The sequence below is a fragment of the Protopterus annectens genome, chromosome 4.part1, assembly GCF_019279795.1.
Source record: "Protopterus annectens isolate FY-2018-M chromosome 4.part1, PAN1.0, whole genome shotgun sequence".
Lineage (NCBI taxonomy): Eukaryota > Metazoa > Chordata > Ceratodontiformes > Protopteridae > Protopterus > Protopterus annectens.
Window position 1 is genome coordinate 216,706,171 of NC_056734.1, and position 144,179 is coordinate 216,850,349.

Consider the following 144,179-nt stretch of genomic DNA (forward strand, 5'->3'; position numbering starts at 1 on the left):
TATATATACATACATATATATATATATATATATATATATATATATAATATGAAATATTGTACAGAATTACTAAGTATTCGAAAGTACTCCAGGCAAGGCAGGAAGTCTGTTTGCCACATTGTTTACATGACTAATTTTATTTTATTTAATTCTACCAATTAGTTTTAAATACCAAGTTAAATCAGTTTTAATTGTATATTTTGTTTCCATCAACATACATTTTTTCTTATTATTTTTCTTTCTCTGGTTCTCTTTTTTCCACTTTATTCAAAATGATGTGTAATAACAATACTTACTAATTATACAATAATATTTTTATAGATAGTTTTTAGGGTTATTGTACACAGACCTGAAGAAGTCTAGAAGGACGAAAGTGATCTTTGTTAACAATAGGTTATGAAAATAGAATATGATTTTTACAATTGATTTTTTACATGCAAAGTGTATATGTATATATTCATATATATTTTTGATTGCCAAATGGACTAAGGTTGATATATTTCCAGCTATGTAGTATATTGTCTTGGATAAAATCGCAGACTTAATAATCTGGTTAAATTAGAGGTACCACATCATTATAAATTGCATTTAAAGTGCATAAGGGTTATATTATTATGACAGCTACTAAGTAGGGCAGGACCAGCTCTAATGCCACATTAATGGGGGAAGGGATGTGAATTTAACATGTGTACCAATAACACTTTGTTTTACCACACAATAAACCACTCCCTTGTCTGATAAAAGTATATATATATATATATATATATATATATATATATATATATATATATATATATATATTTAGACAGCTTGTGAGGAAACTATTACTCTGTTAATTTTGTTTTACTTGGATCGCTTGTCTGTGTACTTAATAAAGGATTTTTGACTGGAAACAGACTGCCTGCCTTGCTTGGATTATTTTCAAATACTTAGTAATTCTGTACAATATTTCATATTATATATATTTTTTTGACTTAATGATTTTAAGTTCATTACTTCTACTACTATTGTCTGATCTGATTAATATACAGTGATTAACTAGAGATATATGGACTGAAAATCTTCCACACTGAGAAGTTTCTTACACTGCATTGTTCTTAAACAAAAATGATAGAATCTCTCCCACTATTTGTTTTAGATTCTCATTACTGGTAAGGATTTTCCAATTGTCTCTTATGATGTCACACACATATCGAACATCATTCAAATATGTCAAGACTACTTTCATAGGTGCAGCTCTCAAAACCTTCTTGGATTCCATAGTATTACCTGCTTGGTTCTTCTTAGAATAAAAGGGTCTTCCAGTGGTGTTACGTAATGTGACAGCTTCCTTAAGTTGGTTATGAATCTCAATCTTGTTGTATCCTCTCTGGATGAAATCAAGAGCTAAATGTTCATTGGCTATAAGAAAATCACCATCTCTGGTATGCAGACATGAATTCCTTAACATTTGGCCTTTGAGTATATTTTTATAAATGTATCTAGGATGCATATTGCTTTGATCTAAAAGGTTATTCTTTCTACATTCTTTACAATATAGGGAGGTATTGATACCAGTCACCAGATCAAGTTGCACTATGCATTCAAAAAACTTATACATGTTTCAGAATATGATATTGTAAATCTCAGGAAGTCAGTAGTAGTCTCCAGATATTTAATATACAATATGTGGATCAAAGAAATTGTTGTTTAAAACAAAGCTCTCCTCCCATTCAGCCAGTACCAAATTCACATAACTACTGGCACAGGGAGTGCCCATGGCAACTCCCCATTTCTGCCAATATATCTGATCACCATATGTAAATATGTTGTTTTCGAAGACCATTTCAAGTGAAAGACATAACAGTCCAACCTTTTCTTTGGCATATCCTTCAATTCTCTGTAAAAAGTTACCTATAGATGTGACACCAAAGTCATTAGGAATCACTGTAAAGAGACTCACTATATCCAAAGTAACAAGACAAAATGATTCAAAATTTGTAACACAAGAAGTAGATTCAAAAAAAGTGCCTAAAAATGCTTGGTGTCCTTTAAAACAGTGGGAGCCAAAGTTAAAGCATGCTAAGCTAGTAGTCGGTGAATCAATATCTATATATGGATCTCCTTCAGAAGCTCAAAGTTTCAAAACTTTGAACTTCAAAAGGCCGAGACCATAAGATCAAAGTTTTGAAACTTCAAACATTTTGAATGGAAATGGCTGTACAGCGTGGAATGCAAAATTCACCATTTTCTTCAATGTAGAGCGATCTCAGAGTTGGTATATTTATTTAGCAGGGGGTATGGGGACACAGCCCCCATATGGAAGGTGCAGGGGTCAAGTTTTGAAGATTTGAGCTTCCGAAGTAGAGCCCTACCTAAATATACATATATATATATATATATATATATATATATATATATATATATATATATATATATATATATATAAAATGTGTACTGTACTGCTTAACTCATTATTTTATAAATATAATATTTTTACTGATTAACTTTCAAAAATGGGTGGGCCTAGTCATCTTTCATTTATTTATTAATTGGTAAGAGAGTATAATATTACTGAAAGGGTAACAAACTGCTATCTGCCTTTAATCAGTGAGCAGGCCATACTGCTGCACACTATAATTTGTGTTCAGTGTAAACCTGTTTATCTGTGTTGATGGTGATGGCCAGTACCCAAGGCAGCAACAGTAAATTTCTCAGTTGTTCCTATCTGTATACATGGCTTATATTTTACTCTGCTTGGCACCAGTGGTACAACTCAATAGGTCACAACACTTGGTCTATATTATGATATCGCACACTCAGAAGAGCGAATGACATATAATCGACCCCATGTAAGCGAAATCTTACAATGTTGAAACCTCAGAACAGCAATTTTTTTCCAAGGGAAAAAAAATCTTTGTTCCAAAAAAAAAAAAACCTGCAAAACATTACATAATGTGGGGGCTTCACCACCAAACCCCCTGACGTGGGGGACTGTGCCCCCCACACCCCTACTTAAATATACCAACTCTGACGTCACACTACAGTGCCGAAAAGGCAAAGTAGCGAAAGTGGCCAAACAAATTCTTTACTAGGGAAAGACTTCGCTGAAAAGTCACTTCACTATTTTGCCTATTCGCGCATTTCAGTTCGACAAAGACGCATTCGAACAACCTGCGTCTACGACAGCATAATAGGGAGCCACAACACTAATGGCCATTCACATGGATTGGCAGCAGTGGAGTTTAAAATTCCATCCATCGTTTAACCACGTACCTCTTACAGTGGGGTTAGTGGTGGTTATTAAATTGGGCTTGTTTAGCCTGTAAAACAAATGTTTTACCAAAGGATTTTCTAGCCTTGCAGTCAAAAACTAAATATGCAGAGGTATAAATTACACATTAGTTAGTTTGTGTTTAATTTATTTAGTTCTTTTTTATGCATTTATGTTTGTTGACCAGGGTAATGGGCAGATCCACTAAAGACCCATTTCTATCATAGCTTGGAAGTCACAGAAAACAAAAAAGCAGTGCAAAACAATGCAAGTTAATAGTACAAAGGCAACATATAACATTATAATGAAAGTGATGCATATTTAGTAGAGACAGCATTAATTAAACAAAACATGACTATAAGAAGAATATCTATATATATATATATATATATATATATATATATATATATATATATATATATGGGTCTACTTTACATTTTGTGAAAAGTCGACTTTCATATGGCTGAGACCTTATGATCGACTTTCGGAAAGTTGACCATGTAAAATAAACACAAAAAACACAATGAACACTTACCTTAAAACTGTTAGCAGTGGGGCAAGCCCCCCGCACCCCCATTGGGGGCACCGCCCCCCACACCCCTCGTAACGTAAATATACCAACTCTGAGATTGCACTACAGTGCGGAAGAGGGAAATTTTCCCAATCCACACTGTACAAAGTTAGCAGTTTTCCATGGTTGGCTTTCAAAAGTCGATCATATGGTCTCGGCCATATGAATTTCAACTTTGTGAAAAGTTGATCATGTGAAGGAGACCTATCTAGATATATATATATATATATATATATATATATATATATATATATATATATATATATATATATATATATATATATATATGTGTGTGTGTGTGTGTGTGTGTATGCACTAATCATTATAATGGCTAAATGCACTTTGTATAAGTATTTAAACTGCATAGATAAAAAAAGGAATAAACAAAGAGAGAAGGATTTAGTAGGAAGGATTGAGTAGCAATTAAAAAATGGGGAGGGGAATGTTGAGTACATGATAGTTGTTCAAGGGTAGTTGGAAGTTATGGAGCTGGAGTGGTAGATGGGCAGGGTTAGAGAGAGAAGTATTAACATAATGCCATATGGTTTTATAAATATGGGGAGGCAGTGGGCATATGTAGGAGAACATTGTAAAGGATGTGACCCATTAAGTGGATGGGGCTTGTGTTAGGAGGGGATGATTGAGGCATTTGGCTTTTATTATCCATTTTAACAATGTGTTAGCAATCATTTTAATAATTTTCTATAATGAAGGAATAGCAGAGAAATAGCAATTATTCTGATCATGCTCTAAGAATGACTGGCCTTTGTCCAAGCCTTACTGACTTCAGAGTGCGAATATAAAAGCAAGGGACTGTGCAGTGACAAAACTTCTCAAATGGGGAGTGGTGAACTAGCCCATCTAAAAAAATGCTTATTTTCTATTTTTGCATGTTAGCACAAATTCTCCCCATGCACACCTCTTTACAAATTATAGGTTCTTGTGGTAATGGATTGGATGCATAAATGCTTTAGATGTTAGAGCTCATGCATTTTGAGCTAAAATAGTAGATTCTGCATTTTACTTCCAGTTACACCTGTATTGGACCTTAACCTGTAGTATGATCAGTAGGAAATGTTAAGCTTTAATGGCCATAATAATAAATGAAAAAAGCTTTGTGAAAATCTTGTTGTACACTTTGCCTTTCTTATCACTGTGTAGTCAAGTTGTTGTTTTGTCTTTCGGCTTTTCCCGGTTAGGGGTCGCCACAGCGGAACTCTGGTCCGCTAATGATTAGCAGTATATTTTAATGTGCTGAGTTGCCAGCCCTGACGCACAACCTTCAATGAAGGTACGCCCATTCAAGCATGTCTCCACACAGGAGACGCTCTAGCTGAGAATCGAACAGGACGTCTTACTGTGAGGCGACAACGCTACCACAGCACCACAATAGCAATTTTATACTGTACTTATCTGTGGCCAAATCTCTTTGAAAACAAGTGGGGTGGGCAGCTTAAAGTAATGTTTGAAGATTTTTGACACAAAGTAGTACCCTTCCAAACTGTCCAAATCATGTGTCACGCTGTTATGATTCTCAAAAGCTAATTCCATCTTTGATTCATTCGTTCATTTACCAATACACGTTATGTCCTATTCTGAGTTGTGGTTGAGCCACATCCTGTTCTGTCAGCCAACATGCCTGTGTAAGAGAAACAGTTGTGGAAAGTATGTCAGTCCATAGTAGGATGCACGCATGCGCAGACACACACACACACAAACACACACATGCACACGCGCACACATGCACACACACACACACACACACACACACACACACACACACACACACACACACACACACACACACACACATACACACACATGCGCACGCACACACACACACACCGCACACACACACAATGAGAAGAACCTGGTGCACCAATAAAAATGCACTAGGACACAGGAGGGACTTGCAGGCCAATACAAAAGATACTGCAGCCAGAAACAAACCAAAGTTCCAAGCACTTAGAAGCAATTCTCCACAGTGCTGCACATTCCCATTTCATGGAAAACCCTATTTCTCATATGCAGTGGGAAGCTACACTGAAACAAAGGTATCATATTGGTTAGTCTCTCAGTATGCTGATGAAACTTTACTTAAAAAGTGATTTATTTGACCATTTAGAGTGCTCTGACATAAGCAACACAAAGTTATTAAAACTTAAAATCATCGGCAAAAGTATTTACTTATTTCTTAACCAGTTCAGTGATTTGTTCTATCATGGATCCTTTTAAACTTTTAGCAGGGCCCAAAGAGCAAGGAAAAATAAAATAAATATTGAAAGTTTAAATTAGTCAGTTAACCAGCATATTTTTGGAAGGCGAAACAAAATCAGGGTAGCCGGACAAAATCCACACAGACAAAATGAAAATATGCAGACTCTACACAGGTAAAGACTGGAGATTAGGACTGAACCCCTGGATGCTGCACCTATGAGAAAAAGGGCTTAGTTAGTGAGTCACCATACTACCAAAGGTTTAAATATTTCCTAAGCAAAGTTTTAGTAATCTAGTGTTTTTAGGTAAATGGGATGGAATGTGATATTGGATACATATGCGATGTTATATGAATTGACAAGAATGATAAGATAAAATAGCTTTCAAATGGAGAGGTCAGCAATCAGATAATTTCAGCAAAGTACAGAAACAAAGACGACTAAGGATTGATCAGGTCCCCACATTAACTAGAGAACTAGTACTAGATTATCCCAAAGCCATCCTGAAATGTATTTAGTTGAGCAGCTTTTTGGATCTCCAGTTTGGAGAGAAGGATTAAGACTATAAGATACTAGCAAACATCATCTTGTAGTCTTAGGTTTGATCCCTTCAATCTCTGCCTGCCTACTGTGTGACTCTGAGTAAGTTGCTTAACCAGGCAATGTTCCTGGATCTCCAGTAAAAAAAGGCAGCTGGGACTAGTGAGTTTACCTGGCAAACATAAATAATATTACCGAACAAAATTATTTCTTGTCAACAGATGACATTTTGGAACAAAGCATACTCACTAACACCCAGACCAAAAGCTGAACTTTTGATACCCACTGAATGTGACCTGAAAGAGTGAGAACTGGTATTAATAGAAAACTTAAAGTTAGTGTAGTTTAAAAATAAGGGTGTCAAGTAAAAAGGCAGCTCTGCTCATAACAGGGATCTAGTTTGCCTTCTATAAAGTAAGATAGTTTCCTAGGGTTAGAGAAGTTGGCAAATTTTCTTTTGAGTGACTTGCTAAAAATGATTATTATTGGAGAAATTAATGACTATCAAAGCAAGGACAATGCTTGCTGTACCTTTAAATTTAAAATGTTTCTGCTACATAAATGTCTGTCTTCGTGAAAGAGCACCTTTGTGATCTTGTGGGTAAACTTTATTGACTATTTTTCACTGTAACTGGTAAAACAAAAAGAGAATAGCATTACATCTATGGTTTCGTGTATGCAAGCCTTACAATGTGTAGAAACAAAATAATAAATAATTCTTTGAAACAAACACCCATTTTTGTACTATTCTGTTCAGTTGCCTGGAGTATTGGCTATACTTAAAATTAATAAAGCAGTCATGCTTGTTGCATCAGTGTGATATTCAAGCCCTGACAATGTTCCTGAGTCTAAAGTGACTAATTTTCTCTTAGTATTATCATTACTTTCCATTTTAGCCACTTCAGACATGTTTTAAGCTCTCAGCAACTAGCAAAACAGCTAGTGAAAGGTTGATTAATCAGAGAACGTACTGCTTACTTTAATTTCACTTTTGCACTTCAAGGAAGCCCAAAGGACTATTTTAAAAATTAAAAAATTAAATTGGACAGAAAACCTTCCAAACAAGAAAAACACTGAAAGTGGTTAAACTTCTTTCACAATCAATAACAAATGCTGTATCAGGTCTGTGATGATTAATTTTTAATATGTTTTGCCTGGTTGTCCATTGGATTTATTATTATTTATTATTATTATTTTAAGTCAGTAGCAAAGAAAATGTCCTTTTTCAGCACAGGAGGATTCTACTCAGAAGTTAATGAATGTTCCATTTTTATTGCACTTGAACACCAACAGCCAAGACAATATAGTAGTTTTTTCATTTGCTATATACTTTTTTCCCTTTTTTTTTGCATTTTGCTAAGTTGACAAGATGTTTGTTTTTCATTTTTTTAAACTGACTCAGATACATAAAAGAGACATCACATGTTAATAGGAGAATAAGCATATCTATCTTTTAACACTTGTGAAGATATGTGAAGGCTGCCAGCCTAGCCAGATAGAATTTTGTAGATAATTCTGTCATTTGTAAATATTAATATAAGTCACAGGCTTGTTCTCTTAAATAGAAGAAAATGCTGTTAAATGTGGAACTGCAAAAATGTAACAACAGTGCACTCTGCTGTAGGAAAGCCGATAAGTCAAGCATTGTACAATTGTTTGATGTCAAAACTCGGAACTGAGATGTCTAAATGAAGGAATTCTTCCTACTGTTTTGAGGCCACAGTTAATGGCTATAATTTACATATATAATTTATTTTATTGCTCTGGCTTCCTGACCAGCTGCAAGATAAAAAGGGCTATTAACCTCTGAATTTCTGTTACCCTGGGAAAACCAGAAAATTGTTAAGAATGATGTAATGTGAAGCAGCACTGTGTTATCAATTTAAAGAGAGATAATCAGAGAGCATTTTAGCATTTGTCATCAGAACATCCAACATCACCATCACTGCTTTGCTCTATATGTAAGTTTATTTTAGAACTGTGTTTCCTCTTAGATATAGCTAGGAAATAAGAAGATTAGACTAATTGTTTTTTTTCTGTATTGATGTCAGAACTATTTTACTGTATTATTTTTATGCATTTTCCTGTGTCTGAACTCTTAACTAGCAATGTGTAGTAAGAAGTATTTGTCAAAGAAACAGCAAAGGTTCCAAGCATGGCTTAGTTCAAAATATTTAATGGGTACAAAAAATACACAGGGTAAGCACTTTCATGGACCAAGGCTCCACTTCATCAGACCATAATAAAGCATGTCAGCATTTACTCAACATTTAAACCTGTTTCATCCAATATAAATCAAGTTTGAGAGTGATGTAATAATTGGCATTAATTAATACAAATGTACAAAAAAGCATATATATATATATATATATATATATATATATATATATATATATATATATAACTTGTAGTTACTGATATGCGTGGACTGATAGACGAGAATAAATATAACCATCTCATTCATAAAAAAGCATGCTTACATATTTGGTTAAAAACTCAAACATCCTAATAAAAAAACCTTAAATAAAAGTGTTTGACTACAAAACATCTGAGTCAACTTATTTAAAACCTACTAATGCTTCAATGGTCTAGCTCTTAAAAATAGTTTAAGCGAAACGCTGCTGTTTAAACTAGGATACCTGTCAGCTTGTAGTTTTAGTATCCATTTCTGTTCAACAGATTCAGTTCTATTGTTGAGGTTTCCCCCTCTAACATTGACATGTAAAGTTTCTACAACAAAAAACTTAAACCTATGTTCACAGCCTTCCTTCATCACATGCATAGCTAGGGCATTATACTCTTTAGAGTTCCTGATGTCACGAAGATGCTCTAAAATCCTATCTTTGAAGGGTCTGTTCATTTTGCCTATATAATATGCATAGCAAGTCATACAAAAACTAACCTTTGCTGTTTTTTTGACATTTATTACGTTTTCACAGTTAGTTCCTGCGTTGAAAGTCAGGTTTGTTTGCAGTTGTAGTAAGCAGTATTGTCTGGTGTTTTTATTATTTATTATTAAATATTTTTAAACCTTTCAACTGTGGCTGGTTTGCATAGAGATAATATAAGCTCTGGAGTACATTGCATATATAGGGACTATATTATATATTCGAAGCTTCAAAATTTCAAACCTCATATGTTCGACAACATATGTGCAAAATTTGTATCTTTGAATATATAATAAAAAGTAAAAAAAAAAACACTTACCTTAACACTCTGACCAGGGGGGTAAGCCCCCCTGCACCCCCACACCCCCCTACTTAAATATACCAACTCCAAGACCGCACTTCAGTGCAGAAAAGGGAAATTTTCCCATTCTGCATGAAAGGAACTATTGCCTTTCACCTTCGGACTTTTCAAAGTTCGATCATATGGTGTTGACCATTTGACATTCAAACTTTGAAACGTTCGATAATTTAATAGGAACCTGTATATATATATATATATATATATATATATATATATATATATATATATATATATATATATATAAAGCCCCTCCAAATAAGCCTTGACTGTTCAGTTGCACTTACCATTTGGATAATAATATTGCACATTTTAATTGGACACCCTTTCATATGGACCTTTTGGTAGCTGATATATATTAGTGGGTAGTGGTAGTGATTTCTACTGTATAGTCTGGTTAAAAGGTGCACAGCTGGAGAACCTGTGGCAGCCTTCCCCAGGAGTGTCTGTGTGGTTGTATATAACTCTTATCGCAAAGTGTGTGTATGTCAGCTACTTGGGCAAGGACACGAAGCACTGGTTGGACAGAGAGGGTGCTGGAGGATTTAGTTTGCCCACTAGGCTGAGATCTGGACCCTATAGCTGTGCCAGTGGGGAGTCTTATTGGGGATCTGGAGAGAAAGGGAGAAACCCGACCCAGACTGACTGTGATCTCTGTGTGCTCTTAAGGAAAATTGCACTTTACTGTGTGTGTATTTGTTATCCACCCCTATGTGGATGCCCCTCACTGGTGTTAGTGGTGAGGACTGAGCCTCCTCGATTGCTGGACCAGTGCACGGGAGTCACATATTAATTGTTTGGCAGCGATGGGATATCCACACCACATATTAATTGGTTGGCACATACTAATTGGCTTGTAGTGGTGTGGATAATGAATTCCTGTAGCTTGTGTACAGTGATCACTTAAGGTGTTATTGTACTCTAAATCAGCCACACAGTGAATAATCAGAGTTCAGATCACAATTGTTTTACTTCTTTTGTTAGCTTAGTTAGTCAGGGAGAGCAGGCAAGAATGTCAGCAGAGGAGTACGGACAGCTGACAAGGAGCCAGCTGGCTGAGATGTGCCAAGCTAAAGGACTGGTGCAGGAAAACTTGACTAAGACAGACATGATTGCAGCTTTGGTCACAGCCGCATCAGTAAACAGCAATCTGGAGGACGATCAGACTGACCTTGGAGATGTACACCACTCAGAGAATGGATTGCTCAACTTTTCTGCAGAGGACTTAAAAATCCATCTGAAGCTAAAGAGACTTGAGTTGGAGGTCAGGCATTTGGAAACAGAAGCAACAGAGAGACTGAGACATCTACAGGCTGAGGAGAATGAAAAACTTCCACACCTGAAAGCTGAGGAGAAAAAAAGGTATAGGCAGCACGAAAAAGAGATGCTGGCTCTTCGCCAGAGTCATGGAGGTAATGGGGAAGGGAGTAACTGGACCCCAGAAGCACAAAAGGTCAGTAATTTTTTTCCACAGTTTAAAGAGAGGGATAATTTTGATAGTTTCATGCATATGTTTGAGAGGGTATGTAAACAATACGATGTTGACCAAAGGCTCTGGGTACGGTTCCTGACCCCCTTACTCCATGGTAAAGCTGTAACTGTGTTGTCTAAACTTGCTGATTGTGAATATTTTGATTATACTGTTGTTAAGAATTGCTTGTTAATATTTTTCAAGCTAACATCTGAAACTTATAGGAAAAAGTTTCGTGAGCATAGATGCAAGGCAGATGAAAGTGTGTGTGAATATGTTGCTGAACTGAGCACTTATTTTCATAGGTAGGAGAGTGGATGTCAGGTCAACACTTTTGAAGGGCTGACAGACCTTTTGGTGAGGGAACAAGCCCTTAGCACCTTACCTGAGGACATGAGGATCTGGTTAGCTGATAGACAATGTGCTACTTCAGAGGAGTTGGGGAAGAAGGGAGACCTATACCTAGCAAGCAGGTCATCCCTGCACAGGAAAGGGCCCCCCAGTACTGCTCATGGGTCTAAAGGAATCCATGGTGGGCAGCCCAGACTGCCCCAACAGAATCTGCCAGTAGCAGGGGAAGCCACTAATCCAGGTACACGTCCAGGACCTAGGGTTAAATGTTTTGAATGCAACCAGTGGGGCCATGTGACATACAGATGTCCATGGAGGTAAGGGGGGAACAAAAGGTGAGGGAGCCAGTAAGTGGGAAATACAAAATGCCAATAGTAGGTTTTCTTGAGACAACAAAGGTACCAAACTACCATCCTGCAGATGTCCTGATAGGGAAGGATTTGGATGAGGCAGTACCATGTGTTAATGCAGTTATACACAGTCAGGCTTCAAGACAAGCATGTGAGTCTGGTAGCATGGAGGAGACCCAGACAGACCACATACTTGCACCCAGGACTGGTGAGGTGGCTATTTCAGGGAGGGAGCTACTCTGTAGCAGCGCGATTGAAGGTGACCCACAGCTGCTTGTGGGTACTGATGTTCTCCTGGACAGAGTGACTGCAAAGGTAGAGGTGAGTAGTAGTACCCAGGCTGACAGTGAGGCACCACTGTCAGAGGATGCCAGACTTCCTGTGGAAGGGGAGCTGGGAAGGGTTACAAAGAGAGAGGTGAGACAGGCTCAACTCTCAGACTCTACATTACAAGGCCTGAGGCAGGTAGCTAGGGAGGCACCTGATTCTCAAGGGAAGGGTGAATCTGTATACTGGGACAAAGGGTTACTGTATAGAGAGTGGACCCCTGAAGGAGGGCTAGAAGGTGAGAGAATACAGCAGTTTATAGTGCCTAGAGTCTACCATCTGGCGCTTCTAGCCATAGCCCATGATATTCCCTTTCAAGGTCATATGGGCATAAAACATACAAAGAGATGTATTATGCAGAACGTCTATTGGCCAGAGATGTAACAGGGCACTGCAGGACCTGTGAGCAGTGCCAAAAGGTAGGCAAGGCAGGAGACAAGGTGAGAGCTTCTTTGATGCCTTTGCCTGTGATTGAAGAGCCATTTCAGAGGGTAGATATGGATATTGTGGGCCTTTGAGTACACCAAGTACCACAGGGAAAAAGTATATCATAGTGGTAGTAGATTATGCTACAAGATACCGTGAGGCAGTGGCTTTGTCTCCAATTGAGGCAGAAAAGGTGGCAAATGCTTTGTTAGAAATTTTCAGCAGGGTAGGTTTCCCAAAAGAAATACTGCCTGACAGAGGTGCCAATTTCATGTCAGACATGCTGGCTTGTTTTTGGAAGTACTGTGGGGTGAAGCACCTGAAGACCACCCCCTACCATCCCCAGACTAATGGTCCTGTTGAAAGGTTAAAACTCTACACTCAAGTCCATGCTATGGGCATTTGCAGACCATTTTAAGATGGAGTGGGACAAATATTTGCCCCATCTGTTGTTTGCTTACAGAGAGGTTCCCCAGGAAGCCACAGGTTTTTCATCCTTTGAGCTGTTGTATGGGCATGGGATGAGCAGAACTCTAGATTTAATTTGTGATGAGTGGGAAGGTGAGCGTGAACCTCACAAGGAATCTGTTGTGGTGTATGTCCTAAACCTCAGGACAAGGCTCAGGGAACTCATGGTCTTGGCCCAGGAGAACCTGACAGAAGCCCAACAACAGAAAAGGGTATGGTATGACAGGAATGCTCGAGCTAGAGAGTATGCTATGGGGCAGCAGACAATGGTTCTCATTCCTGTCAGCACAACAAGCTGCAAGTAACTTGGGAGGGACCCTACAAGGTTGTAAGAAAGGTAAGTTATGTTAACTACATGGTAGAACTGCTTGGCAGAAGGCAGGGGCACAAATTGTACCATGTTAACATAATGAAACCTTATCATGATAGGGAGGCCCTTGTGCTGAGTATTTGCAGTGGGTTGCAGGAGGAATCTGAGGTAGATCTGGTGACTGATCTCCTCAGTGAGGCTCGAACTCAGACCTCAGTGGAAGGGGTAGCAATGTCCCAGCAGCTATCTCCTACCCATGTTTGAGAAATCCAAACAGTGTTACAGGAGTTTGGGGACATGTTCACTGGGAAACCAGGATGCACTCACCTGGTGCAGCACTAGGTGGATACAGGACCCCAAAGGCATATTAAGCAGGCCCCTTATAGGGTTCCTGAGAGAGTCAAACAGACTCTGAGGGGGGAGATAGGGGAAATGGAACTGGGGTAATTCAAGAGTCCAACAGTCCCTGGTCCTCCCCAGTGGTGCTGGTGCCAAAGAAGGATGGCAGCACCAGGTTCTGTGTAGACTACAGGAAATTAAATAGTCACACAGAGTCAGATGCTTACCCCATACCTAGGACAGATGAGGCCCTAGAGCAGCTGGGTGGGGCTAACTAACATACAACCATTGATCTTACCAGTGGTTACTGGCAGGTGCCCTTGACTCCCAGTGCTAGAGAGAGGTCAGCCTTTGTTCATAGGTTCATAGGTTCATACTAGGCTATCTGCCCTAGGGCATTTATAAGCCTAGCCAGAATGTGTTTGGCTTTCGCCACCCATTTTAAATTAATTTTGCTATGCCCTTTTTTGAGTTTAGTATACTGTGCCTCTGTCTAAGAGTGACACAGAAGTGATACCCGGGCTAAACCTACAATCTCCCATCCACTCATCAAGATTCCTCTTGAAGAGAGTCAATGAGGGACTCTGCCTAACCTGGACTGGGATTTTATTCCAGAGTGAAGGGAGCCTCTGGGTTATGAATCTGTCCCTCCAGCATGTCCTATTTATTTCAGTGCTGAGGTTCAAGTCTCTCGAGCATGTAGCTCGATGGGATTTGGATTTTCTGAGGTGCAGCATATCCATTAATTCCGGGTTGGACATGGCTTTATACGTCAGGCACAGATCGCCTCTGAACAGGCGGTATGCCACTGAGTAGAGCTGGAGTTTCTTTAACCGGGCAGCATATGGCATCTGTTTGAGCCCTTTGATCCTCTTGGTGAGGTACTTTTGGGGTCTTTCCAGTTGCTGCAGGTATCTGGTAAGGTACATCCCAAAAGGGGCATTGTACTCAATTATGGGCCTGATGAGGGATGAGTAAAGAGGCACAATGACCTCCCCTTTACTCATCCTTACTTTGTGACTCCTTTTGGCTTGTGTGAGTTCACAAAGATGCCCTTTGGGATAAAAAATGCCCCAGCAACTTCCCAGAGCCTGGTAGATCATATCCTACCAGGAGCAGGAAGGTTTTCCCTTGCTTACCTAGATGATATTACCATCTACAGCCATTCCTGGCAAGAGCACCTTCAACATGTCCGAGAGGTGCTGGACAGACTACAGAGGACAGGGTTGACCAGTAAGCCCAACAAATGGCAGGTGGGTATGGCAGAGGTCTCCTACCTGGGACATAGAGTGGAAAGTGGTAATATCAGGCCAGAACCTTCCAAAGTAGAAGGCATTCAAGCATGGCCTGCAATTGTTACCAAAAAGCAGGTGAGGGCATTCTTAGGGACAGCAGGGTACTACAGAATGTTTGTCCCCAGTTATAGTACCATAGCTGCTTCCCTCACAGTCCTGACAAGGAAAAACAGGCCAGATAAGGTAGTGTGGACCCCAGCATGTGAGCAGGCATTGCAGAAGCTTAAAGAAGCTTTGACAGGTGCCCTGTGTAAGCCAGTCCAGATTACAGTAAAGAATTTGTTGCACAGGTGGATGCTCCGAACCATGGGGTGGGGGCTGTACTTAGCCAGATTTCTTCAGAGGGAGAAGAGCACCCAGTGGTTTATCTCCATTGTAGGCTCCAACCCAGGGAGGAATGCTATGCAGCTGTAGAAAATTAATGCCTAGCCATGTTGTGGGCACTGCAGAAACTTCAGCCTTATCTGTATGGAAGAAAATTCACTGTAGTGACAGATCACAATCCCCTAACATGGTTAAACAGAGCCAGCCAGCAAAATGCCAAGTTGCTACGATGGAGCCTAGGGTTGCAAGCGTATATGTCAGTGCAGCACCGCAGTGGGATTGGCAATGCCAATGCAGGGTAAGGTATACTCAGATAGACCTAACGCTCACAAGCAATGTTTCTCAAGGGTCATTTGAAAAACTAGCTTGAGATCTCCAGGGGGGAAGATATGTGAAGATATGTGAAGGCTGCCAGCCTAGCCAGATAGAAATTTGCAGATAATTCTTTCATTTGTAAATATTAATATAAGCCACAGGCTTGTTCTCTTAAATGGAAGAAAATGCTGTTAAATGTGGAACTGCAAAAATGTAACAACAATACACTCTGCTGTAGCAAAGCTGGCAAGTCAATTCTTTGATGTCAAAACTCGGAGTCGATATGTCTGGATGAAAGAATTCTGCCTACTGTTTTGAGGCCAGAGTTAATGGCTAGAATTTACATATATAATTTCTTTTATTGCTCTGGCTTCCTGACCAGCTGCAAAATCAACCTCTGAGTTTCTGTTAGCCTGGGAAAACCAGAAAATTGTTAAGAATGATGTAATGTGAAGCAGCACTGTGTTATCAATTTAAAGTGAGAGAATCAAAGAGCATTTTAGCATTTGCCTTCAAAACATCCACCATCACTAGCACTGCTTTGCACTATATGTAAGTTTATTTTAGAACTGTGTTTCCTCTTAGATATAGCTAGGAAATAGGAAGATTAGACTAATTGTTTTTCTGTATTGATGTCAGAACTATTCTACTGTATTCCAAACCAAAGAACAAAAATGAAACTTGTAAAAAATGTCCACGGAGGCAAGGGCTCACCCAAAAGATGCTTTATTCCAACAAAAAATTCACAACCTTCACCACAGCTGACCTAGGTTTCGTCTGTATGACTTCATCAGAGTGTGGTGAAAAAGGCAGCCTGTAATCATTGTAGAAGTAAAGAAGAAAACAGTAAGCACACTGACAGTTCTGAAGATTTTTTTTTTTTTTTTTTTTTTGGTAAATGGAGGAAGAAAAAAAAAAAATCTTCAGAACTGTCAGTGTGCTTACTGTTTTCTTCTTTACTTCTACAATGATTACAGGCTGCCTTTTTCACCACACTCTGATGAAGTCATACAGATGAAACCTAGGTCAGCTGTGGTGAAGGTTGTGAATTTTTTGTTGGAATAAAGCATCTTTTGGGTGAGCCCTTGCCTCCGTGGACATTTTTTTCTATTCTACTGTATTATTTTGATGCATTTTCCTGTGTCTGAACTCTTGACTAGCACTGTGTAGTAAGACATATTGACTGGTATTTTTATTATTTATTATTAAATATTTTAAACCTTTCAACTGTGGCTGTTTTGTGTCGAGATAATTTAAGCTCTAGAGTACATCGCATATATATAGTGATACTGTACAAAGCCACTCCAAGTAAGCCTTGACTGTTCAGTTGCACTTACCATTTGGATAATAATATTGCACAGTATAATCGGACACCCTTTCATAAGGACCTTTTGGTAGCTGATACATATTAGTGGGTGGTGGCAGTGATTTCTACCATATAGTCTGGGTAAAAGGGCTGGAGAACCTGTGCTAGCCTTCCCCAGGAGTGTCTCTTTGGTTGTATATAACTCTTATCGCAAAGTGTGTGTGTGTCAGCCACTTAGGCAGGGACACGAAGCACTGGTTGGACAGACAATGTGTTGGAGGTTTTAGCTTACCCGCTAGGCTGAGATCTGGACCCTATAGCTGTGCCAGTGGGGAGTCTTATTGGTGATCTGGAGAGAAAGGGAGAAACCAGCCCCAGTCTGACTATGATATCTGTGTGCTTTTAATGGAAATTGTACTTTACTGTGTGTGTATTTGTTATCCTCCCCTATGTGGATGCCCCTCACTGGTGTTAGTGGTGAGGATTGAAGCTCCTTGATTGCTGGGTCAGTGCACAGGGATCACAACACTCATGAAGTCTTTTAGAATGGAAAAATGCTTATTCTGTTACTAAAGTGTAATGTACATTTTGTGTACACAAGCAGTTGTTATTTTTTTAATTTTTGAATGTTTTACAGTGCTTTGAGCTTTTTTTTATTTTTATTTATACTTGGTAATAGGTACTAAGCTCTTTTATCATGTAAACATTTATTTGAGAGGCCCAGGGCATATTTGGAGGAATTATTTCTCTCAGTTTCTACTTTACAGGACTTCAGTATCTCAGAAAATAGGAGGCATTCCTTTGTGTTTTTATAACTTACTAACTGAATGGACACTAAAAAAAGCATACTTTCTTCTGCAACAACAGAAGTATATGAAAACAACTAACTTTATCCACATAAAAGTACCACAAAGGCTCAGATTGACTCAAAATTGCAGTTTTAATGAAATACAATAACATGAAGCGCTTTTCATCCAGTAGCTTCACCGGACTTCATCAGACAAATCCTTCAAGTGAATTTACTGTATAAAAACACTCCTTTCTAATTAATTAATTACTTGATCATCTGCACCCAATCAAGACCTATTAACATTACTAACTACCACACGTCAAAAACTTACAGTGTGGATACTTTCTTCTGTACACCGTCATTCATACCTGTATATCTTCTCAATCTCACAGCTATCTGGCACATTTTAAATGACTCCATTCATCCACAAGGGAACATTATCCCATTTAGTTAAGTTCTTGTAAGCTTTCTGGACTTTCTGTACCTACCTTCACTGAATGCACTGTTGAAAATTGTCCTTTTACTCCAGTTTGAATGAGCTTTGGGTAGTATTTGAGGATGGGATATAATTCCTGTTATAGTTTTGCTCTGTTGATGGGCTGGCACACAAAGACAATGTAATGGTTATGGCCTACCAATGGAAATTGTTGGAGCATCTGCTGTTGCAGTACTACATGGAACCAGAGTATTGTAATGGTTATGGACTACCAGTGGAAAGTCTTGGAGTATTTTCTGTTGCAGTACTTCCTGGAACCACAGTATTATAATGGTTATGGCCTGCTAATTTAAAGTCTTGGAGCATTTGCTGTTGCATTTCTACCTGGAACCAGAGTATTGTAATGGTTACAGCCTATCAGTGGAAAGTCTTGAAGCATTTGCTATTACAGTACTACCTGAAACCAGAGTATTGTAATTAGTGCACTTATTGACAGAAATACTTTGGATATCAGTGCAAGATAAAAGGTCTGTATACTTTTTTCTTCTGCTAGGTTCCTGTGTCGTCTTCATCAGATGGAATCAGAAGTGCATATTTTTAATGCTAAACATGTTTTCTGCAAATGTAGGAAGTAATGAAAGGTTAAACTAAGATAAGAGAATCTCAGTTGCTTAGCAGGATGTACATGTGCACAAGGTATGATTATGTATACTGCATGTTATGATTTTCCTCCCCGCAACTCGGTTGTCAATTCTCTGCCCAGCTGGGTTCCTAATTAACATACATAAATAAAACGATGCATCTATACACAGGCATACAGACAGACAGAAGCATGCATAGACAGATAACTAACTAGCATAATAAATCAACAAAAGGGCATTGAGAGGGAAGAGAAAAACTGTGATCTTTGCTGTTGTCATTAAGTAATGATGAAATTGTGTGAGCATTTTTATCTGTGCTTATGGACTTTATGCCAGAATGAAAAAAAGGGCCAACTATTAAATGTGCAAATGCAATAACCAAACATAAGACTCACTATAGTTCAAATGAAATTAACAGAAAACCTGGCTTCATCCCCAGAACTGAGCAAACCAATAACAAGCCAACCATTGGCAGGCAAAGTCTATAATAATTCTGGTCAATGAGGGAAGCATCAATGAGTGTATGGTAAGCTGGAAGCACTGACCAATCGAAAGGGCCACTGTATGCCCTATCATTAGACTGAACCAAGAGAAAAAAATCACTGCTGCTCTATGAAAGCAACAGTCATGAAGCCAAAAGAACACTCAAAAGAATATCCTAAGGGTACACCAGGAGACCAGAGTACTTTTGTTTGCAATATAGAAGGAAATGTCAGCAGGCAAGTCTGGGATATAGAAATGCAGTAACTTATTCAAAAACAACAAAAGAAAACATAGCCAATGATGAAACAAGTGAACATGCAATAAATAAAAATAAATAACATAAATATTCAAACCTCATGCAAAATCACTATGCACAAGTCAAACAGATGAGTGGAGCAAACTAAAGAAAAGACACCAAAAAGTCTTAATCAGTCCCCAAAATGGGACTCCTTGCATAACGTATCATGTCCATGTGGCACAGTCTCAAATGGGGAGGCTGAGTTATGTCTTTAACATTTGTTGTATCTGCAGTGCTTTAATTTACTCTGCTTCAATATGTATTTAATGAATGATTAATATAACAGCTGATCTCAAAGTGCAGTACTCTTGAAATGTGCATATAGTTTGAAGAGATATATGAAAAAGTCAAATTATTTTGATCCTTATATAAATAGTGCAGGGAACTGGGTAATTTCATTTAATGAATTTGTTATGTGAGCCAAACCACTGTGAATAAACATTACATTTTAGGGGTGTCTCAGGATCTCTGATCTGGTTAACAGGACTGGTTAGACTTGTACAATATGAAGGTTTATAATGAGGGAATCAACCCCAATACAATAGAACAAAGCCTATTATTTGCTCATGGCTTGAAAAACTATGAGAAAATAAGCAACAAACCAAAAATATCAGAAAAAGCAAATAAAAATGAAAAAGGTCTGAGAAACCACAACCACAGCTACTGGTCTCCTTTTTATTGAGACAAAAGCTCTCAATAACTTTGCATTTCATGAGAAAATGTTTAACACAGAGATTACCAATATAGTTTATGAATATGAGGAATGCATGTTTGTTGTTTGCATATCATATTGCCGATTAAAATCAAGTGACAAAAATCTCTTGCATGTACTGAAATAGTTTATTTTTCATTATGTAGAAAAATGGGATGACCCCCCCCCCCCCCCATAATCTAAGAGCATTATTGTCTCCTGGGAATTGAGCTAATTACTGTCTTAAAAGAAGAGTTTACGCATCTTGTGATTTTGTCTATGAATGAAGGCTAAGATGATAGGCTCCTTGATTGGAGGATTAACGACAATCCTGCAGCCATTGTACTGGGCTATGCTGGTGATAGAAGAGCTGAATTTTAAGGTGAAACTATTACTTTACCAGGCATTATGTCCCCATCCTTACCTGTGGTCACAAGTTCTGCTTAATCGCTAAAAGAATGAGATCATGAATACAAGCAGTTGAAATGAGGCTCCTTCTCAGAGTTTCTAGGCTTGCTTTCCATGATACAGTGAGAAGCCTGGAATTATCAAAGGATCTTGGAGTTTAGACTGAGAGGATTTGATTGAACTGACGAGTATTTTTTAAAGATGCTCCCTTGCCCCCTCCTGCATTAGAGATACCAGGCTGTACTCATTTGAAGGAGGATATGGGGCAGGCCCAGGATATATTGGAGAGATTATATCACCTAGTTTTCTTGGGAATCCATTGTAGACCCACAGAATGAACTGGAAACTATTGTTGGGGATAAGGATGTCTGTTCCATCTTGCTCAACTTGGTAGGGCAAGCAGTTCAGAAGATGGATAAAAGGATTCTCAGAACTGATCAGAATGATATTAATATGCATACAGGGTTGCCAGCAGTGCATGATTATGGCATCATAATCCATCACCATATTTTTGTTAATCTCAGTTCATGTCTGTTACATGACACTGTTTCATGATAGTTACTGTGCAAATTAAACTTCCACAGACAGTGTTCTCAGATGAAGAACTGACAGGCAAATCTATGAATTGCTCTGGCAAAGATGGTTTCAAATGCCTTAGTAACTCTTAGAACAAATGTGATATATAACTGCCCAGTTGGTATAATGTAAGCAGAATTCACAGAATAGATTATCTAACAGCTGCATTTTATGAATGTAAGCAGATTCTGAATTAACAGAACTGGATCAGCTTACAACAAATGCAGCCAAGACATGATGGGTATAGCTGCCTAAGTTGTATTTTATTTTTACCTTATTTGCAGTCTACCTAGCACTATAACAAGTTTTCACTGCCTTCTGAAACTCAGTTAGATGGCTTATAATTAGGTAAAAGCTGTCTTCCATCAACCATCTCTACTAGCTGATTTTATTATGATGTTAATTCCTTAAGTGGTCATTTGCTAGTTATGTTGTCAATTATATTGATACATGGAGATTCAGGAATAATTCAGAAAATCTGGCTACATAATACCATACACATGCATGAAAAATATTTTTTACATATAAATATGAAGCAGCAGCTACAGCAATGCTTTGACGCCTCTTGTATTCCATGGCAATGATGTTACCAGGTCATTCTTGAGTGACTAGTGACAGAACACAGTCACTGTGCAGAACGTTAAGGCAATGAGTCAGTGACTGTGCAGCTGTGCCCCGATTATGTAGCTCGACTTTGTATGTATCTTCGCGTCTCAAGATCCTAATAAAACATTTCAATCTTATTTTTCAGTACTATATAAAGATGAAGTGCCTGTATTAATGAGAACATGTATTAATTGAAAGACATTTCAAGAAACTGAATCATCTTTTACCATGATCATATGATTAGAATAAAGGTCATTTATCTGAAGAGCACTTTCTGCAGTTATACCTCAATGGAGTCTTTCATGATAAGCATGTTGGATATTTCTGCTCTACTGCAAATGAAATGCTTAGCACAAAACTCAAGAACACAGATAATTAAGGTATTGCAGCTGTGCTCCAGATACAACTGTAAAACAGGATTGACATTCTACAGTTTCTGCTCTGCATACATTTGAGAAATGAGCCAGTTTTAATTAATTTCCTATGTTAATTTTATGGTGATTTGTAGCTGCAAATTCTGCGCCCTCTTGGATTCAGCTATAAAATGGAAACATCACTGTTAAAAGTAATATTGATCTCCATTACCAAAAATAAATAAATAAATAAATAAATAAATAAATAAAGCTCTAGTGGTCTGAGTACATCTCTCTTATTTAAATATTGTTTTTTCTTGCTGTCAAAAATTTGTGAAATAGCAAACAATGAGATAAAGTAAATGACTTGGATAATCTAATACTGTTAACACAATTATATTAATAAATGAATATTATATTTCTGGGCTACGTATCAGAAGTAATGTATATAAGACTTGCTAGTGCAAGTCCTGATAACTTTGAAAAATAAAATGCAGTTCAAACAGCAAAGCCACAAATTGCAAAACTTGCTGTTATACTTTTCAAGCATTTTTGTAGTGGAGCTTTGCCCCTTGAATCCCATATTGTGATGCACCTGTTGTTGTGGCATTGGTGAGAAAACCAGATGCTATAGCAAATTAAAACAAAAAAGCTGGCCTGTAACCCGATAGTCCTATAGAAAGAGTTGGGGTTTGAAAGTTTGAGGAAATTTCCTGCTGCATGTTTTTAATCCGAATTGAAGGTGGATGATCTTGATAGAGTTTGCCTAGCAGCATGAAGATGGGGCATGATATGCTATCAGCTAGCTTAGTAACCTTATACCTCCCATAGATTTGGGAGAATGATAAGGAGCAGAGAGTATCTTACTGATGACGGACCCCATAAACATTTCAGTATCTTCGTGCCCCAACTTTGCTGAAGTGAGATGGGGATTCTCATTGGTAGAGCCTGCAAAATGAAGAGAATCTTAAAGTACAGACTCATTTTGACCAATAACATTTTTACTGCCATAGATAGACTCCATGTACCCTATTCCTGGATAGAACCCTCTAAGATATGCTTGATAGACTGTAAAATTAGATCCCTTATTTCTATGGTATTAGAAGCTAAAAGCAGGCCACGATATCTTAGAGAAGGAGGATTCAATTTAAAACCTTTCCTATCTGAAGCTGTTAAGGGAAGTGCAGTATTTTAAAGAATTAAGCTAGATTTAGTTGGGTTTACTTTGTTACCTGAATTATGATACTAATTAGATAATATATCCCAAATGCATGAGAAAGTATGGTGGGGATTATGAAGGCAAACTAGAAAATAATCTGCATATAAAGCAACTCCGCTACTTGGCAGTGTTAGGAAGGCCTGAGTCCATTGGATTTAGAGCCTGATGTAATATGATTGCCAGACACTCAATGGCTAGAATGAATAGAAAAGGAGCTAATGGTCGCCCTTGTCAAATCCCTTTTGCTATAGTTAATGACAAGGAAAACTATGGCCTAACCCTTAAAGCTGCAAATAATCCTTGATATAAAGTTGAAAGGGAATCTATAAAAAGAGAAGGGAAATTATAGACTCTTAAAACACAGGTTAAATAATCCCATTTTATATTGTCAAAAGCCTTCCCTGTATCTACTGAGACAAATGTTAGTGAAAGATTAGTCAGATGTCCTTTTTTCTACCATTGAGCTGCCCATAGCATATGATGCCATAGAAATCTATCTTTAACAAACCCCAACTGATCAGAGTGAATCAGAGATGGCATAAGGGTTGCCAAATGTGTCACCCAAATGGCCATATATATTTTGGTAACCACACTGAGAGGGGAGATATATGGCAGTAACTTAAAGGAAGGGATGCATTCTTATCTGGCTTTAAGTTTGGGAGAATCAATGATTGCTTCCATACAGGTGACATTTCATGCTCAGCACTGCAGATAGACAGCATTTTCACAGTAATGTTATGGCTGGTGAGGGAAGGGACTAATAGAGTTCAGGCAGAAGAGCCTTGTTTGTTTTTAATTTCTCAACAGCTGCCAGAATTTATTGGATGATGATAGGTGACTAAAGTTTGAACTTGCTGCTGGATTAAAGTGGGCAAAGTAGTGGAGATACCCATATCTGAAATGACTGCACTCTCAAAATGTCTGTGATTAGTTTCACTATAGAGGTTCTGGTTATACTGTCTAAATGGTCAATCATCTGTACAGTTGTTTAGCCTATCTGGGTTATCTGATGATCTCAAGCTAAGTAAAGAGGAAGGTAATTTGGCTTTCCTCTTGCCTTTCCTAGTTAATTTAGATGTTACTGTGGAGAAGACTTCAAAGTATTAGTGATAGTTTATCTAAAGCTAATTCTGTTTTTTTATTAAAGATAGCCAGTATTTGTTATTTATTAGTGACCATGGACGCTGACTTAAAGCAGACTTTGAAGGTGGGGTACATAAATATTTATGGGATATATGCAAATGGCCACTTAAGAACATCAAGTGTTTCAGCTATATGGAATGTACCTGTGTACATGGCCGCATTTCCCCCTCGGCAGCATGTCATGCATATTAATCATGGCACACTGCTGAAGGAGAGTAGAGTAACAGGGGTATTGAATCCATATAGGCAGAAGTGTAGAGGCTACCATGTGGTTGGGGATTGTCCAGGGAATTCCTAGTCAGATGTAATGTACAGGATGAGACTCCCTGTAACGTACACTGCTACATTTGAAATGTGTTGTGCATTATATTTTGTGTTTTAATTTTCTATTTTTTTTTTAATGTCCGTTTGCATGGTGTAGCATGGAGTGCAGCAGTGCCAAGCTGTGCTTAGATATATACAGCTGACAGCTGCTAGACATCTAAAAATAGAAACTGGATGCAATTAATTATTAAAATTTTTTTTTATTTATTTTTAATGTCCTTTTGCGCAGTGCAGAGAGCAGCAGAGCTGAGTCGTGCTTACACATACACTATTGACACCTGGCAGACATTTAAAAATAGAAGCCGGATGTAATTATTTATGTCTGGTTTTGTTTAAACCCATTTGTGCAGTGCACCATGGTGCTTTGCAATGCTAACAGGCAGCTTAGTAGTATATGTGAAGGTATAGTAGTTTACATACTACCCAAGTAACTAATTTGGTAGAGTCGTGGCCTTAAGCTTAGTAGGTGCTGGGTTCAAGTCCCTAGCAACCATACCATGTTTTTAATGTAATTTAATTGCTTGTTTAATTTAAAACCAAAATTGTCACATTGACAAGAGCTGGGAGGTGCTAAAATCATAGTTGTGTGAGTTTCTGCAATGCTTAGCTCAGCTAAGCAGGTTTGTGCTATGCTAAGCAATGCAGCATTTTTTTTTTAATGCTGCAGTATGATGCGTAAGGGCAGGAAAACAGCCTATATTAAGACCAGTAGACAGGAATTCTGCACCATTTGCTGGAGTCTGTCTAACTGTTGGTATACCAGGCAGTGTTGGAGAGGGTGCACACTTTTTGTGCACAGAGATGGGGTGTGCTGGAGTCCAGGGTTTTTATTGGGCTCCTGGTATGCAATTGTAAACCTAGGTTGTTGCAGGGTGGATTCCAGGGCTCAGAATATAAGGTTGAGACCTGGGATTGGTTGGCTAGGGAACTTACCAGTGCTATTGATATCCTCTGCACTGGTGAGCAGTGTCTTCAACACTATGATGACCTGAAGAATAGAAAGAGGGGAACTTTGGACACCTGTGTCCAAGAGGCCAGAGATGGGCATGACCGAGACATATGTAAGAATTTCTGCCACTACCTTATGAAAATACAAGCTGAATCTATACAAAACTGGTATGGCTAATGGTGTGCTTCTCTTCCAACAGCTGCAATTGAGAGGGCTCGCAACATGCAGTCCCATGCTGGGCGCCTGGCAAGGATGCACTGTGAGTGTGGTAAGTAAGGATATATTATGATAACTATAGTGCAATAAACAATAAAAACTGTAGTGCAATAAAGAATAAACAATAAAAACTGTAGTGCAAGAAAGAATAAACAATAAAAACTCTAGTGCATTGAATAAGCAATAAAAACTGTACTGCAATAACCAATAAACAATACCAGTAACAGTAAGCAATAAGGTCTAAAGTAGTATTGTGGTGTTATAACATAATTTCAGTACAGCCTTATGCATTGTGTGTCTATTGTAATGGACTGTAAAGCTACAATAACTGTGGAATGAAAAAGTAATTGGTTGAAACAATGTATTGCACAACCCACAGTACAGTTCAAGGCTGTCTCCAGACCACTTTCAGTCATATAATCCTCTCTTTTCCTCCCACTCCAGGAACAGAAAGTAAATGGCTGAGGTAGCCCACTTTATGTGCAGATATCGTGTGTATACTTCACAGATACTTAGCAGCAATAATAATAAAGTGTAAAACAGGATTGTGGTTTCATAACAAAATGTGTCTAAATACTTACAGTAGGGCTGTATTCATTGCATGTTTGTTCTAATGTCACTGCAGTCAACTGTAAAACTGTAATAACTGCAGAATGCAAAAGTAATTGCTTGAAAAATGTATTGCACAACCCACAGTACATTTCAAGGCTGCCTGCAGGCCACTTTCAGTCACATAATGCTCTCTTTTCCTCCCACTCCAGGAACAGAAAGTATATGGATGAGGTAGCTCACTTTATGGGCAGATATCATGTGTATACTTCACAGATACTTAGCAACAATACCAATAAAGTATAAAGCAGGATTGTGGTTTCATAACAAAATGTGTTTTAATACTTGCAGTAGGGCTATATTAATTGCATGTCTGTTCTAAGTTACTGCAGTCAATTGTTAGATTATTTACAGATGTCTCCTGGAATCACAGCTTTTGGGTTCTACTCCCATGCCTGCCACCTAAGACGCAATTGCTGTCTAGCCTACTTAATGTACACAAACATACCTCTCAACTGTCATGATTTTTTGTAATGTAATTACAACCACCCAATCTGTCTTGTCCATGATTAGCAGATAAATAATTACCTGGAATGCAAGTATTGTCAAATCCATTTACAAAACACTTTCACAGTCTTGCATGTGCACATTATGTGAAACAGTTCCGTGTAGTTGTGCATCTGCATTTCTTAGCACTCGGCCCACACTGTCCCATGCTAACAGTTTGAGAGGTATGTATGTGCTACATCATCTACAGAGGCATTGTAGTCACTGTACTCACAACTGATACTGCACACCTGTAGAAATATGTATTAGGGGACTTTTTAGAGATATCATCTGTGACGTCACTAATGGTATGTTTTTCTCTCTCTCCCCATCCCTTATATTTTTTAATTTATTATTATTTATTATTATGATTTAATATTAATATATTTTGTTAAAATAACTATATTTTGTTAAACTTTAATTTATTATTGTTATTTATTATGATATAATATTAATATATTTTGCTAAACTAACTGTTTTGTTGGCCTTAAGGGTTATTTCATACTGGCTTGCTGTTAATATACTTACTGTTATGTTACTTAATGTTGTGTTCCACATAATATATCTTAATATGTATTTGGATTAATCAATATTATGTTCCATTATGTTAATACTAAAACTGGTTTGGTTATTACTAACCTTAACTTATTGCTGTAACTAATTTACTACAGCCCATCAAGGTAAGCCGGTTCCCGTTGATCCACTTACCTTGACTCCTCTGCCTGTGGCACAGGGACCCAGTACATCTGGGACCCAGACCTCTGGTGCCCCCTCTGCAGCCCCTGAACTACCTGCAGCATCAGCTAGTTCCACCCCATGGGACAGGGATATGCCCCTTCTGAGAGCCGTGGTGGAGGTGGAGTTGTCACCCATGATGAACTGCTGGTTTTGGTGTGCAGGATCATGTACTGTTGGTTTGGGTGATGCCTGCCTAGGATAGAGAGCATACTGACCACCCTGGTGGGGCAGACTTGCCCCAGATCCCAGCCTCCACCACTGCCACCCCCAGGACAGTGATGGAGCAGTACTGACAATCCCACTGGTGGAGACTTGAGTCACTTTGCTACCTTGTGGAGGCACATGAGACTGCGATTCCACAACACTCTCCCCATCCAAGGTGTTCACCCCCTCTTGTGTTATGCACCACCCGTCTGCTGTCTTGTCTGTCTTGTCTGTCTGCAAAAGCTTCGTCACCTACCCAACTTACCTCCCCACACATGTCCCTTCCCCAACATTCCACTTTCACCTTAAAAAAATGGGCACCTGTCCCAACAAAATATTGTCCCATACATAGCTCTCCACTTCACACACATGTCCACTGGACACACATAATTTGGTCCAATTGGTTAGACAATGCAGTTATGTTTTCCTCACCCCTCTCTCTGGGGGTGAGAGTCCAAATTCTGTCAAACTGCACAGTTGTTGCTGTACAAGAAATGGATATCTATGGTCCTTTCCTACACCCTTCTTGCACATATCTACCTGCCTTTCACTATATTTTTCCCCTTGCTTGCACCCTATTTCACCACTTTCCTATCTCCCCATTTTTCTTTTCTTTAAAGATTTTTTTGTGTGATGCTGAGCATCACACAGTGTTGCTAAGCTCATCTAAGTGGAGCTATATTGATATATGTGTTTTAAATGATAAAAAACACCTGTACCCTATTTTGAACCCAAGATCATTGCACCTGCAGACCTCTGCATTAACCTGCCATGCCACACAGATGTTCATTAAAGCACGTGGTTTAAACAAGTTACAGTCAATAAGTGAGTTTAAGCAGAACTGTACATTCCTCTGCATCATGCAAACTTGCTGAAAGATTAATGGAAAAAAAAGGAGTGTAACTCAGAGTCTGGTGCAAGAGTACACCAGTAGAAAGCCAAACATGGAATAATGGATGTAAGTGAGGTCTCTAATAGCAGGTAAATGTCCACATTTATCAGCAACATTTAGAAATACACCTGCTAAAACATTAATGGCAACATTCATGTTCAACTGGGACTCTGGTGGAGAAATACATCCATATAAATCCATTCACATAATGATGGATGTAAAAAAAGTATATCACACCCTGTATGTGTGCACTTATCCTCAACTATACTTGCTGTAATAGTGACTCAGTAGCTCAGTCTGTTAAATGCTGTGCAATTGGTAACATGCCACACACAATCATGAGTTCAAATCCAGTGGTGTGTAGCATTTAAATTACATTATAGTGAAGCCAGCAATTAATGACTGAGTCATGCACTATTTATCCATACAATGCATTCCAAATCAAATGTCTGCTTTTCACTGATGAAAGTCACAGGCCTACAGATAGGAACACACTTCACATATCCCTATAGCAACACTATAAGTGCATAAAGTGTCAGGTCATGCATTCATATGCATTCACAGATGATTTTAACTCTGGTAATGCAAATGAGGCCCATTAATATCAGCACACAATCCTTTCATGATCACATTACATATTAGCACAGCTGCACAACTAACATACACATACAAAGCCCCTGCTAGTAACAAGGACTGCCAGCATACGCTTTCCAAATGATTATTAGACTGTAGCACAAGGCCTTACAGTTGCCCAAGTGGTTAACTTAACGTTATATTTACCCCTATGTTGCTCAAGGACACAACAAACATGTTGCCTGGTACTCTGTTAGTGACACCATTGCCTAACATACTTACCTTAAACACATGCCATAATTTGAGTGGAAGGGATACCTTCACTCTGGCTCTGCCTCTACAACAAGGCTGACACAGCTCCCACAATTACTCCTACAGCTTGTTGTCCTCCAAAGTGTTTGCACTCTCTGCTTATGCCTATTGCTTACAGCAGCAGCTGCAGCCTGCAGCACACACATCTGTATGTAAAAGTAGCTGCTACAGACCTACATTCTGTGTTGACGTAGTCCCCTCACCTCAGTAATGTCCAGCATAACATGTCAGAAAGGGCTTCTAATCTACATGAAGGCCTTATATCTTGTTCAGTGGTTACATGTCATTGGCTGGTGATACTGCAAATCAGCTGTGTTGGCTGCAGCTAGCATTTCAGAACAACAGATTGGTTATGAGACAATCAACTGGTGATGAGAAGGGTGTTAAAAAGGCAAACAGCTGGCCGTGGAGAACCAGTCTCTATGACACTTTCTTTACACAGTAAATGCATTGCCAAAATCTTTATATATCTGCACATATCAGCAGAGGAGTATCGTACTCCATCAGGTATGTAACCTTTTTACAACATGATGCATATGTATGAATATACTTAGGGGGAAAGGGGATTACAGCATTAAGCCTTTTTTAGAACTGTGATAATGACATGTCATTGATCTCCAGATTTGTTACACCTACAGAGGATATACAATACATCAAGGGTGTAATGTTTTTTGTCAGTGTAGCACACTGGTCTTGTGGGCCTGTCCCTTTAGAGTGGTTGTAATAGCACACTGCTATTTGTTTGGCACTATTGCTTTGACATATTATGAGGGGGAGGGTTGCCCCTAGGGGACACAGTACAATGGACTCCAGCATTGGGTGTATGATCATACACAAGTATCTGTCATGGCACACATGGGAATAGCTGATTATCACTAGTATCTTAGTTGTGTCCACATGCTTAGTATGTTTGCACACTGTTGAATATGACATGTGCGATCAATCAGTGGATATTGCCAGCCATTATGTTCTTGTTGTATCTATACATTTGGCACTTCCACGTATGTGATCCTGACAGGTGTTCCCATTTTGTTGTCTTTCAGGAAACATGTATCCTAGACACTGTGCCCCTTTCACGGATGCAGAGAATGATATAGTACTGGAAGGCCTCCATCAACACCATAAACTCCTACTGTCCAGGTGGAGGCAAAACAGGGAATAGTGAGCAGCATTGTGGGCTGACCTTGTCCATAATGTGAATGTCATAGGTCATCAGAGCAGGACATATAAGCAGGTTTGACACCATGCAACAGACACGATTAATGTTGCACGTAGAAGAGCAGCAGATGTAGGCAGAGATTGTGGTGTCACTGGTGGAAGGTCTGCAGCAGAACAACCACTCTCAGCCACTGAGGAATTCCTGGTGAACCTAGGAACACATGACAGCTCACAGGCATCCATTACACCATACCTCATGGATGTGGGTGCTACAGTTGCCACAGCAGAGGAGCTTCCAGGTAAGCTTAGTTTGATCAGCATTGGAATACAGTAGCATTCAGTGTCAGTATGTACATACTGTTACATGGGTGTCAGTTTGAATCACATGCTCAGATTTTGAACAAAATAACAATTAACATGGTAGCTACTGTAAATGTGAGATATATGGATGTATTACCTTGTTATAGTGCAACATACAGTGGTACTTACATTACCTCCCCTCAACCTTTCACAGGTCTGTCAGGTATCAGAAAAGGTTGTGGTCCTGCTCCTGCTAAGTATGACACTGTTTTGTTACATATGTAGATTTACAGCAATGTACTCCCTAAAGTGTCATCCTTGGCCTGTTTCCTGGTTTGCTGTACTCTCGGCATGACTGCCAACTGCACAGATATTGTCTGACTGTACACATTAGTGTCATATAAAACACATAAAAACACCCAAAGGGTGTATACAAACTCAGAAAAGAAAAAAGAAAAAACAGCCACCGCCGAAAGTACAAGCAAGACAGTATTTGTTAAAATTAAGTGCTTTCACCCAACTTTGCACAGGGTTTCATCAGAGTGGACACTGATGAAGCCCATTGCAAAGTTGGGTGAAAATGCTTAGTTTTAATAAATACTGTCTTGCTTGTACTTTCAGCGGTGGTCGTTTTTTTCTTTTTTATTTACATATTAGAGTCATGCCTATGCCTTGTAGGTGTGACAGCATTGATAGATGTGACAGTATTGTCAGAACATTAAAGATTGTTATATGTGTCAATTGTGCAGAGTCTTCACTAATGTCAACAGTGCACCTCCTTGTTACCGATGAGATTGCTGTGTAAAGAGCTTTTATTTTACAAGTAACTACAGCTGTTTGTGGGAAACATAGTGTCCTCATGTCCTACTATGTTAGGTTGGGTTTTAAACAGGTCTGTATTAGTGACAACAGTTTATAGAGCTTTACATATATTGCAACATAGTACTGCAGAGCATAATAGTGCAGGTATTAATGTACTGCTTTTCCCTTTCTTATCACAGGTGACCAGGGGATTGGTCTCTGTCCCCTACACAACCTGATATTAGTATCTCTTCAGACTCTGATGATGATGGTGGCCAGAGTGAGGCACAGGTGAGGGTTTTAGGGGTTGAAGTTGTCCCAGAGGTTGACATCCCTCTTCTGCCCTTATTGTCACAGCACATAGTCAGTATGCCTACACATACCCAGTCTTTGGAGGCCACAGATATTGGACAGTCAGAGAGTGGGGACATTGAACAGGAAAGTGTGGCAAATATGGCTCCAGTGAGTGTAGACACTGGCCATAGCAAGAGAGCTGGTGAGGTTTCACACAGGTGGATTGATAGGGGTGTTCATAGGAGGCCTGCTGTCCTTCTCCAACCTGTTGCAGGTGTCACATCATGGGTCATTCAGTGTATGTTTTGGCCAATCATGGAGGCACAGGCACATTCTAAAAGGAACTCCAGACATATGCTCAGGGTTATGGATGCAGCACAGTCCGACATCCATGACTGCCTCCCCCGCATTGGTGACATCCTGAATCAGTTCACTGATTCAGTGGAAAGATGGTGGTCTGAGACAGATCGCAGAATATCTGTCTTGGAATGCACATTGTCTGTGCTGGAACATCTGGCTGGAGTTGACCATTGGACTCATGGATGTAGGTCAGCAACCCTATCTGCTGAGAGTCCTCATGGCCATACATAATCACGATCCCATAGTGACAGTATATCCAGTGCTACAGAGGGTAGCGTGCTGTCTGCACCAAGATGTGGCAGTCCATGGGCTTGTGGTCCATGGCATTCCTATGGAGGACAAGGTGTCAGTAGACAGCAGTCACCATCAGGTACTAACACCATTTCTGACCTTGGCCATGGAGGTGCCAGTGCAACTCCTGGCAGAGCCTCTTCCCATGTTCGGATGCAGAGATGGTGAACTGTCAGCTCTACCATGCATGGTTCAAAGCTGTCCAACATACACACATCTAGGGCTAGCACTGAGATTGACTGTGTTCACACACACACCACTGTCAAATTCAGGTCACCTACAGACACACACGGCATATTTCCATGGTCCATCTTGCCTGCTTTCCTTCCTGACTCACATGCATCCTTTCAACCTATTGGGTCAACCAAAGCCTCCTGCACCACCACACAACACCCTGTGCAAGTGATGATACCTGTGCCACATTCTTGTCTTCACTACAGGGAAATGAAGCTATGTGTGTGATGCACAGGGTGACTAAATAAATTAATATGTACCTGTGTAATGTAGTGTTGCTTTGCCATGCCACTTGTACTGGTCACTGACAGAGACTGTATGATGACATTTAATGAGTAAGCCACACAATTTATGTACCTTATGTTGTATGATGTTGTAATGGCTGTATACTTACACAATGAAGGGTGTGTCATGGACCTGTTTATGTTTCAGTTTCAGGAGTCTGTAGGGAACACCTATGGATACACAGTGGCAATATACCCATAGACATCACAAAACAGGATGGAATGTCAGCACAGAAGAAATATGTCTTTAGCAAGGTACAGTGCTATAGGTGCATAGCTCCATAGGTTCATAATATGCATAACAGGCTGACAAGGACAATTGCGTCATCCAGCCTACTAATGCATCCCTAATCTATGAAAAGGTCTGATACCCCTGATAAGTGTCACCAGGGTTTCAGGAGCTAACACATGTACAAGCTGTGGTGATGGACATGACCCATCTACAAATTTCCTGTGTCCATTACAGAAATTTGCCCTACACCAGTTATGAATGTCTTGTTCTGCATCCCATTGTGTAACTTTCACATGATGTGTGTTACAGTAGATGTGTGCTTCACATGCATGGGGGCCCTGTTACATATAGGGTGTCATGTCTGTGTTACATACCTGTCTCTCCACCATGTACTACTTATAACACAGTGATGGTGTAGGTGAGTAGAACAGGTAAGACATGTGTTAGTCCTGTCTTGGATACATGGGAGGTACACAGTGGGATCTGACAACTCCCTGTATGGCAGCCATACACATCCCGTCCAAAGCATGTAGGACACAGATTACACATATACAGTCTTGATACAGACTGCATAGGATATGTTATTTGCATTGTGCATTGGTTTACCACGGAAACTGTGCGGCTGCTACAGTTGTAAGATATGCCTGTGTATTGACATAGCAAAGGTGCCATTGGACTCAATGATAGGTGTGATGAGTTCCAAATTTGGTATAACAATGACAGTCTGGGATTTACATGCCATACCTTTCTGTATAGGTTGTACAAAATTGAATGGACCCTCACATCTTACTGACCAGTGAAAGTCAAACGCTACATTACTCTCTGTGTCCATAGCTCTATGAGTAATGGTGAAAAAATAGATCCAAAAGCACTAAGCAATCAAGCGGACAGTCAGTAAGAAATAATAAAAGAAATGTATTAGGTGAGCGCTTTCGGCTGTGAAATCCAGCCTTCATCAGACAAATTCAACTGCATAATGCAACACTTTTATACATAAGGTGTGCTTGAGACAATTAATCAATTAAGGTATAAAACCGCCAAACGGCGAGAAGTACTACCTACCATTTGCAATTTGTGCCTATACGTGCATTAATTGATTTTAATTACGCATATTAATTTATATCAATATACTTTTATATAAATATATGTAACACTGTGACTATAATTTAAAAATTCTTGTAGAACTGTTGTTAATATATAAAAAATATTATACAATTATTAATAATTATTAATAAATTGAATAATCTAAATAGCTAAAAAACGGAAATTGTTAAAATCAATAACCCGTTATCTATTATTTGCTTTTAATTTTAAAATGCTGGTGATTGAAATGGAATCATTTATACCAGGGATTTGTGTGGCATTTAAATATACCTGCCACCAATATTCCTTGGACTCTAACATAACTTTCCAGGGACCTTTTCTAGGTGATAGTGCTATTTGTTCCAATATAATTAATTTAAAATTATGCTCAGGGTATAGTAATATATGTCTATATAAGGCATTTTTATGCGATTGTCAATATCATATTCATGCTCATATATACGTTGCTTTAATTTTCGCTCGGTCTTCCCTATATAATAGGCTGAACAACATGAGCAAATTGCAGCATATACTACCCCCATGGTATTACAATTGTAGTTACCTTTTATCTTGATCAGAATACCATTAATAATTATTTGCTCCACTTCCAAGATATCTGAACAATAACTACACGTTACATTTTTTCATTTTCCCAATTGTGTTATTTACCCCATTCGGTACTGTGTTGCACCAATCCTTTAAATTTTTATCTCTTTTGTATACTATAATTGGTTGCACCCCCAACAATGTCACTAAGTCTGGGTCCCTCTTAATAATGTTCCAATTTTTTATCACCAGTCTTTTAACATACTGAGAGTCCTGTGTAAAAGTAGTGATAAAAACTGCATTTCCATTGTTTACATACTTTGTATTATTTCCAATGATAAACTGATTTTTTGCATTAAATAATTGCTTCTGCTGTTCTGAACCCTGCTATTCTACTTGCTGCTCATTCATATCAATACTATCTCTTAATAGTGGTATATAAAAAACATTTTTCCTTTTATTTGAAACCTCATCAAATATGGTTTTTACAAATTGCTTAGGATAACCCCTATTTAAAAACATATTCATAATGAAAGTGCATTCATCAATAAATTCATGAACTTGCGAAACCATGCGTGCTGCTCGTACCATCTGTCCTTTTATGACTGCCTTTTTTATATGCTGTGGATGATTAGTATTGTAATGTAGAAATTTATTATAATATGTTTTTTTACGATATATATTAGCTTTGAATTGGTTATGTATTAAATCTTTAGATAGTAAAATATCCAAATATGAAATAGAACCTATTCCTACTTGATGAGGGAATTTCAGAAATTCAGTAGTAACATTTATATATGAAATGAATTGATCAATTTGTTCCATTGGCCCATTCCAGATGAAAAACAAATCATCCAAAAATCTGCTATATAAATCAATATGCTGCATGAATTCCGAATGAAATATGAACTTATGTTCCCACATTGCCATGATTACATTGGCATTCAATGTGCCTATGGGAGAGCCCATTGCAACTCCTTTTATTTGTTTAAAATAATGCCCTTCATGATAAATATAGTTGTTTGTCAATACTAACTCCAACAGGTCTGTTAATGCATTTAATTCATCCTGAGGCATTGGAATAGTGCTTACAAAAAAATCAGCAAACCAACTTAATCCTATTTGCTGTGGAATACAGGTGAATAAATCTTTTACATCCACAGTAATGAAAACAACCTGTTGTACATTATCAATACTTAAATTATTTACCTTTGTAAGGAAGTCCCAAGAATCACGACAAATGTAATTTAAACTTTTTATTTTATCTTTTAACTTTAAATATACATATTTGGCTATGAAATAAGTCTTTGACCCACCAGCGTCTACTATTGGGCGTAATGGTGGGTCCTGCAGATCCTTATGTATTTTTGGTACGCCGAATATCATGGGTATTCTAAGAGTTTTTACTTGCATATATTCATATGCTTAATTTGTTATTTGTTCCTGCCATAACATGTCTTCCAATAAATAATCTATTCTACCATAAGAGATTTTAATTTCATTTACTGATACTTCTATATATGTGTCATCATACAGTATATTAGTTAATTGTTGGTTGTAATCTATTAAATCCATCATAACCAACCCACCCCCCTTATCTGGCTGCATAATCCGAATCTCTCCTGCCTTTTTTATTTCATTTAATACACTACACTGATTCTTAGTGAAATTACTGTTAGTTCTATCAACATTCAGTTGTAACTGGTATCTGAAATCAAGCTCACATGCTTCTTCAAACAATTTGATTTTCGAATGGAATGGAGGATTAAACATACTGGGTACATGCAAAACATTACCTATTACATTAGTTGTTTGCTTAAAAATTGTTTTTAAATTCATTTTTCTTGTGAATAATTTTAGCTCAGTTACCAAGTCCGTTATCCTTGCCCTTCTTTGTGGTACAAACGTTAAACCTTTGCTGAAGATATCCGCATGTGCAGTAGTAAGGGCAACCTGACTATAATTATAAATGTGATAGTCACCTGTGGTGTTGGAAATTAGCTGATATTTATTGTCCTTTAAATAGGAACATCCCAAACTTGCTACTTCTAGTTGTAGTTGATTTTCGAAGTTGTCCTCTGTCTCCTCCAAGAACGCGTGTTGCTGACCCTCGGCTTGTATGCCCCCTTTAGAATATGGCAGTCTCTGTCATTCGGAACATCTCTGGAACAAGGGGGCATACAAGCCGAGGGTCAGCAACACGCGTTCTTGGAGGAGACAGAGAACAACTTCGAAAATCAACTACAACTAGAAGTAGCAAGTTTGGGATGTTCCTATTTAAAGGACAATGAATATCAGCTAATTTCCAACACTACAGGTGACTATCACATTTATAATTATAGTCAGGTTGCCCTTACTACTGCACATGCGGATATCTTCAGCAAAGGTTTAACGTTTGTACCACAAAGAAGGGCAAGGATAACGGACTTGGTAACTGAGCTAAAATTATTCACAAGAAAAATGAATTTAAAAACAATTTTTAAGCAAACAACTAATGTAATAGGTAATGTTTTGCATGTACCAAGTATGTTTAATCCTCCACTCCATTCGAAAATCAAATTGAAGAAGCATGTGAGCTCGATTTCAGATACCAGTTACAACTGAATGTTGATAGAACTAACAGTAATTTCACTAAGAATCAGCGTAGTGTATTAAATGAAATAAAAAAGGCAGGAGAGATTCGGATTATGCAGCCAGATAAGGGGGCTGGGTTGGTTATGATGGATTTAATAGATTACAACCAACAATTAACTAATATACTGTATGATGACACATATATAGAAGTATCAGTAAATTAAATTAACATCTCTTATGGTAGAATAGATTATTTATTGGAAGACATGTTATGGCAGGAACAAATAACAAATGAAGAATATAAATATATGCAAGTAAAAACTCCTAGAATACCCATGATATTCGGCGTACCAAAAATACATAAGGATCTGCAGGACCCACCATTACGCCCAATAGTAGACGCTGGTGGGTCAAAGACTTATTTCATAGCCAAATATGTATATTTAAAGTTAAAAGATAAAATAAAAAGTTTAAATTACATTTGTCTGTGATTCTTGGGACTTCCTTACAAAGGTAAATAATTTAAGTATTGATAATGTACAACAGGTTGTTTTCATTACTGTGGATGTAAAAGATTTATTCACCTGTATTCCACAGCAAATAGGATTAAGTTGGTTTGCTGATTTTTTTGTAAGCATTATTCCAACGCCTGAAGATGAATTAAATGCATTAACAGACCTGTTGGAGTTAGTATTGACAAACAACTATATTTATCATGAAGGGCATTATTTTAAACAAATAAAATGAGTTGCAATGGGCTCTCCCATAGGCACATTGTATGCCAATGTAATCATGGCAATGTGGGAACATAAGTTCATATTTCGTTCAGAATTCATGCAGTATATTGATTTATATAGCAGATTTTTGGATGATTTGTTTTTCATCTGGAATGGGCCAATAGAACAAATTGATCAATTCATTTCATATATAAATGTTACTACTGAATTTCTGAAATTCACACATCAAGTAGGAATAGATTCTATTTCATATTTGGATATTTTACTTTCTAAAGATTTAATACATAACTAATTCAAAGCTAATATATATCGTAAAAAAACATATTATAATAAATTTCTACATTACAATAGTAATCATCCACAGCATATAAAAAAGGCAGTCATAAAAGGACAGATGGTACGAGCAGCATGCATGGTTTCGCAAGTTCATGAATTTATTGATGAATGCACTTTCATTATGAATATGTTTTTAAATAGGGGGTATCCTAAGCAATTTGTAAAAACCATATTTGATGAGGTTTCAAATAAAAGGAAAAATGTTTTTTATATACCACTATTAAGAGATAGTATTGATATGAGTGAGCAGCAAGTAGAATAGCAGGGTTCAGAACAGCAGAAGCAATTATTTAATGCAAAAAATCAGTTTATCATTGGAAATAATACAAAGTATGTAAACAATGGAAATGCAGTTTTTATCACTACTTTTACACAGGACTCTCAGTATGTTAAAAGACTGGTGATAAAAAATTGGAACATTATTAAGAGGGACCCAGACTTAGTGACATTATTGGGGGTGCAACCAATTATAGTATACAAAAGAGATAAAAATTTAAAGGATTGGTGCAACACAGTACCGAATGGGGTAAATAACGCAATTGGGAAAATGAAAAAATGTAACGTGTAGTTATTGTTCAGATATCTTGGAAGTGGAGCAAATAATTATTAATGGTATTCTGATCAAGATAAAAGGTAACTACAATTGTAATACCATGGGGGTAGTATATGCTGCAATTTGCTCATGTTGTTCGGCCTATTATATAGGGAAGACCGAGCGAAAATTAAAGCAACGTATATATGAGCATAAATATGATATTAATAGACAATCGCATAAAAATGCCTTATATAGACATATATTACTATACCCTGAGCATAATTTTAAATTAATTATATTGGAACAAATAGCACTATCACCTAGAAAAGGTCCCTGGAAAGTTATGTTAGAGTCCAAGGAATATTGGTGGCAGGTATATTTAAATGCCACTCAAATCCCTGGTATAAATGATTCCATTTCAATCAACAGCATTTTAAAATTAAAAGCAAATAATAGATAACGGGTTATTGATTTTAACAATTTCCATTTTTTAGCTATTTAGATTATTCAATTTATTAATAATTATTAATAATTGTATACTATTTTTTATATATTAACAACAGTTCTACAATAATTTTTAAATTATAGTCACAGTGTTACATATATTTATATAAAAGTATATTGATATAAATTAATATGCGTAATTAAAATCAATTAATGCATGTATAGGCACAAATTGCAAATGGTAGGTAGTACTTCTCGCCGTTTGGCGGTTTTATACCTTAATTGATTAATTATCTCAAGCACACCTTATGTATAAAAGTGTTGCATTATGCAGTTGAATTTGTCTGATGAAGGCTGGATTTCACAGCCAAAAGCGCTCACCTAATAAATTTCTTTTATTATTTCTTACTGACTGTCCGCTTGATTGCTTAGTGCTTTTGGATCTATTTTTTCACCTAGTTTGTGTTGGATTTTCAATTTGGTTTCTATGAGTAATGGCTCAATTGTGTGTAGAGTGCAAACACTGCCATATTTTCCATGGGTGGATGACTTCCAAAAGGATAGTATTGTGCAGTTGTTGGCATTTACTATTTGTCAGTGGCTATGACAACAACTGAATGTGTGTTTCAGGCCATCTTGCATCACTGTTGGTTCTGTGTGGGATTCAGTGACAGCTCCTAATATGCAATTACCTGCTAATGTAATCAGTTAGAGGTCACTGACAGTGGACATGACTGCAGAGAAGGGAATGGCTAGAAGGGGTACTCCATTAATGATGTCTGGGGAAATCCACTTATGACTGGCATCATTGTAGCGTAGGTCTCCCAATGCTATCTTCCCAGAATATGTCAGACACTTTCCTATCCCCCAGCTGACGTACACAGTTTTCAGCAAGGCCTGCTGGCCAAATATTGTCAAAGACCTTGTCAGGCCATAGCCAGTGGAGTGAGTCAGATTCCCCTCATCCATTGCATAGTTTAACACTCAATGAAGTCCGCCAGTTAGGGTAGGTAGGCATGATCTGGCCTTGGGCAAACCAAACGGTGTGTGGTCCAGTGTCGGTAGGTATACGACATTGTTACAGCTCGTATCCATGCTAACTCCTTTCATGGTACTTCATATCACATGACTAAGAAATCTGTGGACACTGCTTGGCACTGCATGCTAGTTGTCCTTTGTGCAAGTACGTATTGCAGTTACTTCTATCATATTCCAAGAAGAGAGTCATCCAAGGTGTCTGTACAGAGCACAGACAAGCATGTTTGGGAAGTGTAGTATGTATACTCTGTGAAGGCAAGGAATGAGTTTTACACAGCTATTCTGCAGCTGGATACTACTCAGGCGGTGTGTACTAGAAGGACACAATTACCTTGTGAAGATTGTGGAAAGCAGGGGAGTCCACAGAATTGCTGGTGCCTGGCAACTACTAATGCTGGTCTCACTAAAAACACTCTCACATCGGATATTATGATCCAATATGTTTTTTGTCATCACATGCAAAACATTTCTATGATGCTTATGATGAGAAGCAGGACACAGCCTGTTTGCTCATCCACATAGCTGTCCCATATCATGAAAGGCTCTGTAGGCTTTTCATAGCCTTCTCCAGATAGCTGCCTTGATTAGCAACCTGGGCACTCACTTGGCTTTTGCATGTATTATGCCTTTTGTTCCATGGTTGGTGGTATGTCACTAGAAAACTGACAAGACGATGATTAGGAGCACTGCTGTAGCAACACAATATAATGTACAATATCCAGTGACATAGATGTCAAGTCTTGCTGAAACAAGCAGCACAGTGGTGGTGATCCAACATAGGTGACAATTTCACAGCAAGTCATGCATCCTGCCCTTCAGCAGATTGATGGTGAATATCTGCATGACATGGCTGTGAGGCCTACTGCAGTGGACTGATCACCTTTGGCCAATGTGTGTCAACCTGCCACATGTCCTAGGCATGTCATACTGTACAGTCATGTACCTGAAACACATGTCTGTGTTTCCACATCATGTCACACAACAGCCAGTGTGCTGTCTGGTTGCTTGACAGGCATCATATACTTATGAGGCCAACATAATGTCAGCAAAGTTGAATAAGTCCTCTATGCATGCACAGGCATCCACACCTTCACTCCAAGGAGTGCCTACAAACACTGTATATCAGACTGTGAACCCCAAAGATGTGACACTATGACAATAACTTTGCAGGACCTGCTGATGAGATGTGGAAAGTGTCCCCACCCCTCTACTCCTATGCCACACAAGTACAATGTGTGACTGATGTGACTGCATTTCAAGACTTGCTTCCATGGTGTCTCCAACACCAGTCATTATTTATGTCAATGAGCATTTTGCCAATATGCACAGCTCACATCCTGCACCATCTACACCCACATCACATACACCTGCATGTGTGCAGCTCCCTACCAGACACACTCCCAAACAGCTGACACTTCAGAAAATCCTGCCTCTGAGGAGCACAGTTCACATAATACTGCATGCACCACTCTCTCACTGGTCAAACACCAGAGGCCAAACACAAAATCACACCTTTTAGTCATAGGGGATTACATCATGAGGCACATTGATGTTTGTGTCAACAGGCTACATATGGGAAAGTTCACAGTTAGCTGTCTGTGGGTTGACACAATATGCCATACCACACATTGCTGCAAATCAGTGAATATCAGTTAACATAATGTTGACATCATAGTTCCTGCAGGAATATATGTCACGGGACTGTATGCAGACACATGAATGAGCTTATCCAGTCTGTGTCTCTCACAAGTGTGTGCATACTTTTCAGCTGCAGTTGGCCCTCACCTAGGATGATGGCTCCATATACACAGAAATGAATGGAAGTCAATAATTATCCTAGCATGTGGTGTCATTGCAAAGGGATCTACTACATGTCTGCCTGGGATGCCTTGCTCAACAGATATCAATGTTTCATCAGGGATGGTCTTCATCTGTCAACCCTGAGATCTGGAGTACTGGCCAAGGCTGCTGACACCCCCATAATGCATCTTATATGTACTGCCTGGAGGGACAACTTTGCAATGAGATCACCATCTTTATACAACATCATGGTTATGCTGCTACAAGCTGGGAATGGTAACACTGAACCCCACTCTGTGGAAGGTGTCCCCATCTTGGAATATGCAGACATGTGTGCAGTTGGGTCTACTACAGTAAACCGACAGTTCACAAGACCGACAATGAGATCACCGACACCACAAGAATGAAAGTGCAAAAACGTGAAAGTTCACATGCCCAACAAAGCACAATCCCGGCAGTTAATAAAACAAAAAAAAATTGCTGTTCCGAAAAACGCACACACACAACACAAGCACACCAAAAACCTTATAAACCTACACTAAACCTTACATACACAACTATCTATGCACTAACCTTAACCCAAACCCTAACCCTAAGGTCTGTCACTATCTCACACTTACCTTACACGCACCCCTAACCCTAAAGTAAGTCACTATTGCACACTTACCTTAATCGCACCCTAACCCTAAAGTCCATCACTATCACACACTTACCTTACCCACACCCTAACCGTAAAGTCCATCACTATTGCACACTTACACAGTCGCGCTCAAATGCAAGCACACATTTCACATGTCGGTGTTTTCTGTGTCGGGATTTCAACTTGTCGGGTATTTGCTTAGTCGATCTTCTGGTGTCGATCATCTCGTTTTCATTGTTTTGGCTTGTCAGTCTTATCAGGTAGATCCGTGCAGTCAAGGACATCTGGTTCGAGGCTGTGGACACCATCACAGCCATGCCAGACTACACTTCCTTACACATGTTCAGAGCTCAAAATGACAGTGTGTAAGGTAATACAGGTGGTGTATACATACTCATTAAGGATAGATACACATCCAGATTTAGTGAAACACTGTGATTTGCTGGAGACACTGCAGGTGCCATTCACTACTGAAAGGGCGCATCATCAAGCAATTGCTGGCTACAGGAGTAGCTCCATAACTCTAGACACCCATTGTGTGTATTTGGATGTAGGTGTCTATCAAGATAAATCATTACACCATGGTTTGGGATGTCATTAAGTGACCACCAATGGCATTGCTTAGACATACTGCAGCTCATGCCCAAAGGTTAGTCCTGGAGCAGTGCCATAATATCCTCACAAGGGGTACCAATGTAATACATCATGTGTTTACCAATATGAGTGACCACTGCAGCCCCTCAATGTGAGGTCCGCCCTGGTGGGACTTGACAACAGATTAGTCTCATGAAAACTACCAGAACTAACCTCCCTTGTAGACAATGCAGACATATATTTCAGCAAAGCAATTTATTAACTCCTGTGGGATGGTTTACATAACTTGACTGTACCTCCCCTTTCAGATGGGACAGGCAAGTATGCAGAGCTCTACACTCATGCATTATGCAAGCAGCATTAGCAGTACCTGACAGGAGGAACACAGGCTCTTCATGGCACAGCAAACCTGCCTGCTGGACAACTGCCATTAGCATGTTGTACAATAAGAGGTGGACATTGCTGTGTGACAGTTGGGGTGAGGGTGCCCCACTAAAATGGAGGCACAACCTCCTCAGCTAAAATATGCACATAGTGTTGTTGTGAAGTTGTGCAGACACAGTAAGTGACAAAATTAGCCACCCACACAAAGAACCACAATGCACAGTGTAGTTACATGTGTAACTTCAAAGGACAGACCCAGATTGTTGGTGGGTCTGTCCTCATAGCTAACCTGCAGTCCTGCAGGATCTGCTTCAACTTTACTCTGCTGTCCCCACCACATGTGCCACATAACATTCCTATAACCTGTCCTATACCTTCCATATTTACAGAGCAGGTCATAACTGGCCTCTCTATGGGGTATATACAGCATCTATTGGACATGCTAACATCCCAGGCTGTGTCCTAAATGGGATGTCACACCATTGGGTGCACCTTGCAATCATACCAAAACCACTGGCTGCACCCCAGCTGACTGGACAATAGCAACTGTTATACCCTTGCACAGAGGTGGTGCATCCACTGACCACCAGAACTATCAACCTCTTTGCCCGACTGTCCATATCTGTAGGCCTGTAGGGTCAATCATCATGCAGCTGATTAGCATACATATATGTGCTCTACACACAGTTGACTGTATACAATTTGGATGTCTGACATGGGGATCATGACTGTTAAACATGGTGGACATTTCTGAGGCAGTCACCAAGGACCTGGGTGAGGAGACATCAGGGCATACAACCCCGTGGACTTAGCCAAGCCATCTGACTATATCCCCCACTCAGGCATCATTTACAAAAGCACCCACTTAGGCATCCATGGTAATATCATTGTAGGGGTCACTAAGTGGCCCATTGATGGCACACATACTCAACATAGGGACATCCACCTCCAGTAGCTGCTTTGTGAGTATCAGTGTTTATCATGGCTCAGTCTTGGGTCCTCTACTGCTTGGAATCCATTTAACCATGATACAAGAGAATACTGAATGTCTGTGGCTAACAATGCTGGTTGATGCCTGCAAACTGTGAGCACTCATAGAGTCTATGAGTTATGTCAATATCTTACAAGAGGGTATTGATGAACAAATGCCTGTTGACATACTAATGGCTATAAACTCCATGCAAATATATATGTAGTATAATTTCCATCACTAACACCTATCTACCTGGTAAGTAGCACATCAGTCACAACATATGATGTACATACTCAGGGGTGATACAACTGGGCACACAGGCCTGGCCACACACATTTGCACCTAATGTGCCTGAGATCACCATGTCTCCCCAGTGGTATGATGGGAATCATATGTCATAACTAAAGGCACAATCACATATAAGTGACATACTCATAACCTCAATGTACTCTTCCCTCAGCATCCCAATATGTGAGTGCAATGGCCATTTGGTAATGTACTTTCCCAATCACTAATGGCAGTTGCACACAACAGTATGGTCCCTCACAAGTTAACTTCACGTCTTTATTATCTGTTCAATAGGGATCATCTGAAATCAGTGTCATTGTAGACTCTGGCATATATACTACTAAGAGGTGATCTCTGCCTTGCATATGGGTCAATATGTCACAATGCTTGATTGTAAATGCTGCATATCTTTAGGTGGCATGGTACACAGATTAAGCACTCTTAGGACATTAACCTAGTGTGTGACATTAGTAATACATGCTGCTGGGAGAGATCTGTCTAGCAGACTTTAACACACCTTTGAAAGAGAACCCTGCCTAATGGCAAACAGAGCATCTAAGTGCACCTGATCATATGCCATCTGCATGATTGGCTGGATGAACATCATTTCACCACAGGGCTTCTACCTGTGCTCCTCTTGGACTGGGGCAATATGTGCTGATCATATAAATAAGGGTATAAAGTTGCTAGGATTGTGAGGGCTGTATGGTCATTATGCTAGGGAAGCTCAAATGTCCTATGGTTCCATAAGCTGATGTAAAATTCTCTAACAGCCACACACACAAACCTGGCTACACTGAGGATAGCACCACTTCCAATTACTGCTTACAAAACATAGTGCAATTTGGCTGTATGTAGATTAGAACACCTACCTATCTAATGGTGCACACTACAGATCATAGTAAGTGATGCACACAACACACCCCACATCTGCTATTGCTATCGCTTTAGGACATATTATGCTTGATAACATCAGCTGGCCTAGTTGTGGTCAGGCATTTGGAGACTCACATCACCTGCTATAAATAAAATACTGCAAAACCTCTTTCTATGTTACTGAGGTGATCATATTTACACGGTATGGACATACAAACACACCAAGTGGTCTAGAGTGAGATTAAACCCACTATCTATTTAGTCTTACACACTATAAATCAGAGTGCTTATTGCACATGCCACAGTTTAAGTTTGATATTACATTGGCAGCTGGTACTCTTAACGTAGTTGATATCATCGGGCCTTGTAGAAGAGGGGAGTTTGGAAGCCAGCTGTAACTTCTGGGCCAAAAAGTGCATACCAATGCAGTTTGATAACCAATGAGGGATTCTGAGTTGTTTTCCAGGGGTATACACATATACACACATATATACACACATGTGTGTGCACACCAAGTGGCCTGGAGTGAGATTAGATCCACTACCTATCTAGTCTTACACACTATGGTATCACAGTACTTATTGCACATGCCACAGCTTAAGTCTGATATCATAATGGCAGCTGGTAGTCTTAAGGTAGATGACATCATCAGGCCTTGTAGAACTGGGCAGTTTGGAAGCCAGCAGCAACTTACACAGCCAAAAAATGCATCTCATTGTGGTTTGATAGCAAGTGAGGGATTCTTAGTTGTTTTGCAGTGGGATACACATGCACACACACCAAGGTGCCTAGAGTGAGACTAGAGCCCCTCCCTATTTAGTTTTCCACACTATAGATCACAGTACTTTTTACAAATGCCACAGCTGACATCTGTTTTATATATGATTGCCAGCAAACTACGTGTGGATTACTCAAACTAGACTTGTGTTGAACAGCATCTGTGGCCCGCAGAGTGAGATTGCTTTGTACTGTTATCTGCATCTACTATCTTAGCAGTCAGATTACTGTTATTTATACTAGCTCTGTATCTACAGTTACCAGTATGGCCACATGTGTCTGTTTGCACTTGGAATGGCAAGTCTGTGGGTAGGAACAATGTGCTCTATCCATGCATGCATAGACAACATTATACATTACACCACCTGCTCACTTGTTGCTGTATGTGCGATGACATCCAACAAGCACAGGAGTCTGTAGGTAAGTGCATTATCTACTGTTAAGCCCTTACTTTGGATCCTTTGAGCAACATTATATATATGTGATAGAGTAGCTTTACCCACCATTATTAGGGTATGTAAGGCAATACAGACATCCACACACATTTATGTATATAACAGGGATGTATATATAAATGTAGCCGTGTGTGTGTATGATATGTATATGTGTTATATATATATATATATATATATATATATATATATATATATATATATATATATATATATATGTATGGGGAAAGACGGAGCTGTATATTTATATATATATATATATATATATATATATATATATATATATATATATGTGTGTGTGTGTGTGTGTGTGTGTGTGTGTGTGTGTGTGTGTGTGTGTGTGTGTGTGTGTGTGTGTGTGTGTGTGTGTGTGTGTGTGTGTGTGTGTGTGTGTGTATATATATATATATTTATATATATATATATATATATATATATATATATATATATATATATATATATATATATATATATATATATATATGTATATATGTATATATGTATTTGTAAATACATAGAAATATACTACCAATGTGAGAGACAGATAGTGACAGACGGATATGTATACATATATGTATGTATGTATACACATATCTGTACATAACAGTTCATTTTGATAAAGGGGCAACAGAATTGCTCTCAATTTAACTGTGTATTAGCATGCCCAGTGTGACTGTCAGTACTTATAAAGTGACTCCAGCCGACACCTTCTGTACTTCAGTCTGGGATTTTTTTGTGTTACAGACAACTACATCTGTCCCTGTTTCTGCAGTACTGCACAATATTGAAAATGCCCACCCCGTTCTCCAGCTGTCTGATGTAATTAATATGTGACAGAGGGTAATAATGTTGCACCACTCGCAGCCTAACAGTCTGTAACAAAAAAAAAAAACATATAATACCACACATCCAAAACATGTGGATACTTCCTGATTAGAACTTTCAACATCATCATTCATGTTAGCTCCCCTAGTCCACTGAGCCAAACAAGCTGCCAGACAGAGAGGGCTTATTCATGACACACTCAACAGCATATATATGTATGTTGTTATTTCAAGTTAAGTGAGACATACAAATGCACTGTATGATCAGTTTCTATGCTACTGCCCTGAGATTGCCTGGCCTGCTAATATACCATTCATGAATTACTGTTAAAGCAGTTATATGGGAACATTGCTGTATTGGGAGTGGGGGAACAACACCACATTTTCTGTTGGGATAAACAGAAGTCCAAATATCATGTGACCATATTGCTTAACATCTCCCTTGACTGATGTAATGAATATTCCAACCATGAGAGCTAGTGAATATTAAGGAACACATAGTAGTGGACTGGGTATCTTTAGTCCCATGTGGATGTTACTTCTGTCCAAATAGCCCACTATATTTACTTGCATTAATGCAGCAAATCCATATATACAATATCATTTCATAGTAATCCTTTCAAGTTACTGTGTAGGTTAGAAACTTACCTTGTGAATGCAGCAGTTGACAGAACTGTATGTCAGGGCTGACTCTGTCTGATGCAAGCAGTACACAGCCGATACATGGATAGGTACAGGTTGTGTGGGTTGCCTGGCATCAATTTTAATATATGTATGTGAGTAGGAGTAAGGTGTCAGCCCCTAGGTCCCTAGGTTGTCAGTGAATGTGCTATGCATTTTTTATTAGCCAAAGCCAGGGCATACTGAGCACACCTATGTCTGCCTACAGGGATATCAGCAGGGGGTTCCTCCTCTGAGTCTTCCTGTGACTGTGGCTGTGGTGACGTAGGCACTGGTGCGGGGTGCATATCCCTTCCCTTTGCTGATCCTGCTGCAGATGTTTCTGCAGGATCATATTGTGTAGCATAGCACATACTGTGAACATATGTACACATGTGGCTGGAGAGTACTGCAGGGCTCCATCAGATATATCTAGGCACTGGAACTGTGACTTCAGAAAAACAAGCACACACTCTATGATGTTCCTAGTGTGTGTGTGTGCCTCATTATGGCATTCTTTATTTGGGTGTGTGTGCATTTCTAATAGGTGCCATCATTCACGGTTCCAGGGCATAGCCAGCATCCCCCAGTAAATGGCCATGTGGGATGGTACAGCTGTGATGCATGCCAGATATGGGAGTCATGATAACTCCCAAGGCTGCCAAACACACAATCAAGATAATTCCTTGGACATTCCACATGACCTGGCAGTTGATGGAGTGGTTCCCCTTGCAGTCTATGTAGTTTCTACCCTCCTCACTGGGTGGTACCTTGATGTGCACATGAGTGCAATCTATGGCACCCAGTACATCAGGGTGGTGTGCTGCACAACAGAAGTGTTGCATATTGGTGGCCCTCACCTCAGCAGTGAAGGGAAAAGAAATGTGCTCACTGGCATTTGATAGCATGGCATCCAGGAACTGGTTTAGTACCCTGGATGCAGATACCTGTGAGACCACCATCATGTCCCCAGTTGGTCTTTGGAAAGTACCTGTAGCTAGTATCCTAAGGGCTACACATACCTTTGTTTCCACTGGGATGTGTTCCCGTCTGTTGGCTCTGGGTCTGAGTTGAGGGTGGCAGAGCTCACTGAGTTCCTGTAGTATGTCCCTGTCCACCCTGTAGCACTCTACAATCTCCAGCTCATGTAGCTCCTGGCAGGTTACCCTGGGTTGGCGCACTCTTCTCCTTCTTTGTCTAGGCCTATTGCCAGCAGCACCAGCAGCACTGACTTCCGCATCTAGCACATATAGATGTAGCAGACCTGCAGCAGCCCCTAGCATTATCTCAGTTAGAATTTCCTAGTAAAATAAAAAATACCAAAAAGGAGGTTAGCGAAGAAAATCCACGAAAACCAAGACACAATAGCGTACCAAAATTTATTGCCCGCTTTCATCAAATGACTTCCTCAGAATAATATCACTTCAGAAAACTACACTTTAAATACACTGGTTAACAAGCAATTATTCAAATTAATTGAATAGCAATGAAAATTTAAAAACACACCCTCATAGCTTAAGTAAAAAAGAAAGATGTGTCACTATCTTTATCAATACAAAGTTTACGATGTTTTAAAAAACACTTAACATTAATGGCTTCATTCAAACCTGGAGCTTTGTCAGATTTTAATCTAATCTGCCAAATTGTCTCCCTTTGTTCTAAATAATTCTTAAAATCACCTTCTCTCATGTCTGATCTACACGTTTCTAATACTGAGAAGGTGAATTTTTTAAAAAAGGAACAAACAATAGAATGTTTATATAAAGCATTAGTATGATCTCTGACTTTAATACTATATAAATACGTGTTCTTAAACATCTCGGACGACACTCTAGGGGGTTGAATAACGAACAACTCAATGACAAATGTGAACATCTGTTGAGGTTACTTAAGAGGTACCGGTCGCTTGATTTAGAAAACTGTTACTTTTCACATTGTATTGAACTCAGTATTGTGCCAAAAGGGCTAAGATTTTTCAAATGCCCCAATGGTGTAAATGTTGATCATCCAATGTTTGAAACTTTAGTAACTTTTTTTAATGAAGCGGGACTGTGCTTTTTGAAGTTATTGATTGACAACAATATTAGCAAAATGAGTCTGCTCAAAGATGAGATTGCCAACATTGAGGCTTGTTTAAAGAGTATGTTAACTGCTGACAGTTTTGTTGATTTTTTTAAACATTTATCTGACGAGGTTGATCAGCATTCAGCTGAAGTGACCAACAGGAAACAACTTAAGCTAACGCGTGACATCTATTCTTACCAGAATAAGACTGCATATGATAATTTTGCCTTAAACAACCGAGGCAACAACTTTAGGGGACAAAGTGTTAATACGAGTAACAAGCTGGCTTACAGTGCTGTTGTTTCCACGTCTCAAACTGATAATAACCATGCCTTCATCGGCAGCAGGTCTGATAAAGACCAAAATACACATATACCAGCTGCTGTGACTGTTAAGCGTGTTGATAACACATTATCTGTTAATAAAAAGGCTGGTACCGATTTGGAAAGTAACCACTCTGACTCCACTAATAGTGGTTCTTCCCCTAAACCTGACAAGGACAGTGCATGTGGAAATAAACAAAATACTATTTCTACCAGTTCTTCTTCTTCTTTTTTTAATAAAAAGAACCAGTTCAACAAGAAGACTGTGCTCACGAGAAGTCAGACTTTTTTGGGATCCAATTCGTCAGGGGACGAGGTATAAATGAGCATCTGGACAGTTTCAGTATTATTAACTTGACTAATCATGTTTTTGCGGAAGTTGAATTAAAGATTTTAAAGTATGGACTGAATTTTGTTCCTAGTACTAGGGCGAATTATAGTAAAACTGTCATCGATATCAAAAAGTATGCTAGGAAGTTGAACTTGTTTTAGTTAATGCAAGACTTGCCTGAAACTAAAAAGGTTTTGGTTAAGCCTTCTAGTTACACACCAAAGTTACAACATACTATTAGGGTTTATGAAGAACTTTGCATTCAAGACTTAAATAGTATGTTAAGAACTAAAGGTAATATTTATAACAATTTATCTATTGAAGAAAGGAAAGCACTTGAGAATTTACAAGCCATGACTAGAGAATTAAGGTTTATGAAAAGTGACAAAGGGGGAAATATAGTTATTATGGGTCAGGATGTATATAAAATTAATATGTTAAATATTTTGAATAATTTAGATGAATACGAACAGATTTCCCTTTATGAGATTCATAAAAGTTATCGCATGATACATTCCCACCTGTATGAAGCCCTTATGTCAGGAGACATTAATTTTGAAGTATAAGATTTTTGTGTAGTGCAGGAACCTAGAATTGGGGTAATTTTTGGTATTCCGAAAACCCACAAAGATTTAAACAACCCCCCATTTAGACCTATAGTTTCCTCACCACACTCGATAACAGAAGGGGTTTCCTTAGTTATTGATGCAGCTTTGGGACCCTTACTAGTTAACGAAGTTTCTCATGTTAGGGACTCATGGCATTTTTTAGATAAATTAAGAACTTATGCTGAGACTGAGGTTTTTAATCCGGAAAAACATATAATTTTCACCATTGATGTAGTCTCACTATACACCTGTATCCCACATGAGAAAGGTGTTGAAGCAGTACGAAGTTTTTTGTTTAAAAATAATTATTTCAGCACTAATGCTATCTCTACCATTTGTAGGTTTTTAGAAATTATTTTACACAATAACTTCTTTTTGTTTGATAAGATCTATTATAGGCAAAAAAGAGAGGTGGCGATGGGTTCCCCAGCTGCACCTGCTTATGCAAATTTGATTATGGCTTGGTGGGAATTCAAATGTATTCCCCTGTTAAAAAACAAATTTCATATTAATTTTTTTTGCAGGTTTATAGATGATTTAGTTTTTATTATTGAAGGTAAACACGACACAGTTGAAGCTTTCGTCTCAGAGATAAATTCACAATCTGATTACTTAAAATTTACAATAGGTGATGTAGGTTTAAAAGTCAACTTTTTGGACATTCATTTTTGGTGGGACACAATAGATAGTAGATTTCATAGTCGCATTCACAGAAAAGAAACCTTTACCAATGGGTATTTACATTTTCGAAGTAGTCATCCAAGACATATTCTTAGGAATATACCCAGAGGACAATTCATTAGAGCATGTCGTATGACCACAAGAGACTCTGATTTAATTCAGGAATTTGAATTTATTATCTCCATGTTCCTACAGAGGGGTTATGGAGAACAATTGTTAAAGGAGAGTGGCACTGAAATTTTTAATAAACGGTTGACACATTATCCAGCTTTATTAACAGTTTCACAATAACCAAACTTTGATGGTAACATAGAGCGACAAGTTAGAGGAATTAATACCAACTTAATTTGTTATCTTGAAATGAGCGCTGATTGTCATCGTATTCAGCGTTTGCTTGAAAAAAAATGGAGAGTTATCCAGGGCAATTCTGACATTTTTCAGAGTTTGGGTGCTAAACCCCATTTTGTGTTTCGGAATAATCACAACATTAAAAAAGTCTTGGAATATAACAATTAAAAAGAGAACATTATTGTAACCAATAAGAAGGGTATGCATTGTTGCCACCAGTGCAACATTTGTAGATATATTTCTGAAGGGCCTTATATTACTGTTGAGACATCTAACAGAATATTAGAAGTACCAGGCTTTGTAAATTGTAACACCCATGGAGTTATTTACATTAGTATGTGTACTACCTGCCCTGCGTTTTACGTAGGGATGACTACGAGATGTTTAAGAACACGTATTAAGGAACATTTATATAGTATTAAAGTCAGAGATCATACTAATGCTTTATATAAACATTCTATTGTTTGTTCCTTTTTTAAAAAAATCACCTTCTCAGTATTAGAAACGTGTAGATCAGACATGAGCGAAGGTGATTTTAAGAATTATTTAGAACAAAGGGAGACAATTTGGCAGTTTAGGTTAAAATCTGACAAAGCTCCAGGTTTGAATGAAGCCATTAATGTTAAGTGTTTTTTAAAACATCGTAAACTTTGTATTGATAAAGATGGTGACACATCTTTCTTTTTTACTTAAGCTATAAGGGTGTGTTTTTAAATTTTCATTACTATTCAATTAATTTGAATAATTGCTTGTTAACCAGTGTATTTAAAGTGTAGTTTTCTGAAGTGATATTATTCTGAGGAAGTCATTTGATGAAAGCGGGCAATAAATTTTGGTACGCTATTGTGTCTTGGTTTTCGTGGATTTTCTTCGCTAACCTCCTTTTTGGTATTTTTTATTTTATTTGTTTGTTATTCTGGCATTTGGTAGAATTTCCTAGTCTGTACTCCAATGGTGCAGAGTACTGGTAGATAATCAGAATGTAGGGGGTATGCATACTTTATACAGCTTTACTGTAGGTGCAGAATGAATGATTGGCTAACTGTGATGCATTCCACCTGCTGAAAATAACACTAACATCATTTAATGGTCCTATTTCACTGTGCGACACCATGCACAGCACCATGTTGTGCAGCATAGCTTAAACAAGTCAAAACTTCTAATTGCATACATCCCGTTTTGAGACAAGCTCAGCAAGACTACATCCTGTGTAAACATCAAAATAGGTTCAAGCCCACATAAAGTGGATAAGTGGACATGATTACTCCATTCTGCTGTTCAGTAACTCCACCTCATTTGCATATATATCCATGCTCATAGCCTAGAAATGACACACTTCATAGCCCTACCATGTTAGCAACAGTGCCAATGCACCATTGTAGGGACCCCACACAAGGTCCTGTAATAAATACATTTCCGTCATATAATATTAATTTCTTTTTTTTTTACATTTTTTTTTTATTTTTCTATAAAGATTGTTTGCAACTGTGGCGTGCAGAGCAAACATGCTGAGATTATTACAAGAAAATTAATTTAACTTATTTTCTTTAATTTTCCAACATACAGGATAATAGTTTCACGCATATGTGTATGTTGTATTACAGTTTCAGGGGATTACTGTCCATATATCTATAGTTTTACACCCCCTTTTTTCTGTCTACTCTCTTGTACATGGAATTTTTCTGCATACACTATTGATACAGACAGGGGGTCTGAACAGATGTATATCTGCTTGTTGTATCACTCTACCTGCCTCATTTGCATGAGCTTCACCTGCTTATGAGGCCATTTGCATGCCATGGAAGTTTCCGTGTTTGCGCATGCATGCATGTGCGCTGCTCAGCACTGCTTACTAAAGCTCAAAATGTTCACATCCATGTAAGCAGCTTGGAGCGATGCCTACGTAGAAAAAAAACATTTAAGCTTTATTAAATTCCCTCACATGAGTTTTTTACTTTTTCTTTTTAAGTCTTTATAGATACATTCAGGTCAAGGCCACTTCATGTCCTTAAGGGGTAATTTGCATATATCAAATGGGCCTCTATTACAGAAGATTCAAGCTATCATGCAGTGAAAGGTCTAGCTTGGCTAAGTTTTTCTTGTAGCTATTACTAATTGATTTGTCTGTGCGAACTTTTTATTCTTTCATTCTGTAGAGTCATGATCAGAATAGGGATAAAGAATGATTTGATATGTGGGCTGATAACCTATCCTTACTATAAACTGTCTACCCTGGCAAAAGTAGCAACTCTTGGAGGATAGTAAGTGAACTGCCTATGGGTTGGCAGATTGATTATTCCCAACTCTAACAATGTTGTGTCCTTTAGTCATGATCATAAACCCCTAGCACTGGGTGAAGTATAAAAGAGCCTGTTTGCTGTTGTGTCTTGTGGATCTAGTACACAGTTAAAATCACCTGAAATAATCAAGGGACCTTTTAGGTTATATTACATATAGTACAGGTGCAGGGTAAGTACCTTGGTAGTCACATTAGGATGAAATTTAAATGGAAACAATGGTAAATACCATATTTCCAAATTTAAATACAATTCCTGCAACCCTTCTCCGAAATAGTTAATGTATCTAAAAAAACTATTATTGGCATTGACATTCTTTTTTATTAATATGGCCATACCTTTGTGCTTACCTGAAGAATGTAGAGAGGATGTAGGTTATAGCCCCAAGAAACTAATTTGATAAACTCTAACTGTGATAAATGTGCCTTCTGGAGCATTAAAACATCAGCAGAATGAATCCTTATCCACATGCACAGTCAGCCATTTTTGATAGATACATTTATACCATTTAAATTGATACTAAATAACTTCATAGCACAAAAGTTCAATCAAATTAGGTGAAACCATAGATGTTATTGAAGAAAACTGGATTTAATATTTGTGTTGTAATTGTACATCTTGAGAGATATCCATTATTAATTTTATTGCAAATTATACAATTAAACATAGGCTTTCATAGTCCTGTAAACAGCTCAATAAACATGCACTTAAAGAGGAATTGTTTGTTGTCATGTGAAAACTTATGCCTGGTTAACAAAAATGTCCTAACAATATATGTCTAGATTGCATAACTTCCAAGCTATGAAAATCTGTGAAAGTTTAGAAAAAGTATAATTAAGGGTTTGTGTGCCTTGTAATATATTTTAGTATTTATGGAATCAGCTATGAATGCACTGACTATTATCACTTTAAAGGTTACTTCTTATTGATAATATTGCTATTTGTGCAGTTTTAATGTTTTATTTTTCACAATATATTTACAATTGTTTATCTAATGCTTTTTAAGTTTATTTTTCAGAAAATGATCTAGAATGTAAGATGTGTTTAGACTAACAGAGGTGTAAAATTCCATACCACATAGATGTTAATGAGTTAAATCTCTCTCGCTGTCTCTGTCATGCAAACATGTACACACACACACACACGTGGGCACATGCACTCACACACACATACACACACACACACACACACACACACACACACACACACACACACCAATACCTCAAACACCTAGCAAATGGAACCAAATATTCATCAGGAGATAAATTAGACAAATTGCCATGATTGATTCATATACCAAAGTATCCCTCATTTTTGGAACAAGTGCCCACTACATTTCAAGCAGAATCACCACACTGCTGACACATTCAAGGTAAACCTAGATAATTGGATGATCAGCCAGAGATTCTCCTCCAGGCTATCTTGTTTCGTCCTCCTTGAGGCTGGAAGAGAACTTTTGAATACATATATATATATATATATATATATATATATATATATATATATATATATATACTAGCCAGTTTTTTGTTTCAGCACTTATTCAGAACTTATTGTAAGCACTAAATAAGCTGCAAATTACTACAGCACTCAACTTTCCTCACTGTCTAAAGGAAAACAGTTTCTAGTACTTAACAAATAAGCACCTATTCAGGCATGTCTAAGGGTCAGCTCCCCGTGTTTTTTCCTGTCTACCTGATGAATCTGGGCATCTTGGGGCAATGCAGTAATTGCCTCATGTACACAGACAGCCCTCTCCTCCTACCACCCAACACTACAACCTGTGAGAGATGCACTTATATAGCCAAACTGGAAGCAAAGCTCTCTTCTCCCAAGACTGGACTAGACAGTCAAGAGGAGAAGGTAAACACTTGCACCACACCACACTCAGCACATAGTCCCTCAAAACCTACACCACCAAAACACACACATAGAAACACAAAACACACACCTAAGTTCACGGAGGCTCTCAGTAAAAACCTGTCCAAGCAACAGGGACCTCCAAAGCAGAAACACAAGCAACCTCCACCCCCCAACACAACCCAAATGACACATAGCCCACAAACTCAGTGTGCCACTCAACCACAGCCCATAAGGCATAACAATGTACCCAACACTCTAGTCATAGGTGACTCTATAGTCAGGCACACTGATGTTCCACTCACCAGGCTAAACAAGGAGAAAGTTACTGTCAGCTGCCTGTTGAGTGCCAGGATCCGCCACATAATGCATGCACTCAGGTCACTCCACAACAAGTACAAATATGACTCTGTCATTGTCCATGTTGGTGTGAATGACCTGAGACATACCTCCTTGGACTACATGAAAAGGGACATGGAGGAGCTGTCCAATCTTGTAGCCCAGGCAGGTATGATCCTAGCCCTGAGTAGCATCCTGCCATCACCCAGAATGATACCACTGTACAAGGACAAAATGATTGACTTCAACAATTGGCTAAGCTTCTGGTGTCATTCTAAGGGGATCCAGTATATGTCTGCCTGGGATGAGATGATCGACAAGCCACGATGCTTTGCCAGAGATGGCCTGCACCTGTCGTCCCTGGGATTCTGGATACTGGCTAAGGCTCTAGCCACTCCTATAGTGCCTTTTTTAGGCAAGGTTCAAATGACAAATTCAACACGCTAACAGGTACAGGCAAGAAAAATCTGAGGGTATTGCTACTCAATGTTAGAAGTCTAAACCTCAAAATGCACTCCCTCAAGGCACTCCTTAAAATGGAGAACATCGACATCTGTGCAGTGACAGAGACCTGGTTCAAGGCTCCAGAGAGTACCCCTGCATTACCAGGCTATAATTCATACCACACCTTTCGGCCACCTAACCTGGACCGAAACACTAAAGGCGGAGGCTTGTTCATATTCATTAAGGATATCCACACCTCCAGCCTAGTTGCTCAGCATAATGCATCTGAAATTATCCAAGTGCAACTAACTCTGGGAAAGACCGCAATCCAAATTGTGGCTTGCTACAGATCCCCCACCATGCCCCAGGATTGCCACTCTTCATTTCTTAATACACTGGAAAATATTAGGGTACAACCTAACACCCTAATAATGGGTGATTTCAACTACCCTACCATTATCTGGGAAAACTACTCATGTACCAACTCTTGTGCTCAACATTTTCTGGAATTCATAAATTCCAATGCCATGGATCAACTTATCCACACCCCCACCAGGGGCAGCAATATCCTAGACCTGGTTATTACCAACATGGGCAACCGGTGCTCCACACCAGAGGTCAATTCCTCGTTGGTCAGATCCGACCACAAGCTAATCACCCTAGACATCCACATCCCTCCCTCACCCCCCATTAGGGAAACCACAGTAAAAAATTTCGCCAAAGCCGACTTCACGCTTCTTAAGACAGAAGTGGCAAACTTCACGACACCCATGCTGACGGACAATAGAGGTATGACTGCTGAATCCTACACAAATGCACTTTATAAGCACTTACACGAGTGCATTGATCATGCAATCCCTAACAGAACCAAGATGCTATCCTCCAAAAAAAGGAAGCCAATCTGGTGGTACCCTGCCATAAACAAACTCTACAACAGAAGAAAGAAACTGTTGCAAAAAAGAGTAAAATCCCATGATTGAAGAAACTCCCTGGTCAGCCTCAGTAAGAAGCTGAGATCCCTCATAAAATCCTCCAAAGCTAGTTATGAAAACAAAATCGCCACTGACTCTAAAGACAGCCACAAAGCATTCTATAGCTATGTCAAGAATCTCAATGGCAACACTCAGATCTGCTCTGAGTTACAGCACAATGGCACTAAATATACAGAACCAACTGATATTGCCAACATCCTGGCAGATAGGTTCAGTGCTAACTTTACCCCTCTATCATCCCCTAAAGGGCCCATCTCTATACGAGAAGAATGCAAAGTTCCTGTAATCACGGCTGCACAGGTAAAAAACACACTATCCAAAGCCAAGAACACAGCATCCATGGGACCTGATGACATCCCAGGCTATGTTCTACATGAACTACAGAACGAACTGGCACCCCACCTAAGTACCATGTTCAATCATAGCCTCACCTCAGGCTATGTGCACACTGAATGGCGCACAGCAACAGTTATCCCACTCCACAAAGGGGGAGCCACCACAGACCCCGGAAACTACCACCTCATTAGCCTAACGAGCCCAGTCTGCAAGGCTATGGAGTGTATCATCATGGAACTTATAAACAATGACATTGGTAATCCACAAACTCAGGACCCCACCCAGTTTGGGTTTGTAAAAGGCAGATCATGTCTCCTAAACCTGATAGACTTCTTTGAAGCAGTCACCAAAGCCATAGATGAGGGTAAGGTGGTTCACACAGCCTATCTAGATCTCGCCAAGGTTTTCAACACCACCCCCCACTCTGGAATTATAGATAAGCTCACTAAACTAGGTATAAATCCCTATGTCACAAGATGGGTTGCCAACTGGCTCACTGACAGAACCCACACTGTGAAAGCAGCAGACTCCAAATCCAACTTCAGACCAGTGACAAGTGTAGTACCACAGGGTTCAATCCTGGGTCCTCTCCTATTTGGTATCTACTTCTCTGAAGTACAGGCCAACACAGAAGGTCTTTGGCTAATGAAGTTCACAAATGACTGCAAACTAGGATCCATAATCAAAACTCCAAAAGATGTGGACATCCTACAAAAGGGCCTCGCTGAGACAGATGCCTGGTGTCAAAGCCATGGCCTCAAGCTCAATGCCAAAAAGTGCATTGCCATCCCTTTTGGTAAAAACTCAGTACCCATGAACTACCACATAGGTGATAGTCTACTTAACACCAAAAGTGTGTTAAGAGACCTTGGGACACAGGTGGACAGTAGTCTCTCCTTTGATAATCACATCGCCACAGTAGTCAGGAAATCCTTCTATGTGGCACACCTCATCACAAAAGGTTTCTCATCCAGGAAAAAAGAGGTCATTGTTCCCCTCTACTCATCACTCATTAGACCCATTATAGAGTACAATTCCCCTTTTGGTATGTACCTCACAAGACATCTACAACAACTGGAAAGGCCACAGAAATACCTCACAAAGAGGATTACCAGCCTCAAACAGATGCCCTATGCAGACAGTCTCAAAAAACTGCAGCTTTACTCCATTGCATATCGCCTACTCAGAGGCAATCTCTGCCTAACGCACAAAGCTATGTCAAACCCAGAGCTTTTAGACATGCTCCACTTAAAGAAATCCCAATCCCTATGAGCTACACACTCTAGGGACCTAAACCTCATCACCACAATAAACAGAGCATGCTGGAGGGATAGATTCCTGTCCCAGAGACTTCCCATACTCTGGAACAAACTACCTATCTATATCAAACAAAGCTCCTCATTAGCACTCTTCAAGAAAAATCTTGATGATTGGATGGGAGATAGGGAATTCACCCCGGGGATCACTTCTGTGGCTCTGCTCGACAGTGGCACAGGAAAATAATTTTCTTGGGTGGCGAAAACCAGGGTACATTTGGCTAGGCTTATATAGCCCCTAGTGCCAATAGCCTAGTACCTACCTATGAACCTATGAACCTATGAAGAGGTGTACGGTAGAAATGTATTTCAACAAACTAACATAGACCCATAAAGCATGTGTTAAATTTTCATGATCAGAATATGAAGTGCAAACATAATCTATTTTAAATATGGGAAAAGGGTTTACATAGGTAAATTCTGTACTAGTAATACTGTTACATCTGTGGAAACTCTAATCATTGAAAATCATACTAATAATGATGTTGCACCTATAGAATGTGATAAATTGTTTGCATTTGCCTGAATAGCCGAGATAGTCTTCTGCTATTGTGCTGCTTCAAATTCAATTTTCTGAAATGTGCTAATTGACTTCTAGATTCAGGCAGTATAGTTACACTTATAAAGTCATAATACGTATGTAAACAAGAAGGCTATTACTCAAAAGCAGTAGTCTGTGTTCATGCAGATAAGAAACAGTATCCCATTACTAAAGCAGAAATACAAACTCTGTTTGGAATGGTAATTCATCCTGCAGTTTTAGTTCTGTAGTTAGCGTATGGTATGGTATGATATAAGGAGAAGATAACCCCTGCTTAGAAGATTTGCAGAGGCAAGAGAGAGAAGGTAACCATTTTCACAGACCACCTTATCAGTTTGAGAAGGGGAATCAGCAAGTGAACAATCCTACAGATACACCTCTGCCTTACCTGGAAAAACCAACACCCATAAGAGTTTATGAGTCTAATAAATAGGTTCATAGGTTGATAGGTGTGTACTAGGCTAATGGCCCTGGAGCCTTTACAAACCTATCCCATAGGATTATCCTGACATCATGCCACCCAACTTTAGTTCCCAGTGCCTCTGTCGAGTAGAGCCACTGGAGGGATCCCCAGGGTGAATTTTCTATTTCCCATCAACTCATCAAGGTTACTGTTGAAGAGGGTCAGTGAAGTGCTCTGTTTGACATGTATGGGAAGTCTATTCCATAGCAAGGGCAGTCTCTGGGTTATGAACCTGCCCCTCCAGCACATTAGGTTGATTGTGGTAATGAGGTTAAGGTCACTGGAGTGTGTGGTGTGGAGGGATTGGGATTTCTTTAGATGTAGCATTTCTAATAGAGCTGGGTCAGACATAGCTTTGTATGTCAAGCAGAGATCGCCTCTAAGTAGGCAATATGAGACAGAGAATAGTTGGAGTATTTTGAGTCTGTCCATATAAGACAAGTGTTTAAGGCCTAGGATCCTCTTTGTGAGGTACTTTTGCGGCCTCTCGAGTTGTTGCAGGTGTCTAGTGAGGTACATGCCAAATGGGGCATTGTACTTGATGATTGGCCTAATGAGGGAAGAGTAGAGGGAGACAATGACCTCTTTCTTCCTGGAAGCAAAACCCTTAGTAATGAGATGTGCCACATAGAAGGACTTTCTGACCACAGTGGCAATGTGGTGGTCAAAAGAGAGGCTGCTGTCAACCTGTGTTCCCAGATCTCTTATAACACCTTCTGTGTTCAGTGGACTACCATCGATGTGGTAATTCACAGGAACCATTTTTTTTCCAAAGGGGATGACGACACATTTTTTGGCATTGAGCTTAAGGCTATGGTTCTGACACCAGTCGTTGCTCTCAATCAGGCCTTTCTGTAGGATGTCAACATCACTTGGGAAGTTAATAATAGCACACAACTTGCAATTGTCTGTGAACTTTGTCAGCCAGCGATCCTTTATGTTGGCCTGCACTTCAGAGAAGTAGATATCAAACAGGAGAGGACCCAGGATCGAACCCTGTGGGATTACACTTGTGACTGGTTGGCAGTCTGGCTTGGAGTCTGCTACATTCACACTGTGGTTTCTATCTGTGAGCCAGTTTGCAACCCACCTAGTGATATAGGGGTTGATGCCTAGCTTAGTGAGTTTTTCTATGATTCCTGAATGGGGAACAGTATCAAACACCTTTGCCAGATCAAGGTAGGCTGTATGAACCACCTTGCCTTCATCCACAGCTCTGGTGACTGACTCAAAGAAGTTGACCAAGTTGAGCAGGCATGAGCTACCCTTCACAAAACCAAACTGTGTGGGAACCAGAGTTTGGACATTCCCTATATCCTACTTTATTAGGTCCATGAGGATGCATTCCATAGCTTTGCAAATCAGACTCATCAGGCTAATGGGGCAATAGTTCCCAGGGTCCGTAGCTGATCCTCCTTTGTGGAGAGGGATGACTGTAGCAGTGCACCATTCAGTAGGGACAAAGCCTGAGATGAGGCTGTGACTGAACAGGGCACACAAGTGAGGTGCCAGTTCACTCTGTAGTTCATGTAGAACACAGCCAGGGATATTGTCAGGTCCCATGGAAGCTGTATTCTTGGCCTTGGACAGTGCTGTTTTAACTTGTGCAGCAGTAATACTGGGTGCCTGGCAATCTACTGGTATTGTGATGGGTCCTTTGGGGGGAGGGGTAAAGTTGGCACTGAATCCATCGGTCAGTATATTGGCAATATCTGTTGGCTCGGTATAGGAGGTACCATTGTGCAGTATTTCTGAGCAAATCTGGGTATTTCCATGGAGATTCTTTACATAACTATAGAAGGCCTTGTGGTTGTCTTTACTATCTGCTGCAATTCTGTTTTCATAGCTAGCTTTAGAGGATTTGATGAGGGATCTCAACTTTTTGTTGAGGCTGGTAAGGGAATTTTTCCAGTCTTGGGACTCCACCTTATTCTGCATCAGTTTCCTCCTTCTGTTGTAGAATTTGTTTATGGCAGGGGACCACCAGATTGGCTTCCTTTTTTTGGAGGAGAATGTTTTATTTCTATTGGGTATGGCAAACTCCATGCATTTGTGTACGTGTTTGTACAGTGCATTGGTGTATGATTCGGTGGTCATGCAACTATTCTCCATTTGCATGGGTGCCATGAAGTTAGCCATCTCTGTTTTTAGGAGCCCAAAGTTAGCTTTGGAGAAGTTTTTCATGGTGGTTACCTTTGTGGTGGGGGATGTGGATTTTCAGGGTGATTAGTTTGTGGTTGGATCTAACCAGGGAGGAGTTGACTGTTGGTGTAGAGCAATGGTCGCCCATATTAGTAATGACCAGGTCAAGGATGTTGCTCCCTCTTGTCGGGGTAAGAACAAGCTGGTCAAGGGCATTTGAATTAATGAATTCCAGGAAATGTTGGGCAAGTGTATTGGTACATGAATAGTTTTCCCAGTTAATGGAGGGGTAGTTGAAGTCACCCGGTATAAAAGTGTTAGGTGGACCCTAATATTCTCCAATGTGCATAGGAACGTGGGGTGTGAGTCTTGGACATTGTTGGGGACCTGTAGCAGGCTACAACACAATATATAATGTTAGAAAGCCCTAAAAGGTACAAAATTTTGATACATATACAGTATGAAAGTACAGCATTTAAAGAGAGAGGAATTCTAAATTTTCTCTCAAGGTAAAACAGAAAGCCCCACAAATGAAGAATTCAAACCAGCAGATGTGAAACCTATCAGAAAGGGACTTCACTAACCTACTAAAAGCAAGAAAAAGTTCTAAACCCATTTATTTGAGTGAAAGAAAAATCAAGTAGAAGGTGACATTAGTTAACATGGCTGTTAAAAAAGTAAAGTAAGTCACCATTTGAAAAAGAGCAAGCTAAAAAAGAAATTGGCAAGATGGTTTTCACTTAAACTGTGACAGATGGAGAGCAACCCATAGGAAAAAAAGGAAATGGTGAGGGCACTTTATATCAAGAGACAAAATAACCTTGGACAAAACAGTAATGGGTTCTGTGTGTTAGGCTCATAGGAGAAGATAAGAGGAAAAAACAAATAAAGTAGAAGTAGCAGCAGACACTAAATAATATTGGTAAGAGTTATCTTTCTTAGGAGACGCATTAGACATGAAGACTCCAATGCCTGTACTGGCAGGAGAGGAGGCAGTGCCTTTTTTCTCATGAAAGTAACCTTGAGGAAATTACAGACTTGGCTGGCCACAAGGTAAGGCAAATATAAACTTTAACAAGGTAGAATAGTAAGATGACATTCAGAGCCAAGAAAGGAAAAATGTAGCTAAAGTTGTTGGGGAAGAAGCTGAACAAAATATTCACACATCTTATCATACTTTGAGCTATAAAATGATTTATTGTACAGAGTAAATAAAGACAGAGAGGATGCAGTTCATCAATTATTAGTGCTTAAACTGCCCAACTCCATGTCAGCCATTGCCCTATTAGTGGCCTTAGCACTGGAAAAGTTAAGCATGAAGGGGAAAAGAATGAATGGGGGTGGTTCATTCTTCTTTCCTGGGTGGTGGAAGTGGGAGGTATGATTAAGGAGCACCACGGGAAGCATGTTTTCTCTAGTTCTGACAAAAAAAAAACACTTCCCATGTCTAAGGGGAGGTGTAGGACTGCTTACTGGCAATGCCCTTGCACAACTGAGGGGCAATCAGTATGGACAATCCATTGCATGCCCCCCTTCAGCTCAACAAGCCTAGTGCCTGTGGTGAATGGATTAGGACTAAGAAAAAAAAAACTCAAACCACTCCTAATGACTGTCTAAATGATGGCCCCTGCCAGTTGATCCTTGCCCAGCTGATAGGGAATAAGTGGCCCCATTGACCAGGAGAGGGCTGATAGTCAACAGGTTGCATTGATAAAGAATGTGCAAAAAATATTACATCCAAAACCTTTCAGAATATTTCTGATGAGGGTAGCACATAGTCATGTACCAGGAAACCACCTAGGAATGGACAAGACTAAAACACAGATCCTAAACAAATTGTACAGATCAAGAATAATAATGCTCTGAATGTCAGAAAACTGCCTCTAGCTTAGGTTTCAAAAATCCTTTGAATCCAAGTTCTGTCATAATGTTGCGATTTGAATGTATTGCTACGGGCATTTTTGGGCCTTTTGTAAACACTAGCAACATGTTTCAGTATATTCTGCTCATTTTAGGGAATGTAACTATGTACCCTAAATTGATTCTACTATGTAAGACCGGTGTCAAATTTATAGGCAGAGAGCTAGTACTATTATTTTCCTGAGTATGGATACCTATTGAAATACTTACTGACCAGGATATTCCATTTATGTCCATAATAAGGCATTAATTGTGTCAAAACTTTAAGGCCAAGCAATTAAAAGCTTTAGTGTACTATCCTAGGGCAGATAGACTAGTACAGTGTTTTAACCAAACATTAAAGTCTAAGTTGAAAAATATTGCTGACGAAGATCATAAAATCTGAAGTCAGTTAATACCATACATCTTGTCTGCCATTAGAGAAGTTCCACAAACCTCAACAGGGTTTAATCCTTTTAAATTGTTTTATGGCAAATGCACGAATGGACAATTAGATATTACAAGAGCAACTGGGGAAGAAGAGAAAGTCCTATTTAAAAGAGTCAGAGAACATTATACCAACTTAAAAGATAGACTGGAAGTGGTAATGTCCATCATAAATGTATATATGGAACAAAACCACTTTTCACAACAGGGGGTATATAATAAAATGCGAGCACTAGAGAGTTCAAAGCTGTAGACCAAGTGTTAGTTTTAGTCCCCTTCACAAAAAGCAAATTTATGTTTAAGTGGTAGGGCCATTTGAAACAGTGGAAAAATTAAATGATGTAAACTGCAGAGTTAGACTAGTTAAAGAAGGCCTGAACTGATATATCATATCAATATTGAGAAGCCAATACAGACCTTTTACAGTTAGCTTAATAACAAGAACTGATAGCTCTGCTGGAGAAAGGAAACTGACTTTTATGCCCAGAGATCAGGTAAATTATACACTATCTAACCCAAAAACAAAAAACAGCAAACCTGACAGCAAACAGAGCCAATAAAGGAAAAAATGCCCTACAGTGTTTTGTAAAATCCATGACTTGCCTTATTTGGCAATTACTTTTGAATGCCTGTATAAGCCCTGGTTTAAATGACCATTATTCCCCGGTTCTTACACTGAAACTAAGGGCATTAAAGTATTAAGACTGTTTTCAAAGTGATTGTTATAAATATATTTTTTATACTTTATATATTTGTCTATATATTTTTATATAAGATTTTTTTGAGAACCTTGCCCTTTTAAAGTACTATTTCCTTTAAAGCACTGTTCATTTATTACATTTACATAGTGATTGGTTATTTTGTTTTAATTGTAGAACCAATGAGAGTAATTTTGAGAGTTTTTAAAGGTCACATTTTACAATGTGTGTGATTCTGATGAAGTTTCCAGTGTAGGAAACAAAAGTGTTTAATCATTTAATTGTGGAAATTAACTTATTAAATCATGGATTTTACAAAATATTATGGGATGTTTTTCCTTTATTGGCTCTGCTTGTTGCCAGGCTGGTTGTTTTTGGTTTTTGGCTGTTTTTTTTACTTCAACTATTTACTTATTCTGATCTCTTATTTCTGTTTGTATACTATGCCTTGTACGATTACTATATTCCTAGGTTTTATATTTTAGCTATAATCATACTGTAGAGTGTCATATAATAGAACATTTATATTTACCCTTATATGTTTGATACTCTTTAATCTAATACTATAGTTAGAATCAGTCCAATGTTTCCTTAACTGTTATGTCTAATGGTATCTGAACAAGCAACTGAAAAATCTTCCCTTTTAAGATTAAGATTCAAACTTTCCATAATAAATTGTTCTGAGATATTGAGTGTTGTTATCATTAAAAAGAGAAAATAACAGAGAAACGCAATCCTAAATTTTTTATCAGAAGTGTCATTCTATAGGTTAGTATATAAACAATCCTTTTGGTATACTGCAAGCATTCAGAACTATTTAATAACTGACAGTGGTTTAGAATGCAATTCACTTTATTTTGCTTATTATCTAACTTGTATTCATTGACATCTTAGTATATGATTCAAACTATTCTGATTATTTATTTTAAGAGAGGAAGAAGTAATATGGACATTTTTTAGAATTTTAGAACTCTCACAGCATCACAAAAGAGCTCATGACTCATTTCAGGATGGTTTTCATGATAAGGGCTTAAACATGAGCAATCCATCAGTTACATTTCACACAAAAATGCCCACAAGTGAATCCAAGCCACCTCCACACCACTCATCAATCCCTCAAACCCCTCCAAAGCACCAAAAAAACAACAAAAACAATTTCAAAGTATCCCAACCACCAAAATGCCATTGCACTCAAAGAAATAACATTTAATGATTCAGTAAGCAATATTTGTATGAGATGATTAATATAAAGCAGACTGGCATTTTTAAAGGAGACATAGCATATAAACTTGGTTTAAAAGAATGACAGTTATGTATGATCCAGGTTTAATTTGTAAAAGTGTGAGTACTACTCTAATTATTTGATATCATTCCAATAGTAACTTTCATGTATGTAAACATCTATATTTTTCATACTCTGTTTATAATATAGCATGTCATTCCTGGGTGCTATTGCATGTCAAGTATACTATCAGTAGGACACTACTGGACCATTTTAAAAATTCAGAATGTAATTTAACATACCTCTTTAGTGTAATTTTTTGCAGTTTGTATTATAGTTAATAGGCATTACTCCGCTATGCCCAGATATCAGAAAGTATGCCACATAAGTTTCATCAGAATAATGATTAACTTTTAATAAGATGAATAGCTTAAACTTTTAAACTCTGAGTGAAAATAAGTGGCTTTAATTTCATATATAGCTAAAAGAATCAAACTCTAACATATTAAAAAGGGAACTATAAACCATAAGTAGGAAAAGAAAGAAAGATATGATTTATCTTGTAAAAAGTAATGTACAGTACCTGCTCATAAGTATTCAATCACTTATTTAAATTAATAAGAATTCATAACCATGACATGCATTGATTTTCATTTGTTCTTCATTTTTTACTGTTTTTGTCTTTTACTAACCAGCCATCTCTTGTTGCATTTCTCTTCAAAGAAGTTGATAGATTCTAGTCCATTTTTTTCTGTTTTTTCTAGGATTTTATTTTTCTTTATTAAGTCCATTGCATCTTCCAAGGTGTTAAAATTTTCTTTCCTTCTGGAAGGTGAATCCTTATTTTTGCTGGAAACAACATTTGTGATTTAATATTATTTTACTTTAAGGTTTTAACAAGTGGCACATATGCTTTTCTCTTTAACATCACTAATGTAGAATAGTTACTGGAAATTCTTATAGCATGTCCTTCAATTTTAACTGGGTAATTAGTTCATGCAGCTTTAAGACTAAATTCTTATCTTGACTTGAGAGAAATCTAATGATCACTGACCTTGGTGAAAGTGTTTTTTTTTAAGATGAGTTAGAAAATGATCTATGTGCCCTTCTGATGCCAAAGAAAAAAGCTTCAGATGAGTTAAAAGTTTTGCACAGCTAGGTATTAAGGAATTGAATCATACTGTCTTTGTCTTCCTTTTCAGGAACCCTGTAAATCCTGATGTTAATCCTTCTAGACCTGTTCTCTACTTCTTCTAGTTTATCCGAGAATAAGTTGTTTGGTTTCAGAAGAAATTCATTGCTATTCTCATTTTCAAGTAATCTTCCATCAAAATCAGACATCTTCTGCTATACTTGAGATTTGTGATGATTGTTGTTTAAGAGATTTACTCAGCACTTCAACTTGTTTTTTACATTCCTCTTTGAAATTGTCTATTTTGTTTTCTACTTTATCTGTCTTTAGAGATAACTCACTGATGTTAATTAGTATAGCCTGTATGCATTTTTCCATAGTACTGTTCTATACACTGGGCTTAGAGTGGCTCATTCTGAAACAATTAGTTCTTTCTAGTTTTCTTGACAGGAAAAAGCAATTAAAGAGTTTCAAACTTGTTATTTTTCAGAGTAAATCTGTCAGCAGATGTTCAACTATAAATCCATCAAGTTTTGAAACATTCTGTTTTTGATTTTTTTTTTAGCAAAAATCCTGTCAGAGATGTTAAAATGAAGCAGATCTAAAAATAGTGCTGTTAACTGCTCACAATCTTGGCCATGTCAGGACAGTTTAATGTGCTTAGTGACAGTTTATGCAGTTAGAGTTCTTACTATTTATCCAAGAAAATTGTAGACAGTAATGATAAATCCTTGCAGCACTCAGTGGTACTGAAAAAATTAAATGACATCAACTAAAGGAATAGCTATGCTAAGATACTAGGTGGAGATTTAAACACAGAAGTGTATGTTATGACCTGAGGGTCACCAAGTAAATGTAGAAAGTTCAACAGTTAAGATTAATTTTACAAAGGTGTAGAAATGCAAAAAGTGTTAAAATATTAATACGGTGTCAAGTCACTACTTTAGCTTCATTCGACATTATGACAGGCAAAAACAGTGCCAATGAGGTTTCCATTTAATTTAATAATGAAGTTACAGCCTTTCCATTTCACCATAGTACATTACCAGTTCAGTTACAGACTTGAAATAATGTATTTATTAGTCACATTGGTCTAGTTTACTATAGCAAATTATTAGTTTGCCATTAGTTTGCTTACAGACTAGATGAGTTTATTATCAGCATATGCTTATATCAAGCTGGAAGATGTAAATAAAGTCAGGACAACAAGCAATGCTATCAGTTTATAATTGTTAAAACTGAAAATTTTATTTTAAGAACCTGATATTTTCCAGTTTTATTTTCTTTACAGTCAAAAATATCAGCCAACCAGCCTTGCACAAGAGATGGAAAAGGGAAGGTTTGGAAGGCTTTAGCAAAAAAGGGACACAGAAAAGGACACTTGGATATTAAAGCAGGCCTTCCAATTCCTCAGCAGTGACAGGGACAATGCAGACTAAGGCTTAAACTACTAAACTGCAAGGCAAATATCTACAGAAAATGTGTTTTAGCTATTTTTTTAATGTTTGTTTAAATGTGTTTCGATTATCTAAAAGAGTTAAAGCAAGTATGCAAATGTTCTCATGTTTTCAGACACTTGTATAACAGTACTAGTTTCAGTTTATGTTTTTATCTATGCTCAGACAATACTGACAGAAAATATGTATTAATAGTTTAGTTTCCAGAATATAACATTTACTAAATTTCAGTTATGTTTTTATCTGTGTTCAGGTAACACTGTCAAAAATGATATTCCTTTAGCATTAGTTTAGTTAATTTCCAGAATATACACAGTTATTTTAGATGTCCAGTATAAATATGTATCACTTTAATGTAAATTTCAGTCAAGATTCTGAATATGAATTTCTTACTCAGTTATGAATTCAGTATAGTACATTTCAGTCAAACTTCAAAATATAACATTAATACTCAGTTATAAAATTTCTAATAGCATTGATACATCACCCTTCACATTATTCAGTCATTAGTTTTAAGGGTAAAGTGACAGAATTATTTGCAACAGGTTTATTAAGATATGATATCTAAAGAATTTGTTTGTGTCTTTCGGCTTTTCCCGGTTAAGGGTCGCCACAGCGGAACTCCGGTCCGCTAATGATTGGCAGTAGATTTTTACGTACTGGCTTGCCGGGCCTAATGCACAACCTTCAACGAAGGAACGCCCATTCACGCATGTCGCTACACAGAAGACGGTCTGAGAATCGAACGGGCAACGTCTAACTGTGAGGCAACAACGCTACCGCAGCACCACCACCGCATATCTAAAGAATATTTAACATATTCAAGGCATAACAGGTCAGACTTAATTTGTTAATTAATTTACAGAATACAGTGCACCTTGCATATTATTGCATCTGAAATACATAATGCATAGGTTTTAGTAAAAGTACTTCTAATGTTACAGCACATAAATATTTACAAGATATTTAAGGCACAAATTTAAAAGGCAGATATCTATTAGAGCACATAGAAATTAAAAAAGGTTAAATAAACAGAATAATTAGTAAGAAATCTAGCTGAAAATTTACAGACACAAGTTAATACATTGTGGAAATCATGCTTCAAGAACAGTTATAATGCATTAAAGAATCGCCCAGTTATCATAAAATTAAGAGACTTCAATCCAAACAGACCATAACTGCTTGAGTCACACCTACTGGTCAAAACTGTAATTGCAAGTACACACACACACACACACACACACATATATATATATATATATATATATATATATATATATATATATATATATATATATATATACATATCAGATAAAGAAAACTTATATTAGTTCCAGTGATCATCATAGTAGCTTTCACAGGCTATATTAATAAATTTATAAAGTAATTATAAAAGTAAATTTCATTTCACCAATTTCAGAAACAATTGATACAGAATAGATCCTACATAAATACAGATAATAAAAAGACCTTGCGTAGACTGAAAATTTAAGGTTAGGCCTATGTCTTCATTTTACATATCATATTTTAAAGTAACTACAGAAATAAGATACCTGTGTCAGTGTCCAGGAGGAGTTGTATAATCAATATCATTTAAATGTACAAAAATACAGTATTCTCTATGCATAAGTCTAGAAATGCAGCCATATTAAAGCAGACTTTCACAGTTTGCCTACAGTTTCAGTAAATATCAGTGAAAATAACCTTCATTCAAAAATACTGATAAGTGCAATACTGGGGGTGGAGCCATGATGGCGAATTGAAGACAGCAAAAATCCAGAGCTCTGCAGAATTATTCTCAAATACAGGAAAATATTCACTTTAAGGCAATAATTTTCTATTTAATACAACAATAATAGTCTAATCTTTGTTTATCTCAACTTTGGTGGAAAAATATATTAATTTTCTGTCAAATTGTAATTCAGACTATCTCACTAATTGAAAATGAGCAGCTCATAATATACTCACACTGATAAATCTTTGAGGAAAGATTTACAGTTAGTTACCTCCACTCTCCAAGAACTATCTTTAAAAATGGATGGTTTTCAAGAAAATCTGGAAACTCTCAAATAAAAGTGTATCAAACAAAAATGCTTCTGCAATATCAAACCAACATTTTTGACACAGTAACCTCATTGAATAACATGGATGGAAGACCTACAGCATCCTACAGACCACATTGAATAAGATAGATGGAAGACCTACAGCATCCTAAGTCATAGATAAACTACCAGCACTGATATCTTCTTCCCCACAAAGATCTATTGTAGTAAAAATTCTATCTTATACAGACAAAGAACTTGTATCACAAACTGACTTTTTTCTCAAACAGAATACTTGGCTTCTTAACAAAATTGATGACCTCAACAATCATGAGAGAAGATGTAATATCAGAATTTTTGGTCTTCCAGAGAAAGCTGAAGGTGAAGTCATAATTGTTTTTCTAAATTCTTGGATCCCTGAATGTCTGGCCTTACAGGAAGGTTTTTCTTATGGTATTGTGAGGGCTCACCAAGTCATAGATAAACTACCAGCACTGATATCTTCTTCCCCACAAAGATCTATTGTAGTAAAAATTCTATCTTATACAGACAAAGAACTTGTATTAAAAACAGCCTAGAGGAAATCCCCTAAAGAAAATCCAATCAGATTCAATAATAATTACTACTCTAAAACCATGGACATGTGAAGGAAAAGCTGGCCCTTAATCAAGTTCCTCAAGCAAAATAATATCAAAACTCAAATCATTCTTCCAGACAGAATAAAAACCCATCTATCTAATGAAACAAGAACCTTTAATAACTTATAGGAAGCATTTTTTTATCAAAAATAATAATATAAATTCCTTCTTTGATGATGTGGGCTGGTGTTCTACCTCTCTGAAAAGATCTTCTGAAAAAAATTATGATCTGACTTAAAAAAGAAGAAACAAAAGACTGATTTCACATCTGTGAACACTGTTCAAATTATTTATCTATAATTCTTATAGGTATACTTGAAAAAATATATATATATGTATGTATATATATATATATATATATATATATATATATATATATATATACACACACACACACACACACACACACACACACACACACACATATATATATATATATATATATATATATATATATATATATATATATATATATATAGGCCTATATTAGAAGCAGAAAATAATTCTAAGTGAATATGGAAGCAGTGACACATATTCATCGAATTGCATTTAAGCAATTCAATGAATATGTCATAGGGCAAGGAGATGGTTGGTCAACTTCACATGGAGTTGCCCTTCCCTTCCCTATAGTGCGATCTCCGAGTTGGTATATTGAGTTAGGGGGGTGTGGGGTGAAGCCCCCCATGTGTTTATGATGTTAATTTTTTTTAGCAAATGGCTGAGTAAGTTTTTTTCCTAGGGAAAAATTCACTTACGTGGCCATTCGCTATTTTTAGTTTTCGTGCATTATGTGTCTATTTTTATGTAGTCGCACATATGCATTTTCATTCTTATAATATAGACATATACATATATATATATATATATATATATATATTCACTATTTAATTCTACTTGTTAAGCATTTCTTTCTCATGCACATCGAGCCTATCCTAATATCTCCTGTGAATTACTCAAGTTACTTGCTGTCACCTTAACAATAGTCAGATCCTCAACGTATAAACACACATGTAATGTTTCTGTTTTGTCTTTTTGTTCCTTCATGGAGTTTACAGGGGTCTCTTATTTAATGGTTCTAGTATCGCATCCTTTGGGCTGTCCACAGTGATTGAATTGTTTTTGACATGGTTCATGTTTAAATTTCCTTTTTCAGATGGGTGGCATTTGGGAAACCTTTGATAATCCATTTGATAGTTTATTTATTGTACAGATATACAGCAGTGCCAGCTATGTAAAGGATTTTGTTTAGCTATGTGAGGAAGTTTGACTTTTAAAGTTATATGTAAATATAGTGCCTGATGGATTTAGCCATTAGCGTTACTTCTTGTACATTACACTAACTTTTATTTCTCTCTCACTTCATAGGCTGTTTTTTGTTTTTTTTTTTAAATAAAAAAGTTCATCTCAGTGCTGTAGTTGTTCTCCAGTGCAAGATGAAGCTTCTCACTTACCTCGAGTGTCTTCATGAGCTTGCATAGTGACTGGCTGTCTTCACTCACAATTGCAGACTTCCTTGTCTTGCGGTTATTAGGGGAAATTGTAGGACCTTTTACTGTGGTGTTCTTCCCTACTGAGTGGTTTGTGGGGTTTTCATTCCCCTTATGAACCAAGTAACATAATGTTTGACTTAATGCATCTATAGTATATATATATATATATATATATATATATATATATATATATATATACGTATAATAAAAAAATAATCAGACCACATTACTTCATAAACAAATTTGATTACAGTACTTGCATTTTTTTCGCCACTGTCACAATAAATCCCATTGCATTTCTATGGTTTATAGATTATTTGTGTTATAGATCTAAATACCCAGAGTCTAAAATATGATTGTTTTCTCAAACTAGTATTTTTAAAGTGACTTTATAGCCAGTGAAGAAGATATGGTATGCTATGTTTTCTCTTAGTAATTAGTTAGTATTAAGTCACTGCACTTAGCAATATTATTCATCAACCCTTATTGAAGGTCTCACATTAGTCAAAACATTCAAATAGCTCAACTGTGAATCTTAAATTTTGTGCAACAAAAAGTATCACATCACCTCTGTGATTCAGTCTTTGACATATTTCCTTAAACATATGAGGAACACTGCAGAAAAAAAACAAATAAATGCAGAAGACCTTCTGACTAAGAGGGGTGAAGGATGTAAGAGATCTAATGTCTTTAAGTCCTTAAGCCAACTCACATTTTCATTTCTTTTATAAAATACATATACATTGCATTTTGTCCTTCATTGTTTATATATAAAGGTTAGTAATACAGTTTTCTGATTTTAATAACATTTCCCTCATAATTAATCAGCATTCCTATCTTCAGTCATTTCAAATATTAGAGTACCACAATGCTTACATTTAAGAAGCTTTGTCTCATAGCAGTGTGGCTGAAGATTTATGTGGCATAAAATTATGTAAAAGATGACAGGACAAATCAGTCAATTTTCTGGTATGGAATGAGGACTGAGGAGTGATTACCTAATCATTGGAAGTGTCTTCACTCCAACTTTAGGAATGCAAATGGGTGTGGTGGAAACTGTTAAGAAATGCAGCTTTCCCTATGAATGACTGGCTCTCAATTTCCAGAAATGGGAAACTGACCACAAATAGCTGCCTCTAATTTCACAGCCAATTAACAGTAGGAGAAAGGAGATAAACTTTATAAGCAGCGAGACCAAATGAACTGTAGTCTTTCATACTCCTACCTACACATGGGGAAATGTAACTCTGAGGAACTTGGAGTAGGAAAATTCATCTAGTTAAATGTACTCTGAACATGCAAAGGGAAGTGGATACAAAACTATGCTATAGTTGTTCTGGGCCATTTTTGATCTGTTAACTGTCTGAAGTTTGATGCCACTATGATAGCAAACAACAAAACTGTTAGAGTCTGTGGCTGAAATATCCATATTACACAACTGTGGAAAACCAGCATAACTTGTAGGAAGGAAGGAAATAATTAATTCATCAAATATCGTAAGACCTTTGAGATCCCAACATATAAAGTCTTACTTTAACATTACTTCTTAATGTACATATTGAAATAAGTTTGTAACTCACCTCAAAGTATTTATTTTATTATTCTCAGTCATTAATATTTCTAATGGTGTGAGTTATTGATGTGCTCATTATAAAATGTGTGCAAGGTTTTTTTTTGACATAAGACATAATCAAATATAAAAAGTGACAGATTTAAAGAGCATTAACTCAGATTTAGGTTGTGACATTTATATAATTTGAATATAGTTCATATTTTGATTGTGTAATTTTTTTTACTCTTTAAGATAGGAAATTGATCCTTTACTATTTCACCATCACAGATGGAAGTAATTTCCTTGGCTCCTCCTGTATTTATTAATAGATATTTGATATAGATAATGCTGCGGATACATATTCAAATTTTCAAACTTCCATGTCACTACTTTTAATTAGACTCTATAGGTTCATAGGTTCATTGGTTCATAGGTTCATACTAGGCTATCTGCCCTAGGGCATTTATAAGCCTAGCCAGAGTATGTTTGGCTTTCGCCACCCATTTTAAATTAATTTTGCTATGCCCTTTTTCGAGGTTAGTATACTGTGCCTCTGTCTAACAGTGACACAGAAGTGATACCCGGGGTAAACCTATGATCTCCCATCCACTCATCAAGACTCCTCTTGAGAATCAATGAGGGACTCTGCCTAACCTGGACTGGGATTTTATTCCAGAGTGAAGGGAGCCTCTGGGTTATGAATCTGTCCCTCCAGCATGTCCTATTTATTTCAGTGCTGAGGTTCAAGTCTCTCGAGCACATAGCTCGATGGGATTTGGATTTTCTGAGGTGCAGCATGTACATTAATTCCGGGTTGGACATGGCTTTATACGTCACGCACAGATCGCCTCTGAGCAGGCGGTATGCCACTGAGTAGAGCTGGAGTTTCTTTAATCGGGCAGCATATGGCATCTGTTTGAGCCCTTTGATCCTCTTGGTGAGGTACTTTTGGGGTCTTTCCAGTTGCTGCAGGTGTCTGGTAAGGTACATCCCAAAAGGGGCATTGTACTCAATTATGGGCCTGATGAGGGATGAGTAAAGAGGCACAATGACCTCCCCTGATCTAGATGTGAATCCCTTCATGATTAGGTGGGCTATATAAAATGTTTTTCTAACCAGTTTGGCCACGTGGTTGTCAAATGAGAGATTGCTATCATCTTGGGTCCCCAGGTCCCTAATTACTTCTTCCGTACTTAATGGATTACCACCTACGTGGTAATTTGTGGGCACTTTGTTTTTGCCAAAGGGGATGACTATACACTTTTTGGTGTTTAGCTTGAGGCCATGGCTCTGGCACCAGTTGTCTGTTTCTATGAGGCCCTTTTGAAGGATGCTTGTGTCGGCTGGAGAGTCAATTATAGCGCCCAGTTTGCAGTCATCTGCGAACTTGGTCAGCCACAGTCCTTCCGTGTTGGCCTGTACCTCTGAGAAATATATACCGAACAGGAGAGGTCCCAGGACTGAGCCTTGTGGGATGCCACTTGTAACTGGTTTGGAGTCCGACATGGCTCCAGAAATTCTAACCATGTGGGTTCTGTCCTTGAGCTAGTTTGCAACCCATCTAGTGACATAGGGGTTTATATTTAAGCTGGTTAGCTTATCTATAAAACAAGAGTGGGGTATTGTATCGAAGACTTTTGCGAGGTACAGGTAGGCTGTGTGGACCACCTTCCCCTTGTCAATGGCCTTGGTGACTGTTTCAAAGAAATCGACCAGGTTTAAGAGGCAGGATCTGCCCTTAACAAAGCCGAACTGGGTAGGATCCAGTGTCTGTAGGTCCCCAATATCTTTTTTTATGAGGTCCATGATGATCCTTTCCATAGCTTTGCAGACCAAGCTAGTCGGGCTTATGGGGCGATAGTTTCCAGGATCCGTTGAGGCACCACCTTTGTGGAGAGGGACCACTGTTGTGTACGCCACTCTTTGGGTACATATCCTGTGGTAAAGCTGAGATTGAACAGTAGTTTTATGTTTGGGTTTAGCTCTTCTTGGAGTTCATGTAGGACGCAGCCCCAGACACCGTCTGGTCCCATTGATGCTGTGTTTTTTGCTTTGGAGAGGGCGGCTCTTACCTGAGCATCTGAGATGTCAGGGGGGCAGCACTCTGCTGGGATAGATATTTGCCCTTTTGGTGGGGAGGGGGGGAGAAGTTTGCACTGAACCTGTCAGCTAGGATGTTGGCAATGTCTGTGGGTTTGGTGTATTTTTTGTCATTTTGGACTAATTCTGAGCATATCTGGGAATTCCCACCCAGGTTCCTAACATAACTAAAGAAAGCCTTGTGATTATCCTTAGTGTCCTGTGCAATTTTTCTCTCGAAGCTGGCCTTAGATGATTTTATGAGTGCCTGTAGTTTTTTGCTAACACTGATCAGAGATGCCTTCCCTTTTTGGGATTTTGCTCTATCATGTAGTAGCTTCCTCCTTCTATTGTATAGTTTGTTTATGGCTGGGGTCCACCAGACAGGATGTCTGCCTTTGGAGGATTGGGTCTTGGTTTTCTTTGAGATTGCATGATCCACGCATTCCTGAAGGTGTTCATAGAATGCGTTTATAAAGGATTCTGCGGTCTGGGCCGTATTTTCCACAGGCCCGGGGGCTTTGAAGGATTCCACCTCGGTTTTGAGGAGTTTGAAATTTGCTTTAGAGAAGTTTTTCACTGTGGTTTTCTGGGCAGGGGGTGGGGTCGGGATGTGAATATCCAGTGAGATTAGTTTATGGTCTGATCTTACCAGTGAGGGATACACTTCTGGTCTGGAGCATAGAGTCCCCATGTTGGTGATGATCAGTTCCAGTATGTTTCCCCTCTTGTGGGAGTGGTAACAAGTTGTTCCATAGCATTTGAGTTTATAAATTCTAGGAATCTTTGAGCTAGGGTTTTGGAGCTAGAGTAATGCTCCCAGTCTATGTTTGGGTAGTTGAGGTCGCCCAATATAAATGGTGTTTGGAGAGACCTTCATATTTTCCAGTGTTCTCAGGAAGGCCGAGTGGGGTTCCTGGGTTTGGGAGGGTGGTCTGTAGCAGGCTATAAACTGGAAGGCAGTTTTACCCACTGTTAGTTGCACATGGATAGTCTCTGATGCTTCGTGCTGTGCCACCAACCTGGAGGTGTGGGTATCTTTGACGAATATTGATACTCCCCCTCCTTTTCTGGTTCAGTCCAAGTTTTGGGGCCGGAAAGCATGGTATGAGGTATAACCTGGTAGTGCTGGGGTGCTCTCGGGAGCCTTGAACCAGGTTTCTGTTACTGCACAGATATCGATGTTCTCCATGCTAAGGAGAGTTTCGAGTGCATGCATCTTGAGGTTTAGACTTCTGGCGTTGAGTAGCATTACTCTTAGTTTCTTATCCCTTGTGATACCTATGGAGGTGAGTTTGTCTTTTGAGCCTTGCCTAAAAAAGGCACTATGGGGATAGCAAGAGCCTTTGCCAATTTCCGAAAGCCCAGGGGTGACAGGTGCAAGCCGTCCCTAGCGAAGCATCGTGGCCTGTCAAGCATGTCATCCCAGGCTGACAGGCACTGGATCCCCTTTGAATGACATCAATAATTAAGCCAATTGTTGAAATTGATCATCTTGTCTTCATATTGTGGCATCATTCTTGGTGTGGGTAAGATGCTACTCAAGGTCAGGGTCATACCGGCCTAGGCCACATGCTCAGAGAGCTCCTCTATGTCTCTTTTCATGTAGTCCAGGGAGGTACATCTCAGGTCATTCACACCAGCATGGACAATGACTGAGTCATATTTGTACTTGCCTTGGAGTGACCTGAGTGCTTGTGTTATGTGGTGGGTCCTAGCAACCTACAGGCAGCTCACCGTGACCTTCTCCTTGTTCAGCCTGGTGAGTGGGACGTCAGTGTGCCTGACGATAGAGTCACCTATTATAAGTGTATCAGGTGTGTTGTTTAGCCTTAAGGGCTGTGACTGTTCGGCACACTGGCTTTCTGAGCTATGTGTTGCACGTGTTTTGTTTTGGGGTAGCGGTTGCTTGGGTGTCTGCTTTGGAGGTCTCTGCTGCTTAGGCAGATTTTTATTTAGAGCCTCAGAGTATGTTTTTGTGTGTTTATGTGTTTGGTTTGCTGTCGTGGTAGGTCTATGTGAGACTGGAATTGTAGTGAGTGTGGTTTCCTTCTCCTCCTGACAGGTTTTGCCAGTACTGAGTTGAGAGAGCTTAGCCTCCAGTTTGGCTATATGGTTGCATCTCTCACATGTGTTGGAATTTGTTGGGAGGAGGAGAGGGTTGTCTGTGTACATGAGGCAGTTGTAACATTGCCTCAAGATTCCCAGATTCACCAGCTGGACCGGAGTGGAGATTGACAACTGACCTTTGGACATGCTAGAATAGTATTGGGAATTCCTTTATAATTGAAAAAAAGGGCCAGTGGGGAACAAGGTACTCAAGGGGAGTTTGTGAGGGTGTAGTGCTTGTAATTTTTTAGTGCTGACTTATATAATTGCTTTACTGAGCAAGTGCCAGGTAACTTAAATGCAATGTGTTACAGGTAACTTAAATGCAAAAATGACAAACAGTAACTTTCTTTCAAGTGAAACAAGGAAATAAGTACAGTAAGCAATGCAGATGTCACTAGGGATCCACAGAAGTGCTGAAAAGCCGAGTTTTAGGTGGAATTAGCATTTCAGGGAAATAACAAGCAAACAAGCATACAAACAAAGCTAGATTCAGCAGGCCTGGATCTACTCTATGCTACAGCAAACAAGGTGTACCAATTTCAGTAAGAAACAGTTCAAATATGCAGGCACTATAAGCCTTTAACCAGAAATTCCCAGCTCAGAAGGGCAGAGTCCAACCTCTCCTCCCACAAGAGTGCAGACCACAAACCTTCTTAATGTAAAATAACTGGCCTGAAGCCCAAGTGCTTAAACCAGAACTAATACACTTTTAGAATAACAGGCACTGAGCCCTCAATCAGCAGTTCCCAACTTAGAAGGATGTAAGCAACCTGTCCTGCCACCACAGTGCAGGCCACAAACCTTCCTAATGTAAAACAACTGGTCTGAGCCCAAGTGCTTAATCCAAAAGACTTTGAATGATAGCTACACATTAATCAAGTTACTACCAAGCAGTAATAAATACAGTTGAATACTTTAAAGAATGCCTGGATTAGTGCTTATGTTATACAAACAAAACTAGATTCAGCAGACCTGGATCTAGTCTATGCTACAGCAAACAAGGTGTACCAATTTAGTAAGAATCAGTACAAATATGCAGGCACTATAAGCCTTTAACCAGAAATTCCCAGCTCAGAAGGGCAGAGTCCAGCCTCTCCTCCCACAAGAGTGCAGACCACGAACCTTCTTAATGTAAAATAACTGGCCTGAAGCCCAAGTGCTTAAACCAGAATTAATACACTTTTAGAATAACAAACACTGAGCCCTTAATCAGCAGTTCCCAACATAGAAGGATGTAAGCTACCTGTCCTGCCACTACAGTGCAGAGCACAAACCTTCTTAATGTAAAACAACTGGTCTGAAGCCCAAGTGCTTAAACTAAAAGGCTTAGAGTGAGTTACACCAAGCAGTAATAAATACAATTGAGTACTTTTAAGATGACACAAAAGCAAAATAAAGTAGGAAGAAACACAAATGCAGTAAAAGCAGATAAAATTTTTTTTTTTTTTTTTTTTTTTTTTGAGTGAGCAAATGAGATGGGCCCAGGAGGAGTATCCAAATGCAAATTTACAAGAGGGGCGGGCAGTTTCAAAGCCACCAAGATTAACACCAAGACAAAAACAGGGAGGGTGGGTGGGGACCTACTGAAAAAACAGTCAACTTCCAGCTAGATATTGCTCAATGCAACACAAACAAATTACTTTAAAAAGTGCAGATAAAAGTTCCTTAGCTACACTTATGCATTCAAGTTGATATCATGCAGGTCTTAACCGGCCAAAGCTCACAGTTTAAACAGAAGATAATTCACTGTACCATTTGTATAAGACAAAAACTGAATAACAATGAAGGAAACTACCCCCACCTATCACTGGCTATGCAGGTTTTTAACAAGCCTTAACTGAAAATACCACATGCACTACTGAAAAAACAGTCAACTTCTATAATGCCATCTAAGAATGCAGCGACATGATGAAAGATAGTATAAGCAATCTGCAGAGAGTAAGGGGAGGGTAAGAAATAAAGGGAAAAAATAAAATCTTTCAAATCATATAGTGTGGTCTAATAGCTTGAGGGTTAGTCTCCATTTTTTCGATCACAAGTGTTGCTTGTACACAAGGAAGTATTTAGAAATGCACTCTGCTCTTTGATATTAGCATACATGTTTCATAATAATGCATATCACTGTGATCCTTACCTAACATATTTATTTAAAACTCTTAGAATGTTCTTAAAAAAAGAAGGAGAAAAGAAAAAAGAGAAAAGGAAAAGAAGACAGGAAGAAAAACTTGAATATAAATGTACTTTCTAGTAAGTGATTATATGATGTAATAAATCATTTATTTGTATGTCATGACATGGTGCAGAAGGAGAGGCTCATGTGTTTCTTTATAAGGTTGGATAGTGATGTTATGCATACACACTGTTATACACATCTCAAGTTTTATGTAAACAGTTTAACCATTTTAACTGGTATATCTCAGAAATTTTAAAATTAACTTCTCAGGATAGCTTTGAATTTGTTTGGTTCCTCAAATTCACTTAATATACAAATCAACAATGTGGTATCTCTGTTTCTACTTTCTAATCCCATTTATCCACTGACATACCATAACTTTATCAATGTATAATCAATCTAGTTACATTGTTAAGCAGTTATTCTAAGACAAAGAAAATTGAAATGTCATTACTGTATGAAATCAAACTTCATTTTTTTGTATATGTTAAGTCCTTTTAAAAATAATATCTATTTATGACAAATTTCTTTGCCTAACTTCAAACTAGTCAAATACCTAAATGGTAATTATTAAGTTTAACTCTGAAATTTTCTTAATGAATGCTCAAAGTTTTATACATCCATTTAAGAGATATGTTCTTCTTATATGAATTATTATAGTAGTTCATAAACTAGTCAATTTATTTCCTAGTTTGTCTAAGTTATATCATTAGTTAGTTTTCTACTTACTTCAAATAGTCTTTAATTTATACCTAATCTTATAGAGCTCCTCCTAACATAGTCTGTTGTCATGAAGGATAGTCTAATAGATCTTAGTATATCTATTAGACTAGGAATTTTGATACGTCCATGCATGATCTTAAAAATTAATATTTTCATGGTTAATTTGCTTTATATTCTACTTCTGCTTTCTTTTTCATTCTGGCCTAAGTCACTATTTTTTTATATTTCCACTAATAATTACTTTCATGTTACTTTTATTATTTAAAACAGATGAAAAAAAGTGCTTGAAACACTAGTAATTATCTATCGCTGACTCATTATTGATATAAAACCAAGAGGTTATGATTCTTTGGGAGAAAAAAATGTTATTACTCCTCAGATAATTTATAAACATGAAAATAAGGATGGACTCTTTTCACTAGTTATCTTAAATTTAACAACAGGATTTGGACATTAGTTAACATCTATTGGTTTCCTGGTATGGGGATAAGTATTGTTAAAAAGCATTTAGATTGTATTATAAATACATAAAAAGGTAATCTTATATTATCAGGTGACTTTAATTACATCCTGGATCATTCAGAAACCACTAAGAAAAGAATATTAAGGCTTATTCCCACAGCAAAAACTCTTAAAAAAATGAATTGAATCCCTTAATTTAATAGATACATTTAAGGTGAAAGATACTAAATCTTTAATGTTTTCTCATCAAGATCACAGATTTGGCACTCAAACAAGAATAGGCAACATCTTAGTTTCCCATGAACTGTTCTTCAAAATTTCACATTTTCAATACTTTCCTGTCCTTTGTCTGATCTTGACTCACTTATACTTAAGATTGAAATAGATTTCAATAAACTTTCCTCTACAACTAGAACTTCAGCATACATAACTAAAATCAAGGATTTTATACCTTGGCTTGTTTCAGAACTGCAGTTTTTCCTTAAAACAAACCTAACTTCAGATGTAAACATTACTATGATCTTTGATACACTAAAGCGTGGTAAAATGTGGTAAAATACTCATATGGTTTAAAAAACAAACGTATAGAATGAGACTTAGAATTACAAGTTAAATGGAAAATTGAAAACAAAAAGAAAATTGAATTAAATAAAAAATATCTAGATATTTTATCTCATAAGACAAATATGGTGATAGCAAGATTAAAATGTCATTTTTATTCTTTATCACCCAAACATTTGCATAACTTATCAATGAGAGCTAAGATGCATTCTAAGTCCAATAATATCATTAAAATACTGTATGAAGGTACAAAAAAGAAAGTATCAGATATCAAATATATACTTAATGCTTTTACATATCATTATACAGACCTAAACAATTCTATGAATACGGAGGCTAACTTCTCAAATTTAAGTTCAAAATTTCTTAATACCTTGAAAATATCTACAAAGACAAATCCCTGATAAAATCAAAAGCTTCAAACCAAATAAAGCACCAGGAATAGATGTTATTGTAATAGAAATGTATAAACTTTTTCCTCCACTTATTACATCATTTTTCATAAAGCTTTGGTTGAAATTCAATCACAAGGTCTTGGAGACATTTGTTAATTACCCCATTCTAAAGGAAAATAAGGAAACTCAATTATGCAGTTATTATAGACCTATCTGTCTTCTAAATAATGATTACAAAATCTTCATGTCTGTCTTCACAGACAGAATAAAAATAATACTATCTAAAATAATTATCAAACAGGTTTTATATATAATAGACATGCACATGATTATATTAGGAGAATTTTTTTGTGTCTTTCGGCTTTTCCTGGTTAGGGGTCACCACAGCGGAACTCTGGTCCGCTAATGATTGGCAGTAGACTTTCACGTGCTGGCTTGCCAGGCCTAATGCACAACCTTCAACGAAGGAATGCCCATTCACGTATATCGACACACAGAAGATGCTCTAACTGAGAATCATTAGGAGAATAATAACCCTTATTTAATATTTAAATAAATAGAGCAAAGAAGCTTTGTTAATTGGTCTAGATATCAAAAAGGCTTTTGATTCTTTAAACTGGGAATATTTATTTAAAGTTTTAAATTTGTACAACGTTCCTTCTTTTATTTCTGTTTCAAGAAATATCTATAATAACAATCTAGCATATGTCAAATTAGGACCTTTTACTTCAGATACTATTTCTTTATCAAAAGGAACTAAACAAGGCTGTCCTTTTCTCCTGTTTTATTTGCACTAGCTATTGCATTTATTGACATTCTTATTATAAATAATTCAAGGATTAAATTTACTGACATACATAATCAATATTGTTCCAAAATTATGTTATTTGCTGATGATATTCTACTAACATTACCTAATTCAGAAGAAACTTTAACAGAATTAGAATCCTAAATAAATATTTTTCAATTAATGTCTGGTCTAAAATTTAATAAACAAAAATCAAAATACTTATTAAACAAGACAAAATGCAAATTAAAAATATAACATTATTGAAAAGCAAACAAAGTTTCTTGACTATTTAGGTATAGTTCTATACAGTACAATGCAGGAAATAATTGCAACTAACTACAAAAATATCATACACGTAATTAAAAATTCCATAGACAGATGGAACAAGAATTTTATTCCCCTTAAGGACAAGAGTCAGTTAATAAAAATGATCCTCTTACCCAAAATATTATATATAACCCAAGCTCATTCAATAATTCCTGATAAGCATTTAATCAAGGATATAAATAACTTACTATTAAAATGTATTTGTTTTCCTAATAGGAATAGAATTGCTTTTTCAATATCATATCAGACCTTGGGACAAGGGAGAAATAAACTTTCCAGTTATTAAAACTTACATAAAAGCTTCAATTTTTAAAATAATCTTGAATTGGTTGGATCCAAATTATTCTACCAACTGGAAAACTTTACATTTAACTATTTTACTAAATGAAAATATTCCATCAAACCTTTCTTTAGAATATCTTCCCAATAAATTATGGTACCTCCTCTGTTATATCATACAATACAATTTCTTTATACCAACAAAATTTAATCCTATAAATTCTATTCTTAACTACTTTAGGAAATTTATCATTTCTAATATCGATATTAAAATCAGGTTTGAAGCTCTAATTCCCTTTAGTATTACATTTTTGATAAAACAAAAAAGAACGCAATTTCTTCATGGGAAGATAAAAATGTATTTGCTGGCAACAGTGTATTAAAGAACATAAAGTCATTGATCTTCATCAAGTCACAAAAGATTTTGACTTGGCTCCCAATAATTGGTTACTATTGCAAAGTATATTAGTTTACTCCCAGGATATTTGCATAATACTTAGTAACTCCTCTTTAAAGGAAGACCTAAACTAATATTTTTATATGAAATTATATACAACAAATCCAACATTGATAACATTATTTCCAAACTATATAAAATATTGATAAACTATAAAACACAACTACAACAAAAATTTAGGAATTATATCACTATGTGATATCTCCCCTGTTTACCACAAGATAATAAATCTAATATCTTACCCTCTATAAAACATACTTCTTGGACACAATACAGGGGCATATTTACTTGGAATTTCTTACACAAGGCTTTTCTAACCCCTAATATAATAGCTAAATTTAGCAATTCTAAAAATATATCTTGTTGGAGATGTTTAAACAGATGCAAAGTGGATTGGCTGTATATTTTTTATGACAGTCCTATTTTAAAACAGTTTTGGAATGATCTAGATGACTTCTTAAAGCTTTATTTTTTTATTCATTCTCACTAGCCAAAGCTCTGTTTTTATTTAATGTCAGTGATGGCTTTCCTATGAACAAACTATTTTTTCCTATGGACAATACCTGCGATTGCCATGAAAAGTATAACAAGGAAATTAAATTTAACTTCTCCTCCACTCTTTGAAGATTTCCTATCCTTGTTGAAAGAAACTGCACTTAAAGAAACCAAAGTCAAGGAATTTAGAATTCATCCCAAACCTTGGAAAAAAAGTTATATCTCTCATTGACGCTCTACATATGGATTTCATTCTACCTCTTCACAATGAATAATTGAAAGTCTTCTTTACATTGTTTACTCTTTTATTGAGTAATGGAAATTTATAAATTTATTGTTTGCTTTAAAAAATTCCTTTTCTCAGGCCATTGTACATATCGTATATAGTTAAATCTATTTAATTATTGTGTTTATCAATTACTAAGGTTTATGTATGTTTTATTAATTATCTTACTATAAAAACTAAAAATCATTCGAGTAAAAATAAATACTGATAACAGAATAGTGCAATATTTTGAGAACAAACAGATCTTACAAGGCTTGGAAACCAAGACTAAAGAGGCATGTATAACACTGCAGGGTTTTGGTATTATTAGGAAATACTTCAGATACCGGCAGTTGAGTCAGTTAAGTTTGTTTGGACTGATATGCAGAAAATCTTTGCAGTACAGACACTCAAGTCTGAGTACAGAAGTCAGGTCAAATATTCAGCATTCCAGAACATCAATGACACTATTCAAGAGGAAAAGACTGCAGAAAGCATCACAACAGGATAGAGCAATAGATATCCAAATTAAGGGAAAAACAGTGGAACAGGAAGCAATTGGTCACGTGCCATATGAAGATATTTGGGAGCCTTCCACAGGAAACCAGTATAAATGTTCACTTGGAAGCTAGACAACAGGGAAGGAACAGGAAAATGTGGAAACTCTGGTGCAGTCAATGTGGAGGTGTGATAAGCCAGTGAGTTCCCATATGACAGAGCAACGGATAGCGCAGGATGAAATTGAAGAAAATGTGCCACAGGAAGATGCTATAGAACTTTCTATGGAATGCCTGCAGGAAATGGAAAAAAATGTTCCCTCAGTTTAGAAGAAAATGAACTAAGAAAAGAGTTGATTGGACATAGACATATTAAGATCATAGACTGCAGATGGTCAATAAAACCCAAAAAGTCAGAAGTTTGATATAACAAATGAGCACAGTAATTAGGACTGTCCCTAGAGATCCATGCGATATAACAGAAGTAAAGCGAATATATTACTCTGCAGCTAAATTAATAACTGATAAAGTTCTACCACAAGAACACAGGGTAGTGAGAGAAGGGAAGGGGAGAAATCAAAAAACATCATGGAACTATAGAATAGAGAAAACTATAAAACAATTAAGACAAGAAGTGTCACTGTTAGAAGAATATAGAAGAAAGAACAGATTAACAAAAATATTAAGAAAGATAGATGTGATAAAAGCAATGAGAAGTATTAGAACAGACCAGGATCTATCATGCACTATCACAAATAACAAATTAAAAATCTCAGCACAGGCAGAAAAACGTATAGAAGATATGCAGATAAATATAAAGGAAAAGTACAAAATAAGCAATTTATTGATGACCCATAGAGGTTTTATAGAGAATAAGAAACAAAGTAAAAGGAATTGAAAGAGAGTCAAAAAAAGAAGAAATAGATAACATTTTGGTGAAGTATCTATGAAGAGCCTGTTGAACATAACAAAGATGATAAATGGATAGAAGAAGTGAAAGAAAGAATAAGAAGTCTAAAAGTACAGGCTATGAAATGGAATGAAGTAACAGCCAGAGAGATTGAAACAAAGTTAGAAAAGCCTCTAATTGGAAAACTCCAGGCCCAGATGCAGTACCTAACTTTTGGTTAAAAGTATTAACATCTTTGCACGAAGATTTAGCCATTTGTAAGAACTATTTACATGCACTCCCTGAACAGACACCAACCTGGCTAACAGTAAAAACAATGCTCCTACTTAAGAGTGACCGTACAAGCTACCCGAAAAATTATAGAACAGTAACTTGCCTTTCAACGATGTATAAACTATACATGGGAGTTGATGCCAACAGAGTTTATAGTCATTTAGAAGAAAACTCAATTATGGCAATAGAACAAAACAACAATAAAAGAATGTCATATGTTGTTAAATAAAGTCATAGCGGAGAACTGTAAAAAGGGGAAGAATCTAAGTATGGCTTGGATTGACTACAAAAAAGCATTTGATAGTATCCCACATTCATGGATAAAAGAGTGCTTAAAAATGTATACGATACACCCTACACTGATCGACTGCATTACAGTGACCATGAAACAGTGGCAGACCACTTTGCAGTTAAGCCATAATAAAAGACAAATTATTATCCTAGAGATAAAAATACAAAGGGGGATATTCCAGGGTGACTCTCTGTCACTGCTGCTATTCTGCCATGCCCTTAACCCATTAAGCTGTCTACTTAACAGCTTAGGCCATGGCTACAATCTGGATCCTAGAAAACAACAAAGTGTAAAGACTTCTCATCTTCTCTTTGTCAATGATTTAAAACTGTATAGCTCATCAGATGAGGAACTGAAAGCACAACTGCAAGTTATCAAAACTTTTTTAGACAATATAAGAATGTAATTTGGTCTTGATAAATGTGGAAAAGCAACCTTTAAAGCAGAAAAACTGCAGCACCAGGAAAACATCAGTTTGGGACAATAATGTGATATAAAAGAACTTCAGTAAGAGGGAGTGTATAAATATTTGGAAACTGATGAAGGATCAACAATAAAACATGAACAAACGTGAATAAAACTTAGTAAGGAATACTTTAGAAGACTTAAATTAATCCTGAAAACAGCGTTGACATCTAGGAACAAAATCCAATCTATTATCCAATTTGCTCTTCCTGTCCTAACTTACAGTTTTGGAGTGATTGACTGGCCCCAAAATGTGTTGGATAGATCAGATAGGAAAACAAGAAGGATGCTTCATGCTCATCAAATGATTTATAAAAATCAGTGCATACCAAGATTATATATTCCCCATTCTGAAGGAGGGATAGGCCTCCTTGAAACTGATTACATGTAGAGCTCGGCAATCGTGGGACTCAAGACATATCTGCTGACCTTACAAGACCCAAACATAGTGAAAGTTTTTAACCATGAGGAGAATAAATCTGAGATGACTTATCTTGCTTAATCTAGCAGAAGCATGTCGGCATCAAGCAGGAATGGAAATCAAACCAGAAATAGATAAAAATCAGGCAGCAACTGAATGTGCCAAAAAACAAAAGAAAGAATATAAGGTGAAGGACCAGATGAGAAGGCAAGAAATGTGGAAAATGCATACATATAGTTGCAAGTATAGAAAACTTCTGGAAGAACCTCATGTTGATCAGTAATGAACACAGGAATGGTTAAGGAGAGGCAAATTCAAACCAAGAGATGAAAGGTTAATATTGGCAGCCCAAGATAGTGGGCTGCATACATGTTGGTTTACAAAGTCCATTAAACATGTGGGAGAAACAGACAAATGTAGGCTTTGTAAAACCAGCTTGAAAACAGTTGCACACCTCATTGCTGGTTGTGACATACTAATGGCAAAAGGACTGTATACTGCAAGGCATAATAATGTGACAAGATTGTTGCACTGGTGATTGTGCAAACATTATGGTACTGAAGTGGCTGAAAAACACTGGAAACATGAACCACAAAACATCATAGAAAATGCTGAAGTTTACATTACATGGGAACATCCATCACCAACAGTTCAAAAGATGCTAGAAAACTGGATATAGTGGTCCATAAAAAGAAGACAAAAGTAGCATTGATAACTGGAATCATCACACCCAGTGACTACAGTGTCTTGCGTACATAGAGACACAAAGTCATAATATATCAGGATTTGCAGGCAGAAATGAGAACAATGTAGAAGAAAGATACCCAGACAGTTCCAATAGTAGTAGGAGCAATGGGTCTTATAAAAAGGAATCTACAATCGTATTTAGATATGTTACCAATACATGTAACTCCATATGAATTGCAGTAGGAGTCATTACTGGGCATATTGCGGGTGCTGCGAAGAGCACTTCTGACTGGCATCAAAGATTGAAACAATACTAATTTTATGAACTTTAATCATAGTTTGACTTAGGAATGGGGTCCATTCCCATCATGGTATTAGAAACCCAAAGATTTGGTGAAATTAGAAAAAGAGGAAAAGACTGTTTCAGTTGATAGTATTCAGGAGAATCAGAATATACGTGCAGAACCTTTGGATATATTTACCAACACTACTGTTATCCAGCAATCCAGAATATTATGTTATTCAGATATTATCATAATAAAGCATTCTTAAATTATCTATAATTTGCAGACTTTATTGTGAAAGGTACAAAAAGACTTGCCCCATAAAGGAGATACTGGCACCTGTTTGGGTAATTAACAGATAAAGACCTTCATTTCAGTATACTACAGTCTTATCAGTTTTTAGACACACTATACTTTTTAAGAAAAAAAGTAAAATTTCTACCTTGTAATGTACACAGATTCTTCACCTATGACAAAAGACGGTAAACATATATATATATATTTTTTCCCTTAAATTTGGATTTCTGTTTGATTCTGTGATACTAGTTGTAAGAGTGCACAAAGTTACTGCTTTTTTAGTTTTATTTATGGATTACAGTCTATCTCTCTCTTTTCCATTAATGTGCCATGTGGTACATCGGGCAACATGCACCTTTCAGCGCTCATTTTTTCTGTTGAAGTTATGAGTTTTATAGCTTCTGGTTACTGGTCCATGACCCAAGCCTGCTGGGAGGATGCACCATACACACTTGCATGCACCCACTCACACCTAGGGCCAATTTAGAGTGTCCAATCCATTTACTGCACGTCCTTGGAATGTGGGAGGAAACTGCAGCACCTGGCGGAAACTCAGGCAAGTGCAGGGAGGACATGCAGACTCCAAATAAAAGGCACCCCAGCCAAGAATCGAACCAGAGAACCTCTTGCTGTGAGACAACAATGCTAACCACTACACCACTGCTCCACCCCATGGATGACAGTACTAGTCATCAATATTTTAGAGTGATATGCCTGCCCCATTGACAAATGGACAGAGCATTCTCTTGTAACATTGGTGTCTTGGCATCAGTTATCAGTCTGGGAAGGTGGAGGACTCATCAAAAAAGATAACTTTGAATGGCCAACAGACAGCTATTCTATCTTGAAGTGAGTGCAAAGGATTGGTCTTTTACTGCATGGAAAAGTCACTGTCACAGTTCTTTCCGAAGTAAAAAACAATGAATTCCTGTCTTTGTGCTCCCACAATTAAAAAGTGGTCTGACCTGAGGAGAGTTTTTCAGTAAAACACTTTTGAAGATAGTCCATGAAAATATCAATAATGCTCTATTGTGATTATAAAGTGACACAGCAGGATTGGTTGCATTAAGATACCTACCACAGATGATCAGAGTCCAAGGTTCAGTCCTGGTCTATGGAGCTTTTATGTTCATACCATCTTTGTGGGTTTTCTCTGAGTACACTGGTTTCCCAAAAATATGCAGGTTAATTAGCTGCACTAAACTATATGTATGGAAGAATTGTCATGTGCTGAAGCTTACATGCAGTTACATTATATACCATTATATGTATGCCCTTTTGGACTACTACTTGGGTTTACAAGTGAAAAAAAACATCAACAAGGATGAGATTTTACCTGGCTGCCTTAATATCAATTGCTTTTTGAATAAATGAATGGCATAGACTGAATCACTGAAGCTTCACCTTTACTATGAGCAACTTGGCAGTTCTTTGAGAGCAAACACTTACAACTATTAAATAAGTGCAAAAAGATTAGATTAACTGACCAAAAAAATGGATTTCTCCACTGTAGTGGAATAGAAAACTAACAAAATTAGCAATGAAAAAAGAAGGAGCTACAAATTATTTAAACAGTTTAGTTCAAGTACCTTAAAGAAAACATTTAACATAATTTGTAGATTACTGAAAAAATACAAATTAAAATATCCAAAATTACTTATGAAGAGTCATTGACCAATAATGCTGATCCTAAAAAGTTATATAGTTATGTCAGCAATCTCCAAAATGCTAACAATAGACTTTGTCCTATTCTTAATCAGGGTACAATTCTTTGTAATCCTTCTGAAATAACTGGAGTTCTAAATGACAAGTTCCTCCCTTTAGTTTCATCACATACTGTAGTTATTGGTGAAATCCCAATTCCAGATAAAGCTCCTACTTCAAAGCCATTAATCACAGAGGAAATGGTGAAACTGGCTTTAAATATGATTAAAACAAAAAGTGGTACTGGCCCTGACTCTTTAGCATTCTATTGCATTCATAACCTTTCTGAATTTGGAGTGTATGTCTCTGGCAGTGCATCTACCTGACATTACAATAAATCACCTCAGTTTATTTTCTGTTTTTATTTGAAAGAACAGTTAATTAACTGAACTTAACCTGATGAATTAAACACAATGATGTGTTCAATCACAGCCTCACCTCAGGCTTTGTCCCTACAGAATGACGCACTGCTATAGTCATCCCTCTCCATAAAGGGGGAGCGACTACAGACCCTGGGAATTATCACCCCATTAGCCCCTATTAGCCTGACGAGTCTGATATGTAAGGCTATGGAGCACATCATCATGGACATAATTAGCAAGGATATAGGGAATCTCCAAACCCTGGATCCCATGCAATTTGGTTTTGTGAAGGGTAGCTCATGCCTGCTCAACCTGGTTGACTTCTTTGAGTCAGTCACCAGAGATGTGAATGAGGGCAAGGCAGTTCATACAGCCTACCTCAATCGGGCCAAGGCCTTTGATACAATTCCCCACTCAGGAATTATTGATAGACTCAGCAAACTAGGCATCAAAACCTATATCACTAGGTGAGTTGCAAATTGACTTACAGATAGAACCCACAGTGTGAAAGTAGCAGACTCCGTCAGACTGCCAACCGGTCATGAGTAGAGTCCCACACGGATTGGTCCTGGGTCCTCTCCTGTTTGCAGATACTTCTCAGAAGTCTAGGCCAACACAGAGGGACTCTGGCTGACCAAGTTCGCAGACGATTGCAAGCTGGGAGCCATTATTAACTCCCCAAGTGATGTAGACATCCCACAGAATGGCCTCACTGAGACCAACGACTGGTGTCAAAACCTTTGCCTTAAGCTTAATGCCAAAAAATGCATCGTCATTCCCTTTGGGAAATACTCAGTGCTCACTAATTACCACATTGACGGTAGCCCACTGAACACTGAAGGCACTATAAGAGATCTGGGGACACAGGCTGACAGCAACCTCTCCTTCAACCACCACATTGTCACTGTGGTCAGAAAGTCCTTCTATGTGGCACATCTCATTACCAAGGGTTTTGCATCCAGGAAGAAAGAGGTCATCATCTCTCTCTACTCTTCCTCATTAGGCCAATCATCAAGTATAATGCCCCATTTGGCATGTACCTCACTAAACACCTGCAACAGATGGAAAGGCCACAAAAGTACCTCACAAAGAGGATCCTAGGCCTTAAACACTTTCCCTACATGGACAGACTCAAAAAACTCCAGCTTTTCTCTGTCTCATACCATCTACTAAGAGGCGATCTCTGCTTGACTTAAGCCATGTCTGACCCAGCCCTGTTAGAAATGTTACACCTAAAGAAATCCCAATCCCTCCACACCACATGCTCCAGGGAATTCAACCTCATTACCACAATCAACAGAACATGCTGGAGGGACAGGTTCATAACCCAGAGACTGCCCATGCTCTGGAATAGACTTCCCATACATGTCAAGCAGAGCACCTCACTGGCCCTTTTCAAGAGAAATCTTGATGAGCGGATGGGAAATAGAAAGTTCTCCCCGGGGATCACTCCAGTGGCCCTACTTGATAGAGGCACTGGAACTAATGGCAGCATGATGCCAGGGCATTTCTATGGGCTAGGATTGTAAAGGCTCCAGGGCCATTGGCCTAGTACACACCTATGAACCTATGAACCTATGCGGTACAGTTCAAACTGATGTAAAAGAGTATTGTATCTTATTTACAGTAATTCTGACTTTAAGGAAAAATAACAAAAAACCCTAGCCTAAACTACCCAGGTTACATTTTTGTGTTGCAGTAGTTTGTTCAACTTTTATGGTCTGACTTTTTTCATTTGGAGAATTTGTGAAATATCTCAACCTGCATCCTGAAGATGGCAAACTTTTGTAGTACATGGAGTGCCCTGAATATGCTCCAAAATCTGCAAAAAGATAAGACACCTATGCACTTCTCTGCCACAATAGTCAACCACATCCGATTTCAAAAATGCATAACTAATTCTTGTATAGCATGGAGTGCCACAGTTATACTCCAAATTCAAGAAAAGAACAACTTGGTATAGCTCCTTTCAGATGAAAAGAATGGTTTTAACAAAGTTTTGTTAAGCAGTTGTAAAGTCTACCAAGTTCTAGTCTCATGTTATAGCATAAAAAGCAGCTACCTCAAAACAGTGTTGAAAAACTAAAACCACTTAAAAACTGTAAAACACTTTGGAATGACGTATTTCTTGTCTGTGTTTATGGGTGCCGTAGAGTAAAGTAGATCAAAATTATTTTCGAGGATCCAAAATGCACTTTGCTTGTTCATAGGTTCATAGTTTCATAGGAGAGTACTAGGCTTACAACAACAAAGGCATTTTAAGCCTAGCCATATATCCCAAATGTACCCACAAGTTTTGTTGTTCTAGAGGCCATTTTAAGTGGCTTGTTTAAGCTAGAGCATAAGTGGTCAAGCATTTATAGGCTGTCTCTGTCTATTAAAGACAATGATGGCAGACCAGGGATGAATTTCCAATTTCCTATTCACTAGTCCAGGTTACACTTGAATAGCGTCAGGGGAAAACTCTCATTCACATGGATGGGAATTCTGTTACAGAGAAGGGGTATTCATTGAGATACATACATTTGCCTGCAACATGCTTATTTATATCACAAGAAAGGTTTAAGTCCCTAAACTGAGTAGTTCTGATACTATTTGTTTTGTGGATATATACAAGGTTTATCAGAGTGCGATCCAGGGATACGTTCTATGCTAGCTATGGATTACCTCTGACCAGTCTGTAACAGACATAGTATTAGGATATGGCTTTGAGACAATCAACACAGGACATGCTGTTAACACTCTGTATTCTTTTAGTGAGGAACTTCTGTGGACCTTCCAGTTGTTGCATGTGCCTAGTCAGGTACATACCGAAAGGGGAAATTGTACTCAACAAGGAGTCTGATGGACTGATGACTTCCTTGGAATACTCCTGCTTATATGTTGAGCAACATAGAATGATTTCCTTATTACTACATACACATTATGATTGAAAGACAGATTACTGTCTACATGTCCCCAAATCCCTGACTACAGGGTCTACTCTTAGGGGTATGTTAGCAATGAGGTAGTTTCCCTGGGGTACCCAACTTCCCAAAGGTCTGAGTTTTAAACAGTGGCTCTAACACCAGTTATTTGCTTGTGTTGGCCATTTCTGGAGGTTGTTAGTGTGTCTGGGGGATTCTGTGACTGCTCTCAATCAGTGACAGCACTGGGGTGGAGGCACACTGGGGTACATGCCCCCTTGTGAAACTATGTGCCCCCTCAAGTACTCCAGTCACTGAATCACTTGAACATTCCCCTGTGGTTTTCTACATTAGATTGCAGTATTCTGTTTCTCCCCTGAGCATGCTAACACAGAAGAGCTCTTGTACAAGTGTGGAGTGTGTTGCTTTCTCTTTTGTATTCCCTCTAAGTATCAGACAAACAGCCAGCATACGAAATGGGAGGAAAACTGAGACTTTAATAAGTCTACCACAGTCCACAGACTGGTTTTGGCCAAAAGGCCTTTTTAATGCAAAACAGTAGCTGTGGTAAATACACCCAATATAAAGAAATGTGCAAAGACCAAAATGAGCATCAACCAATCAGCATCAATTACAAATGGTCATTTAAACCAGGCGGAAATAATCCCCCAGTCTAACTATCCAAGCTTTTTCTTTTTTATTTAGTATTTTATGCCAACCAGCCTTAGAAATCCTATGACCACATATTTTATCAATTACAATTAACTTAAATTTGGCAGTGGCATGATGAATTGTATGTTTGTATAATGCATTGATAAGGACTTTATTTCTCACATTACTAAGGTGTTCAGAGATACGTAGCCTCATAGGTCTGGAAGTCTGACCTATGTAGAATGCCGAACATGTACATACAGCTAGATAGCCAACCCAGTCGCTACTACAGTTAGCAAGTATATTAATTTGAAAGATGTGAGGCGTATTTTTTCTAGTAAACTCTTTAATTTGACTAATGTGTTTGCAAAAGGTGCAGTGACCACAAGGAAAGCAACCCACCAATTTGGTGCCATCAGTTGTACCCTGGACCATATTGGGTGATTGTGGATGATGTTTATAAAAACTGAAGTACCCACCTAGGGTTTTACCCTTATGAAATGAAAAATAACATCTACTGCTCAACATTTCACACAGACAGTCATCAGCCAGAAGAATGCCCCAATGTTGTAGCACCAAATTCATAAATTGGTGCATATTTCTGCTATAAATGGTTACAAATCTAATGTTAGAATCTGAATTCCTATTGTGACTCTAATATGTTAGTAAATTATCCCTAGACAATTTTTTAACCTCGCTGCTGGTTCAAAACAAATGTGCTGATGAATACCCATGTTTGATAAAAAGAGTTGTTAAATCCTTCTCTTCTTCTTTCGTCTTTTTCCTGGTTAGGGGTTGACACAGCAGATCATCTGTCCATTCATGATTGGCAGTGGAGTTTTACAGTGTCAAGTTGCCAGCCCAGCGCCCAACCTTTCACAGAAGGCACACACACGCACTCACACCTAGGGCCAATTTAGAGTGTCCAATTCACCTACTACATGTCTTTGGAATGTGGGAGGAAACTGGAGCACCTGGTGGAAACCCACGCAACCACAGGGAGGACATGCAGACTCCGCACAGAAAGCACCCCAGCCAAGGATCGAACCAGAAAACCTCTTGCTGTGAGGCGGCAATGCTAACCGCTGCACCACCGTGGCCGCCCTTTGTTAAATCCTTGTTAAAATGTAAAAAATCTTGATTATTAGAACATATACGGCAAATCCTCATATACTGGGATTTAGGAATATTTTTGATGATGCATTTTGGGTGGTAGCTGGACACATGTAGTAATGTATTGGAATGAAAAGGCTTCCAATAGACTGAAGTAGCCAATGTGCCATCAGACTGTCTATTCAACATCACATCAAGAAAAGAAATGGACTGCATATCAAAGCTGACTGTAAAGTGAATGCCCCATTTGTTCTCATTTAAGTATTGAACAAATTCATACAAATATGTGACGTCAGATTTCCAACCATCCAGTAGTCATCCAAAACACATCTCCAAATGTCAATTTCATCAAAAAAAAATTATGACTCCTGTCATAAATCATCATTTGTTCAAAATATCCCATGAATAAATCTGCATATATGGGTGCAAACGAGGCACCCATGGCTGTGCCTTTAAGCTGTAAATAATATTTAACATTGAAATAGAAAACATTTTTGGTAAGGACGTGTTCCGATAAACAGAAAAAAAAAGTGTTGAAGCCTGGACTATAAAGTGATGTTTCGCCCAACCAATATTCCAGTTCTAAAACGCCAGCCCAATGAGGAATGCTAGTACAGAGTGATGTAACATCAAGGGGGCACATCAGCCACCCAGAATCTAATTGGATTCTGGGTGGCTGATGTGCCCCCTTGATGTTACATCACTCTGTACTAGCATTTCTCATTGGGCTGGCGTTTTAGCACTGGAATATTGGTTGGGCGAAACTTCACTTTATAGTCCAGGCTTCAACACTTTTCTTTTCTGTTTATCGGAACACGTCCTTACCAAAAATGTTTTCTATTTCAATGTAAATGTTATTTACAACTTAAAGGCACAGCCATGGGTGCCTCGTTTGCACCCATATATGCAGATTTATTCATGGACTATTTTGAACTAATGATGATTTATGATAGTAGTCATAATTTATTTTTTGATGAAATTGACATTTGGAGACGTTTTTTGGATGACTGCTGGATGGTTTGGAAATCTGACGTCACATATTTGTATGAATTTGTTCAATACTTAAATGAGAACAAATGGGGCATTCACTTTACAGTCAACTTTGATATGCAGTCCACTTCTTTTCTTGATGTGACGTTGAATAGACAGTTTGATGGCACATTGGCTACTTCGGTCTGTTGGAAGCCTTTTCATTCCAATACATTACTACATGCATCCAGCTGCCACCCAAAACACATCAAAAATATTCCTAAATCCCAATATATGAGGATTCACCAATAATCAAGATTTTTTACATTTTGACAAGGATTTAACAACTCGTTTTATCAAACGTGGGTATCCATCATCACATTTGTTTCGAACTAGCAATGAGGTTAAAAAATTGCCTAGGGATAATTTACTAACATATCAGAGTCACAATAGGAATTTGGATTCTAACATTAGATTTGTAACCACTTATAGCAGAAATACGCATCAATTTATGAATTTGGTGCAACAACATTGGGACATTCTTCTGGTTGATGACCGTCTGTGTGAATTGTTGAGCAGTAGATGTTATCTTTCATTTTGTAAGGGTAAAACCCTAGGTGGGCACTTTAGTTTTTATATACATCATCCACAATCATCCAATATGGTCCAGGGTACAATTGATGGCACCAAATTGGTGAGTTGCTTTCCTTTTGGTCACTGCACCTTTTGCAAACACATTAGTCAAATTAAAGAGTGGTGCAGTGGTAGCATTGTTGCCTCACAGCAAGAGGTTCTCCTGTTCAATTCTCAGTTGGAGTGTGGCGAGTGCCTTCTGTGTGGAGTCTGCATGTCCTCCCCACAGTTGGGTGGGTGTTCGAAAGACATGCGTAAATGGGCGTGCCTTCATTGAAGGTTGAACGTCGAGCTGGCACCTTGGCGTTCGTGAAAATCTACTGCCAATCATTAGCGGACCAGAGTTCTGCTGTGGTGACCCCTAACCGGGAAAAGCCAAAAGACAACAACAACAACTAGAAAAAATACGCCTCACATCTTTCAAATTAATATACTTGCTAATTGTAGTAGTGACTGGGTTGTCTATCTAGTTGTATATACATGTTCGGCATTTTAGATAGGTCAAACTTCCAGACCTATGAGGCTATGTACATCTCAACACCTTAGTAATGTGAGAAATGAAGTCCCTACCAATGCATTATACAAACATACAATTCATCATGCTACTGCCAAATTTAAATTCATTATAATTGATAAAATATGTGGTCATAGGATTTCTAAGGCTAGTTGGCATGAAATATTAAATAAAAAAGAAAAAGCTTGGATAGTTAGACTGGTGGGATTATTTCTGCCTGGTTTAAATGATCATTTGTAATTGATGCTGATTGGTTGATGCTCATTTTGGTCTTTGCACATGTCTTTATATTGGGTGTATGTACCACGGCTACTGTTTTGCACTGAAAAAGGCCTTTTGGCCGAAACCGGTCTGTGGACTGTGGTAGACTTATTAAAGTCTCAGTTTTCCTCCCATTTCTTGTGCTGACTGTTTTTCTGATGTTCTAGTTTTGTTTAGCTGTTGCACTTGCCGTCCGAGCGGAAGCTCTTGTCGTTGTATGTATTTCTCTCTAAGTATGCCCAAAAGATCTCTAGTACAAACATGGGTTATGTTGCTTTGTTTTTTCTTTTCCCTCTAAGCATGCTAACACAGTACACTGTTGTACAGGCATGGGTTACTTTGCTTTATTTTCTGTTTCCTCTCACTCAGAAGTATGCAGGTATTTTGAAAGGGAAAGAGAATATTTATACTTCCCTCTGAGCTTGACTCTGAAAGAACAAATGAGTGGAAAGTCTACTTTCTGAAACAAAGCTGCTGTTGGCTTAGTAAAAGAGGTAGGGGTAGGTATTTGTGTGTATAGAAAGTGCCTCATGCAATGTTATCTGGTTAAGTGACTTGCTTTTGCTTTAAGTCACACAGCAGATAACTGTGTAATTACAAAGAATAAAACCATATACCCTGCTCATTAAGAAGAGAGAACCTTAATCCTCCACACCAACTGCCAGATCTCCATTAATATTTTTTTCTGGTAAATTATTGACAGAATTTTATTGTTCTCATCGTTTAGAAAATGCATGTCCATGCAATACCTGTTGTTCTGTAAACCTTTTAAATGAATTGGGATTGTCAGACTGTTAATGGATTGCTTCCTGTAGTTAAAAGTACAGGGCTTGAATCATCTGACCTCCATTTACCTCATTCAGACAATACTCCGGTTTTACCCCAGAAAAGGGAAACCTTCTCTATGGATTTATCTGGTTAAAAAACAAATAAACAAACAAAAAAAATAGTATTTAAAATTTGTCCCTTTTGGGGTCTTTGTCTTACCCCAACTGCCCATGCCCCCCCCCCCCACACACACACACACACACACACACACACACAAGCAGCACAATTATTTCTGCTTTATCTGAAATTATTGAGCAAAGAAATTGGGAATTATTTTGCTCTGTTCCTTGTAAAAGTTTGGGCAAACTTTTGCAGATTGCAGTCATTGAATAATGGTAGGCATCAGAATTTTAGAAAATTCTTGATAGTACAAAGCTGGTTATTCTATCAAATTATATATTTCCTGGTTTTGTCCCTTGTTTCTGATTCCTGAGCTAAGATGGTGAGAGGGCAGAGAGGTGTTGCACTATATGATTCTGATATCAGCAAGCTGAGCTATGCTTCTTGGCCATTATTTATGAATTAATTTATTCACGTCATCTCAAGTACATATCTGAGATGTATATCGTAAAAGTGGATTTAATTGATGTGTATGTGTAAGTGCGTATGTATGGGTCAAGCATCAAAGTATTAGCAATGCAGTGGGTAGAATGAAGTAATGATAACTGACTCTGTAATAATAAGACTCTGTAAAGGCTGTTTGGCTGAGGCGCTACGAGGTTATATTGTTTTTTATGCTATTCCAGCTATACACATTTGTGATATTGTCATAATATCAGCTGTTATTTCAGCTCCTTGTTCTGCTGATTTGCGGATTTTCTTCATTGGTGCTGACTATCAAATTCTGCAGTCGGTGAATAAACTACATTTTTGCTGTTAATTTTAAGAAGTGGAATTCCTGGCATTCAGTGGTTTTTCTTCTAATAACTGAACTTTATTTATTTGACATTTGTTTATTTGACATTTGTTTACTGGGAAAGTCCAAATGAGTATGAGCCCATTTTCAGCAGATGCCCAAGCAGAAAAGCTCCACAGTACATATTAAACAGAATTACAAATCAACATTGGTTACAAAGACTAAGACAATAACACAAGCACAATTTGGGGATACAGTAAAAAAATAAACAATATGGTTAGGACATTCTATACACATGAAAAATAGGAGGTTACTAATTTGTGGATATAATAAAATGGAAGCAATAAGTTGAAAACACATTTTATACAATGTACAAGAAAAAATCCTATTATGTATGTTACATAATGCATGAGAAATATACGACAGAATAAGCAATAAGTTGTGATACACTAAATACACTCTCTTGCTAGTGAATGGGCAGAAATGCTAAAGTTGTTCATCAACAAGAATTTATAACTAGAGATGCTAAATATGAGTATAGTTTACTTTTGTGTGTGTGTGTGTGTGCTGGGGGGGGGGGTCCTGGAACTTTTCAACTTAATGTTTGAAGAGCTGGGTGTGTGGTAAAAAATACATTACAACTGATATAAAACGTTTTGCTTTACAAACACTATAAATGGAAAAATTTACACTGTAACCAAGTAACTGTTCTGTCAAGCAAACAGATGCTGGGGGTATACAGAACTTTTTATGTATAAAGCCCACATTTAACTAGGGTGTGAGCTTCCTTCCTAGTTATCAGTAAAGGTGACACATTTTATCCATCTCTTCCACATTGTAAAAGATAGTGTAATACTTCAAATTTTGAAGATGGAAGGTTTACTATGGCTGTAGTTTCTTTCATTCTTTTGCTTGTTGGTGTTGTACTATAGTATGGTATACGTGATGCCACAAGCCTGCTCTTGCCATTAGTGCTTAATGCTGACTGGATTCACTGATTGATTGATTGATTGATTGATTGATTGATTGATTGATTGATTGATTTACTGGGGGGGTGCCCATCTGGAACTTGCAACTTGAGTTGTTTCTCCTGAGAGTATCTAATGTTTAAAAACTGTGCACATGGTAAAACAACTATAAAATAACATTTTAACCATGCTCTAAATTCTCCCCCTTCATAGCTGTTAGTAAATGTTACACATTTTGCCTGTTCCACTTTTTGAGAGGTAGTATAGTGTTGCATAGTTTGAGGATGGTAAATTAACTATGGCTGCAGTTTCTTTAACTATTTTGCCTCTTGCTCCTGGATGTTATGGTAAAGTTAAAACATAGTAAAATGAAAATGAAAAAGCCTTAGTTTAAAACTACAGCTTCTTTAAGTCTTCTGCTGAGACTTGTTCATAGACAGTTAAAAAACATTCAGAAAATCAGACTGTATCATTTAAAATCTTGCATATCCAAAAAATAAGTCCTGGAATGGGTTCCTATGACCAGGCATTCCCTGTTGCGTGCTACCCACACCTCTCAACTGTCACTGTTTTTGTAGAATGTTCCTGACTTTACTTCAAATCTTTGTTCTGTCCATTACAACATACTCCTTATTACAGTCAGTTAGTAATGCCAGCCATTACTTAATGTTCAAAAATGCATATTGATACAAAAGTTGTTCTATTATCTTTTGAAGCAAAATAGAGTACTTTTAGACACCCGTTATTTTTGTCTTTGCCCAGAACTCTTGACCAAATCAAGTTGAGAGGTATGGTGTTACACCAAAACATTCAGCTCTAAATTATTTCTGTTGGTATTATTTCAGCAAACCATGAATAGAGTAATACGAGGTTCATGTTGCTGCATTTGCTTGGTACAGTTTTTGTCTTCCTTGGAAGAGGCTGGAAAACTAGTGTTCATTTGCAGTTTCATTAGCTCAACAGGTAGCACAGTCTGTTTTAGTTGCAGAAGGCTGTGAATTCTATTACCACACTAGGTACCTAGACTGATTTTGCAGTAATGATATTGTAGTGCAACATAAGGTGGTGCTGCACTCCTGGGTGTGCTGTCCATTGGATAAGATGATCTACTGAGGCCCCATCAGCCTGAGCTAATGGTCGCTCAAGTGGATGTAAAATATCCTCTGGTACTTATTAAAAAGTGTAAGAGAAGTTCCCCAGTGCCCTGGCCAAATCTTCCTTAGTCAGTATGAATACCACCCCCGGTCTCCCTTGAAATGTGGCCATTGACCTAGTGGGACTAACCCAGTCAACAAAATGTATGTATGAATAAATAAATTAATGAATTACAGTAGCCAATACATCTCAGTTATTCCAATAGTATCTTTGTACTCTGACTATTTTAGTGCATCTGTAAGTACTTATGGTTTGTATATCTCAGTGGTTCTTATCTGTGTTTTCCCAGAATCCACTTAAAGTCCCCCTGTGTGCAAGTCATGCTAGACATAAGGAAATCATTTTTTTAAGGTCCATGTAAATAAAATGGCAGTAGTGTGAGTCACAGACATCTTTGTGCAGGTTCTAGAACCTATTTTTATTTTCATTTTGCTTGAATTAACTCCAATCTGTCTTCTCAGAGCAGCTCTTAGCTCATTATCAGTCGTTGTAAATGCTCAACAAAATAAACTAGAGGAATTGCATTTTTTAAGGCTTCCAATTTTTAGTTCATGAGCTGACAGTTCCTCTCTCTGATTTTTCCTGAGGTGGCACAGCAGTTATTGTTGTCAAACAGCTGTTATCTGACTACACAACTCTTACTTCTAACAGCATTTAAACTACTTTGCTCTTCACCAATGCCTGAAGTGCAAATATGTGTGTTTCGTCTTGGACACTGGCAAAATGTGCTACATCTGTTTAAAAATATTTTCATACCATGCAGCACAGAACAGAATAAGTCCAACTTTTTACTTTATTAGCACTTTATAGATAATGTGTTTTTAATTTGGAGAGGGGATCTGAATGTTTTGTTTTCACTTATTGAATATATTAATAATGTTAGTACCATACTTAAAATTTACATCAAATTATGACTCTAACAGTGTGCATTTTTTAGATGTTTTAGTTTTTACAAATAATAATAAGTAAGTGCATTCTTAGTATCACCTATCGAAATAGCATAATAATGCACTTACTAAGCACTATTTAGTTAGTGAATGCAAGATATCTTTGAAATGTGTGGTCACAGACCAACTCAAAAATTTTACAAATAGGTTTGATGCAAAAAATGTTTAAATGTTGAATGAAATGTTTAAATGCTTCAGTTGTAATGATTGTCAGTATCTGAAGAGATATAGATGAAATTATTAAAGACAAAAGAATTAAGATTCCAGGTTATTTTACATGTATATCTACGTTTGTTGTGTATTTAGCATTTTGCTTATCCTGTGCTGTCTATTATGTAGGTAGGACTATGAGAGAGTTCTGTCATAGGATATATGAGCGTTAGTTTTTCTGTGTTGTGAAAATTGCCAGGATTTGTAAAAATATAGCATTCATTATTTTTCATAGGGAAATTGTTTTCATTTTTAACAATGGATTATGGGTGAGTTAACATGTATCATGTACTCTATACATTACTGGTGCAGTTTTCAGTGTTTTTTTTTTTTTCTTTTTTCATGTCCCCTCCAGCTAGCTGCTATACCCCTATTGTGCCCTGGAAAAAAGGAGCCTGGAACCAACACTGCTCCAAGTTTGAAATAACTTGGTTAGCCAGAGGTCCTTGACATTGGCCTTGACTTCCAAGAAGTAGATGCTAAAAAGGAGTAGACCCAACACAGATCCCTGAAGAATTCTTCTAGTGGCTGGCCTTTTGGGGTCATATCTGAGAGCCAGGTGGCTATCCAGTATGTAACACAGAGGTTTATTCCTAATTCCATGAGTTTGTTTACAATGACCTAGGAGGGTATTGTATCAAATGCCTTGGCTAGGTCAAGGTAGGCAGTTATGCACTATTTTGCCCTTATCTGTTGCCTTGGTGACCTTCTCGAACAAGTCTGCTAGGTTGAGTAGACACAATCTGCCCTTGACAAAACTGGGCTGGGTTGGATGAAGATTTCCAGTGTCATTATTAATCATTTTCATCATAATTCTTTCCATAGCTTTTAATATGAAACTATTCAGAATTGTGTTTCTGCGGTTTTTGAGATCCATGGAAGGCCTGCCCTTGTGCAGAGGGATGACCAATACAGTTTTCCATTGGCGTGGAACAAAACCTGTCCGGAATTTATGGTTAAATGGTGACTCCAGTGGTCCTAATAGGTCATATTGCTTGCTATTTAAGATGTATACTGGGATATTATCAAGGTCAATTTATGTAGTGTTCTTAGGCTTAGAAAGTATGTTTAAGACCTGTTCTCCAGTGATGGTTGGGGGGATTATGTTTAATGATATTTTGGGGGAGAGGGGTACATGGAGGAAAGAGGTGGCTAAAATTGGAGTTGAATTTATCAGCTGTTTGATTTGCAATATATCCTGGCTCAACATAGATGGCTCCATTTAAAATTAGTTCTGTACATTGTTGGGTACAGCATTTGTGGTTACTGGCATAGCTAAATAAAGCCTTATGTTTGTCCTTGGCCTGGGAGGCTATTTTGACCTCAAAATTGACTTTAGTATACTTGATTTGCCCTCTGATGTGTTTATTTAGTTTGATGAGAGAGATTTTTTCCTGCTGGATGTTGTTTTCTTAACTTTTGCAATGACTTTATTCCTTTTGTTGTACAATCTAGTTCTGATTCCACAAGAGTGGCTTGCTTTTTGAGCTTGGCCTGAGCTTATTCCTGGTAGGCACCACTGTCTCTATGCATCTATTAAAATTATTGTACAAGGTATCTATGAACAATTCCAAATAGGCAGCTGTATTCCAGGGTGTGGTGGGTCTTGAAATTTTGCCAAATTGTCACTTAACAATAAGAAGTTTGCCTTAGAATAGTATTAGCAGGGGTCATGGATTTTATTTTTATTTCAAACGTGACAGCATTATGGTCTGAACTTACCAGGGAGGGCATTACACTAGGGGTGGTTTATTATTCTGACAAAAGACAGGATCAAGGAAGAAGGTGAATGGAGTCTACAGCAAAGCAACAACACAAATCCAGAAAACATACCGGACTCAGAAGCCCTAACAAATTGTTTAATATAGGATCATAGGAAGTTACTAGGCTATTGGCCCTGAGGCCCTTACAAGCCTAGCCAAGAATTTAGCCCATGTTCCAACAAGTCAGCACCCTATGCCACTGTCCAGCAAAGACACAGGTGGAATCCCAGGGGTGTATCTTCTGTTACCCATCCAGTTATCCAGGTTGCGTTTAAAAATATTTAATGAGGTACTCTGCTTTACGTGGAGAGGGAGCCTATTCCATAAAAGTGGGAGTCTCTGGGACACAAATTTGTCCAACCAACAAGTCCTATTAATGTCACAGACTAGGCTGAGACCATGCGTGCAGGTTACTCGAGTGGAACTTGACTTGTGGATATGCAGCAGTCTCACCAGGGTGGGGACTGAGATTGCTTTGTATGCCAGACAGAGGTCACCTCTGAGGAGTCTGTAGGAGACTAAGTAGAGGAACAGGGCTTTTAGCCTATCTGTGTAGGGTAGATGTTTGAGTCCCTGGATTCTTCCGGTGAGGACCCTCTGTGGTCTCTCCAGCTGCTGCATGTGCTTTGTGAGGTATATGCCAAAAGGGGAATTGTACTCAATAATGGGTCTTATAAGGGAAGAATACAGGGATGTTATGACCACATTGTCCCTGGATGAGATACCCTTCCTAATAAGGTGGGACATGTAGAAAGCTTTCCTTACAATGGAGGCAACATGGTGGTCAAAAGTCAGTTTGCTATCAACCTGGGTGCCCAAGTCCCTCACAACTGATTGCATGCTTAGTACCTTATTATGAATGTGATAATTTGTGGGGACATCACTCTCCCCAAAGGGATGATGATGATGGATTTTTTGACATTCAGTTTGAGGCCATGTTTCTGGCACCATTCATTTCTTTGGGTGAGACCCTCTTGGAGGATGTCCACATCATTAGGGGAATTGATGACAGCACCCAGCTTGCAGTCATCTCCAAACTTGGTCAGCCATTGCCCACTAGATTTGGCCTGAGCCTCCGATAAGTATATCCCAAACAGCAGAGGCCCCAAGACTGTTCCCTGGGGTACGCCACTTGTTACAGGCCTACTACTTGAGGTGGCTTCCCCTATTTTGACTAGGTGGGTTCTATCAGTAAGCCAGTTTACTACCCATCTGGTAATATATGAACTGATGCTTAGTTGAGAGAGTTTATCTATTATACCTGAGTGGGCAATAGTATCGAAGGCTTTGGCCAGGTCAAGATAGGCAGTGTGCCCCGTCTTCCCCTCTTCTATGGCCTTGATGACTATCTCAAGGAAGTCAACTAAATTTAACAGGCGTGACCTCCCCTTGACAAAACCAAACTGTGTGCGATCAAGTGTCTGGAGGTTGCCAATGTCCTTGTTAACGAAGTCCATGATAATCCGCACCATGGCCTTATGGATCAGGCTAGTTAGGCTGATGGATCTATAATTTCCTGGTTCAGTGGACGCTCCACCTATAACAAAGCTTTCAGGATATCTCCCTTCATCAATGTTTAAAGCCATTAAAACCAATCAAATGCATGAATATATGAATCACAAGACACAGCCACCAATAGAAATTCAGATCTAATTAACAATACTACAAATTTAAAGAAACAAGTCAATAAAAATGACTTTTCTAAAATCAGACCTTCTTAAAAATAAAAAAAAAAATACTTAACAACCAATTTTTTCTTAATTTCATCTGTTTTTGTTTCAAAATTGGTTTTATACTAATTGCAGAATTAATGCCCAGTTTGTGATCAGCTTGCACCTGTAATATCCAATTATATTCACTAGTTTCTAACTTATTATTAAAATTGCCCCCTCTTGGGCTTTTCATTAGTGTTTTGATCACTCTAAAAAAAATGTGTTCTGGAGGATATTCCGAGACATGTTTAGCAAGTGAATTGCTACTAACATTTCTTTATATCTCTGATGTTCTATAATACTTTCTTTGAGCTTCCAGTTATTCTTACCCACATAAAAACTGGAACATTTTAGGCAGGTAGATAGATACCCTATATCAGTGGCATTGCAAGTACAATTGTAACAGGGAAATGTGGATGTAAGCAATATAGACAGAGCTAGAATTAATAATAAGGCCAGCACTTTTCCCTGCTATAATTGCTCTTGTAAGATGACTTGTAGAAATAACGAGTTTGTGCATCCCACTACTACAAAGAGCTGCTGTTTTAAATGCTTTGCCACTTACAATATCAGAAATACATAACAACTTGGCTAACTTTGTGTTATATCCAAAAGCAAGATGCTGGTGCATGTACTCAGATGGCAAGTATGGTAAATGAATAAACACATCTTCATTTTGTAAACTAACATAGTTTGGGTTGTAAATCTGATGTACTTTATTTTGTTTATCTCTCAAGACATGCATTAAGATAAGACAATGGAATATTAGTGGAGAGACTGTACAATATCCTAAAAAAGAAAATCATCTTTTTCTTTTAATGTAGAGCTTGACAATATTTTTCAGTCACTGTTACTTTATTTCCATATCATGTGATACTTAAATAAAGTTACTACATTGTCTCATATTAAAGATTATTTGAAAATACTACTAGAGGTCTGGTGTTACATAACATTTACCAACCCAGGATTACCAAAACCCATAGTGGTGCTTAATCTATATGCTCCCTGTAGTAACCAACATAACTTTTGTATGTCACTTTACCCAATTCTAAACCAACTTAAAGATCACTACCTAATAACTGGGGGTAACTGGAACAAATATCAAAACTCAGAAAAAGACAACTCTAACCTGATTAAAACACATAATAAACAAGCCACAATTGCTCTAAATGAACTTAAACAAGACTTTAAACTATATCACCCTTTTAAATATGGGAATAACGAGAATACGTCTAGAAAATTCACATTCTACTCGCAGTGCCACAAAATGTGGTCAAGAATAAACTTCTTTTTAATCTCAGACATACTCATTAACATGGATCCAACAACAGTTATACACACTAATTTTTTCTCAGATCATTCCAAAGTCACATTGTTTATCAACTGGGACAAAAAAAAACTGTACTTAGCAAATAGAGGTCATAACTGGTCATTGAATCCTAACCTGCTCATCAAAATAGATGTAATAAAAGAAGATGAAGAAATATTAAAGGCATCCCTTGCAAATATCTCCAGATCCCAAGTCCCACTAGACATAGAATGGGCTGCAGCTAAATCAAAAATCAGAGGAACATTCATCAAAAAAGCAGCATATTATAAAAAAATACAACTAAAAGAGGAGTATACATTGAAAGGAAAAATAGAACAACTGGAAAGAGAACTACTAAATAACCCTAATAGCCAAACTGAAGTTAATCTCCTAAAACTACAGAGACCTCTATATGTTAGAAACCAGAAACCTGTCATTTTATGAGGTAAAAATGTTAGCTAATTATGCAGAGGAAGCCCAAATACCATCCAGAGCCTTGGCCAGAATCATCTCTCAACACAAAACCACCTCAAATATAGCAGAAATAAATTACAAGGACAAAAACTAATCAAGAAATGAAGACATTATCAAAGTATTCGAACAAATATACTCTCAAATCTATGGAGAACAAACATTACAAACCTCTAAGGAAGATAGAGTGCATTTTTTTCAAAAACTAACATTTCCTAAATTAGATTTACATCAACAAAAAAAAACTAACGGAACCTATTTCCATCAATGAGATAAGCACAACATTTAAACTCACATAACGCCCAGGACTGGATGGACTTACGTCAGATTTTTATAAAACTGTCACCCCCCCCCAATTGCTAAACTCCTATACTATGCGCTGAACTATATAATAAATAACAACATAAATGATATTCACTTCAATGCCTCCAAAACTATTTTCATACTAAAAGAACATGCAGACCCCAAAAACCCAGATAGTTATAGACCCATCTCCCCTTTAAATATAGATACAAAGATTCTGACGTCAATACTCGCAAATAGATTAAAAAACCTGATAGAGAAAATCATTTCTCCAGAGTTCATGCCTCAAAGACAGACCAGCGACAACACTCTAACATTGGATGCATTAATATCTTTTGCAAATCAGAGGAATATTAATATCTATGCAATGGTAGTGGATGCCCACAAGGCATTTGACAGGGTCAGCCTAGAATTTTTACTTCAAATATTACCTTATTTTGACATAACCTATCAATTTCATTCAGATCATCCAAATTCTCTATAGCAATCCATACACATCACTATATATAAACAAAACATGGTCAAATAGAATTATGATAAAAAATGGAACAAGACAAGGATGTCCATTATCACCCTTTCTATTCTACCTATACCTAGAACCCTTGTTTCTTTATATTAAACAAAACGCATACCATAACCCTCCTCAACACACAACTTCAAAGTATATCTCACTGCTTTCGCAGATGATCTGAACATATACTTCACTGCACCAAACTCAGACATAACCAAAATAATAACTGCAATTGAACAATTTTCAATCATGTCTAGCTACAAATCAAACCTCAATAAAACTAATATCTTCCCCTTAAGGCCACCCAAACTTATCACATTAATACCACTAATAGATACAATAAAAATTAAAGAAGAAACTAAATATCTGGGAATTACTTTCTTCCAGAGCAACAAGGAATTCTACCAGCATAACATAACTCTTAAATGCAAAGCATAATGCAAGACTGTAAAAGGTGGAATAACCTTAAGCTACCATTTCTGGCCAAAGTATCAGTAATCAAAATGAACATTTTACCTAGACTAACATATATATTCATGACATCACAGATAACTATACAAAATAAAATTTTCAAACAAATTCATACCTTCCTAGCAAAATTCATATGGGAACCCAAAAAAACAGAATCTCCTATCAGAAACTAACACTTCCCAAGAGCAAAGGGAGTCTAAACCTGCCAGATTTAAAAATTTATTACTCTATTATCAATACTAACAGAATATTGAAAATAGCAGAACATAACCCGACAATGAAAACTTGGTCACCTCCTTGGGTGATAATATTCTATAGGTACATTAAAGCACTAGGCATCAATCCCAAAGTGCTTCCCTTTCTAAACAAAAAATATTTACAAACCTATAACATTACAGATCCCTTAAAACATTCTATAAATATAACACAAAAACTCTTTCATTCCTTAAACATTGGGCAAGCTGTGGTAACACTACAACTCCTCCATAAAAATCCAAATCTAAAAATAAATAACAAGATGCTAGACCTTGATCCTTTTCCTCAATTAAAGGACAAAATAATTCAAGATATCTACCCATACCTTAACTGTACAACCCAAAAAATGAGAAGTAACCTAAATCTACCCAAATCATATATAATAATTCTAAGACAAATCAAAGAGTTGTGTTCCAGCTACCTCCAAAACTTTACTATAATTAATAGTAACATGGAAAACTGTACTCTGCTTTGGAAGACTATTATTACAAGTAAAACAATATCTAACTCATATAAAATGACAGGTGAAATCAAATTTCAGAAGGACCTCCTTTTCTCTAACTATTGGAGAAAATTAAAACCATCCATAGATGGCCAGCAAATAAGTCATGCAATCTAACACTGAAAAGTATACCCCTTAAAAAAAACATCATACACACAGCTTATGATAAATAATAATGCATATTTCACACCTGCAATACTCCACAAATTCAATACATCCAAATCACCATACTGCCCAAACTATAAGGACCAGGTAGCAGACCTAATGCATATATTTTGGAGTTGCAAATGTGTGTACAAACTTTGGATTTCCTTCAAGATACAACTGCAAAAAATGGGATATCAAACATCAACACTAACATGGGAATTTATCCTTCTACATATTCGCCCATCCAACATATCAGGAAAACAAGTGAATATACTTATAATAATTTTCTTACTAATGAAACTATACATTGCTCTCACATGGTTAGACCCTACAAATATATCTTGGGAGGGATTCAAAAAAATAGCTATAAAACATATTTTAGCCCATAAAATAGTAATGGATAAAAGAAACAAAAATATGAAAGCCCGAGAAATTTGGGAACAAACCTTTAACATCATATTAGCATAAAACACCATACATACTACATAGTAACAAGGTACAAAGGAACCTAGAAATATAGACACGATCACACAGTCAAACTATGGTCCTGAAATCCTTATTGTATGTGCTGTTCATAGGTTCATAGGTTCATAGGTAAGTACTAGGCTATCGGCCCAAGGGCCTACGTAAGCCTAGATAACAAGGTTCCCTGGCTTATAACAATGGAATTGAATGAGAAAACATACTTGTATATAGTGTAAATAGATATGTTTTATGACCTAAATGTTACTATATTGACTACAATGTATAACACTTACCGATGGTCATGCTGTAAGAATGGAATGATTGTGTTTTATGTAAATGAAAAAATGAAAATAAAAATTATTGAAAAAAAATACTACTAGATATCTAACATTTTGAACAGACAATTAAGGCTATGAGATAACAAGCTTTATTCTCTGCCCATGTTGTTTATTCTGTCATTCTCTATTTCCATCCTCTGTAACTGTAAACACTTGCTTAATCTGGGATTGTTCTTGGGTCATCCCTGAATAAGATGCTGTTGTGCCTAGGAGAGTTAATTAGTTAACAAATAAAAAGGCCCCAAAACACAATGGACAAACTGTGGGATCCAAAGTAAATTGTCTGTGTATGTACTTATTCTTACAATTGTGACCTCGGTCATGACTGAAATGGATCTATAGATCAGCCAAATTACCTGGTTAACAAATAACACATAACTAGTGGTATGGTTAATAAATAAAAGATTCCTTTGGCAAGCAGTGACCCAAATACATGAAAACTGAATAACTCATCTTGCAAGGAGAAATGCAAGAATATTTGTAAGTAAATTGCAATTATTTTAAGTAGTCCATTTACTACTAAACTGTAAATAGAGTGTAATAAATTGGGATACAGAGATTTTCACTGACAGGCAAAGACAGAGAAGCAGGCAGTTCCACTTATAGATATACAGAGATAGCTTTACACCAGTCTCATTAAAATGTGTCAGCGATATGACTTGTGTTATGATGTGCTGTTATAACAAAACTATTGCTCTGTTCAACATTATTGTGATAATATTGTGAGACTTAAGCATAATAAGAATATTTATATAGTTGTCCATCTTGGTTACTTCAGATATTTTGTATTCTTTAATCCAAATTAAGAGAATTTATTACATAACTAAATGGTATTCTATATCCAATATTCAATGTCAGGCAAAACAAAATGGTCTTGCCAGTTTAATATTGTGTCTATCTGAGGTTTACTTCTATGATAATTAATAACAATCACAGTATACCTACAAGGTCGTACATAGTTGCATGCATCAACTGCTTTCAATTTCCCTTCCCTCAACAGTCAAATATTTACATAGAAAATTCATCATGTATTAGGGCTGTTTGCCTGCCTTACTCAGGATTTTAACCTATGTCTGTCAGGAGAACAGAAAGAACTTAACTCCTACAACTGGGATCAAACATACAAGGTACTAGTGACCTATTTTAGGACCATAACCTGACTGTAATCACAATATGGTGAGATAATGTCAGTGCAAGCAATTCTTTAACACTTTGTTTTCAAAAAAATCAGTTACTAATCCAGAGCTGCACACAGGCCATGGGCATGTTGGAGTGGTGTGCACACGCGTGCATGTGTGTGTGTGTGTGTGTGTGTGTGTGTGTGTGTGTGTATGGTATATATGTACATCTGTGGAGGAGGGTTGTGGAGAAGGGTCACTTTGCTTGTAACTTATTCTTGTTGTCTCTACCAGAATAGGGATACTAATATAATATACAATGTGAATATGTATCAATACTGTGACATAAACACAACAAAAACTATATCTCCTCAAATGATTGTCTTCAAAATACTCATTTCTCAGATGGAAACAGTGCCAGAAAAATAATTATGAGGGAGGGAACCTATTGCCCACAGTATGCACCTTCTTCTAAATAAATAGAGTTAGCTCCTGTGTTCAAATTAAAATTTTCAGGTTTCATTAGTTAAGGACTAAGCACTTCACACAGGAATAATACCTTAATGGTATAACAAGTGAGTAAAGTAAATAAAAACAAGCAAACAGAAAAAAATGAAGACATCTGTAAAAGGGGAAATTACAAAGGCAGATCTAGACATGTTTAAATGTTAAAGAGTTCAAAAACATTTTTGGATGGGGGTGCATCTAAAAGCTATATAATGCAGCAAAATATCTACATCAATGTGACAACAGATTCCATGGAAAGGATCTTGAAAGGTGAATGAATAAGTGACCCATGTACCCAGTTGGTACATCCAGGAAAGTACCAACAGCAACAATATGGAAGATTATGGATGAGGTGCCCACATCTCTTTGAATTAGGGAGAACCCATGTCATATAGTGATAGGCAGAGCAATACCAGAACATTGTAGATAATATGAAACCCTACAGGTAGCCAATTAGTATTTTGGGGATCCAGCATGATAATTATGATAAGGAAACATACCAGTAATTAGCTGGGTAGTAGAGTGCCACAATGTTTACAGGTGATCACCACAAGACTGAGGAAAACACAAACATCCTCAGCTGTAGCAACCCCAAAGTTCACAGAAAGTTTGAAGAAGTGGTATTGTCTTCAGATGTTGGTGTAACCACATCAGGGTCTTTTGCTTGAGTAGAGGTGCCTTTGACAGTCTGATCAGAGACTGATTGATTTTTTAAGCCATAGTCCTTGTTTGACTTGTTGTTCTCTGTCTGACTATTGCTGAGTTCTATCTAGCTTTTGAGTTGCCTGCCCCTACTATAAATCTGATTCTGGATACTCCTACCAGTCTCATCTCATCAGCTCATTCTACTGAGAACTATGAGATCAGCTGGGAAGGCCCTCCCCCTCAGTTTCTTAACCTTGAATTATCTCCTCTTTCCTACTTTCCTTCTTGTTACCAACAATAAAATGTACTTTATTCAGCTGCTTTTACTGTATTTGTGTTCTTAAAGCATTCAATTGTATTTAATCTGCTGCATTTACTGCTGCTTGTTAGTAGCCTGATTACATTTTAACTGCTATTCTAAGCCTCTTGCTTCTGATTTAAGCACTTGGGCTCTGAAGTAGTTGTCTTACATAAGGAAGGTTTGTGATCTATACTTCTGTGCCAGGAGAGGTAGCTTACACCCTTCTGAGTTGGAAAGGCTTGTTGTGTCTATTATTCTAAAAGTGTCTTAGTTCTGATTTAAGCACTTGGTCTTCAAATCAGTTGTTTTACATTAAGAAGGTTTCTGGCCTACACTCTTTTGGGTGGAAAAGGTAGCCACTACCCTTCTGAGCTGGGAATTGCTGGTTGAAGACTAATTGCATCTGTTCTTCTGAAAGTGTCTTAGCTCCTTTAATCTGTGTAGACACAGATCACTTGCAGTATAAGTTTCAATAAAAATACCCTTACTGTCTAGACAGATTTTTTTAACTACTAGAACATCTACTTAATGCATAGCTGAGCATTGCTCAACTTCCTTGTCTTATCTTATCTTATCGACCTATTCAGTATTTACCTTTCCCCCACTCCTCCCCTTGTAGATCAGTAGCCATAGATATGCACTTCCCGACTCTCTCTGTGGCAGTCTGGTTGAAATGGGTATTCTGAAGCACTGCAGCAATTGCGTCATGTACACTGACAACCCCGTTATTCTTAATAAAACAGATAAAGTATGTATGTGGTGTAAGTGCACTTTAACACTGGATGCAAACTCTTTTACAAGAGTGCATACCTCTCAAGTATACCTCATTACGAGGAACGTTCTTAATTTTGGGTCTTAAAAAGACCATGTTCCTCAAAGTTCCACATTGAAAGAGTCTGTCACACATTCACTTAGGATTATTTTTAACTGAAATCTATGGCACATACTGCTGAAACATATTAATTCATCAAAAGAACTTTTTATAAGTATAACCACGTTTTAACCATCCTGTGAGCTTTCTAGTTGAAGTTGCTACTAAGATGTAAATAGGTTTTCCACATTTTGCCCATTTGTTCCACATTATGAGAGGCAATGTTCTCATTTTAGAGATGGAAGGTTAACTGCTATAACCAAAACTAGAGATTATCAGTGACACTGGCACCACACCTACTGCACAGGGTAAAGACTCTACACACAAAACTACTTATGCTAAGGCACTTGCAGGTAACCTTCCTAAAAACACTAAGACATCCTGCGCAACACAATAAAAAAAATGGGTCTTTAGCCATCTAGTTAACACTCTGTTAAAACACCAGCCACAGCTACACATAGTAACACTGTATCCAATGTCTCTACTACTAAGCCCTTAAGGCAAACTAGCGCACAGTCAAATTTCCTGGTTTGATTCTATAGTGAGGTACACCAATGTTCCCTTCAACAGACTGAGTAAGGAGAGAGGCATGGTTAGCTGCCTTTCCAGGGCTAGGATCTGTCAAGTCACACAGGCACTCAGGTCATTGAGCTACAGGTACCAGTAGGAATCTGTCATAGTCCATGTTGGTGTTAATGACCAGAGGTTTATCTCCCTTGACTATATAAAGTGAGACATGATCGAGCTCACTGATTATGTGTCTCAGGCAGGTATGAGCACTGAGAAGCATACTACCTTCTCCAAGGATGATTTCACATTCACAACTGAAAATGATTGAATTTTAACAATTGGCTTAGCTTCTGATGTCAATCCAATGGGGTTCAATAATTGACAGAATGGGAGGACATGTTTGACAGACCACATTGCTTTGCCAGGGATGGTCTGCACTTATCCCATCTAGGCTTTTGGAAATTGGCAAAGACCTTTTCCACCCCAATAGTGTCTTTTTTAGGCAGTGCCGAACTGATAGACCTCCAACATAACTGACGATATGAAGGAATATTTGAAGGTGGCGCTGCTCAATGCTAAAAGTCTTAACAAGAAACTCCACTCCTTGCAAGCCAGCCCCTTATGGAGAGTGTAGACATCTGTGTAGTGATGGAGATATGGTTAAAAGCCACAGAAAGTACCTCCGCAATGCAAGATTATAATGTCGTTCCCACCTTTTGACTAGCACTGCACAGGAGGGAAGTAAAGTTGGAGGAGTCTCAGTTTATATTAAAGCCAACCTCACATCCAAACTACACTGAGGAATAGAAACGAACCAAACAAACTAAATAAAATAATTGCTCCGATGCATGAATGAATTAACCACAGAGCTTTAATCCAAGACAAAGTGAAGTGTTTTTCATCTACCTTGATTGTTTGGTAGACTTCATCAGACAAATCAGCTGTGCAAAACAAGCAGGTTAAATACTATTTTTAAAAACAGATTGACATGACAACCAGCCTATGACAGTTACAATAAACAAAGGTCTAACTAACAAAGAGGCTTACTGGCCAAAGTAGTTTCAGGACGCTCCTCACTCTTAATATCCTACCAATTAATTAAACTACACATATTAAATAAAAGATGAATAAAACTAATTATAAAATTCATCTATACCACTATACAAATGCTTAAATATTATTAAACATTATTAAACATGATTTTTTAATGCAAAAAACTTTTCAATTTTAAAATACATGACAGTGAAGTGATTTCATTCAAACCTGGATCTGTGTATGAATTTAATCTTAACTGCCATATTAATTCACACTTCTCTAATAAGAGTTGATAAGGGCCTCTTTTTAAAACTGGGGTGACTTGACCTATTACCCTAAACAAAAAAACTGTGGGTAGGATTTTCATTACAATGCCTAGCCAGTGCATTTAAACTGTTATTCTTCCTAATATTGCATACGTGTTCATATATCCTATCTCTCAGCCTCCTGTTAGTCTTCCCTACGTAAAACGCAGGGCATAGTCGGCAGGAGGAAAGATACACCACTGCTTTGGAATTACAGTTAAACTTACACTTTGTCTGATATTTGATTTTTCCCACACTGAAATTTGATCCTGTTGAAATAAATTTACAGTAGTTACATGATTCACATTTATAAGTGCCCATTATTCTTTGTGAGATACTTGCTTCTGCCTCCACAAAATTCTTTAAATTCCTACCTCTTTTAAAAATGAAAGTCAGGCAATTGCCCAACTTCTCAATTAACCCCTTCTCAAAATACAGGTCCCAATTTCTATCCAGAACCCATCTCAGATCACTCGCTTCTAAATTATACACTGTAATAAAACTCCTTTTGACTTCTTTGTGCATTAGTAGCCATTAAGCATAGTTCAACTTCTCCTAGTTCAACATTCACAAGGGTCTATGGTTCATTAACAGGGCTAGAATGTACAATACTAACTCTCTGTTCACCAGTGAGGATAGGTCGATAAAAACCTGTACTTCTTTTAGTTTGTACCTCACTTATTAGTTCAAGTACTAAATATTCAGGATAACCACGACTGATGTACATTTTTTTTTTTAAATCTCACATTCATGCAAAAAGCTGACCATATCAGTTGTCATCCTTGCAGTTCTAACTAGTTGGCCTTTGAGCACAGATCTCTTCTGATGTGCGGGATGGCAACTAGCGTAATGTAACATAGTATTCGAATAAGTCCTCTTACGTTGAATTCTAGCTACATACCGATTCTCACCGTCTCCTTTCCTTAAATCCACATCTAAATAGGTGATTGCCTTTTCATGAACTAAAAATGTGAAGTTCAAAAAAGGTGTACTTTCAATCAAATGCTGTATAAACTCTTTAGCATCATCCACAGAACCTTTGAACATGATAAAAACATCATCCAAAAATCTGGTATATAGCTTTACCTTCTCCATCAACCTATTGTCACAAAAAATTGTCTGGTGTTCCCACTGAGCCATGACTAGATTAGTATAGCTCCCTCTACACGGTGACCCCATGGCTACTCCCACTACTTGTTTGTAAATATTGTTGTTGAACATTACATAGTTATTTTTTAAAATGATGTCCATTAACTCTTGAAATAATCTAATCTCCTTACGCCCAGCGTCATGATATAACAACCTTTCAACAACCCAGTCAATGCCAATTTTATGAGGTATAGAAAAATACAGGTCAACAACATCAAAGCCAAAATTCTCTATTGAAGCTAAGAAGGCCCAAGAATCTTTACAAATGTGTTCCTCCATCACTACATATTTTTTCAAGAGGGAATCAACAAATTTAGCACAAGCATATGTAATGGATGATTTTATGTTGACTAAAGCTCTCATTGGGGGGTTGTGCAGGTTTTTGTGGATTTTTGGTTGACCAAACAATGAGGGAATACTGGGATTCAAGTTTGATAAGTAATTAAAAACATTCAAATCAACCATACCTTCAATAAACAGGTCATTGGTGAAAGAATTAATCCGTTTGTAAGCTACATTCATTTCATTAATACTAGATATTTCATAAGTTCCAGCATTTAGAACAGTTTCCATTCTAACAATATAGTCACTTAGGATATTAAGAGTGAGGAGCGTCCTGAAACTACTTTGGCCAGTAAGCCTCTTTGTTAGTTAGACCTTTGTTTATTGTAACTGTCATAGGCTGGTTGTCATGTCAATCTGTTTTTAAAAATAGTATTTAACCTGCTTGTTTTGCACAGATGGTTTGTCTGAAGAAGTCTACCAAACTGTCAAGGTAGACGAAAAGTGCTTCACTTTGTCTTGGATTAAAGCTTTGTGGTTAATTCATTTGTGCATCGCAGCCATTATTTTATCACATCCAGACTAGTTAGAGTGTATGGCCCACTGGAAGTCATACATGTGCAACTCACCATAAACAGGGTCTCTTACTATATCCTTGCAAACTATACGTCCCCCTCCATATCCCAGGAAATCTATACTACCTATCTCAACTTACTAGAATACCTCACCATTGAACCCAATATGATATCCATGGGGATCTCAATTACTCCTCTATAGACTGGGAATCCAACATCACTTCTAATGCACAAACACAGCAATTCCAAAACTTTATTAATACCAACATCCTGGAACAGTTGGTCTATTCTCCGCCCTACTAAGTGATGCCTTGGCTAAATTACAAGCACCCCCCAAACACAATAAAAAACATAGCATTTGTTGAGCTATTTACAAAATAACTGTACAGCCATATTGATAGCTGTATAGAGTGAGCTGTACCCACTCATATTAAGAATAAGACAAACTCAAAAGACAAGCCACCCTGGTGGAATCACAGTATCAGTCAGTTATACAAAAAAAAAAACATTGGCCAACTGTAGGAGGAACAAAGCCATGCATACTAAACCCCCCTGACCAATCTAAACAGGCATCTAAGAGGATTAATTAATACTTCAAAGGCTAAATTTGAAGAAAAAATAGCTTCTCAGTCAAATGACAACCACAAAGCTTTCTACAGCTATATTTGTAACCTCAGGGGAAATACACAATGATGCATAGAACTTATTGTGAATGGCATCACCCACACTGAACCGGAGGCCATTGCCAACCTTTTGGCTGACAGGTGCAGCTGAAATGTATCCCTCCCCATTCCCCCTCTGATAGTCCAAAGGAAATACTACATACCACAATCCTCCCCCACCATTACTAGGGAATAGGTAATCAATTCACTTTTCAAGACCAAAAACACTGCATTGATGAGCTCCTATAACATCCCAGGATGCTTACTAAATAGCATGAAACATGATCTCTCTGGTCCACTTGAATCACTGTCAAAGAAAAAATACTTCAAAAGACCAAAAGCATAAGGTTCAGTTCAGGTATCTTTATTCTTGCGCAAGGAGACAAAAAATGCAGTTACAGAGTTTGTCTGACTAAATCAGGAAGTGTCACAATTATTATACCTTTCTTTCAAGACATTGCCCACTATGACTGACGTAGTAGATCACCAGTTCACAATTCTGTTACTTTACAGATGTTTCTCACATTTCTAGCTGACTCTTTAAAGTTTAAAAAAGATTTTTCAGTAAACAGGATGGCCTTGACGACCACCGGTCAATTATAACTTTCTTGCTATGTGATGTTACAAGTCTAGGTACTATGGCTAATTCAAGCACAATGCAAGTACAGATTTCTGAAGCAGTTCATTGGTTATAGTATCTAACTTTCTTGCAGCTTGTGCACTTTTTCATTAGCACGAACAGAGCTTATTGTCCATAATGACTGGATCTACAGAAATTATTATTATTCTCCATTTAACTTCCTGACCTAGCAGAAAATCACCTGCTTTCCAGTACATTTCCAAAGCATAAACATGTATTTTGCTGTGCTAGCAAACTAGGTCAGAGTGCATCTTACAGTGTCAGAAAGCACAATTTCAGAAAAGCATGTTTTCAGTTTCAAATAAAACTAGTGCTGCATATAGAATAAAAATGTGTTAATCTTCCCTTATTTAAAATAAGCATCGCACACGTATGTTAATACATATTTTTCTAACAATCACTTTTCAGCTGGAGTCTGCAGCTGGGTTTTGTGCTCAAAGAATGGAACATGGCTAGAGTCATTCCCCTGCACAAAGGAGGTCTAACCCCTGATATAGGTAACTACAGGCCCATAGGTCTGACCAGCCTCATATATAAGGCCATAGAAAGAATCATCAAGGACATGATAAATGAGGACATAGGTAACCTCCAAACACTGAACCCATCACAGTTCGGCTTTGTTAAAGGAAGTTCATGCCAATTAAATTTGGTGGACTTTTTTAAGATGGTCACCAAAGCATTGGATGAAAGTAAGACAGCTTACCTCAACTTGCCCAAGGCTTATGATACAATACCCAATTCAGGCGTTGTAGACAAGCTCACAAATTTAAGTATAAACCCTTTTATCACCCAATGGATAGCAAATGGCTCACTGATAAGACCCAAGAGGTCAAAATAGGTGAGGCCACTTCTACCAAGAGTTAAGTCACTAATGGAGTCCCCCAGGACTCGGTACAGGGCCCACATCCTTTTGGCATTTATTTATCTGAAATGTAAGCAAATGATGAAGGGTTATGGCTGATAATTGCAAGCTGGAGGTTATCATCGACTCCCCTGCAAACACTAGCATTCTTCAAGAGGGTCTATCTCAGACTAAAAAATGGTGACAAAGTCATGGTCTTAAACTCAATACTACGAAATGTATTATTATAACCTTTGGAAAGCTAGACATCCCAGCTAATTACCATGTTGATAATACTCCACCTAAGAGTTGACCCAGTGGTCAGAGATCTGGGTATGCACATAAACAGTAGCCTTACCTTCAACCACCATGTGGCCACAGTGGTAAGTAAATCCTTTTATGTTGCATAACTTAAAGTAAGGGTATCTAGGTCCAGAGAGGTCATTATCCCACTGTACTCTGCCTTTATCAAACCAATCATAGAGTACAATGCTCCCTTTGGTATGTACATGACTAGGAATATGTAGCAACTAGATTGACCTCAGAGGTTTCTTACAAAAAGAATACAAGGCATAACAAACCTGCCTTATGCAGAGCGCCTTAAAGTGCTTTCCCTCTGCTCAGTCTCTTATAGATTGTTGAGGGGTGATTCCCACTTGGCTTGTGAGCACTCCCAAATTCCATACTTATATATGTCTTGCATATTCATAAGTCAAACAGTACCAGATATACAAAGTCTAGGGACCTGAATTTTGTCTGTGACTTAAACAGAACATGCTGGAGAGACAGATATGTGTCCCAGAGATTGTCCCTCCTGTGGAACAGGCTTCCCATCCTTGTGAATCTGAGTTTGTCTATTACCCAGTTTAAGCACAATCTAGACCAGTGGATGAGGAATAGGAAATTTATACTGGGCCTGGCACCCATGTCCCTTATGGACAGAGGTCACTTAAAACTGCCTGGCCCTCAATGTCCTATTTAGATACAGGATATCACTATTCTTTTGTGAAAACTTAGCTAGGTTTGGAAAGGTATCCTGGGTCCTTAGCCTAGTAACAAACTATGAATCTATGATGATACTCACTCAGTTTTCTCTGTCAGAATTGTGACCCACAAAGTACTGCAGCTCAATAATAGGGGAAAGATTAACTGTGCCATAACTAGATTTGTGTCTTTATGGTTACACTGTGGTATTCAGGGATATTCATTTGCTCATGTATATAAACAGCCTTGTTAGATGGTTAAGGCAGTGCTATCCTGTATAGATGTACTCCATATTTGATATGCATTCTTCCGTTCCTTTTTCTTTTACACGTCTAATTGTGGAATATACTTAATGAAATAAGTCAGGCTTGTGGAGTTTTAAACATGTACTGTAGAAATAAATATTCCATTTGACAGATTTCATTAACTTCAGTGATGTTAGCACTTTTTTTAGTACCTGGATTAGTATTGGTTATGGAACATTTACAGAAAACAACTGAAGACATTTGCTTGACTGATAAAGCTATTATCTAATGTACCTGCCTTAGTTCATTCAGCTGCTTGGGATAAATAATTAACCTTCATGAGTCTCTACAGAGTTTTGCTTTTAGATTATGATTTGATCTGTCAGGTTAAAAAATTGCTTATGTTAATTGTCATGGCCAGACTAAATCACATGTAGCATCCTGACCCTCCTCACAAAGCTATTAACAAGACTGCTGATGTTTTCCAATCTGTTCTCACACTGTGGTTTGAATAATAAATGTCTGCAGAGTGCATAAAAAATCATAAAGTTCTTTTTATTAGCATGGATTGTAAACCAAATGCCTAAACAGCAATGCTTATATACTTTAGTGTAAGTAAAACATCACGTTATGCTCATTGTGAAGAGATATGTTACTTTATGAAGAGACCAAGTTTGCGTATTCATCTGTAGTTGGTAAGTACACTTTAGAGCTTGATAGCTGATTTTGAAGTTTTTTATATACGTTTCCTCTTTCCACAGTAAATAATGCACTTTCCCTTGAAATAGATATTGCTATGCAATTTTCTAGTGGCATACAGCTGCATTTATTTGAGCTTGTAAAACAGTTTTGTAATACAGCTGTGTCTCCTAATCTTGGATCATTTATTGTTTATAATAACTCAGATTTATTTTCCTCTCATGGATGTAAATATCTTTACAGATAGTATGTGTTTCTGTAAGTTTTCATTTGCCTTTTCAGATGCTCTTTCATCAGTATAGGGCTCTCTATCTGTGTGTGTGTATATATATATATATATATATATATATATATATATATATATATATATATATATATATATATATACATCTATATATATATATATATATATATATATCTTTACATTGCATTGCATTGCATTATATTACATTGATTAATGGCAGAGGAGGCAGAAAGCCAATATAATCTACCCCTTAAGTGCATTATATTGTATCTGTTCTCCCTCCCCTTCACCCATTTTCAACTGTTTCATACGTATTGAATGCTTTCACTTTTTCTCTTTCTATCACCCCAATCATTTATTCATTCTATGGATGAACAACCCTCTCAATGAAGAAATACCTTTGCCTTTGTCTTCTCCTCTACTTTTGTTCCTGTTCATAGGAGCTTTATCCAAAACATGTTCCCTTGTCTCTTTTGGTATGTAGTAGGAAAAAGTCCATTTCCTCTAGTCTGTGATTATATCCCTCTTTTCTATCCTCTTCATCCCTCTACTGGTGTTCCCTTTCTTGTATGACCTCCACAGTTGTGCACAATATTCAAGGTATGACCTCACGGCTAACCATTTGAAATGTTGGGACCCACAGGAACAAGTCCTGAAATATAGAGACTGAATGGCTGAAAGATCTGACCTACATATACTACGTCTGAGGTGCCATTTTACGGAATATTCCCTTTTCTCCACAGTATGGTGATCTAGGAATTAGTATATGTAAGTTTGGGGAGTGTGGGACATGCCTTTACATGGGGAGTACAGGGGAGCTTGCCCTTGCCTAAAAAGAAGTTTAAAGGAGAAGAATGATTTTTGAGATTTGCACTTTTTCTGTGTTTTTGGTCTTTTATTTTCAGCTTCTCAGCACTCGGAATTTTGAATGCCAACATTTTAGTAAGGAGCAGGCCTGACAATGGGCCTAGAGGGATGGGCGCTTTACCTCTTTCCTTATAGACTCTGTCCTTTGAAGAACATCTCACTATTTTGTATGATGTTGCCACTCCCCTTTCATTTTGTTTCTGGTGGTCTAATCCAGATGAAATCAAAATTTCCAGATCTTTTTCCAGCTGTTACTATCATTTCCATTCTTCCCAGCTAATACTTCTCAAAAGGGCTGCTGTGTCCCTGGATTAGGAATTTGTATTTGTATGTATAGAACATCAAATTCCTTGTTTTTCTCCACCTCTTCATTCTTTCCACAATCTTTCTATCTTATAAGCCCCCCCCCCCCATGCATCCCTGCATCTTCTCCTGCTGCTCCTATATGTTGTTAGAGAAAAGTTTGATATTATCAGTTACCACAGGTACGTTGGAAATAAAGACACTGCAAAGTGCTAGCCCTAGGACTAACCATTCTGACACTCCACCAGTTGTCTACATTCAGACATTGTCCCTTTCACCACAAGAATTTGTCCTACCCTCTAACCATGCAGCAATCTGTTTCATTAGTCTTGGTCCAACCCTAGCCTACACTTTTCTTAGCAGCTGAGTCTATGGGACTGAATTAAAAGCCATGTTGAAGTCCAGGTATTCCACACTGTCCAGCAGCTACTGTTAAGTTCTGCTGTAAGACCATCACAAAACTGGATCACTTCAATGTCATTGCTTCTTATGGCCATGAAATCCCTAATGATTGGTGTCCTGCAGACTGCTGTCCTCTCAGAAAGCAGACAATTTTTATTTCAGGAGTTTCTCTATGTCTTTCTCCTGTTAGTGTTGTTAGGCTAACAGGACTGTATTTCCCAGATTTTGCTGCTTTCCCCACTTACTGCGTTCCAGTCCTTAGGTATTTTTGCAGTAGCCAGTGATTTTTTGAAGATTTCCATCAGGGAACTGCCAGCACACCAGACATATTTTTATGAGGACCTTTGGATGCAGACCATGTTGCCTTTTTTGTTTATCCTTCCTAAGGTTATCCATTTCCTTCCCAGTCTTAATGTTACTCTCATTCTATAAACTCAAGACTGGCTGCCTATTCAGTTATGTATTGCCTTTAAAGTCTTACTGTTACTTTACCCAGCTTTACACAATCTGGGACTACCCACATAATTTAAGGAGCACTTGGTTACCTATTCTCTGGTCAAGGGACCTTATCTTCTTCTTCTTCTTCCATGAATTTGTTGGTGGTTCCCTATGATATTTCTAGAGTCTTTTGGAGTTCTTTTTTTTTTTTGAGCATCAGGCCTTTCAACTCTGGAACCTCCTCCTTCAGTGGTTGAGGGCATCCCTCATACTATATGGTTAAAAAAGAGCCCACACAACCCATATGTTTGATTTTACTTTTGGTTTTAATAATTTATAATGCAGTATTTTATTTCATTGTTTAATCAACTTGGCATATCAGTTTATTTAGTCACTTGTTTAATTAATTTATTTTTTACATACTACTCTTAGCTCCAAATATCATTGCCTTAGTGTACTCCCCTAGGTTGCTAATTAATGATTTATTTCTTTTAAAATTGTTTTATTTATTTTTTTACTGCCTTATTGTCAAAAATAAATTAAACTAGAATTTAAATTTGAATTTGAACCACATCCCTCTGCATTTAGTTGTGTGTTTACTACATTGTTCAGTATCTCCATCACAGAAAGATACCATCCCCTTTCTTTTTCTCAAGTATTGTTTTAGTACCTCTTCTTTTACTACCTTTCTTTGATCTCTTTCCCAACTTTACTCAGCCTGGCAATGTTGGTCTCTTCATTCTTAATTTCTTTTTTCCTTATTTTTTACCCCTTTTGCAATCTCCTTTTCAATGTGTACCTTCTCTACACTCACATCCTTTCTTGTCCTTCTGTTTGCTTCCTTTTTGTGTACTTCCTCTACCTCCTCAGCCCCAGCTGTCCAGCTTGTGCATGCCCTGTCTCATGTTTTAATAGCTAGCCTCACCATCCAGCATAATCACATTGTCTTTTTTCTATTTTTACCTCTTCCAAAAACCTTTGTCCATAGTCCTGAGTACTCAGACTCTTTCCCCCAAATTGCTCCTTATCCCTGAATCAGCTTTGATACTCTTTTTCAGCTCTTCAGAATCCACTCCCCTGTAATCCTACACCATTTGTTTTGTCCTTGTACTCTTTCCATTCACCCACTTTAAGTCAAGCAGTGGTATAATCACTGTTGGCTAATGAAGTCATAGGTTCATAGTTTCATAGGATGATACTAGGCTATTGGCCCAGAGGCCCTTATAAGCCTAGCCAAGAGTGTCGCCCATGTTCCCTCAAAGTCAGCACCTGTTTCCACTATCCAGTAGGGACACAGGTAGGATCCCAGGGGTATATTTTCTGTTTCCCATACAGTCGTCTAGGTTCCTCTTAAAGAGGGCTAGAGAGGTACTCTGCTTGACATAGAGAGGGAGTCCATTCCACAAATGGGGGAGTCTTTGGGACACAAATCTATCCCCCAAAAAAGTTCTATTAATGTCACAGACCAGGTTAAGGCCTTGTGTCCAGGTTGCGTGAGTGGAGTTTGTCTTATGGATATGCAGCAACTCCATCAAGGCTGGGTCTGAAATGGCCTTGTATTCCAGACACAGGTCACTTCTGAGTAGTCTGTATGAGACCGAGTAGAGGGACAGGGCTTTTAGCCTATCTGTATAGGATAGGTGTTTGAAACCCTGGATTTTCCTGGTCAGGAACCTCTGTGGTCTCTCCAGTTGCTGCATGTGCTTGACAGGGTACATGCCAAAGGGGGCATTGTAGTCGATAATAGGTCTGATAAGGGAGGAGTACAGGGATGTTAAGACCTCCTTGTTCTTGGATGAAATACCCTATTTATGAGGTAGGCCATGTAGAAAGCCTTCTGTTCAATGGAAGCAATGTGGTGGTCAAAAGTCAGGTTGCTATCAACCTGGGTGCCCAAGTCCCTCATGACTGATTGCATGCTTAGTAAATTGCTATTAATGTGATAATTACTGGGGATGACATTTTCCCCAAAGGGGATAATGGTGCATCTCTTGGCATTCAGTTTGAAGCAATGCTTCTGGCACCAGTCATTAGTTTGGGTAAGACCCTCTTGGAGGATGCTCACATCACTAGGAGAATTTAAGACAGTGCCCAGCTTGTAGTCATCTGCAAACTTGGTCAGCCACAGACCACTGATTTTGACTTATACCTCAGAAAAGTATATCCCAAACAGTAGATTCCCCAAGTCCGATCCTTGGGGAACACCACTCATTATGGGTCTACTACTAGATGTGGCTTCCCCTACTTTGGCTGGGTGGGTTCTATCAGTAAACCAGTTAGCTACACATCTGGTAAAATATGGGTTGATGCCTAGCTGGAAGAGTTTATCTATTATGCCCAAGTGAGGAATAGTGTCAAAGGCTTTGGCTAGGACAAGGTAGGTGGAGTGCACCATCTTCCCCTCATCCATGGCTTTGGTGACTGTTTTAAAGAAGTCAACCAAGTTTAATAGGCATGATCTCCCTTTGACAAAACCAAACTGTGTGGGCTCAAGTGTTTGGAGCTTACCAATGTCCTTGTTTATTAGGCCTATGATAATGTGTTCCATGGCCTTGTAGATCAGGCTAACAGGAGCATCCATAACTCACATCCATCTTGGTTAGGACCATATCCAGACTTAAGATTTTTAACTACCTGCTTCCCCATCTGCCCTTGTTTCTTTTGTGACCATATCCATAATCCCCCTTTCTCACAGTCATCAGTAGTTGACTGAATCCTTCATGTCCAAAACCTCAGTCAATCCCCCCTCTTTCTCAGTGCTGAAGTTTATAATTTCCGAGTCTTCTCCTGGCAGATTCAGATCCCCCAAGAGTATTACCCTTTTCAACCTACCCCATTGCACTATCCAATCCATTAGGATCTCACTTCTCCCCAACATGTAGAGAGGCTAGTACACTGTACTGATCCACTAATACTCCCCCTCTTAACCATCAGAGAGATTACCGTAGGTTCTGATTCTGTACATCTCCTTATGCACTCCATGGAAGGATACTCCTCATCTTCCATGATCCCACATTTGAAGCCCTCTATTATGTACATCACCAGTTCACCTCCATCAATCCTTTGTATGTCTTTCCTGAATAACCTGTACCTTGACATGTACATGCATATCTTTCTACCTCACAGTTTTTCAAAATCAATATAGGACACCTTCTAAAATCATAGCAGGACATCATGAAAAATCAACAAGGGCACCATAAAAAAATCAGAGCAGGACACTATCAAAAATCAAATCAAGACACTATCAAAAATCAGTGCAGAACACCATCAAAACTCGTAACAGGGCACCATGAAAAATCAGCACAGGACACCATCAAAAATCAACACAGGGCACTATCAAAAATTATAGCAGGACACCATCAAAAATCAATGTAGAACATCGTCAAAAATCATAACAGGGCATCATCCAAGATCAATGCAAAACACCATCAAAAATAATTGCAGGAGATCCAAAACCATAGCACTTAAAATTTGCTTATGTGCAAATTTGGACCCTTGGAGATGGGGGCATAATGCATAAATTTGTACTCTCGGGAGTACAATGTGTAAAATGTGTACCTTTTCTGGTGCATTGCTTATGTGTAAATTTGCACCCATGAGGATGGGACATACGGTCAATATTACCATGTTAAAAGATATGTTCGCCGAACACGTCTTAATCGACATGTAAATATTGACCTGTTAAAATCCCAAACAGCCGCTTCAGCGAATTTTTTTCCCAGGGTAAAAAATTACTTGGCCATCATCAGGGATTTGCCCTTTTCCCCACTGTAGTGCGATCTCGGAGTTGGTATATTTACTTAGGGGTGGTGTGGGAGCAAATCACCCCACTTTGTAGGGTTTGAAACTGTTTTTTTTTTTTTTTGGGGGGGGGGTTTGTGTACGGTCAAGCAATTTTTTTCCCTGGGAAGAAAATTCGCTGATGCAGTCATTTGGGATTTTAACAGGTCGATATTTCATTGTCGATTAAGACATGTTCAGTGAAAATGTCTTTCAACATGGTAATATAGACCCAGGACATAATATATAAATTTGTACTCTGGGGAGACACAATAAGTAAAAATTAGGATATTTTTTGGTGCTAATCTGATGCATCTATACACATGCTCCAGGTATGCATACTTCCTCACTCTGACATGCAACATTTAAACATGCACATTTCCATATTACATAAATCAGCTAAATTGCTACAGTTGCAATAATCACCAGTACAAATACAGGTTCATAGATTCATAGGTACTTACTGGGCTATTGATTTGTGAGGATGTTAAGAAGACCAGCCTTACATTCCCACAGTAGTTTCTAGCCCTGATATTTTGCATATGATAACCAAGAGTGGGGCTAAACAAGGATATTTTGGAATATTTATGTATGATATGTAAATGCATGTGACTCTATAGCTTTTACATCTGGAAACCTGCTAGTTTATGTTACCTGTCCAATTTCTTCTTAATTAAAACTGAAATGTTTTTTGCTATACCTGATGTTTTCTTCAACAGTACAAGCATCCAAACCAAACCATTATTTAACTGCTAAAAATTAAGTACAGCATACTGCTAAATATACAGATCAATGACAGAATAAAATATATACTATATCTGTTTCTACTGGATACATATTTCTGAGACTCTGTTACTTATTGTATTATATTTATGAATCTGTATAAATGTATTTTAACTCAATCAAATCCCTAAGAAAAACACTTACTATCAAGGCTGTATAGCAAATACTATTATAATGGAAAATTGCCAGTACAGATACTATGCTGATACTATTAATTATGAAACCCATTCATGTTATTCTAAACTTAAGTTTCCTTTATGGCTCTGCTACAGTTGCTTTAGGTGAAATTGCTCGAGCATCAGTAGCATGAAGAAAAAGAAACCACAAAAAGCATAAAGCTGAATACTGTTTTCCATAGGAAATTATTGCTGATGTGGTTTCTAAGTATGTGCTGGCAGTGATTCTCTTGTTTTATGAGATTTCTCCCTTCTTTGAGTTGGTGTGATCATGGAGTTGGTTTATATAAGTTGTGGGTGCAGTGAGCTTGCCCCTGCAAAAAAAAGTTAAAGTTCATTTTATTTACCCTTCTCTTGTTTTGACATGCCCTGGGAGTCATTAAACTCTATGCAGGAGTAGTGCTATTCCTGCACGGAGTGGATCATGCCAGTGCAGCACAGCAGAGCACCTTGCATATTCATGATGGCACCCTGCTGTATAACCTGCAAGGGCATGATCCGTGAATGAGTGCAGGGGGCATGTCCGAGCATTGATCACACAGTACACACACCCCTTGCACTCTAGAATTTCTGTACGGCAATTCTAAAGCATCTAACAGTGTCCGCGGACACTGTTATCACAACATAACAGTGTCCATGGACAAAATACATTAGAATACACACAGAAGCACAGCACCCCACAATGGTCCAGCACAGATAATGTCCACAATGGTATGCCAGTGTACATGCTGACATACCAAATAAGTAAGCATGTTCCTGAGAGGAACATAAAAAATAATACTCCCTGTATGATATAGTTGTCCAGATGTCCTGCCCTAAGAGACAGAAAGCAATGTGCATACCCCTAAAGTAAATAAAAATAAAACACGTTTATTTTTTTTCCATCCCCAATAATGTTTAAGCATAGCTGAGCGAGTGTGTGCATCACGCAGCTGTGTATTGCATAGCTTAAACATCCAAAGGAGTGAAATAGAAATATATAGCCAAAAGAATCAAAGTGAAATACTGTAGTCGTTAGAGCTTTTGCTCAGCATGCAGTCATTCATGGTTCAAGCTGCAATGCAGTCTATTCATTTGTATTTGTGAAAAAAGCACTAAATGTATATATTTTTTATAAATAGGTAGTGAATAATATATATGTTTTACCAGGGTAGTGTAGCAGGTCAACATGGGAGGTGTCAGTGTTGTACAGATGTGAAACCCCCATATAAACACAAGTTTTCCATACAGTATAGCCACAAAAGAATATAATGTAATGAAAGCACATAGAGGGATGTTATGGAAGGGAAACATACATATCATAAGATGTCATTAAGAAGGAATCAACCCCACAATCATGATAGTCCATAAAATGAAAGCTGAACAATGCTAAATTGTGCTCAGCTATGCTTAGCCAGAGTAAGCATTGCTTAAATTTGTATGCTTAGCAATAATCAGCGTAGCTAAGTGGATTTCCGCACTGGTAAGCAGTGCTTAGCATCTACCCCTTTAAGCAATGCTTATCTGTGCTAAGCGGGTTTGCCTGTCACTTAGCTTAGCTCCGCACATTCAAAACCATCCAATCATGGCAAAGGGTGGGAAATCAGCCCTATTTAAATCTTACAGGTGGGAATACAGCCCATAACCAGTTGTAGATGATCATTGCAGGCACTGTGGCTGGCGTTGGTGAGGGGGTGCACTTTTGGGTGCAGTGCTGGGGCATTCAGGAGTCCAGGGTCATGGTTGGACTCCTAGTAAAAGACCATGAAGGGAGACTGCTGCGGGATCAGTACCAGGGTTCCCAATTCAAAGCAGAGGCCTTGGACTGTCTTGCACATGATCTCACCAGTGCCACTGGCATCTCCTCAGACTGGTGAGCAGGTCCGGCACCACTTTGCTGACTTGAAGCATAGGAAGAGGGAGATCTTGGACCAGTGGTTCCAAGATGCATGGCGGAGTAATGTCCCAACTGTGTGTAAGTATCAGTATCAATAAGTGTTTTCCAAAGAGCAGCCTGTGTATGTGATGGATAGGTATGCAGAAATATTTCTCTATCTCCTGTACAGCTGCAGATGAGAGGGCTGTGAACATGGACGCCAATGTCAGCAGGCTGCTAAGGCTGAATCATGAGGATTGTGAGTACAAATCTAGCTTGTAGTATTCAGGGCAAATAAAAAGAAAGGAGTAGAATGTCACCTGTCAGTATTTAAAAGTGGGTATGGTTTGTACTGAATAAATGAGACATTAGCAGAGTAATAGTGATGAACAGGGTATATATCAATAAAAGTGTCAGTACCTGTTAATAAAAGTCAAAACCCCGGACTGGTTGTGTTTACTTTGGTATGTGGTGGTATGAATCAAAATGTGTACAGTTTCTGCACAGCAACTATAGCTCTGAAAGAATTAAATAATCAAGGCTCATCTGAAAAAGATTGTGGAGTTGTAAAAGAGGAGAGTAACTATATGAAATGTTCCTTGCACCAAGGTCTGATACCCGAATAGTAATGTTGTGTTAACCAGTATTTTCCAGACTGTGCTATGTCAAATTATGAATACACAGTATAAGAACTATCTGCCATGCATGACTGTCAGAAGTACAAGGTCAGATTGCAAAACCAAGACAGTATTAGGCAGAAAACAGTTAAACAAGAGACAGCAGTTTCTCAATAGTTCATTCTGATGAAACGCAAACTTGTTGTATTTTTTGCACAAACAGGCACAGTTCGAATCCCGGGAGTGATAGTAAGCTGTATGCATAATATCACCCAGGAATATGTGAATATGTGTAGAAACAGCCAGGTAGTGTTAACAAAAATTTCTTTCACAGATCTGCCAGGTAAGAAAAGGTATATCTTAGTTGTAAGAAGGTTGTACTTATACACTGTGTACAACACCCACTGTCCAATCCCAAGGCTGCAAATGACAGCAAAATAAGTACATACACCAAGTAGTCTCCTCCAAGAAATGTCCCTCAAGTGCCACGGTGTCACAGCTAGTGGTCACTGCCGCCAGCACCCAGGGTGACCAATAGAAATCAAGGCAGAGTATAGCAGTGACACACACACACACACACACACACACACACACACACACACACACACACACACACACACACACACACACACACACACACACACACACACACACTGTGAGTGCACATATGTAATCCTGACTATGTGAATATGGGTAAAAACAGTCAGGTAGTGTTAACAGAAACTTCCTCCACAGGTCTGCCAGGTAAGAAAAGGTATAACTGAGTTGTAAGAAGGTTGTAATTATACAATGTGTAAAAACATACCACTGTCCAACCCATGGCCATAGGTCGATGTAAAATGAGGTAATACCTGGAGAGCAATGATTAGAGCAATGATCATTAAAGTTGTGAGCAATTGAAGCCTATACAGTAGTTAATTGACATCTCTCTCTCTCCCCCACCCTATCTGCACCAGTAATCTAAACACATAAATCAATGGGTATGTTTTATATCAAACCTACTGTTGGGACATGTGTCCTATTGCCATACAAGTATTTAAATGTTTGGCTATTAATGTTTCCTGTTCAAATACTATCATTGGTGGCCTGTTGCTATCAATGTGACCTGCATACCGTTATAATGCCCACTGTGGTTCCATATATGCATGTGTTCTGCTTGCTATGCAACTGTTTCAAATCTGTTATTTTGGGTTAATGGGAATACCCATGCATGCTGCTATAACTAATCCTGGAATGTGTTTTTCATGACTAACCAATATATGTTATAAAACTGCAACACCATAGCACTTCTGGGAAGCCGATCCAGGTGGATCTGCCTGTTCTGCCTCAGCTGGCCATGGCACCAGGCTCCAGCACATCCGGGACCCAACCCAGGATCTCCTTGTCTGCTGGTCCTGCACCACCTTCAGGTGGAACCACCTCAGGGGGGTGGGGCCTGTCCCCCCTGGGAGCAGGCACGGACAGGACACCATCACCCGAAGTTACGTCCAGGGACTGGTGCATAGTGAACTTCGAAAGGAGTTTGGAGATCTGCTATGCCAGCTTGAGGGCTGATTGGTGCATCTTGAGGGTCAGCCTGCCCCTCCTGCTCATTCCCAGCACAGCCATCTTTGGGGTCATGAAGGTGCAGTGGTGATACCCCATGGGTTGGGATCTCAGTCCCAGTGTATCCATTTGGGGGCTTGTCGGCATCTGATTCTAAACCACCCTTCCCATCCAAGGTGTTTACCCCCCCACATGTGTCATATACTGCCCCTGTCTGCTGTCTTGTCTGTCTTGTCTGTCTTCCTACTCAACCTACCTCCCCAAACATACTTACTATCCTTCCACAGCATCCCACTTCCACCTTATTAAAAAAGGGGCAATCTGTTCCAACAAACAAAGTTGCCCCATACATAGCTGTCCATTTCGTACATGTGTCCACCGGACACATGTTATCTGGTCTAATTGGCTTAACAACACATTACTGTTGTCCTCACCCCACTCTCTAAGAGGTTGGAGTGTCCAAATTCACCTCTAAATTCTGTACAAATGCACAGCTGTTGGTGTATCCAAAATGGACAGCTATGGACCTTCCTTACACCCATCCTGCACATCCCTAGCTATCTTTCATATTGTTTTTCCCTCTGCATTTCCCCATTTTTTCACCACATTTCTATCACCTCTTTTTTTCTTTTCTTTTAAAGAAATTAGCATGGGGGTAAGCTGGAGTAAGCTGCAGTAAGCGGCAGTAAGTGAGCTTGCACAATGCTAAGTGATGCCTACACAGATTAAGCAGTTTCCCATTTAACCATGTATTGGTATCTCTTACCATCATGCAAACCTGTGCAAACTTGCTTATAGCTGCTTAAAACTGCCTTAATCACCCTGTCTCCATCAGCCACTGTTCTGCCCAGCAACAAACTAAGCAGCATTGTCAAGTCTTGAACCCAGGACTCTCTCTCTCTCTGTGTATATATATATATATATATATATATATATATATATATATATATATATATATATATATATATATATATATATATATATATATATGCCCATAACATGTAGGGAAGTCATACCCAGAACCAACCTCTACACCTCTTAGTGCAATAATTCTGGACAAAGGCTGTCAAAATGGGGGGCAATGATCCAAATCCAGGGACATGATGTATGCACTGCAGTTATAAATGTAGAATGTTCCAACAGTAACAGGGTTCATGTCAGCATACATGTTCACAAGGATGTGAGTTCTGAAACTGAAATGTATGTCATCATTTACAGAGAGAAATCCTCACATTATCACAGTGATTTACCACAGAAATGAAAATAATGATTTTGTGGAACAGAACATACATATGAGCAATAATCCTGGACAGTCTGAAACAATCTGGCCAGTCGAGAGGTATGCTCAGAACCCCTTAGTGCAACAAATCTGGACTAAGCCTGACTGGGGGGGGGTAAAGCCATGAAACTGGGAACATATCCCATATACTGGAATAGATAAGGTGACACAGTTGATGCACTAACACCCTCCTGTCTGTTGTACCATATATTGACTGGAATAGCCCAAGTCCAAAACCAAATTACTCCCCACTACTCACTGACATAAATCTTCACATCATCCCACTGATGTGTCAGACATACACAACACAAATATTGGGACATACTATCACAGTAGGGAAACTACACTGAGCTGCTAGGCATGTCACCAAGTACTGTCTAAATTACAGGCAGACTGACACAACACAAACCCAATTTTGCTATGGGGGAATACACATGTAATTGCAAATATATCAGGCACTACAGGGATGTAACAGCACTGACCAAAAGACACTAGCGTGAAAGTGCATATCCAGAACCAATCTCATCATATTCAAAGTGACATACTGGTAAGCCACAGGAACAGTAGAGTATATGGACTGTGTGAACAAAATCATCAGCATGTTTGTCACTCGCACACTACCCCTATATATACTGGCTCAATTCACAGTGTAGTCTGATGCCTGACTGTGGTATAGGACATGTCTCAGTCTGTCCCTACAAACATATACAGCTGATAGAGCACCAGAAGCTGGAGCAAAATGCAAAGTCAGATAGAAAAGGGCCCTCAACACTTACATTTACCCCCTTCCCTACAAAGGTCAAATAACACATTCACAATACACTGCTATACAATCCTGACAGTCTGTCAATGACTGCCAGAGATAGTCATCTCAATTGTATAGAGTCCCAGAGAACATCCAGGCTTCGTCCTCATATATAAGGCCTTCTACATGTAACATGTCTGGTAGTGTGATACATCACTGGGATGATATCTGGAATGAAATCATTATACCTATACACCTCTTACAACATTACATCTGAACAAAGCCTGACATATTTGGGGGGCAGAGGCCTAAACACTAGGGCATTATTGACACATTTCTGTCATAAACTGTGAAAGTTGCTGGTGTAACAGGGTTGTGGTAACATATCTGTTCTAAGGGATATGAAGTCAGAAACACATGTGGATGTTACCATTTACTGACTGCAATCCTCAGAGTATGTTATTGAATCTCCAAGGCCAGAAAATGTGTGAGTAACACACCAAATATAAGAGTCCCAACTCTGGCCAGTCTGCGGATAGTCCTACAGTTGAACGTTATGTCAACCACATAATACTATCAGACTTTAATTCATGCAGAGCAGCCATATCCACACAAACCCTGTTAAACTAGTATTAATTCAACTATATAACAGCAATACTTACATTCTGTCCCTATGTCTGGAACATTCTCCCCCAGTTTGTTGGGCTGTCTCCACAAAGTTTGTTGTAAGAGGTATTCATAACTACACGCTGTGATGCTGTTCGTCACACACCTCCATGAAGTTCTCCTCCCAGGCAAGGAAAAGGGGCAATGCCCACATGAAGTACTCAGTTATACAAGTGTCTTTCCATGTTATTTAGTATGGCAATGATACCACAGCTGTTCCACATGCAATTAGCAAGTGGGGGACTCCAACTGGTGCACAGGCCATAAGCTGCTCATGAGCATTACATACTAAAGGCAAGATGCTGCCTTTACAAACAGATGTATACCCTACATCTGTCTCAGGGAGAAAGAGAGAGAGGCACACACACACACACACACACACACAGAAACAAACAGACAGACAGACACACTGAGACTGATGGAGTATACCAACTGAACTGAAAACAATAAAACACAGCTATGTCAAACAATTAAGCCTGTAATGGAGTGTAGTAGGGGGGGCATGTAAACATGGAAAATAGGAAGTTCAAACAATATTATGTCTCAACAACACATGCTGTACTGATATATTGCTGAGCAGAACCTATGACCATAGAAACTGTACCTGTCTGCAGTGACATAGAACACAGCCCAGGGCCTTGAGTCACCCTAGGAAAGGATGGCTCACATATGATCACTACTGGAGCATGTGTTGCACAATACTGACTGTGACACTGCTAAGCCACATCAAGTACAAATCATACCATCAGTAACTCTGCTATGTCCAGCTCTGACTTGTGCCTCTTTTTTCAATGCCAATGTCTCCAGCCCATATAACATAGCTGGTCTCACTACCCTCTTGTAGACCTTCCCTATCACTCTTAATGGTACTTGTTTGTCACAAATCACACATGACACTCTTCCCCACCACTAACATCCGTCCCATCCTCACGTCTTCACCTCTCCCCCACACTCGCTATTACTCTGAGCTGTTGTTCCCAAGTATTTGCACCGATCCACCTTTGAAAACAGTACTCCCTACATCCTCACCATTCCTCCATCCTCCCTTCCATCCTCCCTTCCATTCACACACATATATTCCATCTTAGTCCTGCTGACCATCATTCCTCCCCTCTCTAGACCATACCTCCACTCTCCAGGGTCTACTTAACCCATTCCTTACTCTTACTACAGACCACAGTATCATATGCAAACAGCACAGTCTAGGGGGACTCCTGTCTAATCATGTCTGTCAACCTGTCCATCGCCACTGCAAATAAGAAAGGGTTCATAGCTGATCCCTGATGTACTCCTACCTCCACCTTAAACACACCTGTCACTCCCAATGCAGAACTCACTGCTGTCACACTAGCCTTGTACATATCCTGTAGCATTCTTACAGATTCTTCTGCCACTCCTGACCACCTCATACAATACCACAACTCCTCTCTAAGCATCCTGCCATATGCTGTCTCTAAGTCCACAAAGATACAATGCAGCTACATCCAACCTTCTCTGCAAGTTCCCATCAACATTCTTAGGCCAAACATCGCATCTGTACTGCTTTTTCCTGGCATGAAACCATGCTGCTGTTCAGTAATCCTCACCTCCCTTTTAAGCCTAGCTTCCACCACCCTTTAACATTACCTCATGCTGTGACTGATCAATATTATCCCTCTGTAGTTACTACAGCTCTGCACACCACCCTTATTATCATAATCAGTACCAAAACACATTTATCCACTCCTCACACATCCTCTCACTTTCCTAAATTACAGTAAACAATCCAGGTAAAAAGACCACTGCCATTTGCCCTAAACATATCCATGCTTCCACAGGTACATCATCTGGACCAATAGCCTTTCCATTATTAAACCTCTTCATAGCTATCCTTACTTCCTCCTTGATAACCTGTTGCACACCCTGATTCACCATACCCACATCATCCAACCTTCTCACTCCCTCATTCTCTTCATTCAACAGCCCATCAAAGTAATGTTTCCAACTGATCAACACACTCTCCTCACTAGTGAGTTCACTTCCACCATTATCCTTTCTCAGCCTTATCTGCTGCACATCCTTCCTAGCTACATGCCTTGGTCAAGCAATTTGGTACAGGTCCTATTCTCCATCCTTGGTGTCCAACCTTACATACAACCCTTCTGATGCCCCATCCTCAGCCTTTGCTACCACTCTCTTTGCCATGCGCCACATCTCCCTATACACCTGTCTACTTTCTGCATCTGTCAGATAATCCCACTTCTCCTTGGTCAACCTCTTTCTCTGTACACTCCCCTGTACTTCCTCATGCCACCACCAGGTCTCCTCGTGCTCCTTCCTCTGTGCAGATGTCACACCAAGCCTCATTCTAATCATTTCCCTTACTAGCTCAGATGTAGTTACCCAGATATTTGCTAACTCTTCACTGCCACACACTGCCTGTCTTAACTCTTCCTTGAACTCAACCTCACAATCACACTTTCTCAGTATCCATTTGATCCATGATGCTGCCCTCACACTCCTCCCCCTCTTCTTGATCACCAACATCATCCCACAGACCAACCTTCCATGCTATATAACTACACTTTCCACTGTCACCACTTTACAGTTACCAATCCCCTTCAAACAGGCCCACCTGCATAGGAGATAATCAACCTGTGTGTATCTTCCTCCCCTCTTGTATGTCACCCTATCCCCCTCGGTCTTGTTAAACTATATATTCACCACACCCATGTCCATCCTTTGTTGCAAACTCTACCACCATCTCACCTTCTGCATTCCTTTGCTTAACACCATACCTACACATCACTTCTGCATCCCCTCTGTCCCCTTCACCAACATGCCCATTGAAATCTGCTCCAATCACCACTCATTCACCCTTGGGTACATGCATCACCACTTCATCCAACCACACCAAAGTACATCTGTCTCATCCATCACACACTCAATTAGAGGAGCATATGCATTAACAACTGTCAACATTACACCATCAATTCCCAGCCTCCTGAACATCACTCTACCCAACACTCTTATCACCTCCACAAACACTCTTGGCATAATGTTCCTTCAGGTTAACCCCTACACCATTTCCACTCCCATACACACCATGAAAGAATGATTTGTACCTGACTCCAATACACACAGCTGTACACTACTTCCATCTGGTCTCTGGCACACACAATATATCCACCTTTCCACTGTCCAGCATATCAGCTAGCTATGTCCCCATTCCAATCATACTCACATTAACAGTTCCTACCCTCACTACCACAAACCTAGCCTTTCACCACTCTGCCTGCTATATGAGCATCAGACATCCTCCAGGGTATGTCTGTGAATGCAAAGGCTACTACACTATCAAATGACATATGTGAGTTACAGCAATATGAAGAAAGTGTCAGTAATTGTGGCCCATAGCCCACCATGTATGCGCATTGCCTACAGATGTCCTGCTGTAACAGGTTGACATGACTGACTGAGCAGCAAGACTGTCATTACAGTGTGCCATACTGACATAGAACAGACATGTATAGCAGGTATTACCTGTGCATATGTATGTATGGGCAGGTGTACCTGGCTGCCTCATAACAACTGACATGGGATGCAAAACATCAGGTGAATAAGCTGTACATGTTTACACGCGTGTAACCTTAGCTTCTGTGCATCCAACTGAGTTACACCTCTACAGCCACTGGTGGTGTCATTGCCCTGACACAGACATGGGTAGTATAATAAGCATGAGTATCACATTGAAATTGTAGAAGTGGATAACTGTTCTGATCCTGTGTCCATGCCTACTACAAACAGATATATGACCACCCACATAGCTGTATGGCCTCAGCAATACCTTACTTGTAAAACCTGTCTCCACCAAAGTAGAAAAAAACCCTTTGTTGGACAGAAGCAATGCACAAAGCACATAATGTGATGCTATATTGGTTGTACAGGGCAAATCAGGAGCAAGCACCAACTTGGCAGCATGTCAGCCTTTGTCTGAATGAGCATATTAGGTCACAGGTGGATTACTGTAAGGCTAACTATGAGTACAAATTGAGCACATCCACTAAGGGGAATCACAAGGCCGTCTTCACATATGTCTGCAGTCTCAGGCACAAACCCAACCCACCCTGTAATAGTGGCCAATCACAGCACATACACATATACCATAACTACAGCCAACCTGCCGCAGACAGGTTTAGGGCAAACATCCTCCCCCTACACACACACCATAGCTACAGCCAACCTGCTGCAGACAGGTATAGGGCAACCATCACTCCCCCTGGATCAGCATCAGTATAGGTGGATATGCACAGCACATGCACCCCTCCCCT